The sequence below is a fragment of the Pogona vitticeps genome, chromosome 6 (genome assembly GCF_051106095.1).
Source record: "Pogona vitticeps strain Pit_001003342236 chromosome 6, PviZW2.1, whole genome shotgun sequence".
Taxonomy (NCBI): domain Eukaryota; kingdom Metazoa; phylum Chordata; class Lepidosauria; order Squamata; family Agamidae; genus Pogona; species Pogona vitticeps.
The window spans coordinates 89,030,786-89,152,681 of NC_135788.1; the positions used below are offsets into that span (position 1 = coordinate 89,030,786).

At 41.3% G+C, this 121,896-nt stretch overlaps 5 protein-coding genes across 10 annotated transcripts in view; 2 read left to right on the plus strand and 3 right to left on the minus strand.

Moving 5' to 3' along the window:
* ZNF385C (zinc finger protein 385C) overlaps nt 1-8,645 on the plus strand; it is a 204,655-nt gene extending 196,010 nt beyond the window's left edge. For all 3 annotated transcript variants that reach the window (XM_020811683.3, XM_073004164.2, XM_073004163.2), the window contains 3 exons: nt 1,651-1,838; nt 2,737-2,850; nt 4,893-8,645. In XM_020811683.3, the coding sequence (XP_020667342.2) occupies nt 1,651-1,838; nt 2,737-2,850; nt 4,893-5,114 (524 nt within the window). In that variant the 3' untranslated portion in view covers nt 5,115-8,645. The remainder of the gene's footprint in view (nt 1-1,650; nt 1,839-2,736; nt 2,851-4,892) is intronic.
* Nucleotides 8,646-23,142: 14,497 nt separating this feature from the next.
* NKIRAS2 (NFKB inhibitor interacting Ras like 2) lies at nt 23,143-31,406 on the minus strand. 3 transcript variants are annotated; one of them, XM_020811705.3, is made up of 4 exons: nt 31,314-31,406; nt 27,747-27,843; nt 26,413-26,654; nt 23,143-24,873 (listed from the first exon to the last, which is right to left on the minus strand). In XM_020811705.3, exons 2-4 carry the CDS (start codon nt 27,838-27,840, stop codon nt 24,634-24,636), a joined length of 576 nt encoding a protein of 191 aa, XP_020667364.1. In that variant the 5' UTR covers nt 27,841-27,843; nt 31,314-31,406; the 3' UTR covers nt 23,143-24,633. The 3 variants fall into 3 exon arrangements, with proteins under 3 accessions (XP_020667364.1, XP_020667365.1, XP_020667366.1); XM_020811706.3 differs by having other exon boundaries at nt 27,747-27,873; nt 31,314-31,396; XM_020811707.3 differs by lacking the exon at nt 27,747-27,843.
* Nucleotides 31,407-32,793: 1,387 nt separating this feature from the next.
* DNAJC7 (DnaJ heat shock protein family (Hsp40) member C7) lies at nt 32,794-77,819 on the plus strand. Its single transcript, XM_020811701.3, has 14 exons — nt 32,794-33,011; nt 49,768-49,856; nt 50,996-51,120; nt 51,213-51,326; nt 53,376-53,450; nt 57,130-57,248; nt 57,830-57,983; nt 60,252-60,416; nt 66,803-66,894; nt 71,068-71,141; nt 71,808-71,954; nt 72,360-72,512; nt 73,114-73,176; nt 74,054-77,819. The coding sequence occupies exons 1-14, from the start codon at nt 32,884-32,886 to the stop codon at nt 74,089-74,091; spliced, it is 1,536 nt and encodes a 511-aa protein (XP_020667360.3). The 5' UTR covers nt 32,794-32,883; the 3' UTR covers nt 74,092-77,819.
* Nucleotides 77,820-78,456: 637 nt separating this feature from the next.
* CNP (2',3'-cyclic nucleotide 3' phosphodiesterase) lies at nt 78,457-97,726 on the minus strand. 2 transcript variants are annotated; one of them, XM_073004165.2, is made up of 4 exons: nt 97,551-97,726; nt 88,190-88,859; nt 83,653-83,795; nt 78,457-82,187 (listed from the first exon to the last, which is right to left on the minus strand). In XM_073004165.2, exons 2-4 carry the CDS (start codon nt 88,803-88,805, stop codon nt 81,735-81,737), a joined length of 1,212 nt encoding a protein of 403 aa, XP_072860266.1. In that variant the 5' UTR covers nt 88,806-88,859; nt 97,551-97,726; the 3' UTR covers nt 78,457-81,734. The 2 variants fall into 2 exon arrangements, with proteins under 2 accessions (XP_072860266.1, XP_020667361.1); XM_020811702.3 differs by lacking the exon at nt 97,551-97,726 and adding an exon at nt 96,308-96,515.
* A 3,410-nt stretch (nt 97,727-101,136) lies between these two features.
* Nucleotides 101,137-120,965, minus strand: ODAD4 (outer dynein arm docking complex subunit 4). The gene is made up of 12 exons (XM_020811682.3): nt 120,799-120,965; nt 119,496-119,627; nt 118,896-119,049; nt 117,110-117,171; nt 113,779-113,941; nt 111,092-111,316; nt 109,117-109,324; nt 107,941-108,027; nt 107,358-107,554; nt 106,132-106,232; nt 103,318-103,396; nt 101,137-101,759 (listed from the first exon to the last, which is right to left on the minus strand). Exons 1-12 carry the CDS (start codon nt 120,910-120,912, stop codon nt 101,392-101,394), a joined length of 1,890 nt encoding a protein of 629 aa, XP_020667341.3. The 5' UTR covers nt 120,913-120,965; the 3' UTR covers nt 101,137-101,391.
* Between the last annotated feature and the right edge of the window lie 931 nt (nt 120,966-121,896).

The window sequence follows — 121,896 nt, forward strand, 5'->3', positions numbered from 1 at the left end:
TCCAAGAAAAGCTCCAGGTAAAGGCTCAAAGTATGGTGAGCACTGATGAAATAAACCTGAATATCTTTGAAGCTCAGTGGGGAGGGATGTGCTGTTCAGGTTTTTCTCGATTCCAAATCCCAGAATTCTCCAAGAATTCCCCGGACAGAATCCTGAAAGTTCCAGCCCATAAACAGACAGCTACAGACCTGATCATTTCACTCACCTGGAGAAAGGCTAATGATTGATTCTAGGCCTTTTTCTAACCCTTCATTTCCTGCCCCAATGCTTCCTGGTCAGAAGCTGCAGCAATGCTTCCTGGGGGTCTTTTTGCCTGTGCTGCTTGCCACATTTCAAAACACTTGCTCAGTAGGTCGGCTACGGTGGGTACGCGTTGCCACCAGATGATGAAATAGGGAAACCTGACCACAAACATATTTTATGCCACAAATCACCTCCTGGGTAGATACGGGTGGGTATTATGTGGGCTTAGCTTCAAGGACAATGATTGAATATTTCAAAATTTCCAATGCTACAATGCTTTGAAGAGAAAATATGTACCTCTTATATTTTGAATCAAAGAAAGAGTAGCTGTGTTTCTTTTGCCCTGTAGCTTATGGTATAATGTAAGATCTTTTCAGAGCAAACTTCAGGTTACTTAGGTCTCTATGACACTTCCTTGATTCCATCTTAAACTATTCCACACTGCAAACATAGGCTTTTCATCTTGTTCGTCAATGTATGTTTCTGCTTGTCCCCTTTTTTGTTCAGCCTAATGAACAATTTTGATGAACTTGAAAGCTTTCTTGCGTCTTTGTGATTTTTTAATGGATCCAAGGAGAAGTATTATGCTACTGTTGTTTTTAAATCCTATGCAGAACTTTATTTCAGAGGAATAACAAGTGGCAAGGAGCTTTGCTTGCACCCTTTGTTTTTAAGTGATCATTTTTAAAAATGTCTTATTGCAGAACAGGGAATTGCAATAACAAGGATAGTGAAAAATAAACACATGTTGATTTATCTGGAATTTGGCTGTGCCTTTTCGATAGGCCTGTTCCACTTTTGGATAGGTCTGCTCAAGGAATTGTTTAGCCAAGGCTAGCATTTCCCTTACAGCAAGCATAAGGAGAAATTTCCCTTACAGCCATCTTCATTCTCACATCCTGGACTCTTCACCATCTCAGTGACCACATGGTTATGCATCAGTCTTGGATCAGAATGCCTCTCGGGTAGAAGGTGCAAGAACTGAGTTATCATTCATTCTGAAGCAGGACTGGGCAGCCATTGAAGGTCGCGAGTGGTACCTACTCCATTTTCCACCCCAGAATACCATGGGCTGGGCCATACATGTCTCTTCTGTGGAAACCAAATGTGACTGGGAGTTCACTTCTGGGTTTTCTTGTGCTTCTTTTCTCTGGTCCAAACAATCTATGGAGGAAGGCAGTCTTGCTCTAAGCCAGAACAGTGCCCTCTGGTCACTACTGGAGGCAGGACACTCTCTGTTCTTGCTCCCCACACCCCCTTTAAAAACATGTTTTTCTTTTTCTAAGTTTAGGAGGATCTGTGAGGGTCTTGGCAGCCATACAGATGTTCTTTGGGGAACAGGGTAGGGTCAATCGGCAGCATAGTTCCTCCCCCTGTTCTGAAATTTCTTTCCTCTTGCTTTCCCAGGAGCAAAGCACAAGTCCATGCTGGAAGGCCAGGCCATTTTGCCAAGGCGAGGCAGAGGGAAGGTCCTCTCTCGCACAGGCCACAAGCCCAAACGGATTGGCAGCAAAGGGAGCCTTAGTATCCAAAACAAGGCTTTCCAGTGCCAGGTTTGCGAGATCTTTGTCAACTCAGAAACCCAGCTCAACCAGGTAAGTAGAGTGGCCTCGGCAGCAAACGCAGTGTCCCTTCACCTACTTTGACAGGTTGCAGTGTTAGCATTAATTAGGGGTTGGTTAAATTTGTCCTCATTTTGAGAGAAGTGTATGCCTTAATGCACTTTAAAATGGCACCCAGAGCAGCCTATTTTAAAGCACAGTAGGGCTTCAGCTGGGCAAAAGAGCCCATCCTCATCTGCGTTATCAGTAACACTGCCTGCTGATATTAGAGATGAAATCTTGTTCCTAGACAAATTACATTATAAATTGTTGGAAGATAAAGTTTTGTCCAGTTTAACAAGTTTGTATCAGAATTTAGAAGCATGATATTTTCTGAGGTAGCAAGGAAGTAACAACTGTATTTTTTAAAAAAGCAATATAACAACTGGTAACATTTTTACTTTTAAAGTGCAAGTAATAATGTTTATTTGTTTTTTTTCCCTAAAGCAGTGGTTTGCAACCTTGGGTCTCCAGATGTTCTTGGCCCACAACATCCATAAATCCTGGCCACCACAGCTAGTGGTGAAGGCTTCTAGGAGTTTTAGTCCAAGAACATTGGGGGACCCATAATTTGGAACCACTGCTCTAAAGCATTGCTTTTAAAAAGGATTTGGGAGGTGATTTCTTAAGTGTATACTTTAAAAGGTAAAGTATACACTCTGGTTTAAAAACATAAAGGATTGTTTTCTTGGATCACACCAAGATCTACCCAGTCCCATGTTCTTTGCAAAAAGATAAAAATCAATATCCAATCACTAGTAGACATTCAGTGGTTCCCACTACCATCTTCCATCCGCTCCTAAACTTGTTGGCCCTTTAGGGAAAATATCTAGCCCTTCTATTTAATCAGTAACATATTTGGCATTTTTGTTTCTCTAACTCTGTCTCACAGCACATGAGCAGCAGGCGGCACAAGGATAGGCTTGCAGGGAAGCCGCCTAAGCCCAAATACAGTCCATACAGCAAGCTGCAGAAGAATACAGCTCTGGCAGTGAGTGTTCTCAAGGTACTTGTCACTGAAGGTCCCCGCCATGGCATGACCAACTGGAAATGTTATACAGAGGGACAGTGGGGTTGGGAGTTCCCTTTGGCTCCTGATTTCCTCGCCGGCGCTCAGCCAGTCTTGTGGGTGTGTTGAGGATTGAGCCTGGACACGGACCAATCTCATTCCAGGACAAGGCTGCAGGGGTTGTTGGCAACAGTGTTTTGGAATTAAAATAGTTTATGTAAGAGGGGGGAAGAATAGCTTCATTGTAGAGCATAACAGATCAAGATGCTTCAAAGAGTGCTCTCTTTCCCTTTTCTAGGTCTTCTTGCAATATATAATTTATTTAGGACAGCTTTTCCCAGCCTGTTGCTGTCCAAATATGTTGCAAAACAGAATTTCCCTTTCCCCCTCAACAGTGATTGGATCATTCATTTGGAAGATACAGCAGAATGATCTGCCTTGATGAGAGGCTATCTACTGTGTCTCTGCCTGAGTCACTGTCTCCTCCTAGAGTAGTAACCTATGCAGAAACCCAACTGATAATTTTTATAAATATCATCCTAATTTTTTAAAAAAAAAATCCATTATGACCATGAAGTCTGCCTCCGATTTTAATCTTAAACAAGTGTGCCAGCTCTCAGATGTTTAAGACTAACTGCCTTAATTTTTTGTATAGTTAATTTTTAAAATCAAATGTTAGAAATGAGATTGTAGAAAGGCAGACGGAATCCACATCTTTTGAATTGTTCATGCTGAGAGAAGAATTATTGGATGAGGATTTTTTTGTGTGTTGTCTACTTGCCTCAGACTGTTCAGTAATAAAACACCATACTAAAGTTCAATATTCTAACAAAAGCTCGAACATACAAAAATCCAACGGCGGTCATTATAACTAGTTTTAGAGTATCACTAAAATGTGCAGCATTGAAATTAGTTTTGAAATGCCAAAATCACAGATTTTTAAGAGTCTGGGGATATTAAAAGAAAGAGAATTCAAGTAGTGCTGACATGACCCATAGTAGGCTATATGTCCCTGTAGGTAGGCTATAGGTACATTGATCAGGGGAAAGTATCCCAGCAGCTGGATGCCAACACTGAGAAATCTCTGTCCCCTGGTAGCCATCTGCATCATGTCACAAAAACTGGGCCTCTGAAGAGGAAAGTTTAGGTTCAAGTAGATAAATGTGAGAGAAGAGGTCCTTCTGGTACCCTGCTCCCAAGTCATTAAAGGCTTTAAAGTGCAAATACATCACTTTGAACTGGGTGGAGAAAAGAAACAGGACCAGTGTAGCTGATAAGACACCAGTGCAATATAAGCAAAATGCCTAATCCCAGCTAGCGGTCTCTCAACCCTCGGTTTTGGACCACGTGCAGGCTGTAGTTCATATTCAAAGACAGCTGAAATGAAACTTACTTGGTCATCTAAATGGAGGGAAATCAGAGCATGAGTAACTAAGGATATTCTGCCTTCAAAGGGAGCACATTGTGAAGGGGGACAAGAAGACTGAGCTGAAACTTTCACCTTCTTACTAAGTTTGGGAATATTTCATTTCTAAGGGGAGAAATACTGTTGATCAGCTTTGCTTGAGGGCAGAAACAGACATTAGGGATGCAATCATGTTGAGTAATTTAAGCACAGTCAGAAGTTTCAGTCTACCCCTTGCCAGTAAATAAAGAGCCCCTGCTGTGATCCTTGGGGGGTCACACACCAAACCAGCCTTCACCTTTGCCCCCAAGAATCTCAGCAGGATTTACTGCCAAGGAATGGGCCAACATTTCTGGTTTTGATTATGTTACTCAACAGGATTTTGACCTATAGACACTTTCTCATTGGAAGAGAAAAATCCTCAAGAGCTGATAATGTGTAAATGTCATGGCAAGGGCTGCTCTTACCTTCCCAAAGAATTAATGGACCCAGGTTTTAAATTAATTACTTGGAGGATTAAATTCAGGGCTGTCTGTGTTTCCCTCTCCTTTCGCTGTTGATTGTCTCATGTGGTATTTCTTTCTCTCTTTTTCTCTCTCTTTCTTTTCCCCACATCACCTTCTCTCCTCCGCAGTCCAAACTGGCTCTTCAGAAGCACCTTACAAAGACCCTGGCAGCGCGGTTCCTGCCAAGCCCCCTCACCCCAGCCACCGTGTGCGCCCTGCCCAGCCCGCTCACACTCCGACCAGCTGCGGCTACCCTCTTTCAAGCTCCTCTCTTTGGACCAGCGCTTTTCCGAACCCCACCAGGCCCCATGCGAGCAGCTACGGGCCCCATCGTCTTTGCTCCCTACTAGAGAGCGTGGCGGGATTTTCAGTTCCGTCCATTAACCAAGAGGGTGAAGATGAAGCAGGGGAACTGGGGAGGGAAAATGACTTAAGAGGCTGTGTGCTGAGCAGAGGCAAATCAGAATCTTTCTACTGTTTTAAGCATCAGTCTTTCTTTTGTTTGGCCTTTCTCCCTGCATCATTCACTGGATTAGGACAGTGTCCTCCCCCACTTCCTCTGAAGTTGTCCTTATTAACTTCTGACAATCCCACAATGTGCCAGGTTTCCTATCATGCATCCAGAAGCACAATCCCAGTTATCCAGAGAATCTGGAATAGAGGAGGATGTCCAAAACTTTGGGGGGTAATTTGGAGGTTGGATCCTTGAAAGTGCCATTTTGCACAGAATAATTATGATCCAGAAGCCATGTGAGTTCCAGCAACAGAGAATTATGGGTTGGTAAGTGTGGGCCCAACTGTATGTTGCTGATAATCTATCACTAGAAGAGGGAATTCCTAAGTGCAGATAAGTGTATGTGATTGTCATAGCAGAAGCTTTTCTCTCTTTCCATAACTTGCAAATTAGCTTGCTTTGTTTCGTGATTGGTCATTGGGAGGTAAGTACATTTTTCCTGCCTAGGTCTGATTCTTCAGACATGAAAGACTGCCCTCAAACATGTCTCTTGAACACTAATGTGATTCCAGCTGTATTTACAAGTTATCTCCAATGTATATTTTGGCCCTGAGGGTCATAAGGCTAGATGTGGCATAAGGAATTCAACTCCCTGTATCTTTCGTTTTGCAAAAAGCATTTTGCAGTCACTAAATTTTGATACAAACGGCGAAGGGAATAACCTTTTCCCTCAGTGCTGTGGTTCTGACCCAGATACCTTCGTCACTTTCCCTGAATTACTGCTTCTATACGGTAAAAACGATAACATGAATTCTAGTCATGGAATTCCCACATTACATCTACTGTGGCCCTGAACTTTTCATATCTCGATGGATTTTAACACTTGATTTTATTCCTTTGAAGAGAGGTAAAAAAAAATCTCTTTAATAGGAACTGAAATTGTTCTTCAAGTTGAGAGAGAGGAAAAAATCATGGTGTTCATTTCCCATTGCAGTTTTAAAAAAATCAGAGGGAAAAAGTATCAAGATTTAAATGCCTCTCGGTTTTGAGCCTTAATGTTAAATTCCATAAAAAACCAAACGATACATGTTAGTTTTCAAAGCAGCCAAAGTATTTTAAAGTTTAGGATCTGGAAATCCCAGATTCTGTTTCCTTCTGTGGAAGGTGTCAGGTGTGTTAAAAACAGGGAAATTATGTTAAATAGATAGCACAGGAGTGGGGGCAGAATTGTGGCTTTTAACACCTTTTTTTAAAAAATCATTTTATATGCAGATTTGCAAAAACAAGGAGATTTAGATTGCATAAGCTACTTTGTCAAACCACAGCCCCAAATCTTCCAGCCATGCTGGTTAAGGGATTTTGGAAGTTGTAGTTCAAAACAAGTAACTTTTCCAGGTGTTGTCATTGTAAAGAAGAAGCTGAAGCTAGGGTTTTTTCAGGTTCTGTAGCTATTCTTACATTACATAGTACTCTTTTTTGTGTCACACACATGACAGCCTTGTTTCTGGTGACCAACATCCAGTATGAAGGGAAGGATGACAAGAGTTCCTGACCAAGTAGTGAATCCACACTAGTGAGACATGAATGTCTTTCACATGACCTTTAGTGTTCTTTCCACATTGGCTTTTTGCACGTTTATATTAGTGTGGTCAGTATGAAATAGCCCTGAAGTAGGGTCTTAGCAGACATTCTCTATGTGGAGGGAAGACTGGAGACAGCATTTATGGGTTAATATCTTTTGTTTGAAGGATGAATGCCAAGGTGTATTTAAAGTAACAGATCTTGCTAAAGTGCTTGGGTTACTTGGATTTCACTTTTTGGCTGTGTCATTCGTTATTGTTATAGAGCAGTGGTTACTTATAAGTGTTTGGTCCTTCAGATGTTCTGGATTTTAAGCCTCTATCATCGCAACAGAGGGACGTGGTGGCGCTGGAGGTTAAACCACAGAAGCCGCTATGCTGCAGGTCAGAAGACCTGCAGTCATAAGATCGAATCCATGTGACAGAGTGAGCCCCTGTTGCTTGTCCCAGCTCCCGCCAACCTAACGGTTCGAAAGCATGCAGAATGCAAAAAATGCGAGTAGATAAATAGGTACCACCACAGTGGGAAGGTAACGGCGTTCCGTGTCTAGTCGCACTGGCCACGTGACCACAGAAGATTGTTTTCGGACAAACACTAGCTCTATGGGTTGGAAACGGAGATGAGCACTGCCCCCTAGAGTCAGACACGACTGGACAAATTGTCAAGGGAAACTTTACCTTTACCACTGTAACAAATTTGTCAGTGGTTTTGGGAACTGCAAGGCTAAAACATCTGGAGGATCAAAACCTGAGAATGACTTTGACCCTGTTTCTTTGGGATCACCTTGTCAAAACACAGTTCTGGAGTGATATCTCCTGTATCCAGCCCAGATTTTTTGAGAATCAATTCCCCACAAAATGGGACATCAGCTCCCACAAGCCAAACCACACAGTGTCCCGAGGGCTAGAATTGGAGCCCTATAAAGTGTGAAAGCCACGAGGAAACCTCTTCAGCAGCAGTAGAAGTTTGACCTGAAGGGACAAGAGGAATTATTTCCTTGCCCAATTCTGACATTCAGCCAAATGCAAAGCATGAATAAAAGCTACCTACCGGAGGCTTCTTCAAAGGAGATGCTTACTGTCTGTTTAAAGTCACAAGAGTCTCTGATCCTGTCACAGGAATGTGAGGATGTTGCTTGAGTACCCATTTGGCTATACTTATCTTTTGACAAGTGGACACAGAGCATCATTTGGGAATTTAATTTTTTTTCTTTTTCACTTGTGAAGCTTTGTTTCTGTTGTTTGAAGAGATATTACGGGTTGGAGGGTTTCTCCAGAGCAGTCATTCAGTTACTATTGAAGAAACAGAACCATTAAAATAATGTCATTTAAGAGCAGCGATGAATGGGAAGATGCTTGCTGTCAGAATCTGGGAGTTGTAATCCAAAGAATGGGAGGCACTTCTTGAAATCAGTATCAGTAAATATGGGTGACTTCACCAACACAGCGGACAGGAAGAAATGCTCAGGTTTGAGGTCCAGCAGCAACTGGAAGTCTGCACATTGCCCATTCCAATTTTACACAAGTTAGGGGAAAGATCAAAAATCCGTTTTAGATAGCCAGACAACCATCTATTAAAGAGGACACACAAATACTGCCTTTTAAAAATCACGTAAGTCTTTCTGTGCCTCCTTTAATTATCTTAAATCTTGGAACATCAGCGGTGAAATGCACTTCTAGCTCTACAACCTAGTAGACGCATAAAAGAGAACAGAGCAATAGCTTGGAAAAGTTACATTTGGACTACAACTTCCAGAGTCCCCCAGCAGGCTATGGAATTCTAGGAACTATATTCCCCATAAATAACCTTTTCAGGCTCTGACCTAAAGCCAACAGTTCCACCCCATCTAGTGTTGTGGCATTTCTAGATGCTCTTCTCCCAGCCAAATGGTAGACTGTGTGTTGCTAATACTAATACTAATACTTTTTGAGTCTACCACTTCTTCATTTCATAGAGTACTATCTGTTCTGAGTGGCAATATTTCTCCAAAGTGTTGGAAAGAGAAAGATCTTTCACCATGTCATCATGGGGTGGGGGGCAACTCAGAAGAGATTAGTGTAACCTTCACCCCCTCTTCATAAATTTCCAGAGACCATCTGCTCTGGCCACTCTAGGGGATTTCCTGAGTATCTCCTGCACTAGAATCAGGCCATGCAAAGTCTACTGTATGAAGTCATCGTGAAAGGCCAGTGGTGACATTTTCTTTCTCTGTGTTTTTGAGAAAAGTTACTTTATTTGGACTACAATCCTCCAGCTAACATAGCCAGTGTCCACACTGGCTGGGAGATTCTGGCATCTGTAGTCATAAAGAACAAGTTTTTCTAACCGGTTTCAAAGATGTTAACCTAGAGTCTTTAAGCCAAATCTAACCACCTGATAGAATTCTTGGGTCACTCTGAAATTAAAAAGGCAAGGTAGCTGTTCACACAGTCAAGTGAGTGACCATTTTGATCTATGCAAACTAAGATTTTTCTTTTGTCTTCCATTCCTGCTTCTGATTCCTGTTCTTTGTTTTTACCCAGATGATAATTAGCCCTAAGGCATACACATATACACATACATATTCACATTCATGTACACACACACAGGGCAAATGTCTTCCTTCTGCTGCAGTGGTTTCCTTCCTGAGATGTGAAATGCCCCATCCTGTCCCAGGGTACAAACATTACTTTTCATTTATTGATGAACAATCAAACATATAAAACACTTTAGTTTCAGCAGAGACAGTGCTACCATGCGATATATGCTGGTGGTAGTGAATTTTAAAGTGCCATTATCGGTACTAGCTGGCTGGATAGCTCAGGGAGTTAGGCGTGGGTTGGGAGTTCAATTTCCCACTGTGCCTCCTGAAAGTAGAGCTAGTCTGTGTGGCCTTGGGCAAGCTGCCCACTGCCAGGGCACCCCCAGAAGAAGGGAATGGTAAACCACTTCTGAGTACTCTCTACCTGGACAACCTTGGAAAGGGTCGCTATAAGCCAGAATAGACTTGATGGCACACAATTGTTATTATTATATTATTGTTTGTTGAGGAGGACTGACCTGCACAGCAGGAAAGTCTCATAAGCTTCTTTTGCAATGAAATGGCAAGCCCAAATGTAGCTTCAGCATTTTGAACTCCTATACACATCAGGAGGATATGCTCAAAATGACTTTTCCCCCCCTACTTGTGCAGCTTTTTTTTCATTTGGGCAAGCCCAGAGAGTAAATTTACCATCCAACCAATAGGCAGTACACAGATCTGATTTGCTCCTTCCTTCTTTGAAGGAGGGGGGATGCAAGGAAGCTTTTTCAGAACACATGGACTTCCAGATGTTGTTGGCCTACAATTCCCCATCTTCTCTGACTGGGGTTGCCAGGCCAGCTTCCCATTTCCTGCAGTTTCCGGGATAAAACCTGAGAGCAAGAGGTGGGATCTTGCAATGTCATCAGGAGTGTTCAATATAACGTATCAAAGAGGCAGGTAGATAAAACGCATGAGGGAGGCAAGCAGAACTCAGTCCTTGGGACTGGGTCAGTGAGCCCCAGTGCCATTTCGGAATGGGTGAAGAGGAGTGCCTAAGCATTAAAGATTCCACATGGACAAAAATCAAGCTTTTCCTATTCCAGCATTGTTTGCCCTGAGATTAGTGCCGACCCACAGAAGCATGGCAATTCACTGAGACTTTAGCAAGTGCCCTGAAATCTGCCAACTCGGAAGGTGGAGATTGGTAATACCTGAAGAGTCACAGGTTTCCCCATCCCTGCTGTTTAGTACAAAGACAGATGCAATAGCTGTAGAACAGAGAATCCAATTTGAAAGGATCCTCACTTTGTTCAGGACAAAGTGTTGCCTTTTCTCCCCTAGAGACAAGCTGGAGCAAACAGCAACCACCAATTCTGCAAACTTGTAACAAAAGCTACCTGTGCGTGGCGCTAGTCGGCTGGTTCCTATTACGCCACTGTAGTACATGCATACAGAACCATTTTCAGATCAGTTTTGCTACTTTGATATTTCTTCTTCTTTTTAAGGCAAAGGATGGGCGTTTAACATATACTGTATTCCATACTTCAAATACAGTAATAAAGGTGGAGGCAGATTGCCTACTGTCCCAACTTTAATATTTGCCAGGTCAAAATAGACTAAGGCTGCAGCTGAAGAACCCACCATGATCTCTCTTTAAATATTATATGAGTGGCTTGAAATACTACATCTGCCATCCCTAATGGAAGTGTGCAAGTCTCAAATTGTCAACCATTGCCCAGTCAGAAACGCTTCTTTTGCAACTGGGTTGAATTCTGCAAATGTACAAGAGTTTGTTTTGCTGTCTTCTTCTAGTTGGGATGTCTGCACTTTGTAAGTCTTTTACTTTAGGAACTTGTTTCATGGTTACCAATATTTTGTGGCAGACAAGCCGGAGAATGGAAGACAGCGAACCCTGGCAGACAGCACCTGGAAAACTGCCTGGTGTTGAATCAAAGCATGTCTTATCTATTCCAGTATTGTCAACACTGACCAGCAAGTCCCTTTCCTTCAACCAAAGTTAATTTTGAATGCATCCCATTAAAAGCAATAGCTTTGAGTAACTGTAGTTTTAGTGAGACTTACAGCAACATTTTAATCACGGTGGCTCAAATGAAAATCATATGGTATATAATGGAGCTTACTCTCTATAAATGTTGTTTGGAGTTTCAGTTTTAGCGATGACTAATTTTAGTTGGATTAAGGATTAGCAATTCAATTTTTTAGGTGGATTAAGATGTAATAGATAAAACATTATAGGACATTACAGTAAATCATACTATATTCAGGCTCACTTCTTAGTATGTTCGTTTAGGATTTTAGCCATATTGATGACTAATTTTAACTCAGTCAGGGCCAATAAAAGTAAACACTATAGGAAGTTGCAATGAGAATTGTTGAAGGAATAGAGTACAGTATAACCAAGTCGGGTGGTCTCCGATATTTATGATTGGTTCAGTCAAAAATATTCTGGAGTGCCTTGACTTTCTTCAGGTTTGTCCATCCAGATTTTAATTAATGACTAAAAAGAGACAAGATGGGCAGTTGCCAGACGAGCCCCTTTTTTTCTTCTCATGTCCCATTACCAAACAAAAGCAAATGTGTGCAACTTGGGGAAGCTAAAATGTTAAAGGATAAAAAAATTACACATACTTTACTGCTTAGATCATTCCTACTTCTCATTGCAAAGTTTTCCATCTCATTGTTTTGGCCTTGAGAAGCCTCAGTGCTTTTTCATGTATAACATGCTCTACTTTATAGAGAAAAGTAGGGCTACAGCTTTATTCATTAACAACTAAAAAACTTCTGACTATGTTTTAAAAATGCCTTGTCTAATGAGGCAGGAGATTCCTTTAAAAAAATTAGGACAAGTACGTGTAAATCTAGATGTCAACCACTGTTTTGGAAGTGTTTCTTCAAGTCTTTTCTAAAAATTTTGTCTAATACACAACAGATGACAAGTGCATAAGCTAAAAACAAAGAATACTTTTTGCCTGTGTTTACTTACATGCACATTTATGCACATTTGATTATTGGTAATGGATTTAATTGATGATCAACTTAAGATTTCTTCAGCTGAGTGGCAAGCTTAGAGATGAGCTTCCTCTGTGTAAGATAAAATATTTACATCAGTCTATATAACATGCAGAGTGAACGTTTTACTATTCTAGTTGCTGCTCATTAAGGCTGCCTCACCTGTATGCTCAGGGTAGGAGAAACTTTAAGATCATACTTTGATCCATCCTTCTGAATAGTCACACCTACTGTACTTGACTCTGTCAAAGTTTAAAAAATCACCTCTAGGTGGCCCAGAAGAGAACTTGAAGTGTTATCTGTACTCCATAGTTATAGCAGTTTGAAATCACTTTACCTGCAGTGTTCCATAGGAGGGAGCCATTTGTGTACATACACTGTACAGTTAGCACAGTGCTGTAACTTTGGGGTAGATAAACTCCATGGCAGTTAAAGAAGTATCAGACTGGTGTAACTGTATAGTGCAGATGAATCTTGCAAATTTGGGATTAGTTCTGCTCACCTATCAAACCCTCAGACTCTCAAGATGCCACAAATTATACAGAGTCAAGCAGAACTAGTAAATGGGAGCACACACAGGTGTGTGTGTGTTTTGGGGAAGGGGTGGTTTGTCTACTGCTTTTGTTTTAGGAAAAAGAGGGTTGTATAGGTGGAACAGACAACCAGCAGAATCTGTGAGAACTATCAAATTTTGGGCTGGAGAGAGCTCAGAAAATCTGAAAACCTGCAATAGCCAAATACAGTTTGACTCCATGGCCAGAATCTTATTGGTGTCATGAAGTGTAAACCAGAAATCAGATTGTATGTGCAAATGGTATGTGCAGTCTTGCCCACTGCTTGGACATGTTTGGATTGCGTAGATATGTGCATACTCACTTGCATGCCCAGGCACATGAGTGATGGTTGTGAAAACTTCTTGCAGGAATTTTAGGCTGTTTGTTTGGGGAGCTGAAACTTATTTGGTCTTGCACCAAGGCAGCCAACTCTAGTTTTCCTACTTTTAGGAAGTACTGTACAGTATTTGATTCATCAGAGTGGGGACACTTGAGGTGAGCAATGGTACTGATGGTGGCGGTACCCCCCACAAAAACAGTACCTAGCCCCTGGCACCCTAATGACTTTGGGAGGCTCTCCAAACATGGATGTGGGTGCTGTTTAGGCAGCGTCCTGCCCATTTCTGGAGCGACAGCAAAATGATATAATTTCCTCACCCAGAGAAGACTGGGGAACTTCACAAAACAGTCATGCCTTGCTTTCTCCATAGATCAAAAGTTTTACTCCATTTGTGTGAGGTTAGATTCATAGCAAAATCTCACACACACAACATCTGCCAAGGCAAGATGCCAAGGAGGAATGTCATGGCTCTAGAAGAATAAAAGTCTTAATGTTACGTATTTGGGACAGCAGAACTTGCATTCAGAGCTATAGAGGGCCTCCTTTCTATATTGATATTCTCTTATTAACAACAGAAGCCAGAACCATTAGCAGGTATTCTTGATTTTTGCTGCATCTGTTTCAGTGTTTTTTTTAAATCTATCACTGATGATAACTTTCTTAAGTCCCTTTCCAGTGACCTTCACTGGATCCCAGGACATTAGTTTCCTGTAAGGTGCTTGATTTATTTGACCTCGCCTTTCTTCTGTCGTTCTAATCTCAACCACCCACTGGCCTGTCACTGTGGATCTCTATTTCATTTCCAGTTCAGACCTCTCGTAAGATGAGTCTCCCACTTAAGCTTCTCTCCCTGGATAAACCCTCTCTCCTTTTGATATGGCCTGTCACTGTGCTTTCTGTTCCAGGTTCTGCAACAGGTGCATCACTGTGTTTTTCTTTATGGAGATAACAAATGTTTAAAGTTGCAATTTTTTAATTGAACCATCCTGGGTTCATGCCAAAAATCTGTCCGTAGGATGCACACACAGATATTTTGCAGGTGGTTACAAATAAATTAAATATTTGCATATCTGATCATGGACTTACTTATAAACTAAAATCTGCACTGTCCCTAATGGGCTTTATGTAAAGCTAGGTGCCAAAACTAGACTGAGGTAAGAGGTATTGCATAAATACCTGAGGTAAGAGGTATTGTATAAAACAGTCAGCATTTGCTTAAGGAAGCATGTTGGAAATAGGATAAGGCAGAAATCTTTAGCCTAGAGTAATCTGTAGTCCTCCAGATATCACTGGACTAATTCCCATCATTCTTTACTGTTGGTTGTGCTGGGTAAGGCTGATGGGAACTACGTTTGAGGAGACAGCAAGTTAACATTGGTTTAACTCCCTCTCTCTCCCTTTCTCTGTCTCTGTCTCTCTCTCACACACACACCAGCTTTCTCTTCTTGAAAGTGCCCCAATTTCTTTTGGTGCTGCTTTCTGTGTCATCTTCTGAGCATTTCCCATTGACCTGTCAGTGTTGATTCCCCTCCTCCTGGTTCTTCTGGGTTGTCCCAAAGCGGTACCTCACTGTATCTCTTTGCATCGCTGTAGTGTCACCAGCCAGTTGTTCTGCTGGCTGTGCTCCTCTTCCCATCAATCATATCCTCTGGCTAGGTTACTCTTGCCTCTACTCTTAATTGCTCTGCTCACAGTGGTAGATTAGGGGAACATGCAAGGCGCTGGGCACACTTTCTTCCATCCTGTTGTGCTGCCTATGGCTGTGTATGTTGTCTAACCGTTCTGTGAAGCCATAAGACCATTCAGTGGACTCTTGGCCTGGAGAGGGCTACTCTCCATGGCTGCTCTGCCGCTGGTGTTTTGACACACTTGGCACTTTAACCCCTTGAAGCCATTCCTTCTTCTAATAATATATAGCAAGAGGCTATTTTAGCAACACAATGTGGATGCTTTCCTCGGTAGCCCTTTTTCCTTTGTATCCAAAGCATTAATGCCTTTGAACATAGCATATTATATATTCCAGGTAGTAGGTAGCAGAGCTTGGAAATGTTGCTGGGTTTGGACTACGACTCCCAGAATCCCCCAGCCAGCATGGCCAGTTTTAGTCCAAAAAAGTAACTTTTCTGAGGTCTTATAAGTAGGGCACCTAGGCCACAGATCTCAGTAGTGTGTGCCCCTTACCCCCCTGTGCATTTTTTTAAAGGAGTGATGTACAACCATGTTTAATCCTTTAAAAAAAGTGAGAGGACACTCAAAACAACTGTAGGGACGTGGCCAGTATATTGCCCCCACTCCACCCTCTGACAGTTCAATGTACTATATTTTTGATGTACTATACATATATATATATATAAATATATATAATAATAATATTATATATAAAAATGTTGAGATTTAAGTAAAAAAATATTTTGATAATCAAATCTGATTGCTCTACTGTGTTATTTGGTCAATAAACGGAACACGAATGGATGAGGAACCTCTTTGGGCTTGTCTGGTTTGTGGGTAAATGATAGAACAGAACATTTGTGCATGGTTTCTCCTGATCTGCAAAAACTGGAGCCATATAATCAGCAGTCAGCTCAAAATGCACCAGAAGCAGCAGACAACGGTGTGGGTGCCGGGACAACATGGAAACGGTGAGGCAGAAAACATGTTCCTGGACTGTACCATTTCACATTGGTGCTGGGAGAGGAGAGAGTCAGACTGAATGCTATCCTATATAAAAGGAACTCTCCCTGCGTGTAGAAAACTAGGCGTTAGAAAGGATTTGTCCTAAACTGCTCTTCTATTTTCTCACTTTCTGTAAAACTACAGAGCCTTCCTGTACTTGAAAAACTAATTTATTATGGCACAAACCTTCGTAGATGAATCTTATCAAGTGGGCTATGCAATGACAATGAAAGCATATACCATAACCTTGTGCTATACACTCAGTATATGTTCTTTCTTTAACAAAACAAGACAATATTGTTTTTGCTGACAGAAGAACTTAACACAGCTACCTTTCTAGAACTGGTTTAATTCTACCCATCACCACTATCACTTCAACCTACCATTATAGCCATTTACCTGCTGCAATCACTTTGGTACATTTAGCCAGTTGGAATGTGAGCAGAAGCAGATTTATTCAGAATTGGGAAAGTTATTTTTGAGGAGTACAGCTCTAAACCTACATGGTCAATTGTAGTTCAAAAAGGGAATTTTCCCACACTGGTTTTACCACGAGGAACAGAGAAGTAGCTGTCTCAGGTGCCATTTAAGGGCAGCAGAACAGAACAACTGTCAGGTGGATACACAGTTGGCTACAGAATTGTACTCAGAGAGTGATAAATAATGGTCCTTCTCAAACCGGAAGGAGATAATAAGTAGGGTCCCCAGGGCTCAGTCCTGGGCCCTGTGCTATTCAATATTTTTATTAATGATCAGGATAAAGGGAATGCTAATCAAATTTGCAGATAACACAAAATTGGGTGGAATAGCTGACACTCTGGAAGACATAAATTCAAAATGATCTGAATAGACGTGAGCACTGGGCGGAAAACAACAGAATGGAATTCAGCAGAGATAAGTACGAAGTACTGCACCTAGGAAAAAGAAACCAAACACACAGTTACAAGATGGGGAATACTTGGCTCAGCAATACTACAAGCAAGAAGGATCTTGGAGTTGTTGTAGATCACAGGCTGAATATGAACCAACAGTGTGATGTGGCTATTAAAAGTGGGAAAGGTCTTTTAGGCTGCATTAACAGAAGTATGGTCTCATAATCCCATGAGGTACTAGTTCCCCTCTATTCAGCACTGGCTAGGACTCATCTTGAGTACTATGTCCAGTTCTGAACACCGCACTTCAAGAAGGATGCCCAAAAATTGGAACAAGTTCAGAGGAGGGCAACAAGGATGATCAGGGGCTGGAAACCAAGCACTATGAGGAAAGACTGAAAGAACATGGCATGTTTAGCCTTGAGAAAAGAAGACTGAGGGGAGATATGATAGCACTTTTCAAATACAGTACTTGAAATGCTGTCGCACAGAGGAAGGACAGGATCTCTTCTCAATCATCCCAGAGTGCAGGACACACAACAATGGGCTCAAGTTACAGGAAGCCAGCTTTCAGTTGAATATCAGGAAAAACTTCCTAACTGTTAGAGCAGTACGCCAATTACCTCAGGAGGTAGTGAGTGCTCCAACACAGGAGGTGTTTAAGAGAAATTTAGACAGTCACTAGTCTAATAGCCTTTGATTTGTATTCCTGCATTGAGCAAGAGGTGGGATTTGATGGCCTTATAGGCCCCTTCCAGTTTCATTGTTCTCTGATTAATTTTTGCAATGAACAAGCAGTAAGGTTTGTTCAGGACAATATTTGGGTATGTTGTGCCCCAATTTACACACACTCTCTGTCTGCTCTCATTTACACACTATCTGGCTGCTCCCAGGCCACACAGCATTTATTGGGATCTTCCAGAGTATTGAAGGTTATGGGTTTAACACCAGACTGTCCCATAGCCTAAGTGAAGCTATCAGGATGGGGAACTAAAGTTGTTTATAGCTCTCTTCAGGTCTATAGCAAAATTAAAAGTGAGAGAGTTGTGGAGCATCAAAACCCAATTTATTTCACTGTGCGCTTTCACAGAGCACAGTCTAAAGACACAACTCTTCAAGTCTGTGTTTGGAACCAGAGCTGCAACTTCTCCTTCTCCCACAGGCCATTGACCTGGGAGGGAAGGTGCCATTTTGGGCAGTGCTAGAGCTGATGCAAGGGCTAGGACTGATACCACGAGACAGCCCACTAGACAGCTGCCTTCAGCCTCCCTCGTATCAGATCTAGCTGAGTGTTTCCCAGAGCCTTAGCACAGTTCTTCTCATATGTGGTGTCTGGAAATGCCAGGAGTTACTTTTCCTGTCTGTTCATTTGTATCCTATTGATGGCCATTGACAAGACAGAACATCAGTCCCCCTTTGCCAGCCTTGACCTTAATTAACTACTAAGACACACAGGCCAAATTATTCCCAATAGATCCTCCCATTTAGATTCCAGTTGAGTGGTATTCTTGTTCTTGCTGTTGGTGTGAAACTGAGCTACCTTGCTCTGAACAGCATGTCGCTTCAGCAACGGTAGGCTTCCTGTTTGGAGTTAGTAACTTGTAGAGAAGAAACTGAAGTTGGGAAAAGGATGCTTAGCCTTTTATCATCTTCCTGACACCCCATGATTTCTCACCAACCAGTTTTCCTCTCACCTGGCTCTGAGACAGAAACAGGCCACCTGCAAGAAGAAAGGAAGGCAGAGGAAAATAGCCAGAGACGAGGCAGTAGTCCAGTGAGCAAATGAAGAGTTAAGTATTTCCTCGCCGCTGTCAGTTCTCCCCTACTGCTTCACTGGTAATATGTTAACTCTGTGCTTGGTCACCCCAAGATGCAATGAGAACCTCTGTTTTTCATACCTCTGACTAGAATCCGAACTAGAACATTTGTAGCGTCATTCTTAAATGCCGGGGTTCACAATCAAGAGCCACTTTGATACAGTTTTTTGTAGAAGCGAAGGCTTTCACAGCTGGGATCTAATGGTTGTTGTGGGTTTTTCGGGCTCTTTGGCCATGTTCTGAAGGTTGTTCTTCCTAACGTTTCACCAGACTCTGTGGCCGGCATCTTCAGAGTACTGTCCTCTGAAGATGCCGGCCAGAGAGACTGGCGAAACGTTAGGAAGAACAACCTTCAGAACACAGCCAAAGAGCCCGAAAAACCCACAACAACCAGTTCTTTGTAGACTTTGTAGTTTCAAACCATCGGCATGCCATGGACAGTCTGAATTTTCCACCACAGCTTGAAGCATCTGCCTTATTGAAATACAAGATACTCATACATTGGGGCCAGTGTTCCAGTTAGACGGCTCTGGTCAGAGATGAGAAACACTATATTTTTTAAAAGACAACAGCTCCCACACTATTGTAGCCGGCAATGCCACTAGCTAAGCTGACTGGAATATACCAGGAGCTGAGTTGAATGCCAATTCCTTTTGAGGCTGGTAAAATGTTAGTCTTTTGGCACGGTGCAAAAGCGTGTGGAATTTTAGCACCCTCTCCTGGTTAATCTTGCCATTTTCACAGCAAGGCGACTGTCTTAATTTCAAACCAGATCTCCTTTTCCAGCAAGGTGTCGTTTTAAAAGCAACTTTTGTAACCGTTAATCAAGTGTTAGGGTGGGTGGAGTTGCAGCAAGCTTGGAAACTGATAAGGCTTTCCGCATACACTTTACCTCTTGGTTTCATGCTAGGAGTCTAAACTGTAACTCACCATTTTGACACCCAAGACAAGAAGTACAAAAGGCACCTCCGAATCAACATGGTAATTCATGACATGAAAGTAATACTAGAAGCAATTATAGCACTGATCAGCTTTTTGCCGCCTCAATGGGATCAGATCTACAAAAACATGTGTTTTTTTTTTAATATATGGTGGGCAAGGATATCCTGTATAATATAGTGGATAGAGTGACAGACCAAGACTCAAGAGAACTCACAGGAGTGCAGTGGTACTGATGAAACCACTACTCACATACTTTTTGGTTTGCCATAAGTTGGATGTGACTTGATGGCACATAACACACACATGGGTGTGTACAAGGCAAGTGTGTCTTGCCCCCTACCTACCTACCCACCTTTAAGAGACTGCTGAAGACCATGTTTTTAAGAGATACATTTGGTTGCACCCACATCCAATGTTTTTCAACATTGCCTGCCATTATGAAATGCTAAGCTTTCCCGTTTTGTTTTCTGATATGTTTATTTTGTGTGCGTTTTTAATTGTTTGAGGTATTATGTGACTGTCTGCTATTGTTTGTTTCCTTAATTGTCCACTGCCCAGAATAGTGCATTGCCGTAATGGGGGTGATACTTAAATGAAATAAATAATCGACCAAGCCCTAGGGTAGGCTGGCCTCCAACAGGGATCCTTCATCTGCTGAGTAGACCAGCCCTCCACTGTTTTGGACTAGTGACCACTCTTCCTCTGCCTTTCATCACTTTGTCTGCTCCCTAATATAGCCTGCCTACAATTCACAATTTGCCCTCAAGGTCTGGTCTGCCAGTTTCCTTTCTTTTGATGATAGACCAATTTGGGGAAGAGATGTGTCCCTTCATCTTTGGACCTTGAGGCAAAGCCTAAGGCCTGTTAAGAAACAACCAAAGGTAAAAAACCATGTCATAACCTTCCACGTCTGCATTCTGCAGTTTGATGTATGTGTGTGTGTAAGTTTAATCTCTAAGGATACAGACATTTCTTCCGTCAATATCTAGAGGGCAAAGATCCCATGTACGTCTGATCCCTTGCAGTCCAATGCATCCCTCAGCCCAGCTCACTCTGCAATTGAATTGACAACAAAATGTTGTTAATTGCTTGCAGGTATTTTAGCTGGCATATATAACCTAAAATGGGCTTGCTGGCCAACTCAGTGAGACAGGTATCTGGCTGTAGAGCCAGTGATCAGGAGTTCAATTCTGCAGTGTGCATCTCAGATGAGCCAGCCTGCATAGGTAGCCTTGGGCCAGCTGCACAGTCCCAGGGCACCCCCCCCTCCCAAGAAGAAGTAATTGGTAAATCACTTCTGAGTACTCTCTACCTGGAAAACCTTGAAAAGGTCACCATAAGTCAGAGTTGAGTTTATGGCAGATGATGATGATGATGATGATGATGATGATGATGATGATGATGATGATGATATACATTCCTATACCCGCTTGTCAGAGAGAAGGTCCAATTGACATTATGTTGGGGTACATATGTACAGGATTGTGTACACTCCTCATTCCACTAATTAACTACCCTTTGTTGAGTTCGGAACAGGAATCCTGAGATAAGGCAAAAATTAAAGATAAAGCAACTTACACAGACCAGCTCTTTCCCACTGCCCAAGAATCACAGATATTAAAACAGAAGAGCTGTGTACCACATTGGACCAAAGGGCCAACCAGCAGCCTTTGACTCTAACAGGACTTGAGTGCCATCGTTTCTTTCATTGTTGCACCCAGCACCTGTTATCCAGAGGCATGCTGTCTGTAATCCTGGAGGGAGTATATCATGGTATCAATGTAGCCACCAAAAAAGTTCCCTTCATAAATCTGTTTAATCCCCATCCAAAGACAAGTCGGCAGCCGTCACCATATGCTGTGGAAGTGAGTTGCTAAGCATCTAGGTTGACATATGTGCCAAGGGCTGAGGTCAGGTTATGTAACTGAATGGACAGCTCAAAGTACAGCACCTCCTGTTATAAAGGTGTGGAAGTTGCAAAAATTGTGTGAACATGAGGATTTTAGAAGCATGAAAATAAATCCATATATACACACATATTACTATTTTTTTTATTTCCTCCATTTTTCAACATTATGATGTTCTTTCCAGAGAACTCCAAAATCAGTTCAATGATGCCAGAAAAGAATCCCAACCACTTTTGTGATTTAAAAAAAAAATAGATTAATTACCTAGTTTTAAAATATGCCGTAGATTATCAATGCCAATGAAAGACAGCATCCACCCTCCTGATCTGTAGGTTCCCAGCCAGTACTGGGCATTGCCAAGGGTAATGGGGCGTGTAGCACACCTTCCTCATTTAGGTGGGAACAAAGCCAGAAGGTTGGTACTGGAGCTTTATATTCCTTCTGCGAGTCTCAAGAACGTGGCAGGTAGGAAAGGAGAACAATAGCCAACAACCTGGAGGTGGGGAAGCTACATGACAAATTATATGCCACCAATGTCCTGCAACTCCTGGCAACCCTATGGAAGAGTGATCTCCAAAATGTCCTGTCCTCATCTGATCTGCTCAGCTCTTGTAAATGCAAGCCTCTGGCTTCTTTTAGGGAGTCAGTCCATCACATATTTGGTCTTCCTCTTTTCCTTCTGCCTTCCACCTTTCCCAGCATCATTGCCTTTTCCAGAGAATCCGGTCTTCTCATGACATGCCCAAAGTAGGCCACCCTCAGGACATGACAAATAGAAGGAATGTATTCTCTTACCAGGTCAGCATGCTATTATCACCTTGATAAGCTAGCTGCTTTCAGGAGAACAGCTTTGTAAGTAACTCATCAAATCAGGATGCTTCGTGTGCTTCCCCCCCCCCCAATCATTGTGGCTCTCCATAAGCTAGTGGACTTAGAATTCAAGAATGTGTTCTTACCGCGAAATTCCTCTTCAGTACATCTTGACACCACAGACAGAAGTGGCAATGTTTTGAACAGTTTTCCTTTCAGTTTAAATGTCTCTTTGGTCCTAGCAGTCCATCTCTAGTGTTAAATTCAAAAAGAAATAGTAGAGGGAGGAGAAAAATCCTAGAAGCAAAAAATTATTTCCACACTGATATTAGAAACACTAACATGTATTTTAATTTATGTATAGAGGCTAAATGCCCAGCTTTTAATTTTTTTAATTATACTGTGCACCTTCTATGTATTACCCAGCATTCAGTGCAATGATGGTACCAGAGAAACAGTCACTGAAGTGTTCAAAATCCATTTTTGACTCTCTTTGTCTAGGGCATGAGATTTTAGCCCACCAAGGGTTGCATACTGTGGAGGACGACTCCATATAAACCTGCAAGATAGGCATTCTATGACATTGTCACCTGCATAGTAGTAAAAATGTCTCCAGATTTCATCTAGTTGCAGTGTAAAGGAGTTTTCTACAAAACAAAACTTTTAAAAAATATTCAAACATTTTTGCTATTGGGGGAATCGTTTCTGTAGCCTGTTATGAATTTTTAAAAAATCCCATGTTCATTTTTGATGAGCCAGAATGCAGCAAAGCACAAATGTCATTTTCTAGTTGTCAGCAGACTAGCCTCATTTGAGAGAAACTGTAATTTCACCCTTTGAAGGCACACTGGAATTCACTTGGGTTAAGAAATACTCCACAATAAAGAAACATGCATTTTGTTTTGTTTTATCTGATATTATTTCACTTTTATCCCACCGTGCATTTTTCTGACTCTGGATGTTTAGGCAGAGCAGGCTTTATTCTGTACATACATTCATACCTTTGAACATGCAACAATTTTATACACAATACACTGGGATTCTCACTGGGGTCAGGAAACACCCCATAACTTACACAGCGCAAGCTTTTTTTTAACATAATGCATGAGGGTCAATCTGCACTTCAGTGGTTTATAAGTTTTTGACAGACTTCAGAGCTTATTAAGCAGAAGCTTACAGATATTTTATCAGAAAGTTTGTCCCACAGTGGAGTTTACTCCCAGGTAGGTATGCATAAGTAATGCAGTTTTAGATTGAGATCACTCAGCTGAGAAGCTGCTCCAGACAGTTTGTTAACATGCATTATCCAGACCTGAGAAGCAAAGTCACCTTGTCAGGAAAAGCTATTCCTCAAACAATCTAAATCAAACCCATCAGATGACCTGGGGAATTTTAAATGCACGATCGCCTGCTCCAAAATTTAATCTCTATTTTTGGAATTACACATCTCCCCACAGCTCAGTTGTCTCTGAACTTCCTGTGGCTTGTTTCTCTCCCATCCACAATGCACTCTTCACTTCTTAAGAAGCTTATACAGTAAACTCCTGAAAGTATTCTAAATCTGGCTTCTGCTAGTTAAAAACCTGGCACATGAATCTGCCATGGCTGTGTATGCCCTTACTGGGGAGTGTTACAGGTTACTGTAGCCAGGTATGTTCCCACATGGAATGAAGTATTCCATTCCTGCCTTCCCAATGGTGCCCCAGCTACATTTTATCCAAAGGTATTTTTCCCTAGAAATAACCAAGGAAGTAAGGGGATGGGAGTTATTATATGGAAATTCTTGGGTGAGGTGCCACCCATACTCAGACCACGAGGAACCTACATCTCTTCCCTTTCCCTTGCAGTAGGAAGGTAACTGCAGTGAGACCATCAACAAACTGAGTCCTCAGGGAAGGCTCTCCTACCCACCATTTTCGTTTTCAGGAACCAAATTGAGGACAAGTTGTAGTATCTATAATATAGGTTTCCAAGCTTAAAGTGCAGGCTGCTTGGAAAGTCAGAATGAATGGGTGGTTCAGAAAAGGAGTTTTTTTTTTTTTTAACCTCAGAATACCTTAGCTCTGAACTCATGAGTGTATGGTTAAGCATTTTTTCCATTTTCAGTGAAAATCAAGATAGACTTTTCATTGCCCTGGGAGACTTAGGGCATTCTCTTAGGCAACTGTCTTGGGCCAACTGCGTTCCACTATGAACAGAGCACATATGTCCAATTGACAGTAACTGCTCCAGGGAAGCAATAATAGTTAGAGAAGGAGAGAAAGACTGAAAGAATGGAAATGGTGCCTCATCTGGAATCTGAGGCTGAGAGTTTCTGCTTTATAGTAAGGCCAGCCTGGCATGCATGCATTTTGGGGCAAAGAGGGCAGGCACGCGCCTGTAAGTTTCACCCATCCACTGAGCCACTGCTTTTATTCTTGCGGCTGAGCGGGAAGGCAGATTTGCTCTGCGGCTGCGTCATCTTGCTGGCTAGGTAGACAAAGGGCTCGATGAGAGTCCGGCGGTCAGCAACGGAGACTTCCCACAGCTTCACTTTCTCTGCTTTGGCCCAGTGCTGGGCTGCCTCGTGGTCCACACGCCGCTGATCCTGCAAGTCACTCTTGTTGCCTAAGACGACAATGGTGACCTGTTGAGATTCAGGAGAGGAGGGGGGGGAAGGGGAACTTGTTACCACAAATAACAGATATTGTTCACAATGGAATACGGCTGCCTCAAGCCATTTAACGGCCTGAAGCAAAGGACAAACCAATGCCTCCAGCAAATGGGTGATCAAGATTGCTGCAGAGAGGCTTGAAACTCCTCACAATCCTAATGGAAATCTTTAGAGTGCTGACTGTGTCTGAGGTCAGCAATCTTTTCTCCACAGCTCAGTCAAGAGGTGACCACGTGAGCAGTGGGGGAAAGTGGGCAGGCATGCTAGGCTCCACCCACTTTTCACCACTGCATGCAAAGTAGGTGAGGACTGCACAGAGTCTCAGACTGACCTCCCCTGAGCCCCAAGCCCAGTGGATCTAAGGAATGATCCAGAACAAAACCTTGGATAGATTACTCTCAGGGCTGGTGCTCCGAGATAGCCATCATACTGGGATTTTTTTTTATCATACACTTTAAAAAGGAGGCATTGTGACCATTACATCCTGTCACTTACGAGCTTCCTTAGTAATGATGTGATTGAAAGACAGGATAAAAATATTTCAGACAAGCAAATGTGTGTTCGTATTTCCAACTGTGGTATTTTGAAAGGAGCTGTAACAGACAGGAACCAAGATAAAGAGGCAGGCCTTTCAAACTGAATTATTCTTCAGGCCTCATGTTCACTCAAGTCATTTGATGGCAACTTTTACAATATAAAAAGACTTCACTGCTAAAATATCAAAATGAACTATTATGAGACAAAGGTTTTTTTTTCCAGTTAGGACTGGGAGGAAGAATCTATGTTTCTTTACCTCAGGGGTTTCTTAACAGTTGTAAGTGTAGGCTCTGCTTTTTATTTAACAAAAATGCTGTCTCTTTTCACATGTATTTATATGTCATTTCTTTTGACTTTGTTAAAGGGTGAAGTAGTTTAAATGATGTTTCTAGTTTTCTTCATGGGACTTTTTCCTCCCATTCTGCTAGTTTTATGGTCCAGTGATGCAGTGCTCAGCAGCTGCCCAAGATTATGGGCTCTGGTGTAACTCTAGCCACATCCTGGACTGACCAAAGACATTCTGCTACTTCAGATGGAAAACAGGACGATGCCCCTTGTCCCCATTCCACATATAGAAGTTGACTCAACTGGCAGTTGACTCTTACTTCAGCACTGGCAATAGGGCATTATGCTGCATTTGAGACAACAAAATAGCTTTTAAGATGCAAGGCAGATTGCATGTTTTATAAAGCTCTGTCTTCCACTCCAGAACCAAGCCATTGCTGGCCACAGCAGTTACCTCATTCTACCTAACGGTAGGGCTGGTCCTGGCAAACACTGAGACTACGGTTTCCAGTACTTCCTCAAACCCTCTAAAGCATGTGTTTGTGTACACACACACCCATACACTCACTCATGCATGCATGCACGCACACACACACATAAACACACCTCTCTGGCATTTCTGCATGATTTATCCTGCAACTGGCTTAATTTGGAAAGCACGTCAAGAAAGAAACCCAGTAGTTCACATACCTCCTTCTTATCCTTGCTCTTGTCTATTTCCTTCTTGAGAATCTCTGCCCTCTTGAAGGATTCCTTGCTATCAATACTGTAAACCAGCACATATCCATCAGTGCAGGAAAAGCAATGTTTGGGCAGCTCCAGTCCATCCCTCAAACCTCGAGTATCATAGAAGCGAACCTGCTCCCGCACCCCCCGGTCTGTCTCAATGGAGCCCACGTAAATGTCTTCCTGAGTTTCAATCATCTCCGAACCTGCATAAAGACAAGGGAGAAGGCAATCATTCACACAAATGCTAACATTGCTCTCTTTTGATAGAAGGATTTCCTACCTCTTCATAAACACAGTAAGCACAGTATATTTTGCTAACTGTGCCTTGAAGTGATTCTCTTCTTTGGTTTTTTTCCTAGTTCCCAGGGTAGCTGAAGTCCTACTGAGGACACACCCTTTCTGAACTTAAATGTGTTATGATATCAAATGAGAGGCAGACCTGTTTTTCCTCCCATTCCTTACTGCCAAGTACACCTGTTCTGAACATATTTTAGGAGTTGTTTGTATACATTCCTTGTAGAACAGTTTCAAGCCAGCGGAAAATTTACTTACTTAATTTTTATATTTACTTTATTTATATCCTGTCATTTTTCCAATACAGGGACTCAAGGTACAACTGCTAAAAATACATATTTATGTTTAAAATAATTGCTAACCATTACATGTTACTAAGTAAATGATACAGTAATTAATTAAGTGATGCTAAAGATTCCTAAAATTTACACCAGTGCTGTACTTCGTTGCTGTTTCACTCCACATGTTTTACATTATTTTAATAACAATATAACACAAACAAGAAAAATAGTTACATCAAACATGCTCCCCCACACACTCCGTGTTGAGATTTTGATGTGAATATATATTAAACGTAAATGTTGTATAGTTAAATGTAAAATGGCTGCTTTTACCTGAGTCATTGTACTGATTGTATTCAGGTGTGGATCAAGGTTTCAAACTAAATACTTTACATCTGTGTACATGATGAAACTTTGTGTAACAGAAAATGAAGTAATGTATTTTCTGATTGGTCACAGAACTGTACATAAGTAATGTGTAAAATGAACGTCTTTATCTGCTGTAAGCCAAATCACTTTTCCTATGCTGCGTGTTGCTTCATGTCATGTTATGCAGCCAGATGAATGTCTATTCTCTATGTATATATGTAAATAGACTAAGTTGATGTTTTACTCTCTCAGAATTATAGTCTCATAGTATCTCTGCTAACCAATATCTCCTTACTCTGCTAAAGTTATGAGAATACATGTTTCCTTGTAAGCTTTGAAGCCAACACTCACCGACCACATGATTTCCATAGAGAAGCTGTTCCAGGATGGAGGTCTTCCCAACGGATGCCTGTCCACAGACTACCACTTTGCAGCTCTTCCCCATTGTCTGGTGGGGGAAGAGGATAAATGCAGGAAACTATAAATCAAAGGTGAGCAGTGGAAACAGGTGGCTGAGAGAATGTACATGTGCTTAAGGCCATCTTTGGACATTTTTAAGAAGAAGCATCAAGAGAGTGATCAAACTTCCTGAATCCCAAGAAGGTACCAATACATTGGAGGAAAGGGCATGAGCAAGAAGGCATTAGACAATGTATACTCCCAAATCAGAGCTTGGAAAAGTGATATTGAAAGCAGGAGAAGGCAACCTCCAAAGACCTGGGAGTAGCATATGTCCATCAATTGGCCCTAATGGCTCCTGTAACCGCTTATATATTCTTGGTTAGATAACCCTTAAATTAACCTAAGAGAATCCAAAACAGCATATTTAGATTTGGGCAAATATATTTTTTGGCACAGTTGTGTGCAAGGGGGGCTTTTTTCGTTAAAATTCTGTATGCATGGTTTTAACTGAAAAAGCTGCCTTGCGCACTCCAGTGCGATAGATAGATAGATAGATAGATTAAAAATCGGTTTGGGGATGTTGGAGATCTTTTAAAAAATGGCAAAATCTTCCCCTAGAGGACAAAAGAGAAAATTTCAAGCCAAACTTGTTTTTTTACCAATAAAGTTTTATAATAGGGGGGAGGGTGAAGGATTCTAGGACTCCCCAGGGGTGCTGGGAGACCACATTTTGCCTGCACCTTTTGTAGAGTTTATAACAATGCAATCCGACTAGCTATCCCACTTCCCATACAGCTTATCACTATAGATGTGGAAAAGCTGAAATGAAACATGGGCTTTGATAGTAACATCTCAAAACAGCAGGTTTGTGTTACAGTCCTATCCACCATTCATCTTCACTATCCTGGTCCAGCTGGTCAGTCTCTAAAGGAAGGAAGTCTTGTGTTCAATAGGCATCAACCTAGATGAGTTTTTTCTCCTCTTCCGGGGCTCAAAGAGTGGGGCTCATGTCTTGTGTTTATCCAGCATGGAACTTACATTTTAAGAAACGGTTGTGGTAAGAGGCTGATCTGTAGTGTAAAGATCCTTACTTTTACAGATATAACTTCAACCTTAAATTTTTGCCTTAAACCAGATATTTTCTCTCTTTTGGGAATAACAAGTGTAAGAACACTTGGCGGGGGGGTTGGTACACATGTCGAATACTTCTTTAAAATGGACAGCTCTACAGTACTGCTAATCTTATTGTCCTCAGAAAGTATCTTATGGGCCAGGAAAAAAAACTTGGATGTCCCCCTTCTAAGACAAGAGAGAGGGATTATTCTTGGAAAAGGAGATCCAAGCTAGGAAACCACCCCTGAGTCACCATGAAAGCCTTCAAGACAGTTTTTTTTTCTTCAACACTGGGAAATGGAGGGAAAAAGACATGTCGCTGGGGAGAGGTGTTGCACCATGGCAGCCTGTGGAACTGCAGGATCCCCAGATCTCCAGCCATGACTTGGAACAGGTTGCAGGCCTACTTCAGCTCCTCTCTCCTACTGAGTCAGAAGCAGCAATTCTCTTCGAGATCAGGAAAGGAAAAAGGAATGCTTATCCCCCTCATTTCTGCACAGCTGGCACGAGGGAGATTTACAAGATGCTGGGTTCTTTAGGGATTCCAACACTGGACCTCTCAACACCTCACAGTGGGCTTGCTCTGTCCAAAAAAAATGAAGTATGAGACTACCACCTCTTTTTGCCAGTAATATGGACAGACACTTCTCTTATTTCATGATGTCATCACTGTGGTGCCCAGTTATGTTTACCTGTATTGTTTATAGGGTTGGGTAAGTATGTGATGGGAGGAGTGAATGAGGAGCATAGAATGTTGGTAAGAGTGGTTCTGATTCGAGAGGCGAGTGCTGGTGAGCGTTTTGAGCAGTCTGGTGAGGAGAGATAAGGGAGAGGGTGGCATTTGGAATCTGAGAAAAATGTCTCTGGAAAAATATATACAATTCAAATTTAGCGTACCTGCCACATTTTACTTTCAGGCTCAGATTCTTTGTTGCACAGTAATGGACCCAAACAGGACACTTTTTTTTTTTCCTATTCAGATTAAATCGGAACCATACATTCCTTGTCCACTGTAAGTGTAGCACAGTGAATAGGATAGTAATGATTGTCCATCACTACTTTTGTGAAATGGTTATTATTTTATCTTGCACATATTTGTGTTCTTGCAAAGAAATATTCCATGGAAGGGTCACATGGCACGGTGTGAGGCTGTCGGTGAGAGCAAGGCCCCTCTCACGGGAGTGCCGTCCCTCCTGCTCTCTGCCGACGAGGAGGTGCAAACACCACCCATTCCCCCTCCCAGGAAGATTAGACCACCTGAGCAAAGCCCGGGGAGTGTGGAGGAGGAATTGAGAGGAATGTCCGTTGGAGAAGGCGGGCATATTTTGGTGGGGAAAAAACAACAACTCCGGGGTAGAAGTAGAGGCAGGACTCAGGGATATAAAGAGGGGGAAGGACAGCTTGCCTCATCGTTGGGAGTGGATATGGCTAGAAGACCCATAGACTGGGAAGGTGGAGAAGCTGAGGGTCCCAAGAAAAGAGGCAGATGCCTGGAGAAGAAGTGAGCTTACACCTAAACCCTCTTATTGGGGGTAGCGTGAGATGAAGGAGTGGAGGAAGAGGTTGAGGGAAGTAAAAGAGATGGTTGAGAGGGAAAGCAGAGGAAGATTGGAATGGCTGATGATGTAGCAGCAGCAGCAGAGAGGTCCTTCGGGAGACTTTGGCCAGAGAATGCCTCCTCCCGGGACCCAATCTGGACGGATGACTGGGACGAAGACACAGTACCCCTATTGGAGAGGGAGAAGGGACGATTATTAAACGCAGACTGTAGCCTGGACTGGCCGGGTCCCTGGAATACCCAGGAGACTAATCCATTCAAAGTTGAAGACTGGAAGCCCCCTCCTAACCCGTTGTTAGAGGGAGACAACGGTTGGAATACGTTTGTAGATATCGGCTGTTTGTTAAATAATCCAATAAATGTGACTCCTATTTCCAAACCAAGGAAGTCTGCCAATTTATTCGAAGAGAAAGAGGAGCCAGGACTCAAACCCTCACACACAGGTACCGCCTATTTGTTACATTTCATAATACTTTAGCCTCGGTATTCACTTTTCTCTGTCTCTGTATCCACCTGTATTTGTCTTATCTACCACTTGTGATTTCCCCACACATCTAGCAAAAAGAGCTCAAGAGCATGAAAGCTGACTGTCTATATATTTGTTAGTCTTTAAGGTACAAAGCACTTCCTTTCTTACAGAGGCACACTTAGTAAAGAGCTAGGAATGGCTGCTGCTCTGTAGAGTGTACATTTCATGGCACCCCATGTTTTATGTCACTTATTTGGAATGTGACCATGCAAATCCAATCTAAACCTGAAAACTGTTGGCCAAGAGATCTGCTTGAAAAAGCACAGCCAGTGCCGACTGTCTTGATACCCCTGCATGGGTAAAGGTGCAAACTTACCTTCTGAAGCCCCTTGTCTCCTGCTGTCTTTGCTTTCAGCCTGGGTCCAGTCCTATCTGGGAGAGGAACTGAGAGGTCGACAAGTTAGCATGCCTAGGAGGAGAGGCAGCAATGGGAGAATGCGGCTGACAGCTCCACCTAGGGTTGCATTCTGGACAAGGAGACTCCAAAAGCTGCACTTCAGGAAACAGTATATTTAAATAAGAAGTGCCGCAACAACTGTATGTTCTGCACTGTGCAAAGGACATACATGAAACATTAGAGAAGGGAGATTGGTTATTGGTTGACGTGTGGTCATAACCACATGTCAAAATTAAATTATGCAAGCCACTATCACGAGACACAATGGCCATGCAAGAAGATGCCATGCAAGAAGAATAGGTCTGTTAACAACCATTCACTTTCATAACTGAGCAGAGAAGGGTTTAGCAGACATCAGGCTTGTGGGATTTATTTGGTTTTCTAGTAGAAGCATGTACATTGTTCTTTAAGGAAAACTCCCAAGTTCATCAGCCAATGTCTGGTGCAAAAGATATCCGCTTAGAATGGATATCTGAAGAAGTGGGTAACATTCCATGACAGCTAACATTAAAATATAGCAGTTTGTCTTTAAAGTGCCACAAGGTTTTTTTACTTTTATTTTGCTTTGTGTCTGTTTTTTAACCATTTAGAATGAAACCATTCTGGGACTACCATTGTATTGTGACACTATAGACTTTTGAGTACCAGTGTATAGGATCACCAAGCTTCTTCCTATGAAAGTTATACATCAAGTTAACCTTGCCAATTTCCTTCAAAGTGAAAGGCGACTTTAGTTTTTGAGGGATTTCTTTAATTTTTGCAGGAGAAAATATCATTCTTTCTATATTTAGAAGACACAAAATCATTTTCCAAATATTTTAACTAAACCTGAACACCTCCACAACATTTATCAGATTTTGGGTGACTATCTTTGGGAAGAAAAGCCCTTACAGTATATCCCTTCCAAATTCTAGAAAACTCCGGTGACTTTGGATCAGTTACTCCTGTACCCAGACACTGGCACGGAATCCTATAGGCAGTCACTTTTAAGTGTATTACTTCCCACAGCTACCTGAGGATACCTGATAAGATGCTGGCACATGTCTGGTCACATGTTGATGTAGCTAACATCAACATATTTATTCTTTGGGTTTTTTTTTTACAATGCACATAACTACCCTCCACAATTATTGACAATCACAAGATGAGTTCAATAGGTTTTATTGTCTCTAGGCACCAAAGTTTAGCGAAAGTATGAATACGAAAAAAGACCACTCAGCAAACGCCAGTAGTCCTTTCACTACAAATTACTGTCGAAGCAACTGACGTCTGACTTCTACGCTCCTCCGCGAAGCCACGGAACCAATTAGTTCCCCCTCTTGGCGGACTTCGAGCCGTACGCTCGTTAGTCAGCCCAACCGGAAGTGGCCTCTCTACCTCAACAGACTCTCTTTCCGGATGTGAACGGATGAACTTTCTCTCCTTCTCTCTTTTTCTCGCTCTCTGTTCCCGGCTCGCCGGCCGTTGATTGCAGCAACAAGGAAGCAAGATGGCGGCGGCGGGCGGAGATTGCGACGTGATTATGGCGCCTGCGGCGGCAACACCAGTGGTGGCTTCGCATTCGGAGGCGCCGGCGATGTTGAGCGACGACGACGAGGAGGACGCGGGGACGCGCCGGTGAGACACCTCCGTCCTCATTGTCCCGAGGAAGGAAGGAAGGCGCTTTTCCTCCATTGAAGAGAGAGGGGCTGCTGGGTGGGGGGCAAGAGGAGAGAGGGAGGTGGAGCCTGCTTCATCGCGGGTGGGGGAAGAAAGAAAAAAAAGGGCGGCTTGTGTTATAGAGGGGGTTGCTAGAAGACAGGGAGTGCTGGGTGCATGGCATTGCCGTTTGTTGGACCGTCGCCAAAGATTCATGAATGAAAGAATTCAAGATGAAGACAGTTCATCCAGAGTGGGATCACTAAGTGGAGCCCCCATGCGCAGGAGTAGTGTATCTGAAATAGCAAGTGTTGGGGCGGGGAAGAAGTGATAGGGAAAGATCTCTGCCTTTATATCTGCATATAGGCTTTCTTGAAGCTTCCAGGTGGAACTAAGATGCTGGATGGGACGAATCCTGCTACTTAGCAGTTTGTAACAGGGATGGTCAGGAGAAACAGGAGTAGTTATACCTGAAAATGTACTAGAACTCACATTCGAGAGCTAGCCCATGTTCACTGTAAGGATTTCTGCTAATGTCAACTGTGCACTTACAGTAGATTTCAAGGGACTCACTTAATACCTCAGTTCTGGTCATGTTTAGGATTGTGCTACAATTTTTTGAATGGTTTGACCCTGACCTGGTGGGTTCCTTATTGGATCCTATACACTGAGGTAGTGTTCTAACTGTTTTACAGAATACTTACTTCCAGCCACCCTGAAAATTTTTATGCACAAACTGATTTTTAAACAGGTTGTATTTTGATATCCAGTTGTAAGACCTGTGCAACCCCAGCTTGAAATATGGAGAGCAAATCTCATAAAGATTTGAAAACATTTAATTAATTCACTTTATTTCTCAGGTTGGAATGGGAGCTGTTATCAAATAATATAGCGGACAGGGATAAATTCCATTGAGGAATTTCTTATTAAAAGGAACATTTGTTCCTTTTAATAAGAAACAGAGTGGAGATTCTAATATAGTACAGTACTGTATATCTTAAGACAGTGATTGATCCCATCTTGTTAATAAAATGATGAAAGTGTGGTATTGATTAGAAGCAACCAATTACATTTCTGAAGTAGTTTTATAAATTAGAAGTTAGGAGTCAGGTTTCATGGTTCTATCCTTTTGCCTCTGCACATGCCTTGTCTATGGTTTTGTTGTTTCACAGCCAGTCATTTTTTCTTTCTTATGGAGAAAATTATAGGTTTAAAGAAATCTATGGAAAAATCAGTGATTAATCTGGAGGCATATGGTGAAAACTCTGCCCTTCAGTTATTTTTTGTATACAGCTTGTTCCAGGGCTGTGACCGTATCATAGTGATAGAATACATGCTTTATACACACAAAAATAACAAAAAGAGGAACATTTGCAGTTCAATATCTGGATAGTTGCTGTCAGGTGAAAGTAGAATGTACTAAGCCAAGTGGGCCAATAGTTTGATTTAGAATAAAGTAATTTCTTACGTGCTTTTTTATTGTTGTTGCAGGGAAGGGCAATGACTGTGGTTGGCTAAATGAGCAGGGAGTGGTGGCAGTCAAATGAGCCTTCTGGCTATCTGGAGAGTTTCTCTTGCGCAGAGTAGCACACCTTACTTTAGATTTCTTGTCTGACCTGCACTGTGATCCTTATGTGTATGTATGGTACTTCTATTTGTAAGAGATGAGCAAGCGACTAATTTAGCCAGGTGGTTTAATATGTGCTTCTGTGTCACTGTGTGACTACTGACACTTGTATGTCCTTTCTAATTGGTTGATCACAGTGAGGTTTATTCTCAAGGAAGCTCTGGGAATAAGGTTAGACGAGGAGTGAGTTTAGTAGTTTGGATAGGATTTGGTTTAGGGCCTCGATATTTGGCGGAATGCCTACTCCCACCAAAATCTACCCGTATCACTTGATCTAGTCAGGAGGTGAGGTTGAGGAGCCTAACGCCTAGGGAGGCCCATTAGGAAAAAACAAGAAACCGAGCCTTCTCGGCAGTGGCTCCTCGCCTTTGAAATAAACTCCCCCCTGAGATCCACATGGCCCCTTCGCTGGGCATTTTCAAAAGCCAATTGAAAACCTAGCTGTTTAAGCAGGCCTTCCCTCCAGCCACTATTTGATTTACTCTTCTTTTTTTTTCCATCCTGAACAATTTATTACCGATGTTGTATATTGTTGTTTTATTTTAAATTGTTTTATTTTTATGTGGTGTTAGCCGCCCAGAGTGGTCAATTGACTAAATGGGCGGGATATAAATACAATCAATCAATCAATAAGAATGTGAATTTCCTATATGTAAGATAAATCTAGTTCTCCCATGAATTAATGAGTAGCAAGTAGAGATGTTGGGAGCAAATCTTACTCTATTCTGATCCAAAGTGTACCAAACTCTTGTCCATTTGGCCACTACCGAGACATACCTGGGAACAATGGTTTTGTCAGTACAGTATGTGTTGACAGTCTGCTTGGAGAGACCAAGGTCCAAAGGTGTCTCTTTCTAAGAGGAAAAAGGTACTGCCATTCCCTTCCTTTCAAATTATGCTAGCTATTGTTTTTGCCAGGTACTGCGAAGAGTACAGTTTGGGATTGTAAACAGCACAGCAGTGTTTTTAAAACTGTGGTATAGACTACTCTCTGATTGCTTTGAGTGTTTGTCGTTCTTCAGCAAACAGGATAGAATAACTAACAAAATTCCCTAAAGGACTGCTCGTACAAGTATGTGCTGGAGCAAATGTTGTGTTCCTGCAAAGCAAAAAGGTCAAATAGGTCTTGTTGGTGTCCATGAAATATCTGAACACACTCAAAAATCAACTGCAACATTCAGGGGTTCCTTAGTTGTCCACTTGTGGAAAAGCTTTCTTGAAACTTGTTACATTTCATGAAGTTTGTATACCAGAAATGTTGTGTGCAAATTGTTAATGGTGTAATTGATGAATAGGAATTGCATACAGTATTAGGTTCTCATGATCCCTGGAATTCTATGCCACTAATAATAAGAATAGTGGATCAGGTTTTTAAAGTCCCCCAAAAGATACGTTTTCAGCAATAGATCACCCCCCCCCCGCCAGCACTAGTTTAGTAGAAAAATCATGCATCTGTGCCAGTGCCCCTAGGCTTGCTTTTCCCAACTTGGTGACCACCAAGTGTGTTAGGCCAGTGGTCCCCAACCTTGGGCCTCCAGATGTTCTTGGACTTCAACTCCCAGAAATCCTGGCCAGCAGAGGTGGTGGTGAAGGTTTCTGGGAGTTGAAATCCAAGAACATCTGGAGTCCCAAGGTTGGGGACCACTGTGTTAGGCTACAGTTTGCATCAGCCTCAACTAACATGGCCAAGGGGAAGCAATAAGGAAGTTGATCTGAACCATTTCCAGGGCATCAGATTGAGGAAGGCTGGACTCAGTAGTTCCTAATAGACATGATTAAACAAGTTGGGGCTGAGACCAGAGGACAGTCTGGCACACTGTGCTTTTCTAAATATTCTTATCATCTGGATCTGGGTAGAAATTCTAGCAATCACTTGTTTTCTTGGTTCATTAGCTCTTGCTGCAGTCTGTGTCCATGCTCCCTTTGTGTTCAAGAGTCTTGGCTTTAAACCAAGAGTGTAAAACATGTGACCCTCCAAATGTTGGCCTACAACAGGATAGCATATAGTGAAGAATGATAGAAGTTGCCATATGGAAGCTACACTTTTGCCATCCAGATTTTTATACAGACGATGATAATCCATTCCACTGAAATCGCTGTTTAGCGAAATCATTGTCTAGTGAAAAGCATTTCCCCATTGGAATGCATTGAAACCTGTTTAATGTGTTCCAATGGGGAAGAATCGTCGTTGTCTAGCGAAGATTGGCCATAGGAAAGCCACTTTGCGAACCGCCAATCAGCTGTTTAAATAGCTATCTTGTGAAGCTTAGGTCCCAAAAACACCCGTTTTGCGAGCATGGAGGGAGCTGTCAAAATCGTTGTCTAGCGAAAATTGGTTTGCGAAGCAAGGACCAAACATTGTCCAGCGAAATTCCCCCATAGGAATCACTGTTTTGCGAATCGCTATAGCAATCGCAAAAAGTCAATGTCTAGCGAAAAAACTGTCATGCAGGGTAACTGTCTAGCAAGGCACCACTGTACTCTGAGGAAAGAAGTCAATATTATGGAAAGCCTTAAATGACTTATCTATTGAAGTGCAAAGAAGAAAGAATGGAAGTAAGCTGGCATGTAGATCAGGGGTGGGGAACCTCTGACTGGGGTCAGACATGGCATCCACTATTAGTGATTGTAGATCAAAGGATACGTAATACTGGAAAGTACCGTACTTTTGCTCCACTTCACAACTTGGGAATCTTAGACTTCAGCTGCTCTTTGTAGCCTGGGAAGATACTTGCACTTAGGATTTGTCCTGAATAAACATGCCTAGAATTAAGTTGTACTTTGCTGTTGTCTGTGGCTCTGCCCATTTTGCTTTCCCTCTGCACTTTACCCAGTGGTTCACAACCTTGGGTCCCCTGATGTTTTGGGACCAGAACTCCTAGACGCTTTTACCACTAGCTGTGCTGGTTACAGGATTTTTGATAGTTGAAGTCCAAGAACATCTGGGGATCCTGCGTTGAACTCACCTACTTCTTGAATGTGACCCTTGAGACCTTTCCCAAATTAGAATTTGGTATCTGGGTTGAAAAAGTTGCCATATCCTTGATGTAGAATGTGTTGTTGACCTGCCATCTCAGCACAGATGGTTTGAGCAGTAGATAGTGGCAAGTACTTCTCTTAACCCTACATCTTGTGAAGAAGGCTTATCTCTTCAGTCAGGAAAATGAAGCACAAAGAGTTTAGAATTTGTCCATTTTACCATTTGTTGGGGACTCTATGAAGGGAGGTTGTATATGTCGCAGAGCACTTTCTTAAGTAACCTTCTCCAAATCTGTTAGCTTCAAGATCTTTTGAAATTCCAGCTTTCATCATCCCTGATAATTGACCATGCTTCTGGAGCTTTTAGGAATTATAAAATATCTGAAGAGAAAGCTAATGAAGAATGATACTCTTACCTGAGTAAATTTAATCTGTATACTACATTAGGGTTTCAAGGCAACTCCCTGAAGGTTAAAACTCCTGGAAACATTGTGTGTGTTACAGTGAATGTCAGAAGCATGACTATTGGCTTTTGTATGGGAATTTCAAGAGAGAATGTGTGACTTTGCACATGCTGAGTAATGGGAATTTATCTAAAAAGTTCTGATTGCTAAAATTGATTTTTTTAAAAAAATTGGATAATCGTACATTTAGTCTGGAAGAGTTGTCTAGAGACATGTATGTGAAAATGACACATCTTTCTGAAACTCACTGTGACACAAATAGAAGGTCTCAGCAATGACAGAAGAAAATTAGAATCTACCCACAGATAGCTGCAGCCTACTGCTTATATAACCGGACAGATTTCAGGTTCTTTTAATTATCCATGTCTTTCATCTATATCTTAGGGAAATCTATTTGCAGAAAAGTACTAGTATCTTCGTATTATTGCCAATGGATCGTTCTACCAGAGAAACAGCAAGCGTTGACAAATATAATCTAACAATTACTTTTCTTAAAGCATTTTTACTCTTTTCTTCAGCTTAAAACATTCGCAGATCAGCCTTTATTTTATTTCTGATAGCTCACCAACAAATCCAGTGGATTCTTGCAAAGGTAGTAATGGACAGGATGTTGCTACATTTTGTTGTATTCCATTAAGGAAAAAAAAACAAGCTCTGTTTAGGAGGGAAATGTAAATTTGGGCTTAAGGGGAAATGATTGGCATAGGTTGCTAAGATTTTGTCTTCCTATGCCATTGTTTGGGTGAAGGGCAAGTAATTTCACACAGAAATTAACAGACGTAACCCAGTGCACAGGAATAATCAAGCTTTTTCATGTCCTCGTGGTTCCAAGACAGATAATTTCAGATGATTCTGGCAAGTGACTCAAATAAGGTTTTACAGCAAATTGTTCCAGGGTTATTAATCATCTGTGCCTGTAGAAAGTTCCTTCCAGGCTCTCATTTGGCTTCTGCTTAATGAAGCCAGTCCCAATCCATCTAGGCATTCCAAAAGGCATTTCACCTGCTATAGGAAATGCATGTTTGCCCCTTCCCTATCTTCAAAGTAGCCTTATGAGCCGTGTGTGTGAATGAATGAATGAATGAAAACATGTGATAAGCACAACCTAAGAGGCAGAAGCAACTGAGGATTCCAACTAAAGCAGCCTTCTTACTTGTTTGTCAGTCATCTTTAATGGTGCCAAATTTTGGAAATCGAAAAGCGTATTTGTTGAGATTTGTTTCTTGTGTAACCTTTATTGGATCATACCACTTTGTGTGTTCAAAGTCTCACCTGATTTTGGCAGCTAAGTAGAGTTAAACCTGTGGGTACTTTGATGATAGACCACCAAGGAATACTGAGGACCTCCAGATAAGGCTAGGAAATAATCTCCACCCAAACCGTGTAGGCCCACTCCCTTTGTTATTCTAGAGTCCCTGTGGTCTGACTCGGTGTCAGGCAGCCTCACATGTTCTTGAAACAATGTTTTACAGTCTCGTGTTTTTCAGAATGCTAAAGCAATATGTCTGTGATATTTTAGTGCCTCTTTATTTAAAATGACCATTAGGTACATAAAATAGGGTGATTTTTTCCCTAGCTGTTGTACAGTATTAATTTATTCATTGGCATCTGCTAATTAACAAACAGCTTTGAAGCGTTCTTGATAGAGGAAAGCCAATGTTATGTTTATTTTGAGTGTCTTATTTGAGGAGTTTCTTCTGCCAGAAGAGAACTCTGTCCCCACAATCAGTAATAGCGCCTGAGTATTTGCAGTCGTCTGGTTTCCAGGAAAATGAAATCAAAGCCTTCTGAATACCTAGTGAAGCAATGCAGTGTATGCTGCAGGCCGGGACATTTGATGAGCAGTTTTGATCTGGTCACAGTGTCCTTACAGGCAAAGCTGTAGTCTTCGCTTTCCCCTCTTTAGTAGCGGCACTTCTGCAGTACAGTATTTAAGTACATGAGATCTGTAGAATCAATTAAGTAAAATGACTGTGATTGTTGATTGTTGTAGGTTTTTTGGGTTGTTTGGCCATGTTCTGGAGATTTTTCTTCCTAATGTTTTGTCAGTCTCTGTGGCCGGCATCTTTAGAGGACTCTTCATCCTCTGAAGATGCCGGCCAGAGAGGCTGGCAAAACGTTAGGAAGAAAAACCTCCAGAACACGGCCAAACAGCATGAAAAACCTGCAGCAACCATCTGATCCCGGCCCTGAAAGCCTTGGAGAATACATTAACTGTGATTGTATTGGCCTTCTCTATACAGGTACTTCTTCTATACTCAGTTGGGTCCCAGTTCTGCATGATGAGCACTAGGGGGCACTGGTGTATAGATAAATGCTTATCCACATCCTGCAATAACTTGCTTTGTGTCCCATTTGGCCTGCCTCATACAGATCACAACTGAAGGAGACACAAAGACTTTCTTTGGACAACCCTTTCCTACAAATCCAATCCTCTACACTTAACTTCCTTCCTTACAAGAATTCAAACTTTATCACCACTACCACATGGAGTGCTGCCCAGCTCATGGAGCACTCTGGTAGCCTTGTTCCCATAGTACAGTGGTCCCCAACCTTAGGCCTCCAGATGTTCTTGGACTGCAGCTCCCAGAAGCCTCCACCACCACCTCTGCTGACCAGGATTTCTGGGAGCTGAAGTCCAAGAACATCTGGAGGCCCAAGGTTGGGTACCACTGCCATAGTAGATGTGAAGCATAGGAGAGACTGCTGAGCCAAGGCATCAAAAGTAAAGAGATGAAAAATCAAAATGAATTGGCAGTGTTAGGGCCATACTATGTATTTGTCGTCGTTTAGTCGTGTCCGACTCTTCGTGCCCCCATGGACCAGGGCACGCCAGGCCCTCCTATCTTCCACTGCCTCCCGTAGTTGTGTCAAATTCATGTTGGTTGCTTTGCAGACACTGTCCAGCCATATTATTAGAAACTGCCATCTGTTATAGTTACAGAGATGTGATTTAGGCAAACTTTCATGACTGAGCTGTCATACTTGCAAACAGGGCTGGTGCTTCCCTCCAGATGACCAATCACAAAAAAGCAGTTGTGTTTGCATAAATTGGCCCTTAATCTGCAGGCGTGGAACAGAGTGGATTCACTGATTCTGTGAACTAGTGCTTCAGAGTTGATTTTAACTTGTTTGGTCAAATGGTCAAGTATAATAGTCCTTAGGCCTTCTACTCTCCAGGAAGCTTTCCTGCATCAGTTTTTTTGGAGCAGCTGTCTTGTGCTTCTGTTACAGAATTACAGGAAACTTGGGCTTACTTGAACTGAAAGTGTGACCTATAACATACCCAGTCTTCTGTGGTTGTACATTGTAGGGAAAGATTAGTAGGAGTGCAGAAGCTGCCATTCACAGGAACATATCACCTATTATTGATCTTTTTATCAAACATGGAACATACAGTATTTATTTATTTATTTATTTATTTATTTATTTATTTTATTTATATCCCGCCTATCTGGTCGTGTGAGGACCACTCTAGGCGGTTAACAACATAAGAATAAAACAATAAAATACATATAACCATATTACATAACAAAAAAAAAATTATTAAGCAAGATAGGAGAGCTATAGGGTAGGGAAAAATCGTCAGGAATTATCTGTTGGGAAGGCCTGCCTAAACATCCAAGTTTTTAATTGTTTCTTAAAAATACCCAGCGAGGGAGCCGCGCGAATCTCAGGGGGTAAGTCGTTCCAGAGACGAGGAGCCACCGCCGAGAAGGCCCGATTTCTAGTCTTTTCCTTCCGGGCCTCCCTCGGCGTTAGGCTCCTCAGTCTCACCTCCTGGCTCGCACGAGTGACACGGGTAGATCTTGGGTAGATCTTAGTTATAAAACCATACATCTGAGGTACCTACCTAGCCCCTGGCCTGAGCTTGTTTTGCAGAGTAAATTGCAGAAATCTGTTAGTTTTATAAATTGCCCCAAGAGCACACTGGAATATACTTTGGATACATATATGATTTAGTCTGCTCTACTATTCATGTGTGGTGTATGTAGCAGATAGAGTGACAGACTAGGACTTTGGAGAACAAGGTTCAAAGCCTGCTTGGCCATGGCAACTTAGTGGAGGAATAGAACTGGTAAAACCACTCTTTAAATATCTCACTTACTTTGGAATCCCTATTAGGGTCACTATAAGTCAGTTCCGACTTGACAGCATGGAACACACCACTATTCATGGTGAAGGGCAAGTAGTGATTTATTCCCGGCCACTGGAAATTACCATATCTGTTGTCCGTGACTTTTGAGGAGCTTGTTCTGTCATCTGGATCCCTAAGAAAGAGTACTGTATATGTTCCTTGGAGGTCTTCAGACTCGCCATTAACTAGGAGTCTTTAGTCAAGTCTTACAAATAATCTGAACTGTTAACTGTGACTCCGCCTAGAGTGGTCTTATAGACCAGATGGGCGGGGTACAAATCAAATCAATAAATGACAATAATGTGTCAGTGGAAATGGTCACTGCACCCATCTGTTTCCTTATTTACCATATCTATATGCTTTTTGCTGATGCATTTTCCAGATTCACTACAACTGTTGGGGGGGGTGGAGTTAGAAACCTGATTTAAACAAATAAACAAACAATCCATAAAGCAAGGTTAACTCAAAGCCTTCGATGGAAGGAAAACCCAAAAACAAGCCCAGGTTCCTTGCCCTCATGGCTGCAGTGAAATCTAGTGTTTTCTGATCTGTGTTGGAAAGAAACAAATTCTATTTGCAAGCTGCGTGGAGGGAACAGTTGGCACGATGGGTAACATTTCTATAAATTTTGCATTCACTTGTCAGGCCTTCACCCCTGAAATGACCTACTGGCTTTTCTACATTTGTCTTGCTGAAGTGGTTGAGTTTCACTTTGGATTACTGCTTAACTCATGCCAGCCTTGCAATTTGTGACATTCAAGAGGTACACACCTCAGTGTCTTCCCTAACACAGCTGTACTGTGCCCAGAAGCTTAGTAGGAGGATCCTTTTTTAGATCCTTATCATAGCTTTGTTCCCCACCCCCAGGGTTCACCACAGAGGGACACCAGCTCCTTCCCTAACAAAGAGACCCATTCAGAGAGCTCGATTGTATTTTTAGCCAAGCCAGATTCTTTCTCCAGCTTCAAAAGTAGCAAGTGGGGAATGCAGCCTACATCAGCACAGGCCTTGCAGAATGACCTCATTCAGGCTGTGGCATCTGTTCGGAGCAGAAACAATCATTCATGATATCAGGAGATCAGAATTTTTTCCCTTGTTGTGGCATTCAGAGCCCTTAGTAAACAAGTGTAGGGCTCATTTTATAGAAAAGCATCTCTTCTCTGTGCGCTCACCACAGGGATGAGATACTGTAGACCTCAGTGGCTGCAGTTTTGCTGTTCTGGCCATCCCTGTGGGACTGAGCATCCTTCAGCAGGACTTGAATAAAGTTTGGGAGGCCTTAGCTGGCTACTGCTCTCTTCAGGAACTTGCCATGGCATGCACCTTCCACTGTGGTTAGTTTTGAACTGGTTAGACCTAAACGGAGGTTTTTGGATTACAAATCCAAGTCTCATCAGTATAATAGGAAGCCACGATTTCCCATTATTTCTGATATTGTGGACTTTCACTTTCCCAGACCTGCCCACAATTAAAATAAAATGAAAAAGGGTTGTGAAAAGAACAGTTTTGGTTCATCAAAATTGTGTTAGTTTCTGTTTTCAACTGCCCTAAGACTTTTGGATTGCATGCACCACTCCCTTTTTCATTCATTAAACCATATATAAGTACGGGTCGAATCTTGGCCATTGTTCATTTTCTGAACCAAACTTGATTGGCTACAGCAAATTAGCTACACAAGTCTTAGCAATGAGTGCCTTTTGAAGCTGAAATGTTCTTTGTCATTTGTGCGATTCACACTGATGTGAGAATCGCAGAAATGACAAATGACATCTGCCCAGACAGCCTCAAAATCCTCAGAGCCTAAAACGCTGTTAGCCCCACCCTCACACATAGTGCATACTCCTCCACCCAACAGTTTCGGTTCCATTTTGACTACCACTGGAGCAGCACCTCAGCAGTTGTCCAGAGCATGATCTACCATAATTTCTGAAAATAGTTGCAACATTTAAAAAATAAAATGCCTCTCTCAGAGGGACACCCCAAGTGCCACTACTGCTTAGGAAAGTGACATTGAACACAGTCATGCCAAATTTGTAAAGAGTTCACCAGGGTCACCATAAGGAATGGATGGTCAAGGTTTAAACTATACCTTTGGGAAAGGTCACTTGAGGCAGTTGACACAATCTCAAAGGAAACTAGAATCCTAGTTACAATCTGCAGGACTCTGAGTTGTTATTCAGGGCATCTATCCAGACCAATGTGACATTGAACATACAGGAAGAATTGGTTCCATAGGCATCGAGACATCAACAGACACTATCCATTTCTAAACCAATGCCATCAATATCAAAGAAGAGAAAAAGACCCATTTAAGACTAACCATAGACAAAACTGTCAAAAGTCAAAACTAAATAAGGAAAACAATTGTCATCTGTGGTGGCATGTCCTCCAACTCCACAGTTGTCAGTCTCACAAACCAGTTTGCCTGGGATTGGTTATTAAAAGAGTAACCTAGGCCTGATCCTTTTTTCGACAAACCAACTTCTAGTACTTCCTACATTTTTTTTCTGTCTCCGTCTATAGAATTAGAAACATTAGATGTCTGCAGAGCCTTTGATTTCTACAGGTCAAGGACAACAACTTTCTATGAAAGTAATAAATCATTTGTCTGTTAACAAGGCAAACAGTAGGGCATTTATGTATGTGCACAAACCACCACTGGTTTGGCATTTGGGCACAGTTTACCGTATTTTACCGCATATACGACCCTCCAATATACAAAACGCCCCCCCTAATTTTGACCGTTGATGGAGGCAGAGAAGCAGTTAATGGGCAACTGCTCCTCCATCTCCTGCTGCGGCTGTCTCCGCTGCCCGCCCGATTACCTCCTCCAGTGCGACTGCCGGGGCTCACGTCACTGCCTTGTCCCCTGCCCTAAGGAGATCGTGGGAGGAGGTGATCCGGCGGTGGTAGCAGGAAGAGGTGCCTGAGCGCACGCGAGAGCTTGTTTGCCTCTGCCTCCTCCTGCCTCCACCACCAAAGGGGACAAGGCAGCAACGTGAGCTGAGCCCATCAGTCCCAGTGGAGGTGGTGATCGGGCAGGCGGGGAAGGCAGCAGCAAGAGGCGCCCGAGCACATGTGAATGCTCCTTCGCCTCCGCCTCCTGCTGCTGCCGCCTCGGGGCCACTAGAGGGGACAAGCCGGGAGCTCTGGAAGAGGCACCCGAGCGCGCGCATGACTGCTTCCTTCTGTGTATAAAACCACACTCAATTTTTCCTCTAATTATTCTAGGAAAAAGTGTCATTTTATACACAGAAAAATACGGTATTTCCTCCGGGCACTGCCTCCAAGTGGGTGTCTACTGGAGGGGGCAGGACACCAAACCACGGATCAGCTGGGAACCAAACACACTGAACCAGCAGTTCATGCCCATCTCTCATATCCAGGTAGCTGGTAAATGTTACCACCTTGTCTAACCAATTGACAAGAGAACATTTGTGCAATTATTTACAGAAACCTTTTGCTAGAGCACTTGCTTCCTCTACTGTTCTTGAAAGGGGTACAGGTGATAGACGTTTGTAAAGCAGCCACATGGTCTCAGCCCATGATGTCTGTTAAACATTATAGGCTACAGAGCAAAACTTGATGGGTTGTTTGGTTGAGCAGTAATTTCATAGGTGCCGGAATGACATCCCACCAGCCAATGGTGGACATAGGAACTGAGAGATAGCTGTTGGGAGAAGGAGCATGCACAACGTGTTGGGGGGGGGGCTAACATGTTAAAAACAGGTTTTTAGGTACTGGAAGATTCTGAGGATGTTTGCACAGACACAGAATAGCTCATTAGTGTGAATACATAGATGACCACTTAGAACTACAGCCGCAGGTAAGTGACCTCTCTTGGGTTCTGTTGTGTTTGCATGCAAAACAAGTGCCCTGTTCTGGTGATAGTTGTGTGGAGGAGAGAGTGCAGAAAGGTCGCTACTGTTAGGGACAGAGTGAGGTTAAAACCATGTTAACTCATCCCAGCACAACCCTCTATTGTTCTGTTTTTGTCTCTTTAGAGCTTTTTATCCCTGACATAGCTAGTATTGTCTCCTCCAAAATGCCTTTTGCTTGGCTCTTGCTGGAGTAGTGAAGAGGTGGGGATCTGCCGAAGAAATCCAGCTTAGTAGAGACATCATCTTGGAGATATAAGGTGGCTTCTCTCTCCTCCTTTTAGTCAGCTTACTCAACACGCATTGTTCAGCAGAGTCCTTAGGCATGAAATACATCATTTAGGTCAAGATTTTGGATACCCTCCATCTGCCAAAGTAGAATTACTGAATTCTCATTTTGAAGCAATACGATAATACTGTACCCTCCAAATTTTTGGATGTGTGGTATAGTCTCTAGAGTGCAAACAATGCATTATCTTCAGTGACTCAGCAGGGTGCAAATTTCTGTTGACAGCCGTGCATATTAAAAAGAAACACGGCAAACTTTAAAATTCTCACTGAAGGAAAAGGATATTGGTGTTCTGTACATTCTCCCTTTTTTAAAAAAAAATCTGATACATTTATTATTAGTTTTAATACTTTGAAACTATTTATATTAAATATTCCTTTCAAAAACTATTTTTCATAGACAGTCTGAAATAAATGAAATATATTTAAGCACACAGTTTCATAATTTCTGGAAAATGAATTCAAAGGCACTAGCTAATAGTTGAAGCCAGATTTTCTGTGTAAAAGAATGAATAGAGGCAAATGAAAAAGAAAAAAACACACACTAACCTGAGAGGTTGACCTCTTTAAAACTTACTGTATTTGTAAACAGTACACCAGGTTTACAAATTAAGTGCAGATTGTATGAACTTAAGTCAAATGTTCCTTTATTATCTTTGGAACCAAATCATATGATAGATATGTCATATGTCAATAAAAGCAAAGCCTTCCTGATTTTGGCACCCAGGCTGTGGAATGCTCTTCCGGTGGAAGTATGATTCTCTTTCACACTGCAGTTGTTTCTGAAATATTACAAACCTTTTTATTTACCCAGACATTTTAGTTAGTTCATTACTTCTGGTTTACTGTCATCTGCTGTTTTTATATGATAATATGATTGGATATTTTTCTTACACTAGTCTGTCAGAGGATATGGATATTTATCCTTCTCTAGCAGTCAGTCCCTGGCAGTTTTAGCTTCCAGGAAATCTTGGGGGGGTTCATACTGTATTCATTTGCTCAGGAACAGCTCATGTGAAATTCAGTACTGTACATTGTTACTTTTGAGTAGTTGTTTGTAGGCTCACATTGTATCACAGACTCCCAGTAGTCTTGTGTGTAACTTTTTTCCATGCTTAAAGTGTGAGTTAAATAGAAATCCTTGACGTTAGAGTTCTCCTACTCTACAAATTCTGTAGTGCACCTGTTAGTAGGTATAATGATATCAATCTGAAAATTAACAACAGCAAAAATCATTTAGATGTTTGATTTCAAACTGGCCTTTTTCCCTTATAATCTAAATTATGTTGATCTTAAAGTAATCCTTCCTTTCTCCAGTGGCTTTCATCTGACCTCTGTTGATTGCCTCTTTTTATTTTACATCTTAAAAGCTGGGGCAGCTATTAATACAGTTTCTTTCAGAGCACCTTGGTAGGCCCAGAATAAAACTTGGCAACATTTCAGTTCCACTTAGTGATTAGCTAACCAAATTTTGGTTATACAGTATGGTATTTTCTGTTTCTTATACATTTGCCACCTGTTGTGTGTTTTTTTAAACTGGGAAAAGTGGTTATCTTAGAGAAATTTATATTTTCAAACTTTAAAGTATACAAGCACCAACAATAGAAGCTTGCTTTTGTACTTTATAAATAGAAACAAACATTTATCTGCTTTGGGAAAGTCCTTTGCAGATATTTTCCCTCCTTGCATTTTTTCCCCTGACTTTCTAGTTCATATTTCAGCAGAAGTGGGCTCTGTAACTAAGATATCATTGCCAAGATTAGTTACTTTGAGCTTTCTTGCTTTTTATCTGTGCCTGCCTTTTTCCTCCAAGTTAAAGATAAAAGGTCTGCGGCCTTAAGGGATTAATTGGTTAACCAAGTCACTCAAATACATTTTGGTTTATCAAAAAAAAAAGTCTACTGTTGAATAGGGAAGCAGATGTCTAATGTAAATCTGTTTAGTATAAGTGGTTATGAAAACCGAGAGTGGCAGACACCCGTGTAAAGGCATTCTTCCTTTTGCGCATTGATGGCAATGGCTCGTTTGAGAAAGGGCATGATGGAGTATGTCCATGTATTATGTAAACACACAGCATGGCACTGTTGTCAGAATAATTTAATTTGTATGCAGACATATATACACCATCCTGATTAAAAATTACATTAATAGGCTGATTACATTTGAGTGATGGCCTAAGAGCAGCCACTCAAAGTCGATCCATTCTTATGACATGCCTGTGTTAGATCACTTAGGAAGAATCCACCTGGATCAAGGTATTTATCCTAATTGTGAAGCCCTTTTCTGAGTGCTTAACTATGTTCTGTGGGAATGTTCTTATATAAAATTCTTAAATGGTTTCAGTACAGCCCTAACATAAACTAGTTTAAGCTGAGTTAGGGTATGGCTACATTAGCAACAGGGAGTGGATCACTTTATAATGGTGAGGCTTGATTAGATTGTTCCTTCCTTCCACGTGGGAATGGTTCCTGGAGCCCCTGTGGTTGTGATCTAGTTAACCACATGTTAGCATTTTAGAGTGTTCTGTTTAGGCCCATTTGGCCACCATGTGCCCCTCTCATTCCCTGCCTCCTGCCCTCTTTTACAACAGCTGCCAGCAAGTTGGGAAACAGCCTGCTTCTGGTGGCTTGCAGTGTGTGTGTGGAGGCATTAATGTTGGATTTTTATGCAGACAAAGAGGGGGATATGCCATGTTTCACCCCCACATTTCTCATTTTCTCCCTTTTTAAGATTAATTTTTGCTAAGTGACATAGTTAAGTGATGCAGCACAATAATGGGAAGGTATTTTTAAAAAATTAAAAATTAAATCAAAAATGCCATTTTTTTCTGCTTCAAAATAAGTTGGAGGGTGCCATCCGCAGTCACTGTCAGACCATACTCATCTCTGCACATCACCACTGATATGTAGGAAAAACAATCACACATACCACATGGGTGTGATCTAGGACTGATCCTAATCATTCCAGATAAACAATAGGCTCCAACCTTGGACCAATATGGGACAGATTAGCCTCCATTAGGGACAGGTTGGAACACTCTGACAAGAATGTTATGCAGTTGACTTTTTTAGAGCAATTCCAGCAGGGGGTTACAGAGCAGGATAAACTCTAGTGTTGGCATCCTCTTAGTCTCTGAAGTAAGGCACAAGCTGCATAACCCCTTAACATTATTCACATAGTAGGTACGCCTCATTAGGAGTTACTATACATGTAACAGTCCTTCCATACCTGTGGATGGGTCCTCCTGTTTCTAATGTTTCCGTGAGCACAGTGATTTGGTGGCATTACACTTTATCCTGTTGTTTTCTCTTTGCTGCTCAGCGTTCTGGGCCTTAAGGTGTGATATCTTGTTTCTTTCCAGGGAAGCGGAGACCTACAAGGAGCAAGGAAATGCCTTGTATGCCAAGAAAGACTACAATGAAGCGTACAACTACTATACAAAAGCCATAGGTGAGGATTAAAGGGAAGAGGGTTTGGAGGAGGTTGCTTTCCTTGGTTGTTCACCTTATTCATCTGAGAAGTGGCAGCGTAAAGACCCTGGTTTCTCTCTGTGAAAAACACTACCTGCTCCCTTGGTCTGTAGTGCATTGCTTCCTGTTCATGGTAGGCAGTCCATATTCAGCAAGAGGTTTTCACAGTTAGATGCAGTATCCTAAGTGTAGAGATGTGGGTCATATCAAAGCTCCAGTTGTTTTGTGACTCTGACCTCAAGGACCAGGGCCTTCATATGGAGGTACAGTAGGACCCCACTATGCACAGGGGATCGGTTCCAACCCCACCCACCGCATGCTGGAAAACATGGGTTATAGCAAACACTATTATAATAATGAATGCTATACATAATATGGTCTCTGACTCCCTCTCGTGGCCAGTTCGGGTAATTTCATTGTTTAAAATACATATTTTGGGGACCTTTCTTTTAGTATTTTTAATATTTTCAGACAGTGAATCAGTGGATACTGATCCTGCAGATAAGGGAGTCCTGCTGTATTCTTCATTGAGATATGTGTGTTTGCAAGCAACGTGTTAAATATTAGAATGTCATATGTGCAAAAGTGTAAAACCTCAGTATTCTGAACATTGCAGTCTTACAGAATATTAAAATAAAAATATATAGCCTTCATAGTTATAGAGAGTAACACGAAAACATTGCAAGACCTATTTGGATGAGCAAGAGCTAATCTTTCTTGAAGTGAGTGTTGACAGTATCATCATTTGGTCTGCAGATCTTCCTATAGATTCTGTTAATGGGGGCCTTTTCACTGTCCTGTTTCTCTGCACCTTATTCTACATTCTTTATCTTCCCATTTGGAATTTGATTCAATTGCTAAGGGATAGGAATAGTGTATGTTATCAAACTCATTTTATAAATCATTTTGATTTATTAATGATCATAAATCATGTTAGGTTTGGAAACTTCTAGGAAAGTTTCAACAACAAAAAAACCTTGTTGGGTGATGTATGCTGTCCAGTTTTTGCTTCTGTCTTTGAGATCTTCAAAAATTTCAGAATTAAAGAGTTAGAGCCGAGTACATTGGGGACATGTACTGTTTTGTTTCTGTGCTAATTATTCTCTTACCCTGTTTTAGATACATGTCCTAGCAATGCCAGTTACTATGGGAACCGAGCTGCCACGCTCATGATGCTGGGAAGATTCCGGGAGGCTCTCGGGGATGCCCAGCAGTCTGTCAGGATGGATGATAGCTTTGTGAGGGTATGTGATCCAATTTTTGCAACTCCCCTGGTGCTCTTCCACATGTGCGGTGTATGCCATCAAATCTTTTTCTGTTTCCAATGTCTTTTCAGGGACATCTGCGGGAGGGAAAGTGCCACCTATCTCTGGGGAATGCCATGGCTGCCAGCCGCTGCTTTCAACGAGTTCTAGAACTGGATCATAAAAACACACAGGCTCAGCAAGAGGTGAGGCTTTGGAAGTTGTCTTGCCTGCTGGAAGAACTACCCAAGATGTTAGTACTAGTGCAGTGGAATCAGTAGCCTCTAGTAGAATTCTAAAAGGTGCTAGCCTAATAATCAGTTTGTACATTATCCTATGTTTAATTGTATATTTATTGTCCATTATCTTTAATTATATTTAAGTTATCGTAAGCTACCATGAGCCCTTTTATGGTAGTAAAGCAGCATAAAAATGAGATAAATAAATCATCATATTTGTTTAAAGATATTCTTAGCTGCCTTTTACTAAATGTGAAGTTTACTTTCAGACTCCAGTTGAAGTCTCTCTAAGTTTTTCATTACCGGTTGTGCAGTGACATAATTTTGCACACAAGACAGTTACACATAATACCATTTCCCCTTGCTTCTGCTGTTTCAAGCAAGGATATTGAAGCTGAGCCACAGAAACCCTTTGCCTGGTAAAGAGGCAACTTCTGATTTCTCTTCAAGAACCTTACTGTTTTTCCTAAAACAAACTAGAAGTAACACCTTCACTTGCAATCTGATTGGACACCTTTCAAAATAATGGGTTTCTGAACCAGTCAAGAAATGACTGAGGGCAAGTGAACACTCTTGATTCCTTACTCTGAGCACAGGATTAAAAGGGGCTACAAGATTATGTGGTCCTTCAGGCTCTGCTTTATCCTTGCCCATCAGCCTTATCCATGGCATCCCAGTATTTGACCTTAACAACAATTAAATTAGCATTAGCCACTCTTTTTGTTAATCAGAATGTTGAAGCCATGGTTTGAAGTCTGGTTTTTATAAACAATGAATTAAGATTACTACCAACACAAGACTTGATCACAGGGCAAAATTTGTTTAAGGAGATGAAGAGCTAGTGATCCTTTACTTATCCTGTAACCACGTTATAAGGTTGGTAAAATTTCCTATATACTTGTCCCAGGACTCGTCTGAGCTTCACACAGCCCTGGGTTCTGTTTCCTATGGGGGAAAATCACTTTGCGATGATCGGTACCCTGTTTCGCTTACCGATCATTGCATAGCGATGATTTTTCCCCAGCTGATCGGCGGTTCCAAAATGGCCACTGGGTAAAACAGGGACGGATTCCTTGCTTACCGGGCAGCGAAAACGGCCGCTGTATGGAGGATTTTTGCTTAAAAGGTAAGTTTTAAGCCCATAGGAACGCATTGAAGGGGTTTCAATGCATTCCTATAGGCTTTTTAATTTCGCATAGTGACGAAATTGCTTTGCAGCAATTTTTGCTGCACGGATTATCGTCACTGTGCGCGGCACCACTGTATAAATATTGCTTCTTTGTACTAGATTAGACATGGGCATTTCATATTCATTACTCTGGTCCAATCCCGCCCCGCCCCCCGGAACCTGTCAGGTCACTTAACAGGTTCCACGTAGCGCTCAGCATTGTTGTCATCGTCACACACAGAAGGAGACTGGCAAGCCCTTCCCCACCTCCCCACACAGCCAAGCAATCATTGGCTGCATGGGGAGACTCTCCATCCCGCCTCCACACCAAAGTGGTCGGCTGAGTGGGGAGGCAGGGAAGGGCCAGCTGGGCTCCTTCCGGGATTGACACAATGATGACAACGACAGAGCACAGTGCTGCACAGAGCCCAGTAAGTGGCCCAGCTGATTCTGGGGAAGGGGACTGGTCCACTGTGGCACCTGTGGTGCCACTGTTCATATTTGTTTATCCAGGGAAATGAGTACGAAGTGCCAGTGTGTAGTTCAAGTGCATCATCTGAAAGTGTAAATGCCAGAAACTTGTTTCGTAAGTAAATACTTAGATTTTAGAAACCTGAATTAAAGATGATACTCTGTTCATCTGGTGTTAGATGTTATACATCAAGTATCTCTGTGAGGAAGACAAAAGGTGATGGAAAATCAGTCTTGAATGTTGCTTTTGGATAGGTAGGGAGAAATGGTGCTTAAACAAAATATAAATCTTCTAATGTTTACTGAGGAGGCAGGAGGGACTGTTCATGTGCAATTAAACTGATGTGGTAGACCCTGACAGAACTCTTCTCTTCCAGCTGAACAATGCCAGAACTGTCCTACAGTATGAGAAAATTGCTGAAGTTGATTTTGAAAAACGGGATTTTCGAAAGGTAAAGAGAATGTTGCCTTGCACTGGGCTAAACTAATTCTTTTCAAACTTTCTAGAAATTTCTTTCTACTTTTATCAAAGAAAAACTGCATTCTCAAAACAGATCCCTTATGTCAACTTATACAGGGCACCATCTGAACCTCTCTTGTTGCCCTTTGTCAACAGAGAATGGACACGCCCACCTCTTTCTCATGACATTTCCATACAGGAAAGTGGTGGGGTAAGTGACAGGGAGCTTGTCTGTCACCAAAGGTTACTATCATTGAGGAACATCCAGTCATTTCCATAGAAACCCCAGTTTGAATGTCACTGACCTTAAATTATTATAGGTTAGAGCTATGTAGCATATAATCACTTAACTTTCTAAAAGCCATCAGATTTTTCTGCTGTGAATAATAGTGTTAAGGCAGTATTTATCTAGAGGCTACCTCAATTTCGCCCTCCTACCACTACCTAATTACCCCCTTGTAAAAGCGTAATATTTAATCGTTGATTTTGTTATGTAGAGTGATGTAGTGGAAGCCCAAGCATTTATCCACCTCACCAGGTGTCTTTCCCTCAGAATGAATTCTGTAGCTTTGGCTCCTAAAAAGAAGTGAAAGTTTTTGTTCTGCCTCTGCTTGGGTAACAAATCTGCTGTGTAGGCTCTTGGTGTGTCCCCATATGCCCTGAAGCATGGTCAGTGTATGTCTTAGGGCAGAATAAACTTTGCCACACAACATCAGTATTGAGGCTTCTCTCCATCCTGGTGAATTCCTGCTTCACAGCCTTCTAATTGCAAGGAGCAGCTGGCTTGCCAAGGACAATCTGAAGTTTGTCTTAAGGAAGAACCCTGCCTTGTCTGAGATTTGAGTAAGCTCTCCCCAGGCTTCTCCATCCCTTGGGCAATGTCAAGTGTGCTCTTTGTTTTTTGGCAGAGAAGAAACCCCTTCCCATGGCCTCCATCATCTGGAGTGTCTTGGTGCTTCCCGCAGCACCCAGTGGTGATGTCACGTATGGCCAGGGTGGGGGAAGGGAGAGTTGAGAACCCAGCTGAAGCACAGTCCACACAATGCCTCCGTTCTTGTGCAGCTGTCTCTCGCCCAGGGCAGCAAAAGAGCTCGTGAAATCACTCCTTGAGGCCTGGTGCTGCAGTTAGCCACTTGCCATGGCTGCCACTCTCCCCCCCCCCAGACACACACATACCCTAATTGCTGGCGTATAAGACTACTTTTTTGCCCTGAAAAACATGCCTCCAAGTGGGGGGGGTCGTCTTATACGCCGGGTGCACTTCAGTTGGGATAGACATAGCTGTATATATATATACAAACTCTATAATTTGAGTGGAAATGTTGGGGTCGTCTTATACGCCGGCAAATATGGTAATTTAGTCTTAGTACTCTTGGTCTCTTGAGTTTTTAAGCCACTCACTTGGCAATAGAAAATGGGTAAATTCCATATTTGGGGGAAAGCATTTTTCTGTTACCTCAGAACACATGCAGAAGAGGCACAGGGCTATACTAGACATGACAGCAGATCTATATTTTCCAAATTAGATCAGTCCCATTCACATAGAAAGTGAGGCACAGAGGGTCCTATTTAAGAGCAGAAACAGTAGTATTAACAGCACTCTCTCTCTCTCTCTCTCTCTCTCTCTCTCTCTCTCTCTCTCTCTTTTTCATCTTGATCAGTCTCAGTCTGTAGGAAACGTTTTGTTTTTAGACTGCCCCCAATGCTTGAAGAATGCGTTTGAACCAGGGTTTATTCCATCAGGGAACTTTTTTTTAATTATAGGCTCATGTCCTTATCTTCCTCTGTGTTTAGCAACATAAATTAGCCACCTAGCTTCTTTGGAAAGATGCTGCATCACCCTACTTTTTCTCATGCACCTAACACTCCTACATAAATCGTGCTCCATGTGTGGCTCACAGCATACAGTCTTTCCACAATCAAGTGGCCCAAATCACCATCTGCACAGAGTACTCTCCTTGCATTTATTTTTAGTGGAAACGCTGTTCAGGCTTTCAGTTTCAGAGAGCCTCCTCTGCCTGTCAGACACATGAAATGCTCCTAACAGCAATTTAGAGTTGTGTCGTTGGCCTACAGAACTAGGTACAGAGTTCTGTAGTTTGCAGGGAACACTGCAAATCAAATGAAGTGCCATGATCCTGGGACTCATCCTGTATTCATGCCCTGGCAGTGTGGAGTTATTAGTCCATTTTGGGTTGAGATCTCAAACTGGAACTTCAGTCATATTGCAGTTCTTTTTGCCAGAGATACGGATCCTATTTCTGCTACAGTGGCTTCTGTCTTAGGAACAAATAAGGTGTTTATGTAACATTTTAATTTTTGTATATAGCAGAGAAGAGCCAAAGGCACAATGCTGGATAGTGAATCTCCAGTCTCCCTTTAAATCACTAAGAACATAAGAAGGGCCGTTTGGGATCAAATCAAAGGTCCATTGGGTTCTCTATCCTGTACCCCACAGTAGTCAGCCAAGTGGCCCTGGAAAGTGTGCAAGTAAAGCATGAAAGTGATAGTCCTCCCTTTGGTCTTGCTCCTAAACAACTAGTATTCAGTCACCTCCTGCCTCTGAACATAAAGCAGAGATATAAAACACACACACACACACACACACACACACACACACACACACACACACACACACACACACACACACACACACACACACACACACACACACACACACACACACACACACACACACACACACACACACACACACACACACACACACACACACACACACACACACACACACACACACACACACACACTAGTCAGGATGGGAGCTTCTCTCATAAACCATTCGTCAAAAGGAGAGAGTAAGTGAGCCACAGCCTTGAGGCTAGGATTCAGTTACTTTGCTGTTCCCTAGCCTTTCCAGTACAGGAAGCAAAGTCAGCCAAACACAGGACTCTGATTTGAGACACCAGCTGAATTCCCAAGTTGGGATTTGGCCAACTTGTTGGAAACCACTGGTTGGCTCTGCTTTGCTTTGCTTCTTCCTCTTTTTTTGTGCAGGGAAGTGGAAGGAAGAGGAAATCTGCCCCAACCATCTGGAAGATTGCTGTTCCACACAGGGCCTTAGCAGGCTTCACTCACTGGGCTTCCTTTAGATGGGGAAAGCCTAGGGTGAAGCTGCCTTCTAGTCACTTTGGTTATGGACATGAGGATGTCAGGAAGTGTGGCCCCATTCCCTTTCAATTCATTGTAAAAAGGCCAGGAGGACAGATTCCTCAGAGCTTTTCCATCCACGATAGAGAGGCTTCCATTTAGTTATTATTATTGTTAGCTTTTGATATTTGTGTAGAGATGTACAGTACAACTGTGGTATCCATGGTGGATCAGTTCCAAGCCCCCCACACGCACAGATGCCAGAAAACATGGATATAGAAACCCTCTCTATAGCATAGTCTCTGGTTCTCTCTAGTGGCCAGTTCTGGTGATACAGCTTGGAAACATGTATTTCGGGAGGGGGCATCATTTAATGTTTTCAGGCAGTGGGTAAGTGAAACCTTGGGTACTCAAGAGTAAACACGGGTGCAGTGGTCCTACTGTTTTTTCTTCTGTTGGTTCAGTCACTGTTCCTTGCTCTCACAGCGGCATGGTGCGGACTGCGGCAGCACCCAACCTCTGTGCTTCCCATGCTTACTGGCTGTTTCCTCCTTCTGCCTCAGGTTGTCTTTTGCATGGATCGTGCTCTGGAATTTGCCCCCGCTTGCCACCGGTTCAAAATCCTCAAAGCTGAATGCTTAGCATTGCTGGGCCGCTATCCTGAAGCACAGTCAGTTGCCAGGTAGGAGTGATGAAGGCTGAGAAACAGTTTTGATGGGAAAGGCCTCTATGTTGTGTAGAACAGTTTGGTTAGCAAATGGAGAAATAAACAGATTTGGTGCTTTTCTGCCAATAAAATATCACTGCTTGGGTTGTTAATGTTTGCTTTTTGGAATGTGTTTTATTCAATAGGATTTTTTTTTTACCATTAATTGCTTCAAGCATTAATTTCACTAGGAAAATGAAATACTGAATTTAATAATAAAGTGACCGGTTCTGTTCTTGAGAGCTTGCCAATTTTGGCTTCTCAGGTTTGTGTATTTTTTCCTTTCTGCCATACAATGAAAGTTCCTCTGCCATTCTCTGTAATTTTATGGGGATTCTGTAGCATTGATTATCTGAGGTGTATTAATATAGAAGAAGCTGTGAATATTTGAGCTCCTCCTAACCTACAGAATGGTTTTAAAATAGTCAGGCATATCTTCTATTATGGGCTTCTTGCCTCTCGGGAACGGCGTTTGCCCCTCTCTTCAAAATTAGGGGTATGACCAGCTTTCCCCACAGTTCTATAACTTCTGCATTGCTTCTTCTCTCTGCCTTCAGTGACATCTTGAGAATAGATTCTACAAATGCTGACGCTCTTTATGTCCGAGGGCTTTGCCTTTACTACGAGGACTGTATTGAGAAGGCTGTGCAGTTCTTCGTCCAGGCGCTCAAAATGGCTCCTGACCACGACAAGGCCTGTCTTGCCTGCCGTGTAAGTATGACAGGAAGCAGCCATGTGGCTGTGTATGTGTGTAAAATGTTTGACAGCCTTGTGATCAGTAAAAGGGGTAATAAGTGAGTCGTAGTAATTAAATTGGAGGGGAGGGGGCCATGGAAGCAAGGGGCCATGTTTAAGGGTAAATGTTTTCTTTCCTTCTAGAGAGGAAATAATTGTGTTTCTGAGGCATCCAGGGAGGGGACTTGACTGCCCTAATCAAGGCTGTATGTATTGCATGGCAAAAGTAACATTCTGCAGCTAGACAATTTCTGTTCTGTATTAAGAAAATCAGAATTGTGCAACTTGTCAACATTTTGCAAATTGGGCACATTTCCATAATGTTGCTTATTTTGCATATTTTTCTGCAGCATTCACTATATTTCATAATTCTGTGTTTGGAAATCATGAGCCAGGAGGTTGGGGAAGCTCCAGACATTGGGAATTTTATTCAGTCATCTCTCTAGCTTCTAACAATTCAGGAGAAGTCGCCCATTTACTTCCAGGCATCTGCAGAACCATAAGGACTGCAAGGTTTAATACAAAACAAAGGAGAAGAAAAAAATCTGAGATTTTCTGTGAAGCATATTAAATGAAAAACAAAACAAAAATGCAGACCAAAACAAGAACACACTTAATTAAACGTTGTGGCATCTTAAAGAAAAAAAATATTATACTGTATTTTAATGTGAATTTTCAAGAGTGGACATTAATGAGTCTTTAAGGTGCCATAACATTTTGCTGGTTGTGGTTGGTGTTTGTTTTTAGTCTATGCTTACACAGAATAGCAGGGCTATTTTTTGGAAAAATGCAAGTTCATATGGCATTCCTATGTACAACAGGTCAGTGACTATTCAGTTCATATTATTTTATTTTCTGCTGGCATGATAACAACATAATGTTTGCTGTGTTTGGTTTTTATTGTTAGGGTTTCTGTGCTTAACCAATTCATAGATTAGATTGATGTATTTTAAAACATTTTGTTTTTTAAAAGGTTTATCAGTCAACAGATTTAACAAGCACTTATTATGCCAGTAGATACAACTGTTTTGTTTTTTGGAGACAATCTGGTAAAATATCCCACATATCAAAACATAATTTGACATAAATTAATTGGTAACTGAATTGGCACACTGATGGATTTAATAAACTCAGATTTCTGTTGCTAGACAAACTAAACACAAATGAAAGAGAACATGTACTCTGTGGGTATACTGATACATTTCTGGAAAAGTCATTATGTGTAAATGATTACGGACCTGATAGAGAAACTGAGGTGTTTTGTGTGGAGGATGAGGGAGTAGTGAAAGAAATGTAGAAAGAAGGTACAGTTCATTGAAAGTGCTGTGTTGTTTCGTTTGTGCTACCTGATGAAACTGTATCCATCCCCAAAATAATGAAAGTTCTTGTTTAGTCTTACGTTTGTACTGTTTTTTAAAAAAGAACTTGCAAAATAAATAGTGCTGTGAATGTTCTTCTCTTCAGATGACAATAAAAGCACACACATATACGCCGTCCAGTTATTTATTTATTGAGCTTATATGCCGCCCATTTAGGCTATGTCTAAATGGGCGGCATATAAGCTCAATAAATAAATAAATATACTCAAAAGTGGAAGTGGATAAGGTATGCCCATTTGGCAGTCTCAGATTCATTCCCAGAAATATTTTCAGGGAGAAGGGATTTACCATCGTGGTGGCAGGCTTTCCTTTTCTTTCTCTTCCCTTCCTTCCCCCCCCCCTTCTTTTAAAAATGCTGAAAAGCTGCTCTTGGCTTCAGAGGTAAAAGAATAGAAATCTGGCCACTGTCACCATCCTCCTTCTCTGGGGGACTTGTTGAAATGATTGCAGCCATATTAAGCATTATTCCAAGTGAAAATCTACAAAATAAGTACTGTATGGTGGAAGCAGCCACAGCTCTGCCTCTGTTGCCACATTGCTGCACCTACTGGTGGATCAGGTGGCTCTTGAACTGTAAAAAGGACAGAGAAGCAAAGAGATCCTGTCACCACTGCGGTAGGTTCCAACCTCAGGAATAACATGGACTGCTTTCTGTTGCCCATCTGCAGAGCCTTTTGCTCTGTGTTGCGGCCTTACTCTCCGAATCCCTTCCTTTAAATAGGACAAATGTAGGAATGGAACAAAATAGGCTCTGTCTAGATCTGATACTCAGATCTGCATAGGTTAACTAACTAAAGATCTCTTGAATTCATTTTGTCTACATCTTAAATTTCTAAAGTGTCCTGCTGCCCACCTTTTCTTTCAGAACGCCAAAGCATTGAAAGCAAAGAAGGACGACGGCAACAAGGCCTTCAAGGAAGGGAATTACAAGCTAGCTTTTGAACTTTATACAGAAGCCCTGGCAATAGACCCAAATAACAGGAAAACGAATGCCAAACTCTACTGCAACCGTGGAACAGTTAACTCAAAGGTAATAGTACTTAAAGGTGGGATTGGGCTTTTTCCTTTGTATCAGAGAATTCTTTAAAGATCTCTGTCCTTCACAAATTAGATATGGAGTAAAATGACAGTGTGTAAGAGAGAACGGACTTCTGATTCTGTGTCTCAGGACACCTGTCTCACTTTTTTGAAGGACATGAAGACCTTACTAGAAGGGGTCCTCTCAGTTGAAGATCTAGAATGTCTCTGTAAGCCAGCAAAGAATGGTTGAGGTGGGTGGTCTGCCAAGACTTGCAGGCCTCAGATTATAAGCTCTTCAGCAAAAAGCGAGGCTGAAATTTTGAGAAATGAGATTTAACAAAGCTGGAGAACTGTTGTACCATTAAGGGGGAAATGAGATGCTAGCATTAACAAATCAACTAAGAAAATACCTGCTGCCATTGTTCACTGAGAAAGCTATGTGCCTTGGTCCTCAAGAATCTTAGAAAACCTTTCTTCCCACTAAACTGAATATGTATATGTGATATGAAGCTAGGTCCTTCATCTCTTGCAGCCTAAAGCTTCATTTGAAAACTCTCCATTATGTTTTCATGAAATCCTGTGAAATGTTTCTTTTATGTAACATTTTACATTTTTAACATTGCACTTTTAATTTTTGTGTGTGTGTGTGTGTGTGTGTGTGTGTGTGTGTGTGTGTGTGTGTGTGTGTGTGTGTGTGTGTGTGTGTGTGTGTTTTACTTTACTTACTTACACTTGCTTGCTTGCTTGCTTATCCCATCCAACTAGTGGCAAGCCACTACTCTGGGCAGCTAACAAGACTAAATGAAATAACAGAATATAATATAATAATAAAACACCAATGGAAATACAAATACAATTGAGTTAAAACATTACAAAGCCTCAGTGCTAGCTTAAAAAACAAAGCTTGCAGTGGAAATTAAAATCCAAGAAAGATCAGCATAAGGTATCTGAGAGCTCATCCTCTTTGTATTTGCTAAAGAATGAAGCAACCAAACCGGCTCAAGATATCCTTTGAGTAGCTGTATGCTACTCAAAAATTATTTGAATTTGGCAACAAAGCATGTAAGTTATTAGAAAAATTATATTCAGGAAAAAATTAAGTTCTCACTTTGCAGCCCTTAAGAGATCCCCACAGTGTAAGGCTTTTATAAGATTCAGGATCAGTGAAACTGAAAAAAGTTGGCACAAAATTTAGTCCTCCTCTGCCCCTGATGAAGCATGTTGGTGATTTCCTATGCCAAATTAATTTGGGGGGAAAAATGATGAAGTACCTAATTTACCCCATGCCCCTGAGTGAATTGCAAGATTTTATAATAGTATATCAAACCTAATGAATTCTTAGAAACAGGTAGCTTCAATGGATGATTTTATAAAACTCTTGAAAATAATTGCTCACTTCTTCTCTCATTATTCAAATCTGAGAAGTGAACGTACTTTTTGTAATGTAACCCAGATAATTCTTATTAGTAAATCAAGCAAAGATCTATGTGATCAAAGTTCATACAGTCCAGTCTCTTTACTGAACCAAGATACAATTTTTTAATATATATATAATTTTAAAAGTAAACACAAAAATTGGAAACTAACCAAAATACTAATCAACAAATACCACAAGCGTAAAAAACAACTTAGTGTTTACACATACAATCCAATGTGCTCCCCTCCCAATGGGCCATCAAAGTTGCTCTGTTTTCCTTGCCTTCATGGAGATCCGTTCCCTTCCAAAATGGCTCTTGTGGAGGTGCATAACTCATCCCCTTTGTTAATACAGAAATCAGTAAATTATCCTCACATAACTCTAAACATATTCTCATTTGTCTTTCCTTCCTTTTAATATTGCATGTTAACTTACCATTGATATCTATAATCTGTACTTATACCATTAGTTTAATTGGAGATCACACACTTTCCAATTCTTTGCTATTATTCATTTACTCACTGTTACTAAAATTTGTAATCAGTTCCTTCATTTTCTAATTGCTTACTCAATTATTGATAAAAGTGCTATTTTAGGACATATTTTTAAAGTTAACTTTAATACTTCATTTATTTGTTTTAAAAACCAACTTTCAAAATTTCAATATATACTCATGCTCCCACATATGAAAGTAGGTACCCGCTTCCTAACAACATTCCAACATAAATTTTAATATTTGTTATCCACACAATTCAGTTTCACTGGTGTTAAATACCATTTCCAAACCAATTTATTTTTTAAAAATTCTTTTATCCTTACAGACATACATTATAAAATTATTTCATTCCATGTATTCTTGCACCTCCCAATACTTACTTCTCCTTCCAAATCTACTTCCCATAGTGTTTTCAAAATATCTTGTTTGTCCTTTGCTTCTGTTAATATCCTATAAATGTTACTTCTCATCCTTTCCATTCTTTCACTCTCATGGGTATACAAAGACTTCTGCCAGAGGTGGGTTTTCATCATGGTGAGACTGGTTGGGTTTCGGGAAAGCTTCTGAAACTGATCGGGACCCCTCGGTTTCGAGGCCCCCAATGTAGGGAGCAAAAGGATGGTCCATTACGAAAAACAGTGTCTGAAGCATCAGAGGCGACAGAAAGGGGAGAGAAGTTGGCAGAAGTTGCTTTTTCCCCCTGAAGTCTTTTCTGAGTGCATGGACTGAGGAGGAATCCATGTTGGGCAAAGATCTGGGAGCACCCCTTGCAGAGAGTGGAGGAGTACAGAAGGATTTTGGAAAATATCCTGACCAGGACTCTAAGTAAGTCAAGATGTGTGTTTTATATAAAGAAACCTTTATGGACCTAAAATAATGATACAGAAGAAAGTTGGGCTTAACGAGTTAGTGGAAGTGGATTAGATCCTGCAATTCTTCAAGCCTTGGTAGAAGCTAGCCTCCCCACTCCATCCCCCCGCTTTGATCTGGAAAAGGAGAAGAAAGAGAAGGAAAAAGAGGGAGGAGGGGAGAAAGTTATTTGGTGAATGAACTGTTTTAATCAAAGACAAAGATTTGCTCCCACAAGATAGTCTAATCATAAACTGTCTAATTACAATGCTGATAGAGGAAACTCGAATCAGAAAATAGAACTTTGGAACTTAAGAAGAGTCTTAGATTCTGTAACATTACTGGATTGGAGACACCTTAGTTTCCTTTGGCACCATGGTGGAGGCGACAGTGGCTCCTGTAGCCCGACCTCCTGTAGCCTGGAGCAGCTTTGATTGGAGGACCTACCTTTAATTCCTAAGGCTAGAGAGAAATATTGAACTGCAAATGTTACGTGCCTCAAGGCACTGTCTGTTATTTTAAACACATTGTTTTGACTGGTGGCTGCAAGAACATTTTAACAGAGAGAAGTGCTAATCTGTGGATGGGCTATGTAAACGTTGTTTGAATGAAAAGTAAGGCAGCAGTGACACTAGCTGGGAAAGACCCAAACAGCAGCTTTTAAAAAAGGACGGTGGCTGTGAAGGGAGGAAAAGAAAGGAAACTCAAGAGGCTCACCTGCACAAGAACAAAGTCTGAAATTATTGGGGCAAGAGACGTTTAAGGATTGACAACAGAGCATTCAAAATATGTTATCATCAGTATAACAGCAGATACAAGGAGGAATGGCTCAGCTATCTGAACAAATCAAAGATTTAGGGTTGCAAATGACTGATATTAAACACCAAATTATAGAAAATAAAAAAGGCTAAAATACAAAATTCCTAAAAAAAAAAAATTGTGATTATGAATGCAGAGCTGGTAGTGATACAATATGAAAGAAAACAAGATGAAATTGTCCTGCTAAAGTTACAAATGGAGTCAACCTCATAGAATCCAGAATCTTCCAGAATAAAAAGGTGAAGACACAGTCCAATTGGTAACTAACTTTTAGCCCCACTTATGGATATGTGACCAGAAGAGGTACAGCAAAATATAGATACAGCACAAATAATTAATACAGCATACATCAGGACTAATAAACTCCCCAGAGAAATTCATGTTAAATTCATGAGAATGGTATTTCGAGAAAAGGTTCTAAGAAACATTCAAGATAATATTCCGTGGCAAATAAGACAGAAAAGGAGACAGTACACAGAGTTGATATCTTTCCTGAGAACAAACTCCATTACATATAAGTGGTTGATACTTGAAGGTGTCTCTTTCCAATTCTAGTCGCAGAGATATTCTGTCAATTCAACAATGAAGGCAGAAGACTTTATGGAAAAAGGGGGAAATGGCTGGGTAGGAAAGAAGAGAAAAAGACAGAAAGAGGAGCAATCAAGTGGACCATCAGGATCAAATTCAGAAGGAAGTTCAGAATTTGAGCTAGAAAACCAAATGGGAAGCGCCGAAGGAAAGCCCATCATGGAAACAAGAGGGTCTGAGAATAGGAAAGAAAACCTTAGTAATAGAGATGGATCAAAAGAAAGAGAAACAACTCAGAATGTTTTAGCTAATGTAAACAGTTTAAACTCATCCCAAAGACGTAAAAGAAATTACGAACAAATACAAAAATTAAAATTGGACACTATCTGCCTTCAAGAAATACTATGAAAATCAAGAACTGCTTTATGGTTTTTTTAAAAAAATAAGTGTTGGAAATGCAAAATACAGGAGGGTACTTTCAACCATGTTGGATGGATAGATAGGGAAGCAGAAAATTATTGGAGATTAGTATATGAAATGTTGAAAAAATGTATTTTGTGAGATATTCAAATTGAAATTCTGTTAATTGAATATTATGTCTGAGATTGTAAATAAAGATATGAAACATTTGATAATATACATAATTACTATAGCTGTAATATGGGAAACATTGGAAGAAAGCAGAAACACAGTCATCTTAAAAAGGACTAAAAAATTTGGAATGATTTTATAGCTAGACTCAAAACATGGACTGGAAAGCATAAATACAGTAGAAGAATGTGAAGGTCCAATCAGGGATCTATCATTATCTTTTTATTCTAGTAGAATTGTGTAAGTAGATGTAAAAGTACTCTCTCGCTCTCTGGAATTTTACCCTTCCTCTACCCATGTCCAGCCTCCTATCCCTATTGAATATGAATTTTTTTAAAAAAAATTTTTAAACCTGCCTGTTTCAGTTAATTTGGTCTCATTGAGTCGAGACAGATGTCTATTCCAATGCACAGGCTTCTTGACACAATCTATTGCAGTGACCTGAACATGCTCAAGCACATCACAGTTGCTTCTTTTGATGCATCCGGATTAGAGTGGGCATATGTGTTCATGGTCTGCACAGCTGTGGATATGGGGCAGGTATTCATTAATGTCCTGAAAATTCTATAATGAGAGCATGCAGCAGTTGTGGTCAGGATCAATAGATGTGGCATGGCATATTTCTCCATTAAACATGGGGGATGAAACATGGATGTTCTCTCTCCAATTTTACTTGCTTTTGCAATAGAACCTTTAACAGTGCAATCAGAGAGGACTCTGTTATGACTGAAGTTAAGGCTGATGCATACTAATTGAGGACTGTACCTAGAAACCTATTTGGAATAACTCACTTTTTGTTATGATTTTAGTTAAATTAAAGACCACTGTTTAAAAATGCTTATCAGGTGGTAAGTTGCACATCTGAAATACAGCTATTTCAATAGCAAACATCCTGTAATGTGGGAGGAATTGTGACATCCTAGGATCCCCTGGTTATATGTGGTGAGAGTGTTCTTCCTTTTGGATGGATGTCTTTAAAGAAATAGGAATAATAATGCATTGGATTGTGTAACTCTCATCTGCACTGGATTTGCTCTCACTTCATGCTCACTCAAATGTTACTGTCGAACAAATTTAAAAACGTTACATCTCTGTGCTTAGTTGCACAATTGCTAATTGCCTCTAACTGGATAGTTGGGTACTGTTTATATTGACAAAGTAGGTAGCCAAGGCCTGGAAGTTGACATTAGTGGACAAATTAATGATACTGATTGGGGTTTTAAGATCAAGCAGTTCCATTAATCTGTTTTTGCAAACCTGGTTTGCATTTTCAGAGTATATCAATAATATTAACTGTACAAAGCCTGCATTACTCTGGAGATATGTTCTTTATTAGAGCTTGTCTGTCTTACCTTTAACTTGTAGATGCATGCCAGCTGTTTAGTGAGGAGGGGTTGTTTTGCCCTATACTACTCTATTCTTTTATTTTATATATAAATTAAATATTTATTAGTTTGTATGCTTCTTAACAAAATACAGGTGAAAAGTTTTTGAAGAGCAAGAATTAGGAGTGGCACTCATACTGCACAGGAATGATGTGAAAGAAAGCAGCCTATGAGACATGAAATATATATTTTTTTATAAATATGATTGAGGAACTCTTGCTCTCTGCTCTTGGAGAATTGTGTTTTTGTTTGTTTGTTTTTTAAGAAAATGCAGTGAGTTGTATTTCCTAACCTCCTTGCTTGCCTTCCAGCTTAGGAAGCTGGACGAAGCAATAGAAGACTGCACAAATGCCATCAAACTGGACGACACCTACATCAAAGCCTATCTGAGAAGAGCACAGTGGTGAGTACAGGCATATAAAGTCTGGATGGGAGGGGTTTGGGCTTCCTTATCACCTGCTTGACATGTGAGAAGAGGGTGCATCTTTGCACCTTTGGCATCTCAAAGTTAGAAATATGATGGGACTAGGAAGGACGTCTGTCTGAAATCCTGCTGATCTGCTGCCAGTCTGGCCAGACTGTGCTGGACAAGATGGTCTTGCAATCTTTCTCAGTATACGGAAGCTTAATTTTTTAAAATACTTTTTATTGTTCTCACAATACACACATAACATTCAATTCATAAAATAACAAACCCACAGGATAAGAGTAAAGGATTGCAAAGAATGCCAGGTCACCGTGATAAGCTGTGTTAAGTCTTTCCATAAATTGGCATGTGATCCAAGGGAAGGATTGTCCTCTTCATTTGAGTTTACAAGATGTATAAATGGGTACCAAGTCTTGTGAAACTCTTACAATGTCATTGCTTCTTTATAAAACCCAGACTTGGGCAGTTAGCCTTTCCATAAGTCCTGTGCACCAGACTTTGGTATACCAATGGGAAACGGTAATATCCATCATGGCTTCACAGTGGGATGCAATAACCAGATTAGCAACTAAGCAGAAAATGGTGATCAGCTATTTATGTAATAAATGTGCTTGTTTCCCTTGAAACATCAGCAAACCCAGAGAGAGGTCTAATTGGATTTTTATTTAAAATAACAATTTTCCTCTCCCCTTTGTGGATTGCTGCCTTGTCATGGCGAAGGGGCTTGAGTAATTCAGAAAAGCTATGAACTATGCTGTGCAGGGGACGCCAAAGACAGACAGGTTGTAGTGGAGAATTCTGATTAAACACAATCCACTGGGAGCAGGAACTGGCAAGCCACTCCAGTATCTTTGCCAAGAATACCCCATGAACAGAAACAAAAGGCTAAAAGATATGATGCTGGAAGATGAGCCCCTCAGGTCCAAAGGCGTCCAACATGCTACTGAGGAAGAGTGGAGGACAAGTACAAGTAGCTCCAGAGCTAATGAAGTGGTTGGGCCAAAGCCGAAAGGACGCTCAGCTGTGGACGTGCCTGGAAGTGAAAGGAAAGTCCGATGCTGCAAAGAAAAATACTGCATAGGAACCTGGAATGTAAGATCTATGAACCTTGATAAGCTGGATGTGGTCAAACAGAAGATGGAAAGAATAAACATTGACATCCTGGGCATCGGTGAACTAAAATGGACGGGAATGGGCGAATTCAGTCCAGACGATTATCATATTTACTATTCTGGGCAAGAATCTCATAGAAGAAATGGAGTATCCTGCATAGTCAACAAAAGAGTGGGAAAAGCTGTACTGGGATACAGTCTCAAAAATGATAGAATGATTTCAATACGAATCCAAGGCAGACCTTTCAACATCACAGTAATCCAAGTTTATGTACCAACTACCAATGCTGAAGAGGCTGAAATTGACCAATTCTGTGAAGACTTACAACACCTTTTAGAACTGACACCAAAGAAAGATGTTCTTCTCATTATAGGGGACTGGAATGCTAAAGTAGGGAGTGAAGAGATAAAAACAACAACAGGTAAGTTTGGCCTTGGAGTTCAAAACGAAGCAGGGCAAAGGCTAATAGAGTTTTGTCAAGAGAACAAACTCTTTTCCAACAACACAAGAGGCGACTCTACACATGGACATCACCAGATGGGCAATTCCAAAATCAGATTGATTATGTTCTCTGCAGCCAAGGATGGAGAAGCTCTGTACAGTCAGCAAAACCTGGAGCTGATTGTGGCTTTGATCATCAGCTTCTTATAGCAAAACTCAAGCTTAAACTGAAGAAAGGAGGAAGAACCACTGAGCTAGTCAGGTATAGTCTAAACCAAATCTCTTATGAATACACAGTGGACGTGAAGAAAAGATTTAAGGAACTCGATTTGGTGGACAGAGTGCCTGAAGAACTATGGATGGAGGCTTGTAACATTGTACAGGAGGCAGCAACCAAAACCATCCCAAAGAAAGGGATGCAAGAAAGCAAAGTGGCTGTCCAACGAGGCCTTACAAATAGCAGAGAAGAGAAGGGAATCAAAATGCAAAAGAGATAGGGAAAGCTACAGAAAATTGAATGCAGATTTCCAAAGAATAGCAAGGAGAGACGTTTACCTTTACCTTACCATTTATTTAATAGGAAAACAAACAACAACAACAACCGTAAGCCAGTTCCTAGGCAGTCAGTCACTGAGAAAAAGCCTGCCTAAAGAGAAAGGTTATGTCTTAAGAAAGACAGCAAAGAGGGGCCCAGCCTAACCTCCCGTGGGAGGGATTTCCACAGCTTTAAACAGTTACTCGTATATGACATTCTCGATGCTGATTTCAAGATCACTGTCCTAAGTCCTTTTAAACCCTCCTTGATACTATATGGTACTAAAGTAAACATATTATATAGGTGGGGTGCTAGAGCCATAATGGCAAGGAGGGCTAAATAATCTTACCAATTTGTAAAATTCTGAAGAACATCTAAGGCAGCTCTATGTACAGATCAGTGAGATTAGGAGGACTAGGAATTCCCCATCTTAAAACCTTTTATAGCAGCTGTTAATCAAAACATTCAATCTGGATTATTTTGGATAATACATACATGGCTGCCTCTTGAGATAGCCAGCCTAAATGTAGATCAAGTCAGGGGAGGGGTGTCTTCCAATGGGAACAATCAAAATGGTTTTGAAAACTCTCAGCTTTTTTTAAAAAAAATGACAAATTTGTAATGTGGCTAAAAGGATCAGAAGATTAATAGACATGTGGGCATTAATAGACGAATACGAAGCCTACCAGCATAGGTGGCTGGACCCATTACCACCCACCCCCAGAACCCACTGGACCACTTACCATGCAGTGCATGACATGTGTGGCCGGCGGCATCTCCTGTGCCCCAGTTCTGGCAGTAGCCCAGCTGCCACCTCCCTGATCAACCAGCCACTCTACAGCTGGTGAGGGAGACTCGTCCTCCCGCCCTCTTGCTGGAGTGGCCAGGGAGGCGGGGCTGTGGCAGCTGGGCTACTGCTGTGATTGGGTCATAAGAAATTATGCCAGCCACCTGTGCCAGTGGGCTTCATATCCATATACAAATACGAAGCCCCCATATCTGAAGATTAATTCTCTCTCCACTGACCCCCTTTTCTAACCTGCTCTCTCTCTTGACCTGGACATGTTTGTTCACATAATGGAAAGGTAAAAGATTTTATTGGTTGCATGATCCTTTTATTAATCAAATTCTAGAAACAATGGAATAAATAAAGAATGGGCTAGAAGGAGTAAAAATTTCTTGGTTCCAAATAGCTCAAGGGACACACTTAACAGCTCTACCGACCATCCAAAAACAGGCATCTAGACAAATTCTTCCCTTGAAGCTTTTATAAAATCACTGTTGGCATGGGAAATAGATCTGTGAGGAAGATTACTAATAGGAACTTTTGTTGGAACAGTGGGTTATCTGCAGGTTGGATTAGTTATGTTTTTGGGCACGATTGCCGTGAAATAGACAACAACGGATGTGTGTGCCGCACAGCGACCAGTGAGTGGACTGGCTGGTTCTGGGGGGAGGGAACAGACCTCCATGGCACCTGTGGTGCCGTGCTTCTTATTCATATCCCCAAGGATAGGAATACAAAGTGCCCATGTCTAATCATAACTGTTTCAAGTTCTGGGACCAGGAAAACTGTTTCCTTTTTCCAAGTTTTGACTTCAACAAACATGGAAAAAAGAAGTGCTTTCTGCCTACTAAGTTCAGCTTGTTCAATTACATTTTTTTTCGCCTGCAAATCCAGGTTGAAAAATATTAAATTAGCAGGGCATCTGTTGAGCTTTTAGTGGCCATGGGTAGATTTGAACCTGGGATTTCCCTGGTTCTTCTTGAGCTCTTTAATTGTTGCACTTTGTCTCTGTTGGCCCCACATTGGTTCTGCATCCCTAATCCAATCAATCCCTTTGCTAACTTGTCCTGCAGGAATTCAGCAAGATGGTTCTGCTCACATATACTGAATCATATGACGAAGTAGGCTGAATATGGGGCTAGAAGGCAATTGTTTTACGAAGTTAATTAGGTTACTTAGTCATTTGCCTGACCATTCAGCTTGTGTTACCTGTCTGAATCATTTCAAACTCCTCTTGATGTTTTATAAGATGTTAACTGCTTACTTTGCCTAGTTACATGGATACAGAGCAATATGAAGATGCTGTGAGGGATTACGAAAAGGTTTACCAGACAGAGAAAACAAAAGGTACAAATGGAAAACATGTATTTTCTTTTGATCAATCTTCCCTACCCCCGTGTGCCACATGGTGGGTGATGACAGTCCTTTCATCTGGAGATCACCAGGTTGGGAGTTGCTGGTCTTGATTGTCATTTTCAAAAGACCTTGTGCCTTGTTCCCAGTTACAAGGACTCTTCTGTTAAGTGGTGCTCAGAATCTGAACTTTCATGCTTTGATTTGGAAGATTAAATTTCTGATTTTCTTACCTTGATAGAGAATTCTGATGTGAATTTGTGGACCATTTTGCTTTGATGGATCTTGAAGGGTGTGGTGTGCCTGTTAGTCAAGTTTCTGTGAAATTTCATATAGCTGTCATTCTTCCTTCTTACTGTATGGTAAAAGGCATATGGAGGTGTCTTATGCACCCTCCCTGATAAGAAGATACATACAATTTCAGCCCCACTGATTCCTGGCTTTTTTCTGACTGATCTCTCCTGTGACTTCTTCATATGTACATACAGTATACTGATTTGTAAAGGCAGTTACATCAAGAGAGCAGTCTCATTTGTAAATCTGGTCTTGTGGGTCATTTTTGGTTATTTTGTGGTGGGGGGCTGCATTCATGATGGTTTCTTTCCATTCTCTGGCAATAAAAGCTGCTTTTTATTTTCTTTCTCCACTGCTGTATTCTAGAACACAAGCAGCTACTCAAGAATGCACAGATAGAACTTAAGAAAAGCAAGAGAAAAGACTATTACAAGATTCTGGGCGTGGACAAGAATGCCTCTGAAGATGAGATCAAAAAGGCATATAGGAAACGGGCCTTAATGCATCATCCAGGTACACAATGTTTTCTGAGTTCCCATTGTGCTTCAGTGGGCTAACAGTTCCCTTTATCCATAGGTATGGTGATGGGAGGTTGAATCCAGCAATATCTGGAGGGCCACAGATCCCTTGCCTCTTTCTGGATATGATGGCACCCATTAAAGGCCTGTGGGTTATGCCTGGTAAAGTCTCAGAACAAGGAATGGCTGGTTAAGATTTTTCAGTGCCTTGTGTAGCTCTTCCCTCTCCCCATAATAGACAAAAGTTTAAGAGAGAATGTCTGTGGTTTTTTTTAGCACAGAACACACCTACCCCCTTCTATAGACTTTTACAACATATTGTTTCTTCTCACTACAATCAGGATGTTTCCTTTTTCTCTCCTCTTTTGTGCTTTTCCTGCTCCTTCCCCCATCATGGCAGACCGACACAGTGGTGCAAGTGCTGAAATCCAAAAGGAGGAAGAAAAAAAATTCAAGGAAGTTGGTGAAGCCTTTACCATCCTCTCAGATCCAAAGAAGAAGGCCCGTTATGACAGTGGGCAGGATCTTGAAGAAGATGGCATGAATATGGGAGGTGAGTATGGAAGAGAGGTTTTATCTTAGTGGCTTCTTTTTCTATAAGTGTATATATTTATCATGGCAGGGGAGTGGGAACAGGGTTTCAGAAGCCTGATAGTATTATGTATTTCCATTAAAGGGGATAGTTCTTTGAGTCTTAGCATAGCAACTCTGGCTAACATGCTGTCTGGAAACCTGTTTATAAAGCTTGGGGACTGAGCCAAAAGAGAATAGCTGGGAATCAAGACACAGCGGAAATTATTGACACTGTGAAGCGATGAAATAAAAGAGGAGCCATGTGGTCAAAATAAAATAAAATAAAATACAAAGGCAATAGGCAATACCTTTATAGACCACTTAAAAATCATTATACAATACATGAGCTTTTGTGAAGCATAACAGCACTTTATTGGTCTGTACCAGTGTGAATACTTAAAAGTCCAAAAATTCATGGCATGATGGGTTTTACCAGGGAAGTTACTCTTAGATGTATGCATCCTTTTTAAAATCCAACATAGTTTGCTGTGTATTTGGTCTGTTAAAAACCACCAAGTTAACAGGAACCCCTTCTCATTTTGTCATGTGTTTTCTTCTTTCTGCACCTCACCCGCCATCAGATTTTGATGCCAATAATATCTTCAAGGCTTTCTTTGGAGGGCCTGGAGGCTTCAGTTTTGAAGGTAAGTAGGACAACCTTGCTGCCATTCATTGAAGAAGAGACATCCTCCTGAAGCTGTTCATTAGAGGGCTGGCAGAGAAAATGTACAGTTCTGTTCTGCCAGTTCCTCTTGAGCTTGTATCTCCACTTCCTTCGGCAGATCAGAAGCACACTATGTTTATTTCAAGGGGGTTAAATAGAAGAGCCACTTTGTAACTAAAAAAAATCTTTTGCACTAAGGCATCTGAGCATCCAGGTCTTGAGTCCTTTGTAGAGATACTGTAGGTGGAGTCAACTGTGTGTCCCCAAGTTCTAGGACTTAAGAGTTGAATTATGACTCCTTCCCTTTAATTACATCAATCCTGTTGCCTTCACCATCTAAGAAGCTTTTTTTTTTGGCCTTTCACTGATTGGTCAGTCAGAAATGCTAGTCCCAGATAGTGATAGAGCTGGAGGACTTATATGCTCCCCAGTGCTATGAGACAGTATGGACTTTTCCTGCTGGTAGTAGCAGACTTTTGTGTCCTTTCTTTTATTATCAGCAGTTGCTCTGGTGCTCAGTTTTTTGGGGGGGGCAAGGGCAGGGTCTTGGCCAAAGGATGGCAATTATAAGGTTGGAATCCATTTCAACACGAGCAAAACATAAAGCCCCACTGGTGCAGTAATGTGGGCTCTGCCTCTTGCACAAGTTTGTCCTCTCAGAGATTCCTGTTGCAGTTTGCTAACTTATACTTGTGCAAGGAGGTCCTGAGTACTCCTATCTACAACCTCCATACAAGTCAAACTTCTTGAATAACTCTTTCCCAAGATGTTTTAAGTTAAACTGCTTGAATAACTCTTGCCCGAGATGTTTGACCCAACAGAACCTTGGGTTAAGTCTTTGCTTCTCTGTTTTTCAGCTTCTGGACCAGGAAATTTCTTCTTCCAGTTTGGCTAAGCTGCAGAAGAGGTTCATCTCATCTACTGAAACCCACACTTTACCTGACCTGCTTTTTTAAATCCCGAGTTACGTTCTCCCTTCATCTCATCTCGCCGTTTCTTAGGGCTGTGATGTTTTCTCCATTGGAGACCTCAGTTTTTTTGTGTGTGCTTTAGAGTGTGACAAGAAAACCAGCACGTGGAAAGAAGGGGAAGGGACAGTGAAGGAATATACTTTTTGTTTGTTTGTTTTATTGTTAACTTTATTAAAGGAGAGAGAAAATCTTTTGATTCCTCCATGATAAGTAATTTCAGGCTCCCATGCTGCTGGGATTTAACTTGGGGAATCCCCATCTTCTGAGAATGGCCTGAGACTTTTCTCAAGTGCAGCTGGACACAACATGCCTTCAGTAAGTAGGAGGAAAGCCTATGTAGGTTTTTCTCATTTTGGTTTCATCACGCTGGCACTGCACCATATTCAAAAAGATATTCAGACACTTGAGAAAGGCAGAGAGATTAAAATCCATGGCATCGCTCTCTGGAGATTCACCTGTGGCATAAGGAGGAATACCTTCATAGCACTGGTTGTAATTTTAAAGATTCTTTCATTTGAGGGACAGTATCTTTTTTGTTTCCAGATTCTTGAGTACTTCAGGGAAATGGCAAGGGCTGATTCCAGACACAGATCTCATTTTGATGGCAACCCTCCCCGTAACTCGACTTGTAAAAACTTGCTCCATTGAAAAGTGCATGGTAATAGGTGTGACAGAATCTGTATGTGGTGCTGAAACTGCAATGGCCGGTTCACACATGCAAGCCATCAGTTGATGTCACAGTCACAGTTCATACATGTTCATGCGAATCTACTCATTTAAGTATTGAAACTTGTTCTCCAACATAATGATTGAGATCTCAAGAATACATTTCTGGTTGAGAAAAGAAGTTTCAAGATTGACAAAGAATGTGTTCTGCCTTTGAAAGAAAAAAATAGCATTATTCGGGGGAGAAGGCTTCCATGTCTTACAGCATGTTAAAGTGTTGCTTGTTATCTCCAGGCACAAATCACCAAGAGATGAGTTCATAATATTCTGGGTTCATCTTTGTATTAGCGAAACATAAATTTTCTGAGTTGAATGCCTTGTTTTGAGCTTACCTGATGACTCATTTGGCAAGGTGACAAGTTAAAAGTAGTAACAACAAAATTGTTTATTGTATTTGCTTTTAGGTTTTTCCTGTGCCTAGTATTAACAAGTACACTGACCACCCCCAAGTACCTACTTCCATTATACCTCTTCATTTGTTGTTCGCTCTCTGATTTTCTTCACAGAAGCAGGACCTCATAAGCAAATGTTTGATTTTGTCTACCATTTCACAGTCTGAGGCATTTTTACATCTGCTTGTAATTTTTATTGTCCTATACACTGGCAGTTTCTTCTGTCATTAAAGCCCTGGATGGCCACCATCATGGTCTTTATCTCAAATCAACTGAGGAAAAGAAGGGTGTCATCATAAGTTTGAACAGCTTTGGGCGCTTTCCTACTCAGAACAAACTGCTAAATGAATCAAACTTGAAATTTTGTTTTTAAATGTTTGTAGTTATCCAGCATAGTTTGAGAGAATGTGAAAAGTTCTGAGCTTTGATAATAATCTGTGAAGTTTTTAGGGACCCATTCTTGTACAACATCTGAAATTCTATTCAGGGCATTTTAATTATTGGTCCAGCACGGCATCATTTTAGGATGTTTGAATTGTGAGCTGGGAGTTTTCTGCTGCTTCGACTTCAAGCAGTCCTTTGACTTCTGGCAAACTAAGGAGGAGTTTACAACAGATATTGCCCTTGTTTCCCTCATTCCCCTTCCTAACCTCAGACGGAGGAGCTCAAGAGAAGTAGTAATGGTAGATGCAGTCTATAGTGGTATGTCCAGGAATTACAGTTTAGGATAAAGGATAGAGGGATTAAGGAAACAAGTTTTAGTACTGAAGGAAAGGAGCCAGGAATTTCTCATAACAGAAAGATCTGGCAGAACAAATGTCAGCTACCTCTAATTTAGGCCTCCATAGTACAATCGTAGGGCACTGGTGCAACTAATTTCATGGGCAGACTGTGTCTGTCTAAAAAATTGAATTGGTTGCTGTCAGGTTGTGTACGTTATCCACAAACATTGCTCACAGAGCTGACAGTTTTCAGTTACTGGTACAAAGTAGAGCAACAGAACATTTTCATAGTTGCCTTATGTACAAGGAAATTATGCCAGCAGAATATTGTCTTCAGAGGCCTGGTGCTGTCAAAAACATGGAAAAACAATGAGATCCTGTGAATTTCCCTTGTCAAAATGTCTTAGCAGACCGCAGTCTCTTTGACTTTAGATGTCTAATGAGTTGCAGAATTCCAGTGGATGGCTGCCTTGCTTTCTGACAGGTGTGAATCATCCTAAAGCTATCATAGAATGTTGCTTTCTTCATGTCTCCAGCATTTTAAATTCCTTCTTTTTCCAAAACTAGTGGTAAGAGGTTTCTGAAACTTGATATTGATTGTAAACTTGGAAACTGGTGCCAATTTAAAAGCTGTTTTTAATGTTTTGCCTTTTCATTGTGTGTGTTTCCGATCTGAAAGTCAGCGGCTGTACTTTAAACAGCCTCTCAAGAGCTTCAGTTTTCTTCATATTAGACAGCAGAAATCATACAGCCTGCTTTAAAAATCTGCCACTTCAATGTGGCATTTTCATTTCATTCTTCATTGTTGACATTTACATTTAAAAGTCAACAGAAAGGTATCCTGTTGATGGCCCAATGGGTTTATCTAGTTTTATGTCTGAAACCATGTGTTCTATGTTTGCAGAAAGAGGTGGTGGTGGAATCATCAGGTGTAGAATTGACTGTAAAATTTCTGAATGCAGGAGAAATCACATTTTTGAATGCCTGTTATGCAAAACTGCCTGAAAGAACAGATACAGAAGAGGGACAGAGCTTTTCTTACTGACCTTGGTAGGTTTAGTGCAGTTCTTTAAAAAGAAAGAGAAGCATTTAAGAACAGCACCCCTCACCTGCAGTCTGAATAGTATCCTTGACTCTACCCTTTATTCTGCCGTATGTGTGAATCAGGCTTCAGTAAGATGATGGGGTGACAGATAAAATACAAGGTATCCCAGGTAGAGAGAGAGGGCAGCTTGCGCCTTAGTTGTGAGCTGCTGACAGAGGGACAAAATATTCTAGGCAAGGTTGCCCTGTTGCATCAAATATTTTACTCTCCCCATTTCTTCCTCTGTACATTGCCTCACCATTTTTCTTGCATGTGTTGTGTCCTCTTTGCTGTACAGGTACATTTACAGGGAATGTCTGAGCAGAGGCAGGTAAGCCACAGTTGAATCCACATGGAGAGAGGCTGTTTAGCTAGATGTATTAAGCATACTGTTTTAACCTCAGTGTGAGGATCTGCCTTCCTGTTTAAAAGTTTGTTGCATGACATGTTTTAGAGCAGTGACACCCCTCCCCGCCCTCTTCCTTCCTCTCTCCTGGGGATGGCTTCACACCTGGATAAATATAGTGCCCCACTTGAACCCTTTCATCTTTCTAAGAGGGATATCATTAAAGGAGAACAAAAACCAGTGACTATTTGTTAAGCAGGATTCATAACGTGTTTATATGCAGAATTTCAAACCAGACTGAAGCAAAAACCATATGCAATTGATACTAACTTTATTATAAACTGTATATGATGTACAAAAAAAATAAACACTCCAGATCTCATGGGTGACTTTTTTTGCCTTTTTGGATAGATCAGCCATTGAAATTGTATGAAGGTGGACTGAATGTGTAAAAAAGTTTTCCACCTTGCCCCAAGAAATCTATGATGGTCAGTTTTAGGTTATTTGGGGTGTGTCTAGTATTAACTAACTTTCAGTGGCATTAAAACCAAAGGACCTCAACTGTTAATATATTTTGAAAGAGATTTTGTTAAGTCTTCAGTTGATATGGGGGGAGCGGATATACACAGTTGCTTTTTTAAAATCTAATTTACCATAGAAAAATAGCACCTGGGAAGTGATACATTAAAATGAAACCCAGATTGCACTAAGTATTAAATCCTAGCATTTCCAACCCCAGATAAGCTTCTGCTTTAAGTTGTGTGAATACCACATGCCACAAGCCACAACTGACCCACAGATGTAAAAGAAGACCTCAAGGGAGTAGGCTGTATATGCAGCTCTTCACAGAGGAACTGTATGGTCAGAAAAAAAATCAGAACTGAAACTACCTGATTACAGTTCTCTCTGCTTCTGCTACAGATGGATTTTAGTAAAACCCACCCCTCTACATATGTAATCTCAAAGTCCACATGGTGACAGCATTAGCAGTGTTGTAACAAGCAGCACAAAGACAAACGTTTCTGTATATTAATAATATTTATTTCAATATCCTCTACAGTTGCTTTAAATCTAAGCTGCTATTTAGCCTTGAATGGGAGTTAAAGCATTTTTTAAAAAATATATTATGCCAGTTGGAAACCACTGAAATTCCCTACTTCCTGTAAGTAAAAAGAGACTGACTGTATTCAGGATACACATATTAACAATAATTGGGCTATTAGACAAGCATGAGACATTGCAAAATCTGGAACAAGTATCACACACAGTTATGTTGTGATGGGTATTTCCTGGCCAACATTGTTAGCATGACTAGCTTTCTCCTTGTGTAACAAAACATTTGAGAAAGGTAGATTGATCAGAACAACCACCACCACCTATCTTACTTTCAATATTCAATGGGAGGAATGTTAGCCTTCATGTGAAGTCTGTTTAGGCTGAAATCATGCATTCCATTTCTAATCTGAGCAGTTAATACTTATGCTAATCTGTCTGATTACATTCACATGAGCAAAGCAGTAGACAAGGTCTATAAGGATTACTCCAAATGATGTGTTTGCCATCTTTCCTGTTCTCTCCCTACATTGTCTAAAAGATATTTCCCACAGTGAAAGTCATGTTCACTGAGGTTATATGAGAGTCTCACAGAGGGTTGCAGGGAGGATCCTCACGTCTAACTTAACCTTGCATATAGCTACTCAGATGTGGGAGTACATTAGGTTCCCCAGATTCTCTGTGGATTGCACAATTTTGCAACAAGCTATAAAAGTTGGGAAGGGAGGAAACTCCAGATTTGGAATGCACTTGTATTTAACAGTATTTTCAAATGCCACACACAAATGCTGCTGTGGCCAGAATACACAAAGGTAAATTCATTTAGCTGCCTACTTTATTGGCATTTTTAAAGCAATGCTGTGATGCTGGTGACTATGACTACCAAGCGCAGCTGTGTAATGCAAAAACAGCTGGTTCCTGCTTTAAAGTGGCTTGGAGTTTATTCAATTGTCTATCTAAAATACTACAGCAGTAGCAGACAGAGGGCATGATCCAGCAAAGATTTTAAGGTGCCTGGTTTGCCCTTTGGTTTTAGAGTGTGTTTAACTGACAACATACTGTGTACCAATATACTGTTAACAAAATCAAAAGATCTATATATAGACACTCAGATAAATTCCCAATTTGAGTTCACACTAGAATAGGTCCACTGAATCAGTGGGACTTCTATAAATGACTTAGTCCCTCTTCATTCAGCTCGTTTGTGCTTACTAGGACAAACACTTGCTTTTGGATCTCATCTTGCATATTTAATCAGTATAAAAAAGAATCCAGTGGAAATTCTTCATGCTTACTGGACTCTATGTATTTAAGGTAGGGCTGTGCAACATGCAGCTTTCAACATAATTGGACTGCAAATCCAACAACCTCAGCCAGCAGAGTCAGTGGGGAAAGACAATGGGATTTGTAGTCTAACAACATCTGGGAGGCCAAATTTTTCCCTGATTTTAGAAAACCTTTTTAAATGGTTAGTCTTTCCTTGCTGTGTGTGTTTCAAGTGCACAACAGTACTGACAACTGTATTTTACACACTACTATTAAAGCTGAAATCCTATATAACACTACTGACTGAACCCAGTGGGACTAGTTGCTGAGTTGACATGCACAGGATTGTGTAATATGTATAGCATTTTAATGTGTTCCATGTGCTTCACATAAATTATTTTTTCAATGTCCAAAACCATATTGTAAGATAAGCAAAGCCCTCTGTGTACAGCACTATCAGATTATGATGAATATTCAAAGGGCACTGCCACTTAATCCAAATACTCGTTCATTGACAAGTAATTTTACAGATCACCACTTTTTCCTACAGCTCCACTGGACTTACTATGATATGCCACAATGTCCATCATCTATAAAACAGAAAAAGAAATCTCACCCATTATGTGTTGATGCCTATGTCTCTCTGCTTACTGTGGCTACAAGTGAAGTTTTTTTTTTTCTCAGCTAAATAGTCCCTGAGGCAATTCTGACAACCTGGTGCCCTCCATAACTAGTGGACAGAGATGAGGGAAATTACAATCCAAAATACGCAGATTGCACCAAGTTGGGAAAAGTTGATCTAAGGCCTCCCTTGTGAGTTACCAGTCCCTAATGAATAGCTAGTATCTGGTTTAAAGATTCAGAAGAAATGTGTGCCAGAGGGGGAATGAAAAGATGAATAGGCTGCTTTACCTCTTCTAGCAGAAATTATGAGGAAATCCAAATATTCCCATTGCTTAAGAAACTGGTTAATATTAAGACAAGATCCTCATCTCTGTCCAATCAAAGGAGTTCACATTCTGCAAGGACTCCACACAAATTGCTCTATTTTCTTGATTATTTAAATGCTTTTTGATTAAGGATTTATAGTTTTACCCATAAAACAGAAAAATAACTATCTTTTCACAACATGTTGGGGGGGGTCTGAATCACTATAGCAAGATTAACTGAGTTTAAGCATGTCTGGCTTTAAAGCCTTTTCAAAGATGAGTAAACAGAAGGAAGAACTTACAAAAGCATTCAGTTAAGACTGTGGCTGAGTTGTCAGCTGACTCTAAGACATCCTAAACTATCAATCTGACTTACTATACTAAATTCTGGGACAGGTTAAGTCCTCCTGTGCAACAGAATTAGTTGGTGGAGTTAACGTCAGAAGACAGATTGTACCACTTCAGAGTAGAGATACAGCCTCCCACTTTTTAATTCTCCCCCCCCCCGACTGAAAATAAAATACCCAAGGAAAAAAAATTAGAAGAGCAAAAAGAAATGTTCGAGCATTACCTTTTACCCGCAATTATGGCTTTCTCTTTTGCAGGGAGGTTTTATGTGGGGGAGACCACAGTTGGGGGATGGGCAGATGAAAAGGATTCCCTCTTGCAAACAAATACGCACAAAACCTTATAGTCTGAAGTGGTATAGTTCATTCTGTAGAAGCACTAATGTCTAAGGGTTTTTTTGTCAAACCCAGCAGTAGTATTTGAGGAGTGGGCTACCGCTTTCTTCATTAAAAAAAAGATACTTCAAAACACTTAAGTATCCAGATATTCAGCCACATTAATCTTAGTTCATAAATATAAAAAAGTGCCTGGGCATCTGTGTCTTGTTTTCTGAAGGAAGAGGGGGAAAGTGCCTCTGAAAAGACACTGTACTAGAACTTAGCAGGCACTGAGAAACAATGAGATGGGGGTAGGAATGGTCTTATAAAAGGTTACATATTACTTCACTGTAAAAGGAAAGGCAGCAGTGGTAGCAAGAGCCTTTAGATAATGATGCAGGCGTTAAAAGGTGATCCCCGTTTGCTACCACCTTGAGTGGGCACCAATTTTCCCTTTCCATAGTACCCAGAAAAGATGGCTCTCACCTCAATCTTCTTGGAAAGCAAAAGCATCCACATCCCATTCCCATAGGACAATAGCTTCCCACCCCCAATCTCCCCCACCTCCTCGCCTTTGTTCCCTGCTTTTTCCAGCTTGACAAATTCCAGAAGATCGATGCCAGTTTGGACAGCTTCTACCCCACTAGCACAGCCCAGGGTCACATGGGCCCGGCTGCCTTTGGGGAGATTAACAGCTGGCTGAAGCACATCCACGTCGTTTGGCCACAGAAGCATTTGCTGCTCGTTCAGTTCCACACGGGCCCCAGCAGTTCTTGGGGTGATGAAAAGGGCAGAGATGGTCAGGAAAAAGGCTTTTCCGTAAGAGGACTTCACAATCTGTGGGAGAAATTGTTTCTTTTAAGGTTGACCTGATATTGAAAATGCTGCTTTAGCTCAATAGAGCTTGTTCTGTCTTTGTTATACACAGTGAACTAAAATAACATCTGGGATAGTTACTTCAAACTGCCTCACAAATAAGTTCACACAAATTTACTAATCTATGTTCTAAAACAGAGCAATCTGGTTATTGAACTAGTACTTGTAGTATTTTTGAAAATATTTCATCCTTATCCATAACAGTTTGGTGTATTTTATTGCAAAATAAAAGCAAATAATAGTTCCATAAAGTAAAATACATGATAATCATGTAAGAACAGTTAAGACATGAACTGATAAAGATACCTAAATTAAAATGCCAGGACAATAAAGTTTTGATGTGGTGCTGAGTAGACAACAGTGTCACTGCTGTTGAGATTGCTCTTCCTCCTCTCTCCTCCCAATAAGGCTCTCCGCCTTGTCATTATAAAATGCATACACCCACAATAAGAAAAGCCTCTTCTGAAGATCTTTAGACACCAGCAGGTTGACATAAAGAGTTCCTTCAAGCATTTGAGGAACCAAGAATTTTGGGGCAAACACTGGGAACTGGGAGACTGAAACCAAATGGGAACTAGCTCAATGTTTTGTCAATTTACAATACGATTTTATTTGGCTATAGCAGTCATAGTTCTAGCAAGTTGCCTTATGCATTGCCTAATGACTTCAGGAGGTATTTGAAAGCAGGCTAACATATATTGCATCACAGTATCCCAGTCTAAAGGTTACTAGAGCACTAATCCTTGGGACTGGGCTTCATATGACCAGGGACATAGAGATAGCTGGCAAACCATCTAAAGCTGGCAAACTGTACTCCTAGCTACTAATGGCAACCAGGCCTAAGTGACCAAGTTTGACCATAGAGCACTGCCAAGCTACAGACCCCTTCTAGGGAGAGCACTACAGGTTGTCTGTCTTTTTGTCATTATGGCAGCCCTATGATGCAAACACCGAGACCCTTTTTGGTTGAAGTTAATGACAAAAATCCTTTAATTACACTAAACACTGACATGTAACAAGTTTCACTGCCTGGAGGAGACTTTACCAAATCTGAAAGGTACCCATTAACAAGTCATTTACAAGAGGATCTTCCCCCTCACACCACATTTCACAGTGTATAGCAAGCTCCCCAACTCCTTCTTCTGTAGCATTTTCAGAGGACTGAAAGGACTGGTATCAGCAAGGTGAACAGGGAAGTCAGTTTCAGCCATCTTAAATGCATGTACTGTACCTCAATTCTGATCTGACCCAGAATTTTATGGGGGAATTTTGCTCATTTAATGGGGTGGTGGTGGACATTTTGTCTCTATAATGGAGTCTTTTCCCATCTGAAAAAACAGGACAATATAGCTACACGTTCTATCCTGAAAGTTCATTCATGAACTATCCTGTTACGGCCCAGAATGAAAGGATGAAAAGCTCTCACCTCTTGCTGTGCATAGTCTTCTGCTCCTGGGGCCTTTCCAAAGTCAGTAAACTTTGTTGTACAGTGCAAAACGCCAGGTGGTCTTTTCACAAAGTACCCAGTCAAGTCAATTTTCATTTTGGGGTCTTCACTAGATTGCCCAACTGCAAATAAATGGGAATAGAATAAGTCAAGGCAAATCAGTTTCACGGGGGTGGGGGGATCCTACACAATCTCTCCACCCTCAACTTCTCCTTTTCATGCAGAATTAGTTTTAAACTTTGATAAGAGCAGACACCAAGTCAATAAACAATTCTGTTCTTCTTTCAATGTGCACAGGCCTCCCTGTCAATAAGGGAATTCACAAATATCTATAGTGAATGCTGTTCTTTGTTCAACTTGTGTTTGGAAAATATGTAGCTATCATGTTATGCTAAATGTTAGAAATGCTGGTAAATCAAGTTCTAGAAAACAGACTTGCCTGGAGGCCTTGGATTTTAAGCATAATAGTTACCTCTTAATATCAAGATGCAACAGAGACACAAAGTTGGAGGGGCACCAACTCCAGCCAGTCCAGCTTTGATGAGTACTTTTGACCAGTCACAGATATTACAACAGGGATGGAGAATGTCTTGCCTCAGCTGGTGCCTTCACCTCCTAGCCAACACAGGTCAACTCTAAGGGACAGTGGATGCTGGTCTTACCAACAGCTGGAGGGCCACACATTCCTTACCAGTTGCATTAGGAGATACCATGGCCCTGCAGCTGCTGCCAAAACCAGTACTTCTGTATTATCTTCCCTCACCTGCTGCCTTCTTGAGGTGTTGGGACTCCTGCCTTCCTCCAGCCAACACACCCTGAGGAGACCCGAGTTTGGGAATGCTGATGCAGAACAATAAACAACCATGAGAGCAGAGTGCTGCAAGTTTCCCCAGCCCTGCCTAGAGTCACAGCCTGCCACCTACAGGGGTGGAGAACCCACAGTGCAAAATAATCATATCACCCATTTTGAAGTGTTAGATATTTCTGTGCAGCAGAAAAGGAGATAACTCTGACACCAACCATTTGGCTCTTCTTATGTTTAGCTGCAGAGCTCAGAAATGTTACTTTTCTCGACTCCCAGAAAACACTATGTTTTTCAGGGGATTCTGGGAACTGTACTCCCTCCAAAAATATAATTTTTGGTGAGCTCTATCTAGTACTAAATATCCAATCTACCCTACCCCTTCAAATGCACACGAACACTGATTTCAGTCCTTTAGGACCAAGATGGAAAGCACAATTATTATATTCTCATGGCAAGAACTTAGTATAATTTTGAGTTTGCATTTGAAGCAATGCCCCCACAATGTTGGCAGGAAGCTTATAACTTGCCAGTGTGGCCGTAGCCACGGTTAGGGATGTGTTGATAAATGTTAAGAGTAACTTAGACCAAACTAGATCAGATTTAGTTAGGGTTAATTTTTGTGCCAAAGTTATCTAGATAACCTCTCTAAGGTTTTAGCATCATGCCTGATGCTGGTGGACAAACAACAGAAAAATATACCTTTGGGGCAAAACTCCTATTCAAAAATATCCTGTGTATTTACAGAAGAAGAGTATTTTAGAATCCATGCAACCTGAATTTTCATTTGAAAAATAAAACCTAAATGTAAGTTAAAACTCACAAAGAGCCAAAACAGACACGGTTTGACATGTGAAAAAACAACAGAAAAAATGGTGTGTGTGTGTGTGGGGGGGGGGGGGGGGTTTAGTACTGCTACAGGAGTTTTTCTCACTTTCCAGAGTTTGTAAATTAACTTGTTTTCTTGGTGGTTGGTCCAAGAATTAGATTCCTTTGAAGTCTGAGTGCTCAGGCATGAAAGAATGCTTAAACAACTATATATGTGTTCAGTTCTCACTGAGGTCAAAATTATGGATTTATGGGCTATCTGTTTTTGTCCTAAGCAAGCCCAGTCCCTGCATGTTCCGGCACTTCCCCACTATTACGTAGAGAAACAGAAGAAAACGTGTGACTCCTAAGATACTGCTGGAATGTAACCCTCAGGAGCCCTTGTCAATACAGCTCATGTCAAAAGACTGGAGTTGATATCTAATGCTTAGAGGGAATCATCTTCTCCATTTCTGCTACAGAGGGTGTAAATGTTTAGGGGGAAGGTTAAGGCTTATACAAGTCACAATTCACCCAAATTTTCACAGGATTTTCCAATAGTTTAATAGGTGTGTGGGCATATGTCAAGGTTACTGTACCCCTTGGCTAGATTCATATAATCCCTTTCCATGTGTGCAGTGCTCTGTTGTGTAAGTGGTAGGGATATTCAAAAGCTCACACAAAGATGTCTCTGTTAGTTCCTTTCACAAATATAAGCCCCACCAAAAACACAGCAATGATTGACTTGTGAAACAATAAGCCAGAAAACTGTGGGCACAGCACTATATTTTGCCATTCACAACAGCATACTAAGGATGTGGACTTGAGCCGTGGCACTCACTGTCAAGTCAGACATAAATTGCACCAGTGATCTGACTCAGACTCAATTTGGATTTTTTTTTTCACCCAGTGACTCGGACTTGACTTGCAACACCCACCGAACCCTCCTTTTTTTCTAGAGGAAAAAAAATTTTTTAATAGGGACTTGGAACTCCGGACTTGGTACCAAAGACCTGGACCCAAATGCTTGACAACATCTCTTTTGAGTAACAGGAGCCTAATTCTGCACAAAAATACACAGATGGGAAAGCTACTCAACTTGCATAAATATATACAGGTTGCATTCTCTGTCTTTTCTTGGAGGGGAGATAATTAGCACAGAGTATAAAGTGTAAGTACTACTGTACTAGGAAATGCACAGAAGTATGGTTTTGGTAGGGATTCTTTTAAAAATTAAGTTATGTTGGCAGCTTAGAAAAGGAAGCAGTTTTATATTAAGAGGTCCCTCCTGATACATGACGGCTGAAAGATTCTTTGAGTTACAGTCCCAAAAAGTAATGTTTTCTTCTTCTCAGCCACTTAGAATCACCATAATCATGGCTCTATTTATCTTCAATCAAAAGCCATGCTGCTTGGGAGAGTATGGGGCTAAGAGTCCCGAAAAGTAACTCCTCCACACTCTGTGAAAGACAACTGAAGCTTTTACTGTAGAGGGTATTGGTACAGGTGCTAATTTTCCCACTAACCTATATAGAGATAATATTTAAAAAAAAATGGAAAGCTTTTATTCTGCAAATGCACCGCAATCTGGTTCTTGGTCCACATAAAGTATCTATTGCCTATACACCTCTAGGTCAAAGAGCTAGCTTGAGACCTTCACCTTAAGCTACTGAAAGCTCTTACCATATTTTCCCTCCAGCCACTCAGATCCTTCAGAACGATGTGTTTGAAAAATCAGACACACATACGGTGCCAGAAATCATCTAACAATGACTGAACACAAAATGAAGGCAATGTAATTTAAAATTGGGATAAACAGTAGTCTTCCAGCTTCTAAAGGAGCTCTGCTTTTAATGGTGTACCAACAATGTTTTCTAGTTCTGCTTTGAACTGGCAAATGAAAAAATATATTAAGAGAGATTACTGCCACATTTCAGTATAGCAAAGGAAAAAAAAACGGAGCTGGGGAAAACTCTTCTTCTTTGGGCCAGGGAACTACAACATCCTTATACTGGCTGAGGAATTTTGGGAAGCAAAATCTAAAGTGATTCACCCTAACTCTCCCAAAAAGGCAACCAAAGGTCAAAACTTTCAAGAAGAGACAGGTTGGGGATCCTGTCTTCTGTCAGAAGGGGGAGATATCCATGGCTTGGCAGAGGAGAAAGAAACTAGAGTGCAAGGAGCAGGTACTAGTCCATACACTATTTATGCATACTGGCAGCAAAGAACCAAGAGAAGGAGAACAATACATCTGCTTCACAGGACTATTTTATCGTATGGCAAAAGAAACACTTTGTAGGTTCATGAGTGTTCTGCATCAAAACCTACCTTAAAACAATCTGCAACAGGGTGAATAAAAATCATTTTTAAAAAAAATCAAGTTGATCTAAATCACCATTTAAATCATAATTTGAATTTTAAAATGCTTTTTAAAAACATTATATCATCAGAAAAATCATATTAAAAAAATTAAATTGTGTTTTAAATTATGATTTAAACCAAGTCCACCTGCTCTGCAATCACAGTTATGCAGATTTAAAACATTAGTCTTGTTTTGATTCAGTGTAATGCATTCGGTGGCGGTGTAATGCATTCTGTTTTCACCACTAAACATTTCTAATTATTGAGGCCATTTCTATAAGGCATTGTATGGCACAAAGATAAAAGTCACCATGAGAAACAGAAACTTAGTTGGTGCCTTCTAAAGGGGTGGGGCGGTTAGGTTTTGTTGCACAAGCATAGAATATGGAATCTTCAGAAGATAAACAAAGAATCCCATTAAGCATAAACATGCTGGGAGCTCGGCAGTCATGCTCTTCTAGTGCTCACCAGCAGCAGGCCAACAATCATAGGTTAGTAGAAGGCAGGTTTTAAACAGATAAGACTAAAAGCTCTTAAGGGACCCACAATGCTTATTGGCTTCCTTCTTGAAGACTTTAAAACTAGCAAGCTCATCCAAAAATGCCTGCCCGGTTTTACGCAAGTTCTCTGAGCTCCGTTTGCTCAAAAACCATCCAAAGTACAAGGGAGGGAAGTCTTTTTCTAAGCTGGGCTTCAGCTTCTTGACTTCATCCACTGAAAGTTTCCACTGATTTTTATCCTTGAGTTGCAAGCAATCCAGTTTCCACGAGGTTTTGGGCTCCACGATGATGACCTGGTAACGGTACTTATCCGCAATATCAAAGAGCTGCTCCAATCGCTCTCGTTCATGGTGGGTGTCGTCCACTACCAGCACACTGATGTCACGCTTGCAATAGTCACCTAGATCCTCATCTACCTTGCTGTATTCATCGGGAATGGCACTCCTGATGGCTGGCTGGATTTTGTAGTTGTCAGCAGAGATAATTTTGCAAGCATCTTTATACTTGTCGTGGATAGCGTGTGCCAAAGTGGACTTTCCACTGCCTGGCAGGCCTCGGAGAATGAAAAATGTTTTCGATTCCCGTATGGTAGCAATTGTTTCGTCGTCATCCAAGAAGGGGAACTGCAAACTCTCAGGGCGCTCTTTGGGCTGGGAGGACATTTTCCTAAATATCTTGGGCAGGAACGCGTGGCTCTTCCGGCCAAAGCCTTTGTTCTGGAAATCAGGAGTAGGGAGGAGATGGGAGGAAAGAAAGGAATATACAGTAGTTTTATTAGAACATTCCAGAGAAAGATACCATCTTTTGGCCCTGAATAATAGACCACTGTTTTCAATCCAAACTGGAGAGGGATTGTTTGTTTGTTTTTTTGTTATTGCTGCTGCTGCTGGCTTTTCAGATGGACACAAATGGCCCAGTGATGGCTTTAAATGACGCTATTATATCAAATGAGAATTCCAGAAGCAGCACCATGTCTGTTTGTTGTATAAAAAATTCTACAGCAGCCTTCCACAAGCTAGACCAATTCACCCTGATGTACTTCACCACACCCCACATCACCCTTGAAACCTGTAGTCTAGTCTTTCCAGAGGTCACCAGGTTGGAGAAGGTCCTTAGGCTTAAAGATGATTTATTGAGACATGTTTATCATTTGTTATTGTTTAGTCATTTATTTTATTTTATTTTATTTATACCCCGCCTATCTGGTCGGTGAGGACCACTCTAGGCGGCTAACAACAGTAAAAGGATACAATAACAATATAACTGTTGTGTCAATTAAATTGTTGTGTCAATTAAATGTCATTAAGTTGTGTCTGACTCTTCATGACCCCATGGACCAGAGTACACCAGGCCCTCCTGTCTTATCATAGTTTATCATACCCCTATCTTTTTACAGGAAGTGTGTTTAGTCTCCAAAGTGTTTATGAGGGCTAGTGTTATGATATGCAGGATAAATTTCTGTTTAGTGGTCCCTGTTCACAGTCTTTACTAACCTTCCTTAAATCTAGCCTTCCAAATATGCTGGACTAAAATTTTCATTATCCTCATACTGTATATCTATTTTAATCTGAACTATTTTAGCCTGAACAAACTTTTCAATCTATGATGAGATCAGCTAGTCAAAATCCCCCCTTCTGCACAAGAATTGAAAGCTGAAGAAGCCTCATCTCTTTTTGTGCTTTCAGTCAACAAAAAGATGCACCCAAAGAATACTTTCTATGAAAAACAGCAACAAATGAAATAAGTCTTCTCAGATGTGCTGACCCTTGGAGCTGGAAAGCACAGAGCTTAAGAGGTGATGCAGGAGGAGCCCGTAAGGAGAGACTGAAAATGATGCATGCATCTTAAATTATTATTAGTTGGATCTTGAGATTGCAGTGGCTTCAGCAGAGTCTATAATGGGATTTGGCTGCAACCTAAGACAAAAACAAAAAACATCACTCCCAGTCCTTGACTCCCACAGTTTGATGTGCACCAGATGTGATAACATCATTTTCAAGCAAAACCGTTAACAGCCACACTGCTGGGGATAAAGAGTTCTAGTCCAACACCAGGATGACTGGTTCCTGTCACCTTGAAGACCAACACATTTCTTAAGCGTAAACCTGAGAAGCACCATTTCTATTAGCACATTAGAGACAGCTGGGCACACTACTTGTTGGCACTGAGCTGCACAGACTGCACCTACAGACCAGAATTCTGTATGCTCCTGGGGAAAAATGAGATCCATCTTTATACAGTACTTCAGTTGCATGGTACAGTGAAGATGCTGCTTGTGTTTGGCCAAGACAAGAGAATCTGAGTGTTATGGCACTATTTGACAAAAACAGCTGCTTGGAGAACAGAAGTTAACAATGGCTTTTTAAAAAAAGAAAGAAAAGAGAAAACAAAACAATAATAAGAGGGTAGACACTGTGAGCTTCAATTGTTTTGCAATGAAACTGAAATAATACATGCTTGTGTTAAAATGGGTGGGAGGAGACATGGACAATGGTACCACACAAGCCTGTCTTAAGAGGAGAACTTGGATTATTTTCCAGTGGAACAATTTGTCTCATTCTGTGCAAAATAGGTCCTCTCCTCCCCTTCCCCCTCTCTATTTTAAAAAAAAAAAGCTATCAGGATGGAACAGATAACAAGGCAGGCACTGCAATTTCGCTCAGCACCCCCCTCTCCCATTAAAAAAATCTTGTTATAGACTGCAGATACCACCATAACTTATGAGGCTGAAAACATACTTCTTAAAGAAACAAAGGGATGTATTACAATGCTCAATAAAACCAGATCAGCAAATCACAGATATTAAGCCACTCATTGCTTTCCACAAAATTCCCACATGAAAAACCACTTGTATTCGGAAGCATCATTTAGAATTTTTTAAACTACAGTATATTACATTTTTAAAATAGCTCTTTAACAACTATACTCAAAAGCTGCATGCAGCAGCCTTGGACTGAAGGGCTCCATAGCCCTTGGCAGCCAAGAAATGCATGCAGGATAGTGTATGGAATTCAGTGCAGGCAAGTGAGGGGGCTGGTATGCTCCAGTCCTCCTCTGCACCCAACATAGAAAGCAAACAGACTGCTACAGACATACATTTCTGTCCCTCCTCTGCTAGTTTCGAACAAGTTAGTAAAAATGTTTTACAGATGAATAAGTTAGGGGTGAGGGTAGGGTCTTGTTTACATGGCTAGTAGACACAGTCATGTAACACATATTACAATGTATACATCCATTAAGGCAGCTTCTTCAAATTAATCTGAGTTAACTGCCAGATAATAAAGATGCAAGCACCAGAGAATTCTCTGCATCTGAGGTTCCCAACCTTAGGTCCCCAGATGATGTTGGACTACAGCTCCCAGCCACCTTGAAGCTAGTCCAACATCTGGATTCAGTAATCCACTGAAGGTTCTGCAGCACAAGTTAAAGAATGCTTACAAACCATATATAGATCACAGGAACTTGCAAAATAACCTTGTAACAGTGGGACTGTAAAGATACAGCAAAACAAAGAAAAGGGTACAATAAGCTGAATAGATCTCATGCTCCTGGGAGAAAAATCAGCCATAAAAATACTTTTGGATTTTTTACTCTAAATCTAACCAAACTGTGAAAATACAAATGGCACTTCTTTTCAATTAAAAGTTGAGCATACATGCATTTTCATTAATTATTACATGTTTATTTTCCACATGGCCAGCTACAGATTGACTGGTGTTCATGTGTCACCTATGGCTTGATGCCTTTTGAAGGCAACACAATTTGAATTTCCAATAGCGGCATTTAACTTTTAAGAGGAAAGTTTTCTTCTAAATCAGTGCTTCCCAACCTTGGGTCCCCAAATGTTCTTGGACTACAACTCCCATAAATCCTATCCAGCAAAGCTAGTGGTGAAGGCTTCTGAGAATTTTAGTGCAAGAATATCTGGAGATCCAAGGTTGAGAATCACTGCTCTAAATAGCTGCAGAATTACAACTTTAATATTTCATGATGAACTTTATCCCAGTCTTGGAAGTACGTTCACAAAAGCTACTAGTCCTCAAAATTTTTATAGTTTGCCAGTTCATACACATTATTCCTTTTACCATTTGAGACTTAAAAAAACTAATCTACCTTTTATAAAGCCTTTTTTATTGCCTCCCAGAGTAGACCTTTGGTCTAGATGGGTGGGGTAGAAATCTAATAAAATAAATACTGTACATAAAAATTCTTACCTGATCACCTCAAAATGTTTCTTGCTTACACTGTATTTATTCATAACCTTAATTTATTTTCCTGGATTAAGTAATATGAGTGAGCCGATAGCCTGCCTTTCAAGTTTTATATTTATATGAAGTTTATCATATTGATAATTAGCATGTTCAAAATGGCTGGTGGATTTTATCTTTTGAGAAAGAGTTGGAGAAGCCATATCTATGATATAAAGAGCAATTTAAATTTAATTTATTCCATGTAATTTGCATTTGGAATGCTGGCTCTGCTTGAGGTCCTCAATTTAAATGGTGGACAGAGACTGAACTTTATAATTAAACATTCAGTGGTGATGGTAGAAAACTCAATTTGATGTTGTTGTTTTTTTGGTCTGTTTTGTTTTCACGCTGAAATTCTGAATTCTGACAAACAGAACTCCAGGCATAATAGGTAAATAAATGTATATGTAAAACTGAAAGTAGCCAAAGTGTATATTAGTATGTGTACATGGCTGCAGTGCACTTGTATCCCCTACCTCCCAATTCATAATTATGGGAATTTTGTTGTTTGAAAAAAAGTTATACTTCTGGTACCAATATTGCTTCTCAGCCTGAAGAATTTCCACCAGAATCTATGATAATTCTGACCAAATAATTAAACCTACTAATTTCACTAACTTTCTTGGGAGGGGGAACTTTCTTGGAGCCCATGCATTTGCTTGAGGTGCTTTTCTCTTCCATACATATTAACATTTATTAGACTCCATCCTTCAGTGTTATTTTGGAGCCACCATGTATTTTATACATTATATAGTACTTTATTATTCTCCTTATATTTAAAAAACAAACAAATGATACTGATAAAGGATCAAATTTCTTCCATTTTTGTTGTTGATTGCATAGAGAAAAGAGTAGTAAGAAGATGTTGTATCTTTCTCCAAGACAGAGGCTAGTAGGGTTTGACCAAGAAGGGAAAATATACAGTATTCTCTTGACTAGACCATGCCAGGAGATTCCGTGGCATGAAGTAATTTTGAGAATAAAGTACTGTATATTCAAGCTCTTACTAATGGGATTCAAGTCCCCTGCCTTCCCCACATCAAGTGTCTGCATAGGGAAGGGGCATGATGGCTCTGGCATAGTTGGCTTTAAATATTAGCACGTTAGAGGAACAATCTGAGAGTAACCCATAACAGTGAAAAACAACATCTGTAAGATACCACAAGATATCTTAGTAATAGGTGTTTCTGTGATGCGCTGTATAGTCACATTCTTTGTGATCAGCTCAGTCACTCCCAATATTTATCAGTTCTATGTATATCCCACTTCTCTTCCAGCAGGGCTCAGGCCAGCATATGCAGTTCTCCTCCTCTTCACAACAGAACCTCTAAGAAAGGTTTTCCTGAAAGGGAATAACTAGCTGAAGGCTACTGAAATAGCTTCACGGCTCACTGGAACTGCTACACAGCACTGGCTTTGTCTCAAGAAAGAGACACTGTTAAGAGAAAACTGTCTGTTGTATGTCTACACAAGTCTCTGCTGTGTTTTTTTTTATTATTCCATTCCCTTCGCAATGGAACAGATAATTTGGCCCCAACTCTGCAGTATATATGATTGAAGCAGTCAATGACTCTAATACAGAGATACCAAAAAAAAGACTAAAAATATCACATGGGGCTAAAGGTAAAGGTAAAGGTTCCCCTTGAGAATTTTTGTCCAGTCGTGTTCGACTCTAGGGGGCGGTGCTCATCCCCGTTTCCAAGCCATAGAGCCAGCGTTTTGTCCAAAGACAATCTTCCGTGTTCACATGGCCAGTGCGACTTAGACATGGAACGCTGTTACCTTCCCACCAAGGTGGTCCCTATTTATCTACTTGCATTTGCATGCTTTCGAACTGCTAGGTTGGTGGGAGCTGGGACAAGTGACGGGAACTCACTCCGTCGCGTGGATTCGATCTTACGACTGCTTGGTCTTCTGACCCTGCAGCATAGGCCTCTGCGGTTTAGCCCGCAGCGCCACCACGTCCCTTCACATGGGGCTACCTGTTGCATTTTGATGGAAATCAGTGCCTTACACCTCTTAATTCTTTCCCTAAGAAGACACATTCAGAACAATTACACAAAAAGAAAAAGCTTCTGCTGCTCCCAAGGTAAGTAATCTTAAATCTTTCTACATCCAAGGTAAATATCTAGGGTATATACACATATTAAATTAAATCCATCCTTTTCAGGTAAATTAAGAAAGAAAGTGCACTGCCACTATCCTTTTGGTTTGAAGGAAAAGATAGAAACCTGAACTCTAGAGCCACATATATAGGGTTGTTCTTGCTTCCTGCTTCAATAAAGGTGCAAGACCCTTCTCCCCCTTGTGCATGCCTGAAATAGGAGTAGAACATTTATACCCACAAGTCACTGAAAAGAGAGATCTGGGAGGGGATGTTCTTAATCATCTGCAATGATTCACTGGTCCTTGCCTCCAATTATTTTTAAACTTTGTAAAAATAATGTGGCCTTCGAGATGCTTTCAGACCGTGAAGTTCAGAGATATATTTGCAATCTGTTCCAACCACCCTCTCTCTCAGCTGCATGTTGTGGTTCAAGACAGAATAGAAAAACAAAGATTACTAGCAAACCTAAATATAAATCAAATGCTATTGCAGCCCTACAGGGATAAATACAATGGGAGTGGAATGCCTAAGCAAGTTGTCTGTCTAACGGGTTCGTCAGAGGATAGCATGTGCATTTTGGTTCCTTGTAATGCTTCTCCCAAGAACACAAAAGAAACTAGACAAGATTATCTCTCTAAAGATAATCTTGCTAAGGAAGTGGACTTGCCCACAAAATCTCACATTAAAATGTGGCAATTAGTTTTTAAGGTGTCATCTTTGTTTTTGTTTAGGTTTTGCCTGATGCGTCAGCACAGACAAACATAGATACCTTTTCTAAAAATGTATAAAGATGATTTTTCTAAAGGCATCCCACACACCCCTTTCCCCCCACTGGGTTCTATAGAAGTGGGGAGGAAATTATGTCTTCTACCTATTGCATGCCAAACATGGCCCATAAACATTCAGTACTTGGCAAGACTGCAAGAAATGTAAGCTCTGTATCTGAGAGAGAAAAGTATGGGGTGGGGAAAGTTGGCACAAACATCATACAAACAACCCAGAACAGTTACTTCCTATCTAGTAGATACTGCCAACCTATGCTGCAAGGAAAAAAAGGGTGTAATGAAAAAAAAACCCTGAGTACTATAAAGCCTGTACATACAGGCTTCAGAAAGTATCTGTACTTTGACCATCATTCATATTGTCATTTCCAACTAAGCAATGTGAATTTCCACATTTGTTTTTACTTCTCAAAATTGGATGCAATTTCCCCTAAAAAAAAACTAAATATTTTGTTCTGTTGCATGGCTTGGTTAGTGTCATCCGTTATTTATGTTTAAACAAATCTACCGTGCAACTGGGGGAAACAAAACTCTAAATGTAGAGTTCTCCCAACTGTGAAGCAACGGTTTATGACTCCAAAAAACTGCATGAGTAAGTATCTGTTTTGTCTGACAAGCTTAAACAGGTGTGTTTTGAGTTTCAGTGAGTCTGGCGTTCCCCTTGGGAAGAATTTCATGAAACCTGTATACATGTTATTCCTAACATTAGTCTATGGGTTGTGAACACACAGCAAAATAGATAACCTCGTCTACCCCATTTGGGGCTGCCTTCTCCTACAGGACTTCCCTTGACAGGGGCTTCTCCCCCCCCCACTCTCGTCTGTCGAGTCAGCAGGTTTAAAGGGGGCACGACCCTCTGCTAAGCAAGAGCAGTGAAAGGCAGGCGACAGTTCCCCGTGAAGTTCCCCACTCCTGACATAAATTCCCGCCACAAGAGAAGAGTTTTATGATCTCCCGTAAAGGCAGGCACCCCTGCCCCGGGCTCCCAATGGAGAAGGCATGCAACCGGGGGGGGGGGCACTCACCATGGCAGCGCCACCGGGCGGAGGGAGGCGCAGAAGCAGCAAGAATCGACGCCTCTGAGGGGAAGAAGACCACCGAAGGGGCTCGTTGGCGTTTTGGAGGGAGGGCGCCTCCTCGCACCCCCTTTTCATACGCCCGGAGGCAGGGGCGAAGAAGAGGAGAAGCCACGCCTCCGGGGGTGTGTGTCCCTGCCTGGTACGGCGGAGAAGAGAAAGGGAAAGCAAACGGAAACAACAGCGCCGCTCGGGTGCCCCCCAAAGGCTGCAAGCCGTAGCGTGTGCCCATGGGCCACAGGAGCCGTCCCAGCTGTTCGGTTTGCCAATACAGTAATTCGGTATTCTGGAGTTGGGAGAAAGCGGTCCTTCAGATAGCAAATGTTGTGAGTTGCCAGGAAAGCGGCCAAAATCAACAAGGGGGTGGGAGCCATCTGGTCCTTGTACACAATGCCAAACCAAACTCTACCTAGGTCTTTATCAGGCTGGTCACCCAACGGGGGGGGGGTGTACAAAGGAAACATGAAAGTTAAAAAAAAAAGCAAGCCGTGGCTAGTTGTGTTTTGAGTTTCAGTGAGTCTGGCGGTCTCCTTGGGAAGAATTTCATGAAACCGGTATACATGTTATTCCTAACATTAGTCTATGGGTTGTGAGCACACAGCAAAATAGATCACAATCTAGATTGCTTGTTTCTTGGAGTAATCCAGTCTATTTCTTGGCAATCACATGACACATGGGGAAATAGACTCCAGCCCGAGCCCAATCCAACCCTAAAGTTCATTTCTGGTCCAGTTTTAAGACTTCTCCTATTTGGGACCAGCCGGGTGAGGTTCCCTGGCAGACGGAAGGGTCACTTTAAAGGAGATGCCATTAAAGGGGCCCTTTTCTGGTGCAATTAGGCATGCAGCCAGGTGACTGCACCCTAAATTAAGCCATTAGGAGAGGTGTGTTTACTTGCTGCTCTCCTCTGAGGCTCCCTTATCTCCTGGCAAGGCAACAATCCGTTGTGCATTCAGTTCTGCAGTGTTAAGATCCTAACTGACACAAGCCCCTCCCTGGCCAAAAAGCAAGCAACCACACACACAAAACAAGCCAGAACGTGAGAGGATTGAGGATGCCTTTCTATTTCTTAACTTCCACTTTCCTCCTGCACTCCAGAGACCTGTCCCGCCCAATTTATCCTCTGCTTTCCTAACGCCGCCCATTCCACTCGGCGTTATCCCTCAAATTAGGGACAAAATTCAACTTATACCTGTTTCAAAAAAGAAACCGTCGGTGCAACAGGTCTCCACAGCAGCTCTCCTCAGGAGCGCATCGCAGGAGTAAAAAATAAAAATAAATAAACTTCCTGTATTTATGCACCTCCCCGCCACGAGGCCAAGCAGAGCTGTTCGTCAGTCTCCTAGCGGAGAGTGAAACCTCCAGGCTGGCCCTCACGGCCCGGGCTCCCCTTCTCCTTCAGGAGAGGCCTCCCACCGCCCCCCTTCCTCTTCCCCAGTTCCTGCAAGCCTTTCTTTCCCACCCGTTCGCCCAAGCCCTCGAGCCTCGTCTACCCCATTTGGGGCTGCCTTCTCCTACGGGACTTCCCTTGACAGGGGCTTCTCCCCCCCCCCACTCTCGTCTGTCGAGTCAGCAGGTTTAAAGGGGACAGGACCCTCTGCTAAGCAAGAGCAGTGAAAGGCAGGCGACAGTTCCCCGTGAAGTTCCCCACTCCTGACATAAATTCCCGCCAAAAGAGAAGAGTTTTATGATCCCCCGTAAAGGCAGGCACCCCTGCCCCGGACTCCCAATGGAGCAGGCATGCAACCGGGGGGGGGGCACTCACCATGGCAGCGCCACCGGGCGGAGGGAGGCGCAGAAGCAGCAAGAATCGACGCCTCTGAGGGGAAGAAGACCACCGAAGGGGCTCGTTGGCGTTTTGGAGGGAGGGCGCCTCCTCGCACCCCCTTTTCATACGCCCGGAGGCAGGGGCGAAGAAGAGGAGAAGCCACGCCTTCGGGGGTGTGTGTCCCTGCCTGGTACGGCGGAGAAGAGAAAGGGAAAGCAAACGGAAACAACAGCGCCGCTCGGGTGCCCCCCAAAGGCTGCAAGCCGTAGCGTGTGCCCATGGGCCACAGGAGCCGTCCCAGCTGTTCGATTTGCCAATACAGTAATTCGGTATTCTGGAGTTGGCAGAAAGCGGTCCTTCAGATAGCAAATGTTGTGAGTTGCCAGGAAAGCGGCCAAAATCAACAAGGGGGTGGGAGCCATCTTGTCCTTGTACACCTAGGTCTTTATCAGGCTGGTCACCCAACGGGGGGGGGGGGGGTTGTACAAAGGAAACATGAAAGTTAAAAAAAAAGCAAGCCGTGGCTAGTTGTCAACCCCAGCCTTCTTTACTTAAAGCAAGTTTCAAAATGGGGGCGGCAGACTCACGTCAAAGATGCAGTTTTCGAATTTCACCTCTGCTGGTGCAGATTAAAAAGCCTCTCAATCTCAGAATAATTGACAAACATTTTGGTTTTAAGAGCAGGGTGTAAAATTCCAACCATGGTACAAGGAATGCTGTTTGAGAAGGGCACCCCCAGATGGCACTGGCAACTTGAGTCCCAAGTCACCTCTCCAAAGAGACTTGGCACAGACATCTCGTACCATCAGTTTTTGGACTCTTATCCACCATTTTTCTGCACTATGGATGAAGTGGTGGTGCTTAGTCTGTTGAAGTGGAATCGTCTCCACAAAAGCTTGCAATTTGATATTTTAGTGGTCCAAGGCATCACTCTTACATTTCTGTAATCTTAAGGACCACATGGCCTTTTCCTAATTCTCTCAGTGCTGATAGACAAATGGCTGTCAGTTGTTCAGCATTTCCCCATGGCCCTGTACTGAAACATACTGTACTGTAGTTCCTTTTTTTGGCTAAGAAAAGAGGCACACAGAGATGTGGCAAATCCTATATCAAAGCAGTTGGGATAAAATTTAGCTTATACACTAGATAAGCCAATTATAGCCAAATTGAAAGAAATACCTAGTGGCTGGAGAAACAGGAAGTCCAATTTGAGTGATGTTGAATAGACTTGCTTGGTTCTTGTTGGCTATTTCAAGCTAATTTCCATGACTCAATGAAAAGAAAAAAAGATGTGTAGTCCTCATATGCAAATCTGAAGGCAAAAGTTGGTCACACCTTTGACCACTTTTTAAAAATTAGATACAATATATAAGCTAGTTTTGACCCTGTGTTGGTCTTCATCAGGTTGGGCACCAAAGAGCTTGGGGTGGTACAGAAAAAAAAATTCCCAGCCACTAGATAAGACTTTTGAATTGACTGCAATTGACTTATCTAGTGTGTGAATTAATTTTTATCCTGACGTCTCTGATAATGGGATTTGCAACATTTCTGAGAATCTCTGTTCCTAGGAAGGAACCATATGTTTTGATATAGGGCCATGGAGAGATGCTGAATGGCTGGCAACCATTTGTCTAGCAGGATTGGGAAGGTCATTCCAATCCACACCACAAAAGGTAAAATCTGAAATCTGTACCTCTAACCTCAATTTGCAGTACCCATTTTGAAACTTCCTTTAAGCAGAAAAGCCCAGGCTGCAAATCTGGCTATCTTTTTGAACATCTGTGTTTCTTTTGTACAACCTCCAGGTCTGTGGTGCCTAGCTTGATGAAGACACTGGCAGGGTAGTAGCTAGCTTGTGTTTGAAATTTTTTAGTTGTCTAATAAAGACACAGCCATCCTTGCCTAACTAAAATCAGATACTTAAAAAACAAAGAGGAATCAGTGTGGCTGGGAAACCCTACATTTTACAGAAGTTCAAAAAAAAATTAGATGGGCCATTCTCAACCTTTTTCTGGACACAATAAACACAATATCAAAATCCAATAAACAAAATATAGTCTCAATCAGGACTGTATAAGTTAATTTGTGAAGAATTATTTCCAGTCTGTGCCCCACTTCAAATGTTCCAGGAGCCCCCGGGGGGGCCATATGGCCCCTGTTGAGAATCGCAGCATTAGATGATGGATTTCTAGAACAGTGAATGGTACATTTGTAATTTCAGCTTGGTTTCTTCTAATCTAATTCCATATATATTCTGCTTACTTTATCAATTGGCCAATCAAGCATACGTTTTCCGCAAATATACAAATGCTATGTGCCAAATCTATGCCGATCTATAATATCCTTTCTGAATGCAGTGGCTAGAATGGTACACAATATGACGAGTGTAGTTGCACCATAAATAAATGATATTTGCAGTATTACTTTATTATTCCTTTCATAATGATCCCCAGCATAGATTTTGCCTTTTCCACAGAGGCTGCAAACTGGTTAATATTTTAAGTGAGCTTTCCCTTGGAGCTCCATAGTTATCACCATACAGTATATGTAAAGTTAAGTGTACATGTGTGTTTTTCCCCTAGTATGCATCACTCTACATTTGCTTGCATTCAACTGCATTTATTAGATTGGTCCTCATTCCCCCGGATTAGAGTGATCTTTCTGGAGTTCTACACTGAGTCTTTATTTTAACCATCCTAACTAATTTAGGATGGAAACTTGGATACCTCTGGGCACTGACCCTTCACTCCAGATCATTTGTGAACAGATCAGGCATGAAAGACATAATTTTGTGGATGCATCTGTGTGGTGGCAGATCTTGAGCAATGTAACTGGTAACTGGTGTGGGATATAAATTCAAATAATAAATAACAGGGCTTCCCTTCACCTCAGAAAATATTTGTTTGACTACATTATTAAATAGAGGTTATAGCATGAACTAATTTGTGAACTCATTCTACCAAATTTAGCTGGTCCATGAAAAGTAAATGCTACCATGTATAACTGCAGGTGCCATTTGAAATATCTTTTATTTTATCTGAATTACCAAGTTATAGAATTTGAATGTCTTGTGTGAAATTACAGTTTTTTCACATTGTTGGAACTCACTTAAAATAAAAGCAACATGTTTCTTTTTAAGTGACGTACAAAATGATCAGGAATTACTTTGGAAGAGAATATTGTAGACTGAAAAATGGATGATAATGAGATAAGACAATGCCAAGGTTACAAACCCAGAGTCCCCAAGATCAGATTTTCACAAGCTTCATCCTGGAATATCCTTGCTTGACTTTTCAATGTCATCATCATCCTCTGTTGTAGTTTCTCCCCCAGTTCCTCCTTGCCTCTCTTCTTCCTCATCAGTTTCTCCTTGTTTCTGTCCTCCCTCCACCTCTTGCATCTCACCATCCTCAGAAGTAAGTATTTCTCCTCCCTCTGAGCTTGATACCTGTTTCTCGCCTTCAGATTCGGTTTTCTCAGACTCCTCACTTTCTTGTACTTTCACTGTGACATCCTCTTCTGTTTTTGTATCATCTGTATCCTTTTTGTTCTCTTCCTTTTCTTCTTCTTTTTCCTCCTCCTCCTTCTGTTCCTCCTCCTCCTCCTCCTCCTCTTCTTTCTCATCATCTAATTCTAGAAAATAAACAAACTCTTATAGTGGATCCTCTGTATGATTATTCAGTCTACTCCTGCCTTCTGAATTATTCAGCCCACTCCCACCACTGTTCCTTGTTCCCATTTTACAGATATTATAAGCTTGTGAGAAAGGGCAGCTTGCCCAAGGCCACACCATAGTGACTCTGAGCATGTCTATGGGAAAGCTCAAGGCATGAGTTTTGCACAGCATTCACTGCTTTCAGGGGACCTGTGGTTTTCTTTTGTACTGCCTCTTTCAGTATCAAGTGACTGAAAGTGTAAATACAGGGATGGGGTCTCCTGCCTTATGGACTGAGGAGTAAGAGGAAGAGGCTGACTGCATACATACTTGGGGGTTTTTATTCTAAGGGGGAGATAATGTAGGACACATTTCATCCAGCAAAATCAGAGTACCATCACTTGCAAAGAAATTTCAGGCTAATATTAAATAACTACTAAAACTTGCCCTTAGTCAACAGCCAAAGGAGGAAGTTTTTTCTTTGAGTGGCTTAATGATGAGTGAGTGGAGGAAACTAGAGAAATGCTACCACCTACAGGTCATCTCAATACAGCACTTCAAGACACAATTTATTGTTATGGCCTTCAAGAATGTTTCTTTTTTTAGTCCATTTCTAACAAATTGCAATCTTTTGTTTACTAACTTTTTACAAAGAATCCAGACAACATCACTGACAAATCATTGTATGCCACTGTTTACTGTGTTGTTCTCATATGTGTTTTTTTTAAAGACTTGATATGTGTTTAAACTTAATATTCCATTATAGTGGCTTTCTGTCCGTTACGGACAATTAGAGTTTTGAGGGATATCTGAATTTTTAATCTAAACCCTAAATGATGTTAGGTTTCTTGGTTTTATTGTTTCTTGATTATCTAGTAGCATTTCTGATGCAACCCCTCACTTAGTAAGAGTCTGTTTGGGGGAGAGGAATAATTTAATTCTGTATCTCCTTGTACTTTTATTCCTGTTTCTGTTCTATAGCAGGGATAGGGAATATGTATGTGCATTTCCAGATGTTGTTGGACTGCAGCTTCCACCTGCTTTCCTTGTTGGCTGTGTTGGTAAGGGCTGGTAAAAGTTGCTCTCCAACAATACCGGGGGCCAGGACAGCACACATTCCTCAGCCCTGTTTTATAGCAAACAGTGGTATGTCTCAAAGAATGGAATATTTGTTCCATTTGCTGGTGCCATTAAAACCATTGGCCATCACCAGCTTCTTGCATCTGTAGTGTATGACAGGCTCTCATGTTCCACTCTCCTTATTGTTGGCCTTTATTCTTAAGAGACCATGAGCAACGTTCAGTTGGCTTGGGAAGAATTAGATGGAGTCTGTGTTTTTGACAATTTCAAGTTCTCTGTTTGGGAATTATACCCTTTTTCATCCAGCCTGTTGCAAATGGCAGGTGTAACACTTGAACAGAGGGCACTCCACAGCATACAAGCTGACAGCAAACCTGTTTCATTACATCAAGAACACACATGGTTGGTCATGGGGTGCGTGGAATTTTTTCTGTACAGCTGCAAATGTGAACCAACCTCTCAGTTCTCGCAACCTCTCAAGTCTCTGTTCTTCTTTCAACTCCTTGATGAATCCTTTGTTGGCTTCATCTAGGGCCTACAAAAATAAGATGATAATTACACAGGAAGCTTCAGACAGAGCCTGAGAAAAACTCTTTCCAATACAACATGCTTTAATTTTTACTGCGCAAGCTGCACATGGTCAAATTGCCTGTCTTATGAGACCTCTGCTATGGCAGAGAGGGAGGTAAAATATGGTTGCATATGGTAGATATGCATCTCTCCCCTACAAGCAAATCCAGTTGCCTAGAACCTGGAAGAGTTATTTCTGTAAACTGCAATTGGCAATGCTGCCTGGGGAATTCTGGAAGCTGTAATTCAAAGAAGTAACCTTTTCAAGCTTTGTAGCTGCTGGAGGTCTATCAGTGGACAGAAATCTTACAAAAGATGGTGGTGGCAAGCAGGCTAAGTGACTGACAAGCTGGCATATGGAAACTGTTACATTATTAGGTGAGGTGAGTTGCAAACATCATATCAGGGAGATCTAGAGGGACTGTAAGGACATAGAGAATAAATGAATCATTAAAACATGTTGGGAGAATGGAGAAAATTTCTAGCTAAGGGAGCAAAAGAACAGGGTTGAAGAGATGAAGCCAAGGAAGCAGTTAAGGCAAAAGAAGGCTGAGTTTTTATTCTAATTGAGGTAGGAAATGAATTGGTTCATCGTCATTTAGTCGTTTAGTCATGTCTGACTCTTCATGACCCGTCACACTTTCCTAACATCAAGGTGTTTTCCAAGGAGTCTTCTCTTCTCATGAGATGGCCAAAGTACTGGAGCCTCAGCTTCAGGATCTGTCCTTGCCATAAGCACTCAGGGTTGATTTCCTTTAGAATGGATAGGTTTGTTCTCCTTGCAGTTCAGGGGACTCTCAAGAGCCTCCTCTGGCACCACAATTCAAAGGCATAAATTCTTTGGTGGTCTGCTTTCTTTCTTGGTCCAGCTCTCACTTCCATACATCACGACAGGAAAAACCATAGCTTTGACTATTCGGACTTTTGTTGGCAAGGTGATGTCTCTGCTTTGTAAGATGCTGTCAAGGTTTGTCATCGCTTTCCTCCCAAGAAGCAGGCGTCTTTTAATTTCGTGGCTACTGTCTCCAACTGCAGTGATCACAGAGCCCAAGAAAATAAAATCTGTCACTGCCTCCATATCTTCCCCTTATATTTCCCAGGAGGTGATGGGACCCGTGGCCATGATCTTAGTTTTTTTGATCTTGAGTTTCAGGCCATTTTTTGCACTCTCCTCTTTCACCCTCATTACAAGGTTCTTTAGTTCCTCCTCACTTTCCGCCATCAGAGTGGTATCATCTGCATATTGGAGGCTGTTGATCTTTCTTCCGGCAATCTTAATTCCATTTTGGGATTCCTCCAGTCCAGCCTTCCACATGATGTATTCTGCATATAAGTTAAATAAGCTGGGGGACAATATACAGCCTTGTCGTACTCCTTTCCCAATTTTGAACCAATCAGTTGTTCTATATCCAGTTCTAACTCTTGCTTCCTGTCCCACATATAGGTTTCTCAGGAGATAGATAAGGTGGTCAGGCACTCCCATTTCTTTAAGAACTTGCCATAGTTTGCTGTGGTCCACACAGTCAAAGGCATTTGCATAGTCAATGAAGCAGAAGCAGATATTTTTCTGGAACTTTCTGGCTTTCTCCATAATCCAGCGCATGTTAGCAATTTGGTTTCTAGTTCCTCTGCCTCTTCGGAATCCAGCTTGTACTTCTGGGAATTCTCGATCCACATACTGCTGAAGCCTACTTTATAGGATTTTGAGCATAACCTTGCTAGCGTGTGAAATGAGTGCAATTGTACGGTAGTTGGAGCATTCTTTGGCACTGCCTTTCTTTGGGACTGGGATGTAGACTGATCTTTTCCAATCCTCTGGCCACTGTTGGGTTTTCCAAACTTGCTGGCATATTGAATGTAGCACCTTAACAGCATCATCTTTTAAGATTTTAAATAGTTCAACTGGAATGCTAGGACTGGTCAAATATAGAGAACTGACACACATTTTCATATCCACCCTCAGTGGCGCACCTGATGGGGACACGGGAGAGGGCCTTCTCTGTTGCTGCTCACAGACTTTGGAATTCCCTCCCATAAAAAGCCAGGCTGGCCCTCTTGTGCTGTCTTTCCACAAGCAGATGAAGACGAGACAGGCTTTTCCTTAGTGACTGGCATTGTGATTTTTTTCCCAAATTGGGTTGTTGCATGCAATTGCTTTTAAATGCTTTTAAATGTTTAATTCCTTATTAATATTTGTATACTTAGTGTTTTTAGCTTTTAAATATTGTCATTTTAATGATATAAGCCATCTTGCGTCCTTTTAAGGAGAAAGGCGGGGTAAAAATATTTTAAATACGTAAAAGTAAATAAATAAGAAATATTCATGATCAGATGTTGTGCTCTAAGCATAAGGGTATTTATGCTTTAACACCTCTCCCAACTCAGTTTCTACACACATGCATCCACCTATCCCACTCTTTGTAACATTTTGGCTATCACATGCTGTGTGATTCTATCTTAGTCTGTGTATTCTGAGACTGTAGCCAACAGAGACATTGTTACACTCCTGTATCTCCTTTTCAGCAAGCCTGGTAAGATCACAACCTGTACTTACAGAACCCATGTTTTACATTTTTACCAAAAAGAAATAACAAAATATTAGTCCCTGTACCTTCCACCTCCCAACTCCATCCCTCTCTAGTTTTGCCATTGTTTTTTTCCATGTCACCTTCCTGTTTTCAATCACAGCCACTCACTTACAATTATAATTGCCTGCTGAGCTGCATCATTATGGATGCGTTTCGCCTTCTCCAGAGCCTTCTCAAAGTACGTGACTGCTGATTGGAAATCCTCCAGTTTCACTATGTATATTGATAAAGCAAAAAAAAAAATCAACTTTAACCTAAGCAAGGAACTTCAGATAAATCTCTATAGATTCATCTAATGAATTTTCCAGTGATTTTTGGAACACTCTATGACTATGATTGCAAAAATACCTGGATATTCTGTCATTTTCATTTATTATACACTTTAATAAATACTCATGAATTGGCAGAATTTTGCTTATTCTTATTCAACATGTCACTTCTTTAGATGATACCACACTACAGTGGAAAGCCCACAGATAGGATAAGAGCAGAACAAACCATTAAAATCCTGTTCCATAGGCACTGGCATACAAAGGTATATGCTGTCTTCAGCATGGAGGTTACATGTAGTCCTCCTGTTTACAAGCCATTGGTAGTTTTATCCTACCAGGGTATATGCATAATGTCTATGCCTTAGGCACCAAACAAAGATTAAGTGAGGACTGTGTTTTTGCAGCGATCCCCAACCATTTTGGGACTGTGGACCACTTGGGGGGGTGCGGGCTCCGTGTGCGGGGGAGCAGGGACACCCCCACGTTCATGGGTGGGCATTTCATGCTCACGGAGGGCCGTGTCACACATGTGCGTGAACGCGACACGCCCACCCGTGAACACGACACGCCCCTCCACGAATGCAACACGCCCACTGTCTGTCCGTGGCGGGGGCAGAGGTCCATCTCCACAGCCCAATTCCAGGAAGCCCACGGACCAGCGCCTATTAATGCTATTCTCTCCACAGCCTCCGCAAGTACATGTTGTGGTTCTGATTTCAAGACACTGAATTAGGCATCCCTTAGTTTCAGAAAACATATGTAATTATCTACTTTGTTTTGATAGTGAGTAGCTTGGCTTTTCTAAATATACAAAGTAAACATGCACATTAGGCTTGTCAGCTTCTTTGTCTACAGAAAGTCCTGAACTAGATCATTCAGCACAGGCAACTTTCCACATCACAGCAAACAACCTAACAAGAAAAAATAAGTGCTACACTTACTGAATTTCTCCATCATCAGCCATTAACTATTATGTTCAGAAAGAAATAGTAGCCCTAACAGCACTGTAGACTATATACAATTCTGCTGGTGGAGAATGGTGAAAGGTTGTAATAACACTGTTTACCTTCTGCTTGTGCCACCAACACCCCGCCATTCAGCTGCCACTCAATGTCTCCTTCCTCTTCTGCACACTGCAAGGACCTCTCGCCATAGTCCCGGGCTTCAGCAGCTCTGTTAAGTTCTAGGTAGCATCTACCAATTTCATGAAATAGCCAAGTCCTCTCCAAATTGCTCTTCACAAGTGGAATCTTTTCTTCCCAGCTTTGCAAAAGAAAACAAAAATATGCCATGAATTTCAGTCTTTAAAAGTAGCTTTCTAGACAAGACCAAGACCATCTTGGCCTTCATTCAAGCCCCCCATTAAACCAATAACTGTAGCACTAGAGCAATCAGCTCTTATCAGAATCTACTTTTGTTGATCCATTGATATGTAGTTGTTAATTTGAGTTGCTGGATCTCTCCTGAGGCTCACAGACTGTGAAATTCAGGGGGTGTGGCCTGGAAGCCAAGGCATGGTTCCTCACCACTTTGCCCACCTCAAAAGACGCCAAAATCTTAAAACTTTGACCTACAGCCTCTTTTACTTACTACCATCCAATATTAGTTTCGCTACAGAAGACAATAATTCGCCTTTAGCATCCACATACGTTTCAATGGCTTCTTGGAAGCTGCCCATCCGAGCGTATGCTCGGCCAATATTGTCAAGAGCTCTGGATATGGCATCGGTCAAGTTGCTGCAATAGAGGCAAAAACAAGATACATTAAAATTGAATTACAACCTCAAATTACCCTGAAAAGTCACTGATCTATCCTCCTTCTCTAACCCATACACTGCCTCTACTGTGTTAATTAGTCGGTACTACATCATTAATATATATGGTACTTTAGAACACCTTCCATGAGAGGAAGCTGAGAAGAGGAAGCTGAACACCTTCCATATGTGTTGCCTCCGACGCATTTTTGGTATCACCTGGCAGGACAAAGTTCCAAATAGAGTAGTTCTAGAACGAGCTGGAATTTTTAGCATATATACATTACTGAAACAGCAACGTCTATGTTGGCTTGGGCATGTTGTGAGAATGGCTGATGGTCACATTCCAAAGGATCTCCTGTATGGAGAATTAGTATAGGGAAATCACCCCAGAGGGAGACCACAGCTGTGATACAAGGACATCTGCAAGCAGGATCTGAAGGCCTTAGGAATGGACCTCAACAGATGGGAAACCCTGACATCTGAGCGTTCAGCTTGGAGGCATCATGGCCTCTCCCATTTTGAGGAGACCCTTGTCCAGCAGGCCGAAGCAAAGAGGAAGTCACAAAAGTAGCAAAATCAGGAAGTTGGACAAGGGACAGATTGGATTTGTCTTCAGTGTGGGATTGTCACTCTCAAATTGACCTTCTCAGCCACACTAGATGGTGTTCCAAGTCCTCCATACAGAGCACGTTACCATAGTCTTTTGAGACTGAAGGATGCCTAACACACTTTAGAACAGTGGTCCCCAACCTTTTTGGGGCCGCGTAACAGTTGGGGGGAACATGTGCAGTGGGCATGTCAGGCTCTCACGGTGGGCCTGCTGAGCCTGCAGGGAGCGTGTCTGCTCTGGTGCATGATGGATCATTCAACCTTTGGCCTCCATTGAAGCGTGTCCAGAGACTGTCCATTGAGATGTGAAACAGAACATGTGTGAGTGGAATAGAAAATACCATGGTATCCCTCAAGGAATTTTGGAAAGAGTTGGAGACATGCAGAGTGGAGTGAGTGTGGCTACTGCTAAAACAGTCAGCTCAGCTTCAGAAGAACAAATTTGTTGCCCTTTTCTTACTTTTCTCTGGCAATGTCCAGATCCACACGATGGCTCTGCAAAGCTGCTTCAATGTTCCCCATCTCTATCTGGGCATTTCCAACACAACTGTAGAGGTTTCCAACCAGCTCACTTCTGTTGGGAATCTCATCATCAGACCAACCTTGGATCTTTTTCAGCACTTGCTCAGCTTTCTGGATGCTTCTTTCAGGACACCCACTGGTCAGTACTTGGCACAAAGGAGAGGAAACAAGAAAACTATATTAAACAATTGGGAAGCCCAAGATTTGGACACTTCTCCTAACCACATACAGTACGTCCCTCCTTGAAAATACGTTTGGTATTTGTTTCCCTCTGCCAAAGATGAGAGCAATTATTTTTGCCTGGCTGCTACTGAAGATAAAATGTCAGATTAGATGAATTTCAGTCTGATACAACTAGGCAGTTCTGACATTCATTTTCTGATCTATCTGCAATTCAAAATAAGGAAATAAGGATGATGTCAGATCCATCTATTCCACTACTATCTGCTCTTATTGACTGGAAATATGTCAGACAAGATTTTTGACACCCAAGTTCTATTTAGCTAGAGAAGACAGGGACTGAAGCTTGCAATCATAAACTATGTTTCCATGAAATGAGAACACTGCTTTTATTTTATTTTATGTATTGCTTAATGTCAGCGGACATACCATTTGTCATGCATTCCTTTCTATTTTTGTCCAAATTTATCAAACTTACATTTTTAGCCTCACAAAAAATTCTCTGAGGTATACTAGGCTAACACACTATTTGTGTTATTTTCATTTTCACTGCAATCTCCAAAGACAATCAACATCCATGGCTGCATTCCTAACTTTATCATTTTATGTCTATGTCACCTTTGCAATGTGATATAGTCTGTGACAGAGTACTTGATTCAAAAGGTGCCTAAAAAGCTCAATAACTGAGTTAGTAATTGACACCTAGAACTCGCCCAGATCTAGCCACTACCTGGTTTGCCACACAGTGAGATTCATGGTTGTAAAAATACGTTGTTTTAGAACATGCACTGTAGAAGGCTAGTCTGGAACAACCACATCCCTCCCAGCCCTATGACTCTGAGCTTCAAAAGTTTAAAATTAAATACCGAATCAAGCTTTTCCTTTAAACTGTACCTGTGATCTGAGTACAGAGAATACATAGAATAACAGCTTTTTAAAATTCTAGATTTTTATAGAGCTACTCATTTGTATGGTTATAATTGTCTGTTGTATTGCTGTGTTGTTTTTGAATTTATTTTCTGTTATTGTGGAGCAAGGTAAATTTTAATCTTGTGTAGACATAAATAATGTACCCCATTATGTACCACTATTGGGACAATAGGATGGACAGACAGATGAACGGACAAAAGGCTAGTTAGGACTCTTTTGTTTCCTGGTCAAACAGCTAATCTGTGGTTTGGTGCTCTACCCCCTCCAGCAGGTACCCACTCAGCAGCAGTGCCTGACCCCACCTCCTCCAGACACTGCTGCTAAGTGGCTGCCTTTTGGACTGGGGGGGGCACAGAATCACAGATCAGCTGTTCAGCTAGGAAATAAACCATCAAACCAGCAGTTCATGCCCATGTCTAAATACAATACTTTTCCAGCAGGTGGGGACCAACTTGAGGGTTGAGATAGTTCAGTTCTATATTCAGTAGTTCCCTGTAGAATAAGAAAGTCACCTGCTGCTAGTAGGTGTTCAGAGATTATCCTCTTTGGCAAGAGAGATCAGAGCAATGCCACAACATCTCACACCGTGCCAGGACTGAACCCAGATTATACATGTTTTTTCAAGTCTTTCCAGTTTACATATTATTGTATAATATGGGAGCTTAGAAGGGCACATATTAAAGACAGAAGTTGCTTTGTCTGTAATGCTGCAATTCTGCCCCAATCGATGGGGCAAATAAATCTTTCACAAATACAGTTCTATTTTTTCTCCCATCAGCATATTTTTCAGCAAAGTCACTTACACATGTCAATATCTTCCATGCTTTTCAAAATATATCTGGCCACTTCAGAAGGCTTCCTCTTCTGATCTCTTGTCCATCTCTTCAGCATGAGTCTACGATCTCTAATTCGGGCATAAATAGGCTTTTGTTGCTGCCAAAATTCTGTGCGTGTGTCCAGATAAGAAAGTCCTTCTTGGATCAGGTCTCCAACAGATATTCCTTGCTTTGTAGTGCTTTTGGCCAAGTCTGCAGGGAGGTCAGAGGAAGAAATAGATATAAAAAGTAGAGCCTGAATTTATGTTGCACATAGTGTTAGTTGGTTCAGAGTATACAACTCTTTATATATACATCTTCCCTTTATTGGAGTAGACAGATTTTTCTCTTTCTTATCTAATATTTTTGAGCTTCCTATTCTTAGAGTTACAATGCTGGTTAGTGAAAGCTAAATATAGTCCTATGTAGGAACAGCTAAGAATTTGCATGCCGATTGTCAGCTAAACCATCTCCTTGACCAGGGAACAATATTACAATAAGGTGTAATATTAAAATTGGCACATGAACAGCAGAAACAATAAAAAATATATGAAACCAAAGGCAGAGAATTGTCAGTTTAAGTCAGCTAAATGACTTGCTGAAAGGTGTGGGCAGTCAAAAAAGTATCTGCCATGTTCTAAAAGGGTAGCAAACTTAGTGCCAAACAAGCCTTGTTGAAAAAGAATTCCAGATATTGAACACAGCAACCAATAACACTCAACACCTCTGAAGGCTGAGTTATGTGGATTAAAAGTTCCAAAAGACAAACATAATGGTTAGGCTGACTCATCTGACAGAAGGCACCTATTTATTTTAATGAAGGGCCAATGTAAGTGAGTTGTCTAGAGCAGAGAAAACCTTGGTTCTCCCTACTTTGTGTCAGTCAACATCTCCACGTCTAACCCAATCTATCAAGCTGGTGTAAGGATAAAAAATGGGGGAAGAACCATCTTCACTTCTTTGTGTTATTCAAACACTTTGGTATGAGAAAAAACTAGTAAGTTAATGGAAAATAAAACATTAGCTTATAAAAGGAAAAATACTGATCTTATTTTCATTGGTTTTGTACAGTGGAGAGTAAAATGTGTTGTTTCCTAACATCTATGAAGAAGAGCTAAAACCTGTCAAGAGGCCCTTTACAAGAGAGGGAAAGGGTTTTTTTAACTTAGGGCTCAATCATACTTGCCAAAAGAACTCCAGTTATACTGTTTTTGCCATTACAGTATTTGGATCATTTCAAAATTTTCTGCTTACATGATGCATGGCTAACATTGATTCATTTGTCCCAGGAATCAGTTTATTTCCTCCTTACCAGGAGGGCAGTTTTAAACTGTATTGATGATTTATCATTTCATTCCTTATCATTTCAGCATGTGTGTATGTTGCTGTTAATTTATTTCCTTTGCAAAGGGGTCAGAGTTTCGGGCACTGTGGCCACTTCATGGCTACTGCACTTACATCCTTTTTATATAGGTAAATCACTAGTAGCAGCCACCACTGCCAAAAAAATAACATGAATACATTAACAGAAGGAAACAGCCTTCCCCTATTCCCTTGGGGTGAAAGGGGGGGGGGAGTTTGAGCAGAGAAGATATCTCCAGCTTTGAACTGTAAATAAAAGTGTGTTACATTAATGTCTCCTCTTTCTTTCTTTTTTTGAACCCTGCTCTTCACAATACTTTGCAATTCTTAAAACCTGCTTCCTCCTGATGATGTCGAAAAGGAAAAAAATGAAAGACAAAAATTGAGAGGGAGAGATATGCAGGGAAATAAAGAAAAGGGGATGAGTGAATAAAGGAGGAAAGGGAAGAGAGGGGGAGAGAAGGCTCATACAATTTTATTGATATATCACTTTTGTAATTTTTTAAAAAGGACAAGGAGTCCCCAATAAGAAACAATGGAGAAAATGAATCAATATAAAATGAAAGAGAGTGTAGCCTGCTATATGGTTCAGACAGAAAGAAATGTAGTGATGCAGTTCAAAACAATGTAAATGTTCCCACTCATATACATATAGCATGTGACTGCTTAAAAATATATTGGTAAAAGAGAGAGATGAAAATAATCAGTATAAATGAGGTTATTTTCCCACGTGTGATTGAACTCTCAAACAAGTCAGCTACCTTTAGACAACAGATAAGAGATGCAGAAAGCATATGGCTGTTAATTCGATGCTTTTCTAAGACAAACTGAGCACTTTCACAAATATAGGACTGCAATGACAGAGCAGAGCTATAGGCTAGACAGGAAAATTATGTAGAGAATACTATAACTCTGTGGAGGGTGTATTAGCACAGACAATCTGTTCATGTGAGGCACCGGCTAGTCTTCTTGGACTTCACCATCACCCCTCATGAATTCAGTGTGTGCTGTATATATGACATGCTTCTGTAAGTGTACGTTGCAGAAAAAGAAAGAAAGCAGGCCATATTTTGGGGAAGGCTATCTCCCAGTATTGGTTTCACTGAAAAATTCCAAGAACATGTATTGGAAAACTCTTTAGAAAATTTGCATTCCTGCAAACTCCCATTCTTTACAAGAGGCTCCTTCTCCTTCACCAGGGAACAATATTAGAACAAGGTGTAATATTAAAATTGGCACATGCAATTGTCTGAGGTCACTTCTTGCTCTGAGATAACCAAGCCCAGCATTAGTAAAACAGAGAAAACACAAGCCTTCATCCTTGAGCAATTTCTCCAGAAAAGCCTTGTCAACATAGAGCTCTCCAAGAAGCTGCCGTTCTGTTTTCTCATTCTTTACTGGCTCCTGTTGTTTATTTAAGTACTTTGCATCCTTTTTGGGAAATTTGATTTGTTGCTTCTGTTTTGCCTTTTTACTCTGTCATTAAAAAAAAAGCATATAAACACAATTTACAAGAAAAAATTATGTTTAGATTTTTGTAGCATCCCCATCATCATCATCATCATCATCATCATCATCATCATCATCATCATCATCATTTTCCATCAAGTGAATTCTAACTTATGGCGACCCTTTTTCAGGGCTTTCTAGGTAGAGATCACTCAGAAGTGGTTTACCATTCCTTTCTTTGGAGGGCATCCTGGGACTGTGCATCTCCCCTAAGGCCACACGGGCTGGAGGCACAGTGGAGCATCAAACTCCCAATCTCCAGCTACAGATATCTAACTCATTGAGCTATCCAGCCAGCTAGCACTCCTCTAGGAAGAAGGAGGTGGTCCCTGGCAGGTTAAAAGACTGCACATTGGGCTTTGGGCAGGAACATCTGGATAAATGATGACAGAATAAAATCAGCACCATACATTAAGACATGCCATTTGGAATACTGAAACCTCCAGATCGATAAAATGACATATACAGGGTCTTATGCTGTGGAGAAAACCAGTGAAAAGATTCAGTGCAATTTAATAAGAACTTTTAAACCTGCACCACTTCTTTCTCTAAAGTAGCCCTGCACTGAGCTCCCACCCCCAACTTTGATATAACAGTTTGCTTATGGACCCACCAGGTGGCTTTAAACAGACAACCATCTATACAAGGGAAATAATGTACAGTGGTGCCCCGCTTGACGCTTACCCCACATGACATCAAAATCGCTTTACGATGAGTTTTTTGCGATCGCTATTGTGATCGCAAAACGATGGTTCCAATGGGGTTTTTTCGCTTGACGTCGATTAGGAGCCTGCTTCGCGAACCGTTTGTTCGCTAAATGACAATTTTTTTCAGCTCCACAAAATGGCTTCCCTTCGTAAAATGTCTTCCCTCCCTTCGCAAAATGGCTGTTTTCCGGACCCCTGCTTCAGAAGACAGCGATTTTAAACAGCTGATCGGCGGTTCTCTATGGGCAATCTTTGCTGGATGATGAGGTATTTCCCCATTGGAACGCATTGACCGGTTTTCAATGCATTCCAATGGGGTTTTTTTTCGTTTGATGATGATTTCGCTTAACAGCGATTTTCCTGGAACGGACTGTCGTCATCAAGCGAGGCACCACTGTATATGAAGACTTTAGTAACATAGAAAAAATGCTATTAAAATATTAGGAGCACAGGCAAATATTCAGCATTTTCAGATCTCACTAATTTAAATGGAAGAGACTTAAGCATGTGCTTGCCAAAGTTATACACTTCTATGTGGTACAAATATTCTCATCTCTTTCTGCCTCACCACAGTAAATCCTACATGTTATTCTCTTTAAAAATTGTGTGAATAATGGGATAAAATATATTCCAAGACATTTTGAAGATATTCTCTCCTACAGATTAGTGTGGAAAGGTTTACATCCTTCATGCCTACTAAATGCATAAATAAAAGAAACAGATCCAACATGGGGAAAAAGTGATGGTTTGTATGAATTTGAAAATGAGTTTGAAATTCATTCCCGTTCAGAATTTGAGTTTCAGAATTAATTTCAAAAAGACCAACTGTTTTATCAACTTTTTATAAGAGCTACTGTTTCGGCTAGTACAATACTGCTAGTCTTACAGCACATTTACACTACCCTTTTTGGTGCCGGTTGGTGTAGTCTAAACTGGGTGCTTTTGATCAGAGGGTAGATCAAAATTCCATTTGACACAATATTGACAGCAAGCAACCCTCTGTTGTCAATTGAAAACTTCTGTTCACTTCTGTAGAGGAGCAGGGGAAGTGAAATTATTATTCCTGCCCATGCTAGACCATGGCTGAATCACTTAGATTCATTTTTTAAAGTATTTTGTTGTCTTTTAAAAAATGAATCCAAGTGATTCAATGTATCAGCAATTATTTAGCAGACAGGGGAACAATTTCCCCTGCCTCTTCACAGAGAAGCAGGAGACATGCTCGGTTTGCTAATACTGTATCCTGAAACAGCATCCTTATTAAGTCACTTCATGGTACCAAAATTTGAACTGGAAGGACCCTTGGCAGCTTTAACAGTTGCAAGGCTTGATTTTAGTCTGTTTCCAGTGATCTCAAATGCTGGGAATGGACTAAACCAGAGTGTATGAACCTGCGCCCAAAAAGTAGAAGACCCTAACACAAGCTCAAAAAGAGTTAGGGTGCCTTGGGGGCAGATTGGTCCACTGTAATGATACATTGTGTAGTGACTGGAAAGTGAACCAATCTGCCCCACAATGCATCAGATAGGAGGAGAAATGCCTGTCTGCATGAGCCCTCAGCTACAGAACAGACCTACTGAAACTCCTAAATGGCAAGATGAAATTTATGTAACTTCCATAGAACCAATTACCTACTCTAGTTGGAACTAACAATAAGATACTAAAAGTAGACACACTTGTGTTTTTGAAAGGGAGCTTTGGCCCCAACATATTTACTGGGACTAAGATTCATAAGATCGAATCCACACGACGGAGTGAGCTCCTGTCACTTGTCCCAGCTCCCGCCAACCTAGCGGTTCGAAAGCATGCAAATGCAAGTAGATAAATAGGGACCACCACGGTGGGAAGGTAACAGTGTTCCGTGTCTAAGTCACACTGGCCATGTGACCACGGAAGATTGTCTTTGGACAAAACGCTGGCTCTATGGCTTGGAAACGCCACCTAGAGTCGAACACGACTGGACAAAAATTGTCAAGGGGAACCTTTACCTTTACCTTTAGTTGAGAACAATAACTAATAATTGCTTGCTCTCAGCAAAGGTAACTGCTTATAACATTATCCTCTATTTTAATTATATTTTTCATTTCCATTCTTTCCTCCTTGTAGCCATACACACACACGCACATTCTGCAAATTGTTTACAAGTGGGAACAAGTGGGAAAAGATGGAAACAACATGCCTAATCCTCAGTAGAAGTTGCGGTAAGTGGAGTAACTGTCAGAACAGCTCTCCATGATAACGATGTTTTATAAGTGATAGCATTTTATGTTTAAAAGCAGACAGATTGCCTTCAGTTGTCACTGAATCTGTCAAACCCCCCCCACACACACACATCTATTCCTATGCTATTAACCTCTTACCATGGTTTCTATTCCCGCCTAAGAAAGGGGTCAGTCACCCACTTTGCAAAATGCTGGAGAGATCATACCTCTGCCTGGCGACTCAGAAAGCAGAGGTCCCCTCTATTCTCCAGTTTCACAGAAGAAGGGCCTGCAAAGAAGAAGGTATCAGCCAAGAGGTCCTTTTTAAAGAGAAAGGTGGGATAACTATACAGTATTTTAAACAAAAAACAAACACCAAGCCCTACAAAGCACCAGCCATAATCAGTGGCAGGCAGCCCTTTTGGGAGACAGCACACTAATATTTGCAACAAAATTAAGAAGAAAAGAATTGTACACACCGAAAATGGGCAAAATCCTGTTTGCGCAGGTATAACATAAAGTTATGCCTGCATAAATGTGCCAGGATTACATCCTGCAACAGGTAATTGCACAATTCAATTATGCAGTTGGTCACACCATCCCATAGCAACTGTTGTGCAATGCACAGCACAAGTGCTTCATGGATAGCACTTCCACCTTCACACTGTTGTAACTACTGCAGACATAATATTGAGTTACACACACATAGCTATACAAGAGGGAAGACACTCTAGTCCATACTTCATTTTCATTCCCTTTTTTTCAGAATTTTTTCCAGGTTTAATATTTTTCTCAAAGAAATAGCATGGCCCAGACAACCAGAAAATAATCACTCATATGACGTATGACTCATCAGTCATATATTTGCTTTACTTTCGACTCTTCCCTAATAATTTTTCACATTGAATTTGCCTACTTCATTGCTGTAGACTGCTAGTCTTTTTAAACAGAAGGAGTCTGAGCCTCTTCGAATAAGGAGTCTGATTTGACCAAAATTATTATTGAGACAACACTGTTCTTCACTTTGGACAGTTTTGTAAGCAGATAAGAACACGGGTGTCTGCATCCACCACTTTCTGTTTATAGAGTTTCAAATCCAAGCAAAATGAAGCACCTCACCAATTTTGGGATAAGGTACATGTTCTTCCAGCTTGGAACACAGGCCACCTATGCTTCCTAGTAAATCATTCAGAATTTTAATCCAGAGTTAATTTTACTACCTGCTTGAACTAATTAAATTTATGAAAAATATTATTTTGTTTTGTATTTGTTATTTTTGTAAAAACAAAGACTAGAAATTGAAGCACTCTATGATATTTTCCGTCATTCAGCCTTCCTATTGAGGGAAGCTTTCATTGCTGTTGTTAATCACATTAACAATTCTACTTTTTTAACACTTTTTTTCTAACAAAACAGCCTAGGTGTCTTGCATTATGTCCTTGTCTTTACTATTGTTTCTTTTATTTCTGCATTTTCTTTCACTCATATTCAGACCAAGTACAATTAAACTAAAATTAAATGTAGAAGGGTTAGGTGTGCTAGTCTGTGCAAACATTAGGGGTAAAAGGAGCCTCGTGGCGCAGTGGTTAAAACGCTGTACTGCAGCTAAAACTGTGCTCACGACCTGGGGTTCAAATCCCAGGTAGCCGGCTCAAGGTTGACTCAGCCTTCCATCCTTCCGAGATCAGTAAAATTAGTACCCAGCTTGCTGGGGGGGCAATGTGTAGCCTGTATAATTAAAAAAAATTGTAAACCGCCCGGAGAGTGCTTGTAGCGCTATGGGGCGGTATATAAGTCCAATCAATAAATAAATAAATAAATAAATAAATAAATAAATAAATAAATAAATAAATAAATAAATAAATAAATAAATAAAATAAAAGCAAAACAAAAATAAAAAGGCAAAAACCATGGTGGCACCTTAAAGATAACCTTTTATATTTTTTAACGTGAGCTTTCCTGGACAAGTCCACTTCATCAAAATTAGGCTCATGTAAAAATCAAATAACTTACTTCCAACAGAATTTTCTATTGCTTCCTGGGATTTCTGAATGCCGAGCCTGAATTTCTCCAGCTCTGGGCGAAGCTTGTGACCTCGGTGGTAATAGACAAGAGCAAATTCAAAATCCCCCATGGTATACAGAGCCTCTGCTTTCTGATACAATCCCTGTAACAAAGAAGAAAATATCATGCAAGAGCTATGCATCATCACAATGTGTGCATTAGTGAACAAGTTCTAATCCCAGTGATTCCACTCAGGAGTTAACTTGCTCTTGCATCATAAAATTACCCAAACATAACATGCTGATGATAGGTCTGAGCCACAGAGTCCCTTCTTATTTCCATTCTCATTTTTTGAACCACTTCTTATCTTCTTATTGAAGAACCTCTTCAAAGAACTCAGTCTGAAATCAGTTGCCCCTTTCAACCCCTAATCTGCATACCATGTGAAATACATTTCCAACCTAATGACTAGCTGCCCTCCTCCCTTTCTGGAATGAGAAAAGAGAGAAACATCCATAACCCTTCCACCATCAATTCAGATACCCAGTGATAAATTTGGTAAGCTAACTCTTAGAATGAGAACAGGTTTCGCTGTACCTAATTGCTCACCTTGGTAAATTCCTTGTCAGCTGCCAGAGAGGCTTCTGCATCCTTCAATGCATTTTCTGTATCTCCTAGTCTCAGGTAGCATTTTGAACGGGAAACAAGGCAATTTCTGTCCCCTGGCTGAAGCTGCAAGGCCTAACACACACAAAAAAGATGGTGTCCAATCTTTATTACATTGTTGTAGTTGCTAGCTGACTCTCCACTATTTCACAGATGTAAATAGGGACATGCTTTTTATACCTCTGGTCTCATAATCAGGATCACTTTGAAAACAGCACTTCCTCCACAATTGCATGCTTTTGTGTTAATTTCTTTTGCAGTAGGTGACAGGCACTGAAAACGTACTTCTAGATCTTTATTAGATTTTTATTATCACCATTTTCAACAGACATCAGAATACACAGTGTCAAACAGCTAAAATTAATATTGTGTACATTTATATGTGCACACATTTAATTGCACTAGACAAGGCACATTCAGAGATTTAACTTAAGACAGAAGAGACATGGGGCAAAGATCTTTTCCCTCCCTCTTTTATTTTGGCTACCATGTGTGCACTCAGATTGTCTGAGAAATGCAACCCTAAACTGGATTATTGGCACCTGAAAGAGACTACAGAAAGTGCAGCAACCATCTGTAAACTTCATTTTACCATTTCTCTATCTCTCCTCAACCCAGCTGCAGAAAGGTGAGAGTTCAAAGGCATGAATGAGCGGCAGGAGCCAATTAGCAGCTGATAAATTTGTCTCCTGAACCACAGAAGTAATTCTTCTGATCTCTACCTGGAATCTCACATTGCCCATGAAGCCTCGTCCTTTCTCTGCCGTCTTCCTTCCCTCCTCCTCATGATGTACTATTACAGCACTTCCCTGTCCTGTCCTGTCCTGTCCTGTCCCGACTGTATAGGATCAGATGTCTCTCAAACCCAGAATCTTCCTTTTCTCAGATTTGGTGACTCTCTTAAATGCTAGAATGACCCCGAACTCAGTCCTCCTTCCACTCTTAGCTTTCTCCACCTCTCCTGTGCTTTCTCCCCCATTTTCATCCCCACGAGTTCAGCACCGCGTCCCTCCCACTCTTTTCGTCCCTATTTGTTCCTCCTGCTTAGAGCTGCGGAGCTGGAAGGAACCCTACGGATCGTGGCGTCCAACCGCCCCATCAGGCAGGGAATATCGGGACTCGCACTCCCAAGCTGTGGCTCAGCAGCCAGATGCCTAAACCACCGAGCGGTCCAGCAGTTAACAGCCAGAAACGCACTCCCAACCCCGCTCCCCGACCCCGGAAGGTTTGCAAGGCGAATTCTCACGTAGGAATAACAGGCGAGAGCTTTGGTAAGTTCCCCCCGCCGGCTGAGCATCGCGCCTTCAGCCATGAAGCTGGGAAAGGTTCCCCGCAAAACATCCCCTTCGGGGTCCCCCATCTTTAGAACAGGCAAAGCCGAGGAGGACGCGACGCCGCTGCTTAGCAACCGCAACACTTCCGGAAATCCTACGGGGACGCATAAGGTTCAAACGGCAGCGAAATGCTGCTCACTTTCTATTGACTCTACCACCTTCCCATTCTTTGGCTCCCGCTGAGAGCCACTTTCCTTCCGCTAACAATTGCAACTGCTGAGAGTCCCACCGGGAGAGACGCTGCAATGTTCCTCCTCTCCAAGAGCAGCAATGACTTGGGAAAGTTTTTGTATTTGTCGATGTGTGAGAGGAACTCGTTTCAGATGTGTTGATGATCTCTGGAGTGTTGCCAAGATAATGCCCTGATCTACATTCTCAGGCTCGGGAATTAGTAAAATGTTGTGTGTACTCATACAGAAAAAGACATATATATTAATAGCTAATTACTCAATGGAAGAGATTTCTTGAGCAACAAAATGATAAATGGACTTGACGGCTAATGAATGTAAAGTGGTGCATATGGCAACAAAGATATTTTAACCTCACATGTAGGTTGATGAAAATTTAAATTCGTACTGACTGAGAGTAATAATGAAGACCGTTCTGTGCCTGTGGCATTAAAATCTAATAGGAGCCTGCACTCCTAATAGGAGCACACTGACAGGAGGCAGAGCTTCGCTTGCTGCTCACCTCCTGCGTGCCACTCATCTCTCCTGGCGGCCCAGTCCTTCCAAGGCTACAGGCCAGGGGTTGGGGACCCCTGTTTGTAGAGGGATGGTGTCTCAATTGGCACATTTTCAAGGTGCAATAAGAGGACTTGCCCAGTTGGGGGAATCACAGTGTGTTTTTCTTTTAAAATGCAATGGTTAATGTTCAGGGATTGTGCTACTGACAGCTTCCACAGTTAATTTCAGATGCAAACCCAATAACAATCTGAATAATGCAGCTGTTAGAGATTTTCCATGATGCTCCAGACTGAATGAGACCAGCAAGAAGACAGAAAACACTTC

Excerpts from the sequence above, each read along its gene's own strand:
- NKIRAS2 (XM_020811705.3), bottom strand. The coding sequence starts at position 27,840 with ATGGGGAAGAGCTGCAAAGTGGTAGTCTGTGGACAGGCATCCGTTGGG. Across the intron at positions 26,655-27,746 it reads CTATGGAAATCATGTGGTCG|GTTCGGAGATGATTGAAACT; the intron begins GTGAGTGTTGGC and ends GTCTTTATGCAG. Across the intron at positions 24,874-26,412 it reads AGAGCAAGGATAAGAAGGAG|GTCACCATTGTCGTCTTAGG; the intron begins GTATGTGAACTA and ends GAATCTCAACAG.
- ODAD4 (XM_020811682.3), bottom strand. The coding sequence starts at position 120,912 with ATGGGGGACCCCGAAGGGGATGTTTTGCGGGGAACCTTTCCCAGCTTC. Across the intron at positions 113,942-117,109 it reads TTCTGAGTCGCCAGGCAGAG|AGTAAAAAGGCAAAACAGAA; the intron begins GTATGATCTCTC and ends TTTTAATGACAG. Across the intron at positions 103,397-106,131 it reads CTCAGCAGGCAATTATAATT|GCCCTAGATGAAGCCAACAA; the intron begins GTAAGTGAGTGG and ends TTATTTTTGTAG.
- DNAJC7 (XM_020811701.3), top strand. The coding sequence starts at position 32,884 with ATGGCGGCGGCGGGCGGAGATTGCGACGTGATTATGGCGCCTGCGGCG. Across the intron at positions 49,857-50,995 it reads CTACTATACAAAAGCCATAG|ATACATGTCCTAGCAATGCC; the intron begins GTGAGGATTAAA and ends ACCCTGTTTTAG. Across the intron at positions 71,142-71,807 it reads CCAGACAGAGAAAACAAAAG|AACACAAGCAGCTACTCAAG; the intron begins GTACAAATGGAA and ends GCTGTATTCTAG.
- CNP (XM_020811702.3), bottom strand. The coding sequence starts at position 96,436 with ATGAAAAGGGGGTGCGAGGAGGCGCCCTCCCTCCAAAACGCCAACGAG. Across the intron at positions 88,860-96,307 it reads CGCCCGGTGGCGCTGCCATG|AACAAAGGCTTTGGCCGGAA; the intron begins GTGAGTGCCCCC and ends CCTGATTTCCAG. Across the intron at positions 82,188-83,652 it reads AAGACTATGCACAGCAAGAG|ATTGTGAAGTCCTCTTACGG; the intron begins GTGAGAGCTTTT and ends TTTCTCCCACAG.